Genomic DNA, 137,736 nt, shown 5'->3' with positions numbered 1-137,736 from the left:
AAAATGACGAAAATTTTACATTTTCTCAAACAGCGTATGGAACTTGGTTCCTCCAATAACTTCTGGCACAGACATCTGAGGACATGGCTGTCCAAGATGAAAATGTAGCCATTGGTGCCATCTATCGACCACAGGTTAAAGATTGGCGATCCGTTGGATACCGACCGAGTTATAGGCAAAACTTGGTGCAGAAATGAAGAAAATTTTATGTTTTCTCAAACAGGGTATGGAACTTGGTTCCTCTAATAACTTCTGACACAGACATCTGAGGGCATGGCCGTCCACGATGAAAATGTAGTCATTAATGCCATCTATCGACCACAGGTTAAAGATTGGCGATCCGTTGGATACCGACAGAGTTATAGGCAAAACTTGGTGCAAAAATGAGACTTAGTAAAATTTTATTTTTTTGTATTTTTTGATTTTTTGATTATTTTTCACTCTTTTTTTATTTAAAGCATTACTTGAGTGAAAAGAAACACATTGCAACTGATTGGCATTAAAATAAATCAATTTAATTTTTTTTGCAAAATTTCTCAAAAAAATCGTAAGGGGTAAGCCTTATAAAATTTTCGAGTTGAAAATTTTGTTAAAATTTTTTTCCGATTTTTTATTCTATTTTTAATTTAACGCATTATTTGAGTGAAAAGAAACTTATTGCAACAAATTTGCATTAAAATATATCACATTTATAAATTTTGCTAAATTGCTCAAAAATGACGAAAATTTTACATTTTCTCAAACAGGGTATGGAACTTGGTTCCTCCAATAACTTCTGGCACAGACATCTGAGGACATGGCTGTCCAAGATGAAAATGTAGCCATTGGTGCCATCTATCGACCACAGGTTAAAGATTGGCGATCCGTTGGATACCGACCGAGTTATAGGCAAAACTTGGTGCAGAAATGAAGAAAATTTTACATTTTCTCAAACAGGGTATGGAACTTGGTTCCTCTAATAACTTCTGGCACAGACATCTGAGGACATGGCCGTCCAAGATGAAAATGTAGCCATTGGTGCCATCTATCGACCACAGGTTGAAGATTCGCGATCCGTTGGATACCGACAGAGTTATAGGCAAAACTTGGTGCAGAAATGACGAAAATTTTATATTTTCTCAAACAGGGTATGGAACTTGGTTCCTCCAATAACTTCTGGCACAGACATCTGAGGACATGGCTGTCCAAGATGAAAATGTAGCCATTGGTGCCATCTATCGACCACAGGTTAAAGATTGGCGATCCGTTGGATACCGACCGAGTTATAGGCAAAACTTGGTGCAGAAATGAAGAAAATTTTATGTTTTCTCAAACAGGGTATGGAACTTGGTTCCTCTAATAACTTCTGACACAGACATCTGAGGGCATGGCCGTCCACGATGAAAATGTAGTCATTAATGCCATCTATCGACCACAGATTAAAGATTGGCGATCCGTTGGATACCGACAGAGTTATCGGCAAAACTTGGTGCAAAAATGAGACTTAGTAAAATTTTATTTTTTTGTATTTTTTGATTTTTTGATTATTTTTCACTCTTGTTTTATTTAAAGCATTACTTGAGTGAAAAGAAACACATTGCAACTGATTGGCATTAAAATAAATCAATTTAATTTTTTTTGCAAAATTTCTCAAAAAAATCGTAAGGGGTAAGCCTTATGAAATTTTCGAGTTGAAAATTTTGTTAAAAATTTTTTCCGATTTTTTATTCTATTTTTCATTTAACGCATTATTTGAGTGAAAAGAAACTTATTGCAACAAATTTGCATTAAAATATATCACATTTATAAGGTTTGCTAAATTGCTCAAAAATGACGAAAATTTTACATTTTCTCAAACAGGGTATGGAACTTGGTTCCTCCAATAACTTCTGGCACAGACATCTGAGGACATGGCTGTCCAAGATGAAAATGTAGCCATTGGTGCCATCTATCGACCACAGGTTAAAGATTGGCGATCCGTTGGATACCGACCGAGTTATAGGCAAAACTTGGTGCAGAAATGAAGAAAATTTTATGTTTTCTCAAACAGGGTATGGAACTTGGTTCCTCTAATAACTTCTGACACAGACATCTGAGGGCATGGCCGTCCACGATGAAAATGTAGCCATTGGTGCCATCTATCGACCACAGTTTAAAGATTGGCGATCCGTTGGATACCGACCGAGTTATAGGCAAAACTTGGTGCAAAAATGAGACTTAGTAAAATTTTATTTTTTTGTATTTTTTGATTATTTTTCACTTATTTTTTTATTTAAAGCATTACTTGAGTGAAAAGAAACACATTGCAACTGATTGGCATTAAAATAAATCAATTTAATTTTTTTTGCAAAATTTCTCAAAAAAATCGTAAGGGGTAAGCCTTATGAAATTTTCGAGTTGAAAATTTTGTTAAAATTTTTTTCCGATTTTTTAATCTATTTTTCATTTAACGCATTATTTCAGTGCAAAGAAACTTATTGCAACAAATTTGCATTAAAATATATCACATTTATAAGGTTTGCTAAATTGCTCAAAAATGAAGAAAATTTTACATTTTCTCAAACAGGGTATGGAACTTGGTTCCTCTAATAACTTCTGGCACAGACATCTGAGGGCATGGCCGTCCAAGGTGAAAATGTAGTCATTGGTGCCATCTATCGACCACAGGTTAAAGATTCGCGATCCGTTGAATACCGACCGAGTTATAGGCAAAACTTGGTGCAGAAATGAAGAAAATTTTACATTTTCTCAAACAAGGTATGGAATTTGGTTCCTCTAATAACTTCTGACACAGACATCTGAGGACATGGCCGTCCAAGATGAAAATGTAGCCATTAATGCCATCTATGGACCACAGGTTAAAGATTGGCGATCCGTTGGATACCGACAGAGTTATAGGCAAAACTTGGTGCAAAAATGAGACTTAGTAAAATTTTATTTTTTTGTATTTTTTGATTTTTTGATTATTTTTCACTCTTTTTTTATTTAAAGCATTACTTGAGTGAAAAGAAACACATTGCAACTGATTGGCATTAAAATAAATCAATTTAATTTTTTTTGCAAAATTTCTCAAAAAAATCGTAAGGGGTACCCTTTATGAAATTTTCGAGTTGAAAATTTTGTTAAAATTTTTTTCCGATTTTTTAATCTATTTTTAATTTAACGCATTATTTGAGTGAAAAGAAACTTATTGCAACAAATTTGCATTAAAATATATCACATTTATAAGGTTTGCTAAATTGCTCAAAAATGACGAAAATTTTACATTTTCTCAAACAGCGTATGGAACTTGGTTCCTCTAATAACTTCTGGCACAGACATCTGAGGACATGGCTGTCCAAGATGAAAATGTAGCCATTGGTGCCATCTATCGACCACAAGTTGAAGATTGGCGATCCGTTGGATACCGACCGAGTTATAGGCAAAACTTGGTGCAGAAATGAAGAAAATTTTATGTTTTCTCAAACAGGGTATGGAACTTGGTTCCTCTAATAACTTCTGACACAGATATCTGAGGACATGGCCGTCCAAGATGAAAATGTAGCCATTAATGCCATCTATCGATCACAGGTTAAAGATTCGCGATCCGTTGGATACCGACAGAGTTATAGGCAAAACTTGGTGCAAAAATGAGACTTAGTAAAATTTTATTTTTTTGGATTTTCTGATTTTTTGATTATTTTTCACTCTTTTTTTATTTAAAGCATTACTTGAGTGAAAAGAAACACATTGCAACTGATTGGCATTAAAATAAATCAATTTAATTTTTTTTGCAAAATTTCTCAAAAAAATCGTAAGGGGTAAGCCTTATAAAATTTTCGAGTTGAAAATTTTGTTAAAATTTTTTTCCGATTTTTTATTCTATTTTTAATTTAACGCATTATTTGAGTGAAAAGAAACTTATTGCAACAAATTTGCATTAAAATATATCACATTTATAAGGTTTGCTAAATTGCTCAAAAATGACGAAAATTTTACATTTTCTCAAACAGGGTATGGAACTTGGTTCCTCCAATAACTTCTGGCACAGACATCTGAGGACATGGCTGTCCAAGATGAAAATGTAGCCATTGGTGCCATCTATCGACCACAGGTTAAAGATTGGCGATCCGTTGGATACCGACCGAGTTATAGGCAAAACTTGGTGCAGAAATGAAGAAAATTTTATGTTTTCTCAAACAGGGTATGGAACTTGGTTCCTCTAATAACTTCTGACACAGACATCTGAGGGCATGGCCGTCCACGATGAAAATGTAGTCATTAATGCCATCTATCGACCACAGATTAAAGATTGGCGATCCGTTGGATACCGACAGAGTTATAGGCAAAACTTGGTGCAAAAATGAGACTTAGTAAAATTTTATTTTTTTGTATTTTTTGATTTTTTGATTATTTTTCACTCTTTTTTTATTTAAAGCATTACTTGAGTGAAAAGAAACACATTGCAACCGATTGGCATTAAAATAAATCAATTTAATTTTTTTTGCAAAATTTCTCAAAAAAATCGTAAGGAGTAAGCCTTATAAAATTTTCGAGTTGAAAATTTTGTTAAAATTTTTTTCCGATTTTTTATTCTATTTTTAATTTAACGCATTATTTGAGTGAAAAGAAACTTATTGCAACAAATTTGCATTAAAATATATCACATTTATAAGGTTTGCTAAATTGCTCAAAAATGACGAAAATTTTACATTTTCTCAAACAGCGTATGGAACTTGGTTCCTCCAATAACTTCTGGCACAGACATCTGAGGACATGGCTGTCCAAGATGAAAATGTAGCCATTGGTGCCATCTATCGACCACAGGTTAAAGATTGGCGATCCGTTGGATACCGACCGAGTTATAGGCAAAACTTGGTGCAGAAATGAAGAAAATTTTATGTTTTCTCAAACAGGGTATGGAACTTGGTTCCTCTAATAACTTCTGACACAGACATCTGAGGGCATGGCCGTCCACGATGAAAATGTAGTCATTAATGCCATCTATCGACCACAGGTTAAAGATTGGCGATCCGTTGGATACCGACAGAGTTATAGGCAAAACTTGGTGCAAAAATGAGACTTAGTAAAATTTTATTTTTTTGTATTTTTTGATTTTTTGATTATTTTTCACTCTTTTTTTATTTAAAGCATTACTTGAGTGAAAAGAAACACATTGCAACTGATTGGCATTAAAATAAATCAATTTAATTTTTTTTGCAAAATTTCTCAAAAAAATCGTAAGGGGTAAGCCTTATAAAATTTTCGAGTTGAAAATTTTGTTAAAATTTTTTTCCGATTTTTTATTCTATTTTTAATTTAACGCATTATTTGAGTGAAAAGAAACTTATTGCAACAAATTTGCATTAAAATATATCACATTTATAAATTTTGCTAAATTGCTCAAAAATGACGAAAATTTTACATTTTCTCAAACAGGGTATGGAACTTGGTTCCTCCAATAACTTCTGGCACAGACATCTGAGGACATGGCTGTCCAAGATGAAAATGTAGCCATTGGTGCCATCTATCGACCACAGGTTAAAGATTGGCGATCCGTTGGATACCGACCGAGTTATAGGCAAAACTTGGTGCAGAAATGAAGAAAATTTTACATTTTCTCAAACAGGGTATGGAACTTGGTTCCTCTAATAACTTCTGGCACAGACATCTGAGGACATGGCCGTCCAAGATGAAAATGTAGCCATTGGTGCCATCTATCGACCACAGGTTGAAGATTCGCGATCCGTTGGATACCGACAGAGTTATAGGCAAAACTTGGTGCAGAAATGACGAAAATTTTATATTTTCTCAAACAGGGTATGGAACTTGGTTCCTCCAATAACTTCTGGCACAGACATCTGAGGACATGGCTGTCCAAGATGAAAATGTAGCCATTGGTGCCATCTATCGACCACAGGTTAAAGATTGGCGATCCGTTGGATACCGACCGAGTTATAGGCAAAACTTGGTGCAGAAATGAAGAAAATTTTATGTTTTCTCAAACAGGGTATGGAACTTGGTTCCTCTAATAACTTCTGACACAGACATCTGAGGGCATGGCCGTCCACGATGAAAATGTAGTCATTAATGCCATCTATCGACCACAGATTAAAGATTGGCGATCCGTTGGATACCGACAGAGTTATCGGCAAAACTTGGTGCAAAAATGAGACTTAGTAAAATTTTATTTTTTTGTATTTTTTGATTTTTTGATTATTTTTCACTCTTGTTTTATTTAAAGCATTACTTGAGTGAAAAGAAACACATTGCAACTGATTGGCATTAAAATAAATCAATTTAATTTTTTTTGCAAAATTTCTCAAAAAAATCGTAAGGGGTAAGCCTTATGAAATTTTCGAGTTGAAAATTTTGTTAAAAATTTTTTCCGATTTTTTATTCTATTTTTAATTTAACGCATTATTTGAGTGAAAAGAAACTTATTGCAACAAATTTGCATTAAAATATATCACATTTATAAGGTTTGCTAAATTGCTCAAAAATGACGAAAATTTTACATTTTCTCAAACAGGGTATGGAACTTGGTTCCTCCAATAACTTCTGGCACAGACATCTGAGGACATGGCTGTCCAAGATGAAAATGTAGCCATTGGTGCCATCTATCGACCACAGGTTAAAGATTGGCGATCCGTTGGATACCGACCGAGTTATAGGCAAAACTTGGTGCAGAAATGAAGAAAATTTTATGTTTTCTCAAACAGGGTATGGAACTTGGTTCCTCTAATAACTTCTGACACAGACATCTGAGGGCATGGCCGTCCACGATGAAAATGTAGCCATTGGTGCCATCTATCGACCACAGTTTAAAGATTGGCGATCCGTTGGATACCGACCGAGTTATAGGCAAAACTTGGTGCAAAAATGAGACTTAGTAAAATTTTATTTTTTTGTATTTTTTGATTATTTTTCACTTATTTTTTTATTTAAAGCATTACTTGAGTGAAAAGAAACACATTGCAACTGATTGGCATTAAAATAAATCAATTTAATTTTTTTTGCAAAATTTCTCAAAAAAATCGTAAGGGGTAAGCCTTATGAAATTTTCGAGTTGAAAATTTTGTTAAAATTTTTTTCCGATTTTTTAATCTATTTTTCATTTAACGCATTATTTCAGTGCAAAGAAACTTATTGCAACAAATTTGCATTAAAATATATCACATTAATAAATTTTGCTAAATTGCTCAAAAATGAAGAAAATTTTACATTTTCTCAAACAGGGTATGGAACTTGGTTCCTCCAATAACTTCTGGCACAGACATCTGAGGACATGGCTGTCCAAGATGAAAATGTAGCCATTGGTGCCATCTATCGACCACAGGTTAAAGATTGGCGATCCGTTGGATACCGACCGAGTTATAGGCAAAACTTGGTGCAGAAATGAAGAAAATTTTATGTTTTCTCAAACAGGGTATGGAACTTGGTTCCTCTAAAAACTTCTGACACAGACATCTGAGGGCATGGCCGTCCAAGATGAAAATGTAGCCATTAATGCCATCTATCGACCACAGGTTAAAGATTGGCGATCCGTTGGATACCGACCGAGTTATAGGCAAAACTTGGTGCAAAAATGAGACTTAGTAAAATTTTATTTTTTTGTATTTTTTGATTTTTTGATTATTTTTCACTCGTTTTTTATTTAAAGCATTACTTGAGTGAAAAGAAACACATTGCAACCGATTGGCATTAAAAAAAAATCAATTTAATTTTTTTTGCAAAATTTCTCAAAAAAATCGTAAGGGGTAAGCCTTATGAAATTTTCGAGTTGAAAATTTTGTTAAAATTTTTTTCCGATTTTTTATTCTATTTTTAATTTAACGCATTATTTGAGTGAAAAGAAACTTATTGCAACAAATTTGCATTAAAATATATCACATTTATAAGGTTTGCTAAATTGCTCAAAAATGACGAAAATTTTACATTTTCTCAAACAGGGTATGGAACTTGGTTCCTCCAATAACTTCTGGCACAGACATCTGAGGACATGGCTGTCCAAGATGAAAATGTAGCCATTGGTGCCATCTATCGACCACAGGTTAAAGATTGGCGATCCGTTGGATACCGACCGAGTTATAGGCAAAACTTGGTGCAGAAATGAAGAAAATTTTATGTTTTCTCAAACAGGGTATGGAACTTGGTTCCTCTAATAACTTCTGACACAGACATCTGAGGGCATGGCCGTCCACGATGAAAATGTAGTCATTAATGCCATCTATCGACCACAGTTTAAAGATTGGCGATCCGTTGGATACCGACAGAGTTATCGGCAAAACTTGGTGCAAAAATGAGACTTAGTAAAATTTTATTTTTTTGTATTTTTTGATTTTTTGATTATTTTTCACTCTTGTTTTATTTAAAGCATTACTTGAGTGAAAAGAAACACATTGCAACTGATTGGCATTAAAATAAATCAATTTAATTTTTTTTGCAAAATTTCTCAAAAAAATCGTAAGGGGTAAGCCTTATGAAATTTTCGAGTTGAAAATTTTGTTAAAATTTTTTTCCGATTTTTTAATCTATTTTTCATTTAACGCATTATTTCAGTGCAAAGAAACTTATTGCAACAAATTTGCATTAAAATATATCACATTTATAAATTTTGCTAAATTGCTCAAAAATGAAGAAAATTTTACATTTTCTCAAACAGGGTATGGAACTTGGTTCCTCTAATTACTTCTGGCACAGACATCTGAGGACATGGCCGTCCAAGATGAAAATGTAGCCATTGGTGCCATCTATCGACCACAAGTTGAAGATTGGCGATCCGTTGGATACCGACCGAGTTATAGGCAAAACTTGGTGCAGAAATGAAGAAAATTTTATGTTCTCTCAAACAGGGTATGGAACTTGGTTCCTCTAAAAACTTCTGACACAGACATCTGAGGGCATGGCCGTCCAAGATGAAAATGTAGCCATTAATGCCATCTATCGACCACAGGTTAAAGATTGGCGATCCGTTGGATACCGACCGAGTTATAGGCAAAACTTGGTGCAAAAATGAGACTTAGTAAAATTTTATTTTTTTGTATTTTTTGATTTTTTGATTATTTTTCACTCGTTTTTTTATTTAAAGCATTACTTGAGTGAAAAGAAACACATTGCAACCGATTGGCATTAAAAAAAATCAATTTAATTTTTTTTGCAAAATTTCTCAAAAAAATCGTAAGGGGTACCCCTTATGAAATTTTCGAGTTGAAAATTTTGTTAAAATTTTTTTCCGATTTTTTAATCTATTTTTCATTTAACGCATTATTTGAGTGCAAAGAAACTTATTGCAACAAATTTGCATTAAAATATATCACATTAATAAATTTTGCTAAATTGCTCAAAAATGAAGAAAATTTTACATTTTCTCTAACAGGGTATGGAACTTGGTTCCTCCAATAACTTCTGGCACAGACATCTGAGGACATGGCTGTCCAAGATGAAAATGTAGCCATTGGTGCCATCTATCGACCACAGGTTAAAGATTGGCGATCCGTTGGATACCGACCGAGTTATAGGCAAAACTTGGTGCAGAAATGAAGAAAATTTTATGTTTTCTCAAACAGGCTATGGAACTTGGTTCCTCTAATAACTTCTGACACAGACATCTGAGGGCATGGCCGTCCAAGATGAAAATGTAGCCATTAATGCCATCTATCGACCACAGGTTAAAGATTCGCGATCCGCTGGATACCGACAGAGTTATAGGCAAAACTTGGTGCAAAAATGAGACTTAGTAAAATTTTATTTTTTTGTATTTTTTGATTTTTTGATTATTTTTCATTTATTTTTTTATTTAAAGCATTACTTGAGTGAAAAGAAACACATTGCAACCGATTGGCATTAAAATAAATCAATTTGATTTTTTTTGCAAAATTTCTCAAAAAAATCGTAAGGGGTACCCCTTATGAAATTTTCGAGTTGAAAATTTTGTTAAAAATTTTTTCCGATTTTTCATTCTATTTTTCATTTAACGCATTATTTGAGTGCAAAGAAACTTATTGCAACAAATTTGCATTAAAATATAACACATTTATAAATTTTGCTAAATTGCTCAAAAATGACGAAAATTTTACATTTTCTCAAACAGGGTATGGAACTTGGTTCCTTTAATAACTTCTGACACAGACATCTGAGGGCATGGCCGTCCAAGGTGAAAATGTAGTCATTGGTGCCATCTATCGACCACAGGTTAAAGATTCGCGATCCGTTGGATACCGACAGAGTTATAGGCAAAACTTGGTGCAAAAATGAGACTTAGTAAAATTTTATTTTTTTGTATTTTTTGATTTTTTGATTATTTTTCACTCTTTTTTTATTTAAAGCATTACTTGAGTGAAAAGAAACACATTGCAACTGATTGGCATTAAAATAAATCAATTTAATTTTTTTTGCAAAATTTCTCAAAAAAATCGTAAGGGGTAAGCCTTATAAAATTTTCGAGTTGAAAATTTTGTTAAAATTTTTTTCCGATTTTTTAATCTATTTTTCATTTAACGCATTATTTGAGTGAAAAGAAACTTATTGCAACAAATTTGCATTAAAATATATCACATTTATAAGGTTTGCTAAATTGCTCAAAAATGAAGAAAATTTTACATTTTCTCAAACAGGGTATGGAACTTGGTTCCTCTAATTACTTCTGGCACAGACATCTGAGGACATGGCTGTCCAAGAAATGTAGCCATTAGTGCCATCTATCGACCACAGGTTAAAGATTGGCGATCCGTTGGATACCGACCGAGTTATAGGCAAAACTTGGTGCAGAAATGAAGAAAATTTTATGTTTTCTCAAACAGGGTATGGAACTTGGTTCCTCTAATAACTTCTGACACAGACATCTGAGGGCATGGCCGTCCAAGATGAAAATGTAGCCATTAATGCCATCTATCGACCACAGTTTAAAGATTCGCGATCCGTTGGATACCGACAGAGTTATAGGCAAAACTTGGTGCAAAAATGAGACTTAGTAAAATTTTATTTTTTTGTATTTTTTGATTATTTTTCACTTATTTTTTTATTTAAAGCATTACTTGAGTGAAAAGAAACACATTGCAACCGATTGGCATTAAAATAAATCAATTTGATTTTTTTTGCAAAATTTCTCAAAAAAATCGTAAGGGGTAAGCCTTATGAAATTTTCGAGTTGAAAATTTTGTTAAAATTTTTTTCCGATTTTTTAATCTATTTTTCATTTAACGCATTATTTCAGTGCAAAGAAACTTATTGCAACAAATTTGCATTAAAATATATCACATTTATAAATTTTGCTAAATTGCTCAAAAATGAAGAAAATTTTACATTTTCTCAAACAGGGTATGGAACTTGGTTCCTCTAATTACTTCTGGCACAGACATCTGAGGACATGGCCGTCCAAGATGAAAATGTAGCCATTGGTGCCATCTATCGACCACAAGTTGAAGATTGGCGATCCGTTGGATACCGACCGAGTTATAGGCAAAACTTGGTGCAGAAATGAAGAAAATTTTATGTTTTCTCAAACAGGGTATGGAACTTGGTTCCTCTAAAAACTTCTGACACAGACATCTGAGGGCATGGCCGTCCAAGATGAAAATGTAGCCATTAATGCCATCTATCGACCACAGTTTAAAGATTGGCGATCCGTTGGATACCGACAGAGTTATAGGCAAAACTTGGTGCAAAAATGAGACTTAGTAAAATTTTATTTTTTTGTATTTTTTGATTATTTTTCACTTATTTTTTTATTTAAAGCATTACTTGAGTGAAAAGAAACACATTGCAACCGATTGGCATTAAAATAAATCAATTTGATTTTTTTTTGCAAAATTTCTCAAAAAAATCGTAAGGGGTAAGCCTTATGAAATTTTCGAGTTGAAAATTTTGTTAAAATTTTTTTCCGATTTTTTAATCTATTTTTCATTTAACGCATTATTTGAGTGCAAAGAAACTTATTGCAACAAATTTGCATTAAAATATATCACATTAATAAATTTTGCTAAATTGCTCAAAAATGAAGAAAATTTTACATTTTCTCTAACAGGGTATGGAACTTGGTTCCTCCAATAACTTCTGGCACAGACATCTGAGGACATGGCTGTCCAAGATGAAAATGTAGCCATTGGTGCCATCTATCGACCACAGGTTAAAGATTGGCGATCCGTTGGATACCGACCGAGTTATAGGCAAAACTTGGTGCAGAAATGAAGAAAATTTTATGTTTTCTCAAACAGGCTATGGAACTTGGTTCCTCTAATAACTTCTGACACAGACATCTGAGGGCATGGCCGTCCAAGATGAAAATGTAGCCATTAATGCCATCTATCGACCACAGGTTAAAGATTCGCGATCCGCTGGATACCGACAGAGTTATAGGCAAAACTTGGTGCAAAAATGAGACTTAGTAAAATTTTATTTTTTTGTATTTTTTGATTTTTTGATTATTTTTCATTTATTTTTTTATTTAAAGCATTACTTGAGTGAAAAGAAACACATTGCAACCGATTGGCATTAAAATAAATCAATTTGATTTTTTTTGCAAAATTTCTCAAAAAAATCGTAAGGGGTAAGCCTTATAAAATTTTCGAGTTGAAAATTTTGTTAAAATTTTTTTCCGATTTTTTATTCTATTTTTCATTTAACGCATTATTTGAGTGAAAAGAAACTTATTGCAACAAATTTGCATTAAAATATATCACATTTATAAGGTTTGCTAAATTGCTCAAAAATGAAGAAAATTTTACATTTTCTCAAACAGGGTATGGAACTTGGTTCCTCTAATTACTTCTGGCACAGACATCTGAGGACATGGCTGTCCAAGATGAAAATGTAGCCATTAGTGCCATCTATCGACCACAGGTTAAAGATTGGCGATCCGTTGGATACCGACCGAGTTATAGGCAAAACTTGGTGCAGAAATGAAGAAAATTTTATGTTTTCTCAAACAGGGTATGGAACTTGGTTCCTCTAATAACTTCTGACACAGACATCTGAGGGCATGGCCGTCCAAGGTGAAAATGTAGTCATTGGTGCCATCTATCGACCACAGGTTAAAGATTCGCGATCCGTTGGATACCGACAGAGTTATAGGCAAAACTTGGTGCAAAAATGAGACTTAGTAAAATTTTATTTTTTTGTATTTTTTGATTTTTTGATTATTTTTCACTCTTTTTTTATTTAAAGCATTACTTGAGTGAAAAGAAACACATTGCAACTGATTGGCATTAAAATAAATCAATTTGATTTTTTTTGCAAAATTTCTCAAAAAAATCGTAAGGGGTAAGCCTTATAAAATTTTCGAGTTGAAAATTTTGTTAAAATTTTTTTCCGATTTTTTATTCTATTTTTCATTTAACGCATTATTTGAGTGAAAAGAAACTTATTGCAACAAATTTGCATTAAAATATATCACATTTATAAGGTTTGCTAAATTGCTCAAAAATGAAGAAAATTTTACATTTTCTCTAACAGGGTATGGAACTTGGTTCCTCTAATTACTTCTGGCACAGACATCTGAGGACATGGCTGTCCAAGATGAAAATGTAGCCATTAGTGCCATCTATCGACCACAGGTTAAAGATTGGCGATCCGTTGGATACCGACCGAGTTATAGGCAAAACTTGGTGCAGAAATGAAGAAAATTTTATGTTTTCTCAAACAGGGTATGGAACTTGGTTCCTCTAATAACTTCTGACACAGACATCTGAGGGCATGGCCGTCCAAGATGAAAATGTAGCCATTAATGCCATCTATCGACCACAGTTTAAAGATTGGCGATCCGTTGGATACCGACAGAGTTATAGGCAAAACTTGGTGCAAAAATGAGACTTAGTAAAATTTTATTTTTTTGTATTTTTTGATTATTTTTCACTTATTTTTTTATTTAAAGCATTACTTGAGTGAAAAGAAACACATTGCAACCGATTGGCATTAAAATAAATCCATTTGATTTTTTTTGCAAAATTTCTCAAAAAAATCGTAAGGGGTAAGCCTTATGAAATTTTCGAGTTGAAAATTTTGTTAAAATTTTTTTCCGATTTTTTAATCTATTTTTAATTTAACGCATTATTTCAGTGCAAAGAAACTTATTGCAACAAATTTGCATTAAAATATATCACATTTATAAATTTTGCTAAATTGCTCAAAAATGAAGAAAATTTTACATTTTCTCAAACAGGGTATGGAACTTGGTTCCTCTAATTACTTCTGGCACAGACATCTGAGGACATGGCCGTCCAAGATGAAAATGTAGCCATTGGTGCCATCTATCGACCACAAGTTGAAGATTGGCGATCCGTTGGATACCGACCGAGTTATAGGCAAAACTTGGTGCAGAAATGAAGAAAATTTTATGTTTTCTCAAACAGGGTATGGAACTTGGTTCCTCTAATAACTTCTGACACAGACATCTGAGGGCATGGCCGTCCAAGATGAAAATGTAGCCATTAATGCCATCTATCGACCACAGGTTAAAGATTGGCGATCCGTTGGATACCGACAGAGTTATAGGCAAAACTTGGTGCAAAAATGAGACTTAGTAAAATTTTATTTTTTTGTATTTTTTGATTTTTTGATTATTTTTCATTTATTTTTTTATTTAAAGCATTACTTGAGTGAAAAGAAACACATTGCAACCGATTGGCATTAAAATAAATCAATTTGATTTTTTTTGCAAAATTTCTCAAAAAAATCGTAAGGGGTACCCCTTATGAAATTTTCGAGTTGAAAATTTTGTTAAAAATTTTTTCCGATTTTTCATTCTATTTTTCATTTAACGCATTATTTGAGTGCAAAGAAACTTATTGCAACAAATTTGCATTAAAATATAACACATTTATAAATTTTGCTAAATTGCTCAAAAATGACGAAAATTTTACATTTTCTCAAACAGGGTATGGAACTTGGTTCCTCTAATAACTTCTGACACAGACATCTGAGGGCATGGCCGTCCAAGGTGAAAATGTAGTCATTGGTGCCATCTATCGACCACAGGTTAAAGATTCGCGATCCGTTGGATACCGACAGAGTTATAGGCAAAACTTGGTGCAAAAATGAGACTTAGTAAAATTTTATTTTTTTGTATTTTTTGATTTTTTGATTATTTTTCACTCTTTTTTTATTTAAAGCATTACTTGAGTGAAAAGAAACACATTGCAACTGATTGGCATTAAAATAAATCAATTTAATTTTTTTTGCAAAATTTCTCAAAAAAATCGTAAGGGGTAAGCCTTATAAAATTTTCGAGTTGAAAATTTTGTTAAAATTTTTTTCCGATTTTTTAATCTATTTTTCATTTAACGCATTATTTGAGTGCAAAGAAACTTATTGCAACAAATTTGCATTAAAATATATCACATTTATAAGGTTTGCTAAATTGCTCAAAAATGACGAAAATTTTACATTTTCTCAAACAGGGTATGGAACTTGGTTCCTCCAATAACTTCTGGCACAGACATCTGAGGACATGGCTGTCCAAGATGAAAATGTAGCCATTGGTGCCATCTATCGACCACAGGTTAAAGATTGGCGATCCGTTGGATACCGACCGAGTTATAGGCAAAACTTGGTGCAGAAATGAAGAAAATTTTACATTTTCTCAAACAGGGTATGGAACTTGGTTCCTCTAATAACTTCTGGCACAGACATCTGAGGACATGGCCGTCCAAGATGAAAATGTAGCCATTGGTGCCATCTATCGACCACAGGTTGAAGATTCGCGATCCGTTGGATACCGACAGAGTTATAGGCAAAACTTGGTGCAGAAATGACGAAAATTTTACATTTTCTCAAACAGGGTATGGAACTTGGTTCCTCCAATAACTTCTGGCACAGACATCTGAGGACATGGCTGTCCAAGATGAAAATGTAGCCATTGGTGCCATCTATCGACCACAGGTTAAAGATTGGCGATCCGTTGGATACCGACCGAGTTATAGGCAAAACTTGGTGCAGAAATGAAGAAAATTTTATGTTTTCTCAAACAGGGTATGGAACTTGGTTCCTCTAATAACTTCTGACACAGACATCTGAGGGCATGGCCGTCCACGATGAAAATGTAGCCATTGGTGCCATCTATCGACCACAGTTTAAAGATTGGCGATCCGTTGGATACCGACCGAGTTATAGGCAAAACTTGGGGCAAAAATGAGTTTTAGTAAAATTTTATTTTTTTGTATTTTTTGATTTTTTGATTATTTTTCACTTATTTTTTTATTTAAAGCATTACTTGAGTGAAAAGAAACACATTGCAACCGATTGGCATTAAAATAAATCAATTTAATTTTTTTTGCAAAATTTCTCAAAAAAATCGTAAGGGGTACCCCTTATGAAATTTTCGAGTTGAAAATTTTGTTAAAATTTTTTTCCGATTTTTCATTCTATTTTTCATTTAACGCATTATTTGAGTGAAAAGAAACTTATTGCAACAAATTTGCATTAAAATATATCACATTTATAAGGTTTGCTAAATTGCTCAAAAATGAAGAAAATTTTACATTTTCTCAAACAGGGTATGGAACTTGGTTCCTCTAATAACTTCTGACACAGACATCTGAGGACATGGCTGTCCAAGATGAAAATGTAGCCATTGGTGCCATCTATCGACCACAGGTTAAAGATTGGCGATCCGTTGGATACCGACCGAGTTATAGGCAAAACTTGGTGCAGAAATGAAGAAAATTTTATGTTTTCTCAAACAGGGTATGGAACTTGGTTCCTCTAATAACTTCTGACACAGACATCTGAGGACATGGCCGTCCAAGATGAAAATGTAGCCATTAATGCCATCTATCGACCACAGGTTAAAGATTGGCGATCCGTTGGATACCGACCGAGTTATAGGCAAAACTTGGGGCAAAAATGAGTTTTAGTAAAATTTTATTTTTTTGTATTTTTTGATTTTTTGATTATTTTTCACTTATTTTTTTATTTAAAGCATTACTTGAGTGAAAAGAAACACATTGCAACCGATTGGCATTAAAATAAATCAATTTGATTTTTTTGCAAAATTTCTCAAAAAAATCGTAAGGGGTAAGCCTTATGAAATTTTCGAGTTGAAAATTTTGTTAAAATTTTTTTCCGATTTTTTATTCTATTTTTCATTTAACGCATTATTTGAGTGCAAAGAAACTTATTGCAACAAATTTGCATTAAAATATATCACATTTATAAATTTTGCTAAATTGCTCAAAAATGAAGAAAATTTTACATTTTCTCAAACAGGGTATGGAACTTGGTTCCTCTAATTACTTCTGGCACAGACATCTGAGGACATGGCCGTCCAAGATGAAAATGTAGCCATTGGTGCCATCTATCGACCACAAGTTGAAGATTGGCGATCCGTTGGATACCGACCGAGTTATAGGCAAAACTTGGTGCAGAAATGAAGAAAATGTTACATTTTCTCAAACAGGGTATGGAACTTGGTTCCTCTAATTACTTCTGGCACAGACATCTGAGGGCATGGCCGTCCAAGATGAAAATGTAGCCATTAATGCCATCTATCGACCACAGGTTAAAGATTGGCGATCCGTTGGATACCGACCGAGTTATAGGCAAAACTTGGTGCAAAAATGAGACTTAGTAAAATTTTATTTGTTTGTATTTTTTGATTTTTTGATTATTTTTCACTCGTTTTCTTATTTAAAGCATTACTTGAGTGAAAAGAAACACATTGCAACCGATTGGCATTAAAAAAAAATCAATTTATTTTTTTTTGCCAAAATTCTCAAAAAAATCGTAAGGGGTACCCCTTATGAAATTTTCGAGTTGAAAATTTTGTTAAAATTTTTTTTCGATTTTTTATTCTATTTTTCATTTAACGCATTATTTGAGTGCAAAGAAACTTATTGCAACAAAGTTGCATTAAAATATATCACATTTATAAATTTTGCTAAATTGCTCAAAAATGAAGAAAATTTTACATTTTCCCAAACAGGGTATGGAACTTGGTTCCTCCAATAACTTCTGGCACAGACATCTGAGGACATGGCTGTCCAAGATGAAAATGTAGCCATTGGTGCCATCTATCGACCACAGGTTAAAGATTGGCGATCCGTTGGATACCGACCGAGTTATAGGCAAAACTTGGTGCAGAAATGAAGAAAATTTTATGTTTTCTCAAACAGGGTATGGAACTTGGTTCCTCTAATAACTTCTGACACAGACATCTGAGGGCATGGCCGTCCAAGATGAAAATGTAGCCATTAATGCCATCTATCGACCACAGGTTAAAGATTCGCGATCCGCTGGATACCGACAGAGTTATAGGCAAAACTTGGTGCAAAAATGAGACTTAGTAAAATTTTATTTTTTTGTATTTTTTGATTTTTTGATTATTTTTCATTTATTTTTTTATTTAAAGCATTACTTGAGTGAAAAGAAACACATTGCAACCGATTGGCATTAAAATAAATCAATTTGATTTTTTTTGCAAAATTTCTCAAAAAAATCGTAAGGGGTACCCCTTATGAAATTTTCGAGTTGAAAATTTTGTTAAAATTTTTTTCCGATTTTTTAATCTATTTTTCATTTAACGCATTATTTGAGTGCAAAGAAACTTATTGCAACAAATTTGCATTAAAATATATCACATTTATAAATTTTGCTAAATTGCTCAAAAATGAAGAAAATTTTACATTTTCTCTAACAGGGTATGGAACTTGGTTCCTCTAATAACTTCTGACACAGACATCTGAGGGCATGGCCGTCCAAGGTGAAAATGTAGTCATTGGTGCCATCTATCGACCACAGGTTAAAGATTCGCGATCCGTTGAATACCGACAGAGTTATAGGCAAAACTTGGTGCAAAAATGAGACTTAGTAAAATTTTATTTTTTTGTATTTTTTGATTTTTTTTATTATTTTTCACTTATTTTTTTATTTAAAGCATTACTTGAGTGAAAAGAAACACATTGCAACCGATTGGCATTAAAATAAATCAGTTTGATTTTTTTTGCAAAATTTCTCAAAAAAATCTTAAGGGGTACCCCTTATGAAATTTTCGAGTTGAAAATTTTGTTAAAATTTTTTTCCGATTTTTTAATCTATTTTTCATTTAACGCATTATTTGAGTGAAAAGAAACTTATTGCAACAAATTTGCATTAAAATATATCACATTAATAAATTTTGCTAAATTGCTCAAACTGAAGAAAATTTTACATTTTCTCAAACAGGGTATGGAACTTGGTGCCTCCAATAACTTCTGGCACAGACATCTGAGGGCATGGCCGTCCATGAAGAAAATGTAGCCATTGGTGCCATCTATTGACCACAGGTTAAAGATTGGCGATCCGTTGGATACCGACCGAGTTATAGGCAAAACATGGTGCAAAAATGAAGAAAATTTTACATTTTCTTAAACAGGGTATGGAATTTGGTTCCTCTAATAACTTCTGACACAGGCATCTGATAACATGGCCGTCCGAAAAGAAAATGTAGCCATTAATGCCATCTATCGACCACAGGTTAAAGATTCGCGATCCGTTGGATACCGACTGAGTTATAGGCAAAACTTGGTGCAAAAATGGGCCTTAGTAAAATTTTATTTTTTTGAATATTTTGATTTTTTGATTATTTTTCACTCTTTTTTTATTTAAAGCATTACTTGAGTGAAAAGAAACACATTGCAACCGATTGGCATTAAAATAAATCAATTTAATTTTTTTGCAAAATTTCTCAAAAAAAAACTTAAGGGGTACCCCTTATGAAATTTTCGAGTTGAATTTATTTTTTTAATTTTTATCCGATTTTTTATTCTTTTTTTAATTAAACGCGTTATTTGAGTGAAAAGAAACTTATTGCAACAAATTTCCATTAAAATATATCACATTTATAAATTTTGCTAAATTGCTCAAAAATGAAGAAAATTTTACATTTTCTCAAACAGGGTATGGAACTTGGTTCCTCTAATTACTTCTGGCACAGACATCTGAGGACATGGCCGTCCAAGATGAAAATGTAGCCATTGGTGCCATCTATCGACCACAAGTTGAAGATTGGCGATCCGTTGGATACCGACCGAGTTATAGGCAAAACATGGTGCAAAAATGAAGAAAATTTTACATTTTCTTAAACAGGGTATGGAATTTGGTTCCTCTAATAACTTCTGACACAGGCATCTGATAACATGGCCGTCCAAGAACAAAATGTAGCCATTGATGCCATCTATTGACCACAGGTTAAAGATTGGCGATCCGTTGGATACCGACTGAGTTATAGGCAAAACTTGGTGCAAAAATGAGCCTTAGTAAAATTTTATTTTTTTGAATATTTTGATTTTTTGATTATTTTTCACTCTTTTTTTATTTAAAGCATTACTTGAGTAAAAAGAAACACATTGCAACCGATTGGCATTAAAATAAATCAATTTGATTTTTTTTGCAAAATTTCTCAAAAAAATCGTAAGGGGTACCCCTTATGAAATTTTCGAGTTGAAAATTTTGTTAAAAATTTTTTCCGATTTTTTATTCTATTTTTAATTTAACGCATTATTTGAGTGAAAAGAAACTTATTGCAACAAATTTGCATTAAAATATATCACATTTATAAAGTTTGCTAAATTGCTCAAAAATGAAGAAAATTTTACATTTTCTCTAACAGGGTATGGAACTTGGTGCCTCTAATAACTTCTGGCACAGACATCTGAGAGCATGGCCGTCCATGAAGAAAATGTAGCCATTGGTGCCATCTATCGACCACAAGTTAAAGATTGGCGATCCGTTAGATACCGACCGAGTTATAGGCAAAACTTGGTGCTAAACTGAGGAAAATTTTACATTTTCTCAAACAGGGTATGGAACTTGGTTCCTCTAATAACTTCTGACACATACATCTGAGGGCATGGCCGTCCAAGATGAAAATGTAGCCATTAATGTCATCTATCGACCACAGGTTAAAGATTGGCGATCCGTTGGATACCGACTGAGTTATGGGCAAAACTTGGTGCAAAAATGGGCCTTAGTAAAATTTTATTTTTTTGAATATTTTGATTTTTTGATTATTTTTCACTCTTTTTTTATTTAAAGCATTACTTGAGTGAAAAGAAACACATTGCAACCGATTGGCATTAAAATAAATCAATTTAATATTTTTTGCAAAATTTCTCAAAAAATCGTAAGGGGTACCCCTTATGAAATTTTCGAGTTGAAAATTTTGTTAAAATTTTTTTCCGATTTTTTATTCTATTTTTAATTTAACGCATTATTTGAGTGAAAAGAAACTTATTGCAACAAATTTGCATTAAAATATATCACATTTATAAATTTTGTTAAATTTCCCAAAATAAAGCCAACTCAATAGCCTTTGGAAATTTTCAAATGAGAGCGCATCGCAGTATCGCTCCTGTGTGTAGCGCTCCGTACGGAGCTGCCTCTTTTTCGCATGGGCTGTGCGGGAGCGCGTACAATAAGATGTGATATACATTTAAAGATAAAATAAACTAAACTTTTATGGTATGTATTTCAAATTAACATACACGTTACTTCCCCACTATGCGTGATATTGTAGTTCATCTGAAAAATACACAACGGCAACAAATAATGTTTCAATAGTGGTAAGTAGCTTCCACGTTTATTGTTATGCTTGAGAGCAGAATAAAATGGATAGATAGTACTTTAAAAACTTAAAACATACAGCATTAAAAAAAGAAGTTTATGAAGACACAACAAGCGATACCGCTCGTTGTATATTTTGCTGGTGCTTACATAGATACGATGGAAATAGAATTGTGACAAATATAGTAATAAGGTGTCTACTAACTGGGGAGGATGGGGAGAGAGGAATCAATGAAAAATCTCTTCAATTTGGTGTCTCCCTGAAGATCACGAGATCCAGAGCTAAGGATTGCACCGGCAGACGCAGCAAGAAGGAAACAGGAACCAGTCCATAAAGATGCCCTTACAATCGTTGTCCGGATCGTACGCTAGCAATCGGTGCCATTTGTACTTCTGCTCACAGCCACAGTCTCCGGAGCAACGGTTAGTTTGGGTTTTGCTGGGCCAAAAAGGTAGAAAACAATAGAAATATAAGTTCACACCAAACTATAGCCGTTTGTGACCGTCTCGGCCGTCAGTCATCTACTTACGAACACACTTCCTGGTGGATCGCCTGCTCAAAGTGCTGCGTGTTGACGATGGCGCGCACCTTGCCGGCGGAATTCGTCGCCCAGTATGGCGTCACTATCTCGATCTTCGACTCGCAGGCATCAACCCTGTTGGAGAACCAGCCCGACAATGTTACACCGGTTGCTAGCTGATCTTTATCTGGCTTGTTGAGAGATCTTACCTGCCCGTGTTGGATTCGCCACCTCCACCGCCACCATTCCCGTTGGCTGGAGTTGCCGTCTGGCGTGCATTGGTACTTCCTCCACTAGATCCACCGCTACTGGCACCGCTGCCACGTCCACCAGTATTACCTCGGGCGCTAGTGTTCTGATTTTGGCGTTTCTTGCGCAGTTTGCTGAAGTACGAGTCGCCACCGAGCCGTACCTCACCGCCCGGCTCACCGTACAGGTCCATCAGTTCCGGCAGTAGCGTAAACTCGTCATCATCACCGTAGGGATCCATCCCCGGTACACTTCGCTTACGTTTCCGCCCCGGGGACGACGACGGAAACCGTGATGCCATCTCGAAGTCACCGTACATTCGCTTCATTAGTGCTTTGTTCTCGTCGATGAACATCTCAATCTTGTCACTAGTTGGAAGAAGCATTAAAAAAGCATCCAAATAGCATATTAAAAACCAACATACACTAAAGAATTCTACTGATAACCATCAGCCGGAGGAAGACGGGAGTCTGCATATTTCGTAGATACTTCAACCACAGGGTACACACTTATGCCACACCACACGAACAAGTGATCGGATCGACCATCTTCCTCATTTACCCCGGTTTACCAATAGTGTTTCGAATGTCACGAGGCAGACTCCAAACCACCCCGACGATGGCCGTTCGCGTGCGTGTACACCGGCGATGACAGCTGGCCTTGCCATTCTAATCAACCCGCTGAACTTCTCTTCAACTAACCGGTGCGGGAAACAAATCGAGTGGAAAATCACTTCAGCACATTAGCGTGTCTCTCTCTCTCTCTCCCTTTTGCTCGGGTGTCGTCTAAAGTCAGTGGCCATGTTGAGAGCGCGACGCCAGTGACCTCATTTCTAAATGTCACTTATTTATCTTTCTCATATTTTAGCGCATCCGAGACCCGGTGGATTGGACCACATTTGAATTCCGGACGCATTGATCCGGCAGTTCGAACCAGAATTGATAAAAGTAAGGGGAAAAAACCCCGCACAAACCGACAGACACACGGTACACCTTTCATCATTCGATCTGGTAGATCAGCAGTAGAAAGAGTAGTAGCAGATATTCAAAGATCACCGACTTTTGCTTTGATGATGGTATTTGAAAGTCGTAAAAATTCGTTTTCTTAAGTGAGACAGCTTAAAGGCTTCCAGCCATAAAATATTCAACAACATCAGAATACACTCTAATGAATTCTACGTGCCATGCTGCTCGTGATCATGATCGATGCAGTTCACAATGGCGCGCCATAAACCGCACATGTTTATGGGCCACTTTACCCAACCCAGGCTACATTGTACATGTTCAGCACGTTCCTGCTGCCCGAACTGCTTCTCCAACTCACCTAGGATAGGTATTGCCCGCCGTCGGACAGAACAGTTGATGGTACTTCTTTATGCAAGGAACACCTCTGATGACATCTCCATGAATGCTGAGCCCGAGTGCGACGGATAAAGCTGTCCACCATATCTGAAATGGAGAAAGGAAACACAAGTGTGTGTGAAGAATTGGCGGTTAGAATTGCATCGAAATTATGACGAAATTCGTAGGTAGTAGCATACATGCACAAAAAAAACCGTCAAGTAGATTCTAGTGAATGACCTATGGAAAGTTTTATCTAGTGAAGCAGTAGAACACTGCCTCTTGGAGCTGGTGTACGTGCGGGACGATCGTCGTTCGTTAAAGTACGTGTTCGTGTTGTGCCGTGTCCCGGGAACCATTTGCACGGACTGGCCTGACCGTACTAACAATTCGGTCCGTGTGTGTGATTCATCGAAATTTGCAGGCGTGCAGTATACCAAAGTCTGCTCACGTCTTCCAACCAACTGTCACGACGCTGCCGGTGGAAGTATAAACAACCGATCTGGACAGTCTTGTTCTCTGTTTCCTTTATGTTGCACCACCGGTACGCCACAGCAGCAATAAAATCCGACCAGCAAAAAAACACTTTTCGGATACCGTCTCTGGCCAACTTAACATGCGCCGATTGTCCGGAAATATTGCTACACCAGCGTCCCGCCACGTATCCACGGTGCCACGGTCTGTAACTCTGGATAGCAAATTGATTTATTTCTGCTTTTTTATGGCGTGATTCGACGCCTGATGGATCGAGCTCGGCTTCTTGTTTAAATATAGGCCCATACACTGGCACACTGGAGGATGTCAATGGTTGGGACGTGAACGATCACGACAATGCTGGCGTCCGTTGGCTGGTTAGCGGATTGACAGTGTGAAATGCGATCGAAAGCACACAATAAACGGGAGCACTCGCTACCAGGTGGCATTATCACGGCCTTGTCCTTGGCGTGTCTAAGGCTAGAAATTAATTAATTATCATTTCATAACCAAAGCAACCTATCGGTGAACGTCTGTTAATGGACGCGTAAGTATCCGAGTAGAGGTGCACAACCCCTCACCAATGCCAACACCGTTCGGTTCGTTCTGGAACCGTGGAAACGTTCTTACAGGTGGTACTACTGCCGTTTATACCCGTCCATCTAACAACGCCCCGAGTGGGGAAGTGAATGTGAAGGTCATAGTGACCCAACCTATGGGAGATTTCGATTCGTTCCAAGAACCACGGAGAACCCAAATCCATGTGGCAACCCCGGGTACGGTGTCGGTACCGATTAAGTCTCCAATTTTATTATACCACCATTCAACGCTGAACAGTTGCACCACAATACCTAATGGGTTCAATCCAACAATCATTAAACCACTGTAGAACATTCACTAGGAAGGAAGGGATTGAATTTATTGTCCGGTGCTATATTCTCATGCGGCCAAAATATCAACCCGAATCGAATCAATCACAGCGTCAGACCACAGCGGAACTCATGTACAATTTTGGGTGTGTAACGATAGAAGAAGCAAAACTCATTTTCGTCCATTGACTTAAACATTATCCGGCACGTAGCAGCAACAAAAAAGCATCGAAAAAAACACGAAACAAGTTTCCGCCAGACAAGATGATGTTTGTAACACGTTTTTTTAATAGTGCAACAAACAAACAAACAAAAAACCGCAATAATACAACTAAGCTGACAATCGTACCCCACCACCGAAGCAATTCTTATGGTCGTGGAGCATTTGTTTCGACGGAGCGACCCGCGCCGTTGGATTCATGTTTCCAAACAAAACAAAAAAATGTCACGTGGGCGTCTGTTAAGCCGGTTTTGCGCTAAGTCTTCTACCGCAAGTCAGAACATGGTTTTGGTGACCAGACCCACCAAAAAACCAACCAACCGGGTATGATTGATCTTCCTTTCCCTTCAGGCATCCGTGAAACCGCAATACCTATTCCCTCTTTGCCGGATTCCATTTGCATAAAAAAATAACAATCTTTTAATCTATCGCATCACGTCAATGACACCGTCAGAAAAGTGAACTTTTGGTGGTTTTGTGAACTGTTCTAAATGGGAACAAAATAATCTACTATTAATAATTTAAAATTGATATCTGTCAAACGTAATAGTAGTTGGCAAACCATTCGTGACATATTTACGAATACAAGGATATAAATATTATAGCAAAACTTAGCTTAAATTTGGTACATTACTTGAAGCTAGACCTCTCAGGACCTAGGGACTATAGCCCAAAATGTATTCTGAGATTTTAATATCTAGACAAATTACTAAGAATAAAACCAATAGCATGATACTAAAGGTTACTAAAGGATACTAAAGCTGTTTCTGTGAAATTATATCACCAAAACCTGAAGAAAAAAATAAGCATACAACTATTGATTGACTATTGCTCTAGAATAGCGTCTAAGAACTTAGTCTACTGAGCAGATTATTTTTACAAAGACACGAGAACTCTTACAAGAGAGGAAAGGTCTTATACAGTGTCCTTATCCATACCATACTAGGCACTTTAGACTCATAATTCAGCTGCGTTATAAAGAACTAATCATATCAGGAGAATGTCTACATACATATGTACATCCTCGCCAAATCCTCTCAGGTCACCCAACAAAATTGAAAAAGGTGCATGATAATCGAAGATGATCTCAAAATCGAAATCGAAAGATCTCTGGATAACTCTCGGTGAAAATGTTCTATATTGCACTAGTAACCTTATTAACCACCAGTAATATCATTTTTAATGTATTGTTAATGACAATTATATGCAATTTCATTTAAACACTATTTACTCCATTTACTTACCGGTATTTGGATGAATGTTCCGTTGCTGACTTGAGGATACGCGAATAATGGCACAACAGGTACGGTCCCATTCTTTATAAATATGGGCCCCTGGATCGGTGTGACTGTTGGCATGCGAGAGTTTTTTCGGTTATCTGTAACGAAACGATCAACACATAAAGTTTAACCTGTTACGCGCAGCTTCAACTTAACAATGGTATGGTATGGAAGTTAGAAAACGAAATAAAAAACCATTAAAAACCACACACCCAGCCTGCGGTTCAAAAGTATCACTCGCCAAAAACACGTTCACTACCTACAACGGTTCGTACGTGAAATGCTACATATTGCGGAGACGTTAGCTCAACTGTTTAATTCATACAAAACGCATAACGAGTGTGCATAAGTTTCACCGAATCCGATTAGATCGACGATCGCTGATGATGCTTTTGCGAAATGTATACACGCTGCGGCGACATGCACGAGATGCATCCGTACAGCTTCAACCACCAGACCGGTTGTACTGGTGTTGCATAAAAAAAATCCCCCAAAAGCTTCCCCACGTACTGAGCCTAGTCGAATCAGTACGGGATTGTGTATTAATTGGAGCTCCGAGTGGGACGGTGTTAATTGAATAAAACGTTTGTCAGTGTAGCCACAGATACCACAGCTCTAGATGAATGTAAATGATACCTGCGTGAGAGGCAATCCATTTTGTTTTTTCGTTGTTGTATGAGCATTTCTAGCTACTATTTATCTAGCAGCGTTCAGCTACGAAATCAGACATTACGCATACAGGCGGAAGATTGTTTTGAGCGTTAGTTCCCCAACGGGATATGCATCGGGGCGTAACGGACTATACTCTAACGCCCAAAAAGGAATCGCCAAACAAACCAAACCCAGCACAGGCAATAAACTTTACATGGTGCAAAATGCCATCCTCCATTGCTGGCGCCGGCTGTCAATTTATGCTGTCAAATTTCGCGACAACACACGGCACACACGATCACACACCCTCAGGCACTGAAGTTAATAGGTTTGGAAGATCGTGCGGGATACAACGACATCACCAGAAATTCACATCCCTTCCCCATACCACGTCGATCGAACATGATCAAGAACATGATCGCTATTAAATGGCGGCCCGTGGAAGACGACCTTTAGCGAGTTTCATGACCGTTGCATTGCCGGCGGCGAAAGTCAAGGTTAACGGTGACCCTGTTCCACCACTTTGACAATCGACATCACCTACGCAATTCCGCACTGTTCAGGACAGTGCAGATCGCATGATTCACACGCGCACGCACACTCGCACACAGGTAAAGAATGCAAAATCGAACGAAGCTTAGCGAGCGATCGTATGCAACAAACCCAAAAACAGATCGAGCTGGAGCACATTCTTCCGGCGTTAGCTGTCCGTGGATTAAGGCGTGTACGCATGAGTAACGGTTGAGCAGTATGGTGAGAACTGGCCTTCGTAAGCTAATGGGAAGGAGATGACGTTTCCTTTCACTTATCTTTTCCGGCTGTATGTCTACAAAGAACGATCTATTAGCCATCGTGAAAGAATGTTAACAGGATCTCCTCACTAATGCTATCCTTGCGAGAACGGATCAGTCAGTGAACTGTTTTACCTTTAATAAATCCAACTGTATTCCACTTCTCTCTCCGTGAGAGGTCGCATCAGCAACAGCAAGCAAGGTGTGAATTGATTGACAAATAAGTATTCAAAGGTTTCGCGCAACTGCGTGACATAACCGGATCAGTAATCCAGTGCATTCACTTACACCGTGATGCTAATTGCGTAGATTAACCTCCGAGACGGTACATATATCGGCTACTAACACCGCTAGTACACTGCTACAGGACGATCACATCTGTCAAAAGCAAAGAAGTTCATGTTTGTGTTTACGATAACGGTTTGTGGTGCTAGATTTGGGATGTATGTCGAAGGGTAAATTTGTTAGCGATGTTGGTCGAATTTGTTACTACATTGTAGGCTTGTGTATGCAAAACACAAAAAAGGTTTCTTTTTCATCGAAAAAAATATTGTGATTGAAAACGAAAGTTTTGGCTTGTGACGGTGATCAAGACACCCAAAAGTGTATTAGGATTGTTATTACACTTTAAGATCACAGAGCATAATTAGATATTTAGATGATTAACTTGTGCAAACTTAGTTCAGCTAGTCAATTAGTTTACTTGTCCACTAATTTTATTTTATTGACAACTTCTGCCATTTGTTAAACGACCCAGTAGTGTCGCAAATGGTTGTGGTATTCAGTAGTATAATTTTCTTTTTATTTGAATTTGCTATCTTCAATTCTTATTCCAATGAATCAACATATCTCCAACACGCTTCTCATAGAATACTATCCAAAACGTCTAGGGCACGGCAGCACGAGAACCGACCGTGTGATTGCTTTGCATCTAATTACTCGGAAGATACTTCTGTTTATTTGAAGTATTACGAAACATTCAGCATTGAGGAACGTCCTTCAAAACAGCACCTCACACTACAATATTAGCGCATCAGCTGACGATTATCCCGGGAAGGCATGACAATAATTCCAGCCCGAACCGTTCAAATGCTACACCACCACCGAACCAGCACCCGGCACACCTAATCGTCAGCTAATCAAAGAGAGCGTTAATCAGCAGCACATACCAGCCCACGTAGCAGCAGGTGAGATATTTCCATCACGTACAACACAGCCCAATCGTGAAATACTAAAGACGATCTGTGCTTCGTGCGTACGCCGCAGCAATTATCAGTAGTGATGTTGCTGCTATTGGTGCGTTCCCATGCAACCCCTAACACGTGTCTGAGACACAGGGATTGCCTACCAGTGTTGGAAAACAAAACAAGACACCCGACGCAAACACAGACGGAAAGCTCAAGTGAGCGCGGGCCTACTAACATACTGACTTACTGGCTGACTGGCATTGACGTGAAATTGCCCATTGACGGCGGCGCGTAAGCGAGATGAGATTTGTTTGTGAATCGTTCGTTTTTTTTTTCGTTGTTGCCACCCCACCTATCTCTCGTCAAACAACCTGTCCAGCGTGTCGCTTTTGCTGTATCTTCTACCAACGGATTTCGTATTTCGTTACAAAACGTCTCAAAACGTCGGCATTTGTTCGGGGCTGTAGATCACCAACACGGTTCATCGCTAACGACAGTTGGAGAACAAATCATTCCAGTTGCTTGATGAGCTACTGTCAAAAACAAAAACCATTCCTGAAGATCACACTTCAGTGCCAGCGTCTTTTTATAATTATTATCCTCCTCTTTCTCTCTCATCATCGCAGTACGACCACGCAACTCATCCTCCTATTTGCGGGAGATTGTAGGCGACTACTACCATCTACCAGTTGCTACAGTGAAACCCGCACGATCATTCGCACGTGCCGACATCCGGTCGGAAGTGGCCGGATGTATCACAATGCGCCCCGACACTGACGTAACGAATCACAGAGAATTCTCACAGGATGCTAACGCGGGAGATGTAGATTTTGTGGTTCGTTAATTAAACTTTGCACATTTTATGACACGCTGACGCACGCACGGTCACGGCACACTTTTGATGATCGCGCTCAACCCGTATTGCCATGGTAACGCAATACATTCGGATCGGTAAAACTGGGAAATGGATGGATAATGTTTGTGAAGCGACTCTGAGACCATCCTACGCCACAGCATAAAACAATGGAGACCGTTCTTGAGCCGTTACTGTCTGAGAAAAGTCACAATGCCGTACTGTGGAAGCATATTGAATTCAAATCTTTTTGTTACACTTTAACGTGAAGCAATCTCTTATTTAATCACAACCTAAATCTTGATCGAAATATGGCAAAAGTGTGGCTGGATGCTACTTTGCCCTGAAAGTAAAAACACCTTACCTCAGCTCTAAACTAAAAAGCGATGATGGGCCATTCAAGGTTAAGAAACACTGACATTCACTGCACTGCTCTGCTAAAGGCATCTTCTCGCAGCCAATAAATCAATTAGTCACTCGACCCGAAAGGACCAAAGGGACGAGCATGTGCGTGGGAACGTCAACAAACACTCATCACCGGCTGCACGCGAATGGACGAGTGATGGATCACAGCTGGTACGGAGTGATCCGCCGCGATCGTACCGTGCCATAAAACGCGCAACGGTTCGTGATCTTTAAAAAGGCAATCACCCTCTCTCCTTGCCGGATGATGAACGGCTTCCAAACGTTATTGATTTTTGTGCAAGCCAACACGAGCCTCCGTGGTCACAAGTCTGCACCTTCATAGCTCTTCAGCTATCCTGTACCTAGCCGATGCAAAGGACGCTGCTTTTACCGCGGCGCATCATTGTGGTCGGCCCATCGGCCACGATATGTTTGCGCTGGTTGGATTGCTTTTGTACCGTACCATTAGCGGCAATACGCTACACAGCGTGTCAGGGTTACCGTAAGTACATGGGTTTTTGAATGCTACACAACAAATTATTCATTCCATTGCGTTGACATCTTAAGCATTTGGAGAAGCAGTAGCCGTGGGGTATTGTGGTGTATGGAGCGATCCTAATGTTTATCAGCAATCGAACATCATACGTACATGGTGTAGTGGTGTATATTTCATAAAGATTGCTTTGCAATACGTGCTGATTGGTTAGGAGCCAATATGCAGTTAAAGCCATTGTTCTCTTTGCCATTTTATACAGATTTTTTTCATAAAGACATCAATAGCCATCGCGACATGTCTCTTCTCTCTCTTCTTGACTTTTAACGACCTTACAGGTAACGCCGGCCATTTCTGGCTTACTAGACTTATTTTTACCACGTAGCCGGATAGTCAGTCCTTGCTACGGGGAGACGGTCCGGATGGGATTTGAACCCGATCCGGCCGTGTGGACTGGCGCCGTTTACCACATGCACCACCGGGCCGCTCCAAAGCGACATGTATTCCACACGAATATATTCTGTTAAAGTCGTATAATATAGTGAGTAAAGATAGTGTCATGGAAAAACTCTTCTTTTTTTGTTAAATAATTGATCCATGTTAGACAAAAGGAAGCCTTAATATGTTGTATAACAAAGTTCTTTAAAAATCACCTATTTACTGAGCTCACACAAATATGAAAATTATGTTGACTAATTGCCTAAGTGTTCGCACCTTGGTAAGAACCAGTGTTGTGTTCTTTTTTAATTGAAGATATAGTTCAAGATAATTGAAAATGCCATATCACAATTACTTACAAATCAATATCTTCAGCATACTTTACAGAAACATGTGTTTGTTATCCCGAAAATGACTCCTCCAGACACTTACCTGAGATCCCAACAATAGGAGTCACCTCCACCGCTTCGTCGTAGTAATCGTCATCGTCCTCCTCATCGTAATCCAGCACCGGATGTATCGAGGTACGGGTACCGGTTGACCCCACGCTAGCATACACGGGCGGTCTCTGCGGGTAGTTGGCGGCGGCGGCGCCACCCTGATTGACGGGCGTACGTGGTGCCGCCGGCTGTGGAGTATTGGTACGATAGCTGGTACCCGTCTGTGGGTTCGCGTGCTGATCCGCAAATGGACGGCCAGGTTGCGTAGCGTAGCTACCGGACGAGTACTCGTAGTACGCGGGTTGCTGAGACGGTGGCTGAGGTTGCTGCGGAACACCCGCCGCATTCGACGGATTACCGGTACCGTCCCCGTACGTACCCTCACCGTACGTCCGACCGGGTGGTTGCTGTGTCTGTGGGGGTGGTGTGGGTGCCTGTGGATAGTTGGCACTTGGCGGGATGTACGATGGAGGAGGCAAGTAGTTGTTCCTGGGTGTTTGTCGGTACTGAATAGAATGTTGCTGCGGTTGCTGCTGCTGTTGTTGTTGAGGAGACTGCTTTGCTTGTCGTTGTGGTGGAGCATATGGAGCATTTTTGTAAAAATCCTGATCATCTCCTTGATGGCCAGCGGGACCGTACAGCAGATTGTTTACAGCCGATGCATGCTGATTTTGCAACGGGCTTACGGTAGCCCACGTTGGGGGCTGAATATTGCCAAATGGCAGCGTATAGTTCACCAAAGCCATCGCGAACACTTAACTAACGGATATATCAAGCACTGTATTATTCAATTCAAACACTTGCTCGTACACGTGCACAAATTCTTCAATGTACTTGCTATGCTTAGAGGCACGCAATCACTACATAAGGCCATTCTATCTGCATCACATTGCACTACACATTCACAATCATTCGTTTAACACGTACGTGGACGTTGATGATCGACAAGAATCGAAATTAAATCCACAGACTATGCTCGATCACTTCTTCGCATCAACTTCCCTGCAGGTGAACATAAAGCAAAATTTGTTAGTATTCATAATGTATGTTAAGCTTACCTAAAGACAGTATTTCCCTTTAACTCATCACCATAACTTATGCTTATCAATCAGCTTAGCTGTTAAACACTCTTTATCACTTCTGCCCAGAATAACGATTAACTTGCATCATCGGATCGTTCGCCCCCCCGGTACGGTAACTTTCTCCTTCCAGCAAATCGGAAGGAGTGAGCCGGTCGGCGTGGGGGGAGGATCACATATGAAATCCCCAACAACCCATTACATAACCCCCCATAACGACGGCTTCATTTGCCTTATGATCCTCTTCGATCGTGGCGTGTGTCAAATTGCCATTCACTGAACGGCAACACTCTTTCTCACACTCGCAAACGTGCTGAAACGAAAACGAATAAATTTATGATTATTAACTCCTCCCCCCCCCCCCCCCCCCCCACCGAAAGGCAGGGATGCACACCGTAACGGCTTAACGGCAGTGATCAAAGCGAAACCCAATGCGCATGTTGATACAATGAACTTTGGCTGACGTTTGCCAGTGGCTTCTTGTAACCTGTTTGCTCTGTCGACTGCGAACACGGTAGCAGATCCAGTGCTGGCACATACATCGTGTATCAATCCCACCAGACATTTCCTGACAAGTGCTTAACTGCCTGACGCATGCAAAACATTACGCGTTTGAGGGTACTTAAATCTTGTTTTTGGGTGATTTTCGATCTAGATATTAAATCGCTCAGCTAATCAAAATATAGATTGTATTCATTCAAGTGTCTTTAGCATTTTTTATCTTTTTTTGGATCAGTAATCCAAATGTTAATAATTGTAACCAATAATAATATGCCCAATATTTATTAATATTATTACATTCATTGCCACTGAATGATTTTGTTTTAATACATTGCAGCAAATCCTTGAAGTTTTCATTTGAAACCATTCAATGGCTAAGTTCTACTGATTCTACTGTTCTCAGTCTAGTCATGTCCCATCATATCGTTGTTTGACTTGTTTTACTCCGTTAACCTGGGTGTAATTTCTTTACCAACACAGCATCCGAACCCGTTCTTTCTATTACAAATTATAACACCCAATTCCGCCCTCGGTATGCATGAATCAACATATACCCACGCTAGAAGTGATTTGTACCTTCTGATCATTATCGCCGTGACGTTTGGGCGTTGCTGGTCTGAAATTGGACAACGAGCTTACCACTTACCAAGAACGTGTTCTACAAGACATAAACCATTTGCGGGGTGGTTTTATGTGAGCTTTTTTTCCCTGCCCATCGAGTATGTGACTCATTCTGTATCTTGTTGAAGGTACTGAGGGTACTATTTGCGAAACAACGCAGCAAGGTATTGTAGAGCGCGAGTTTTGTTATTGTTATATGAAAAGTAGTGGATTTCCACTAGTTATGCGATAAATATCTGCTTTTGAAACTTCCTATCGTTAAACAAATGAGTCAAAACCGCAATAAAACACAGCAAGAACAAAAACAGAATGATCCAATAATTCTCCAACTCCCGGTGTCTTCTCTTACCTTTGCCTTTTTATACCTCTTTCCGGAAAAAGAACACCAAACACGTAACAGTGTCTTGAACAAGATTTATCTCACCCAACAATGTTGCCCCATCGGTGACGCGGAGACAACGTACGAACAAAAGATCTGACCCGTTCGTGGCTTGGATTATTAGGTTCTTTGTTGTTTCCGAGCCACTTCCGTGCGGAGTGGCTGAATAGCAAAACACCACAAAACATTGCTACTAATAAAATATACATCCCTAATTGGTTTCCATAAAATAGACCCGTGGAGCTGTGGGGTCACACACTGAAGCTACATAGACAGGCGCGGATAAATAAAAGGAATTTCCTGCTCGACATACTACGCAAGATGCAGTAAAGTTTCATCGGAAAGCGACAGCCGCTGGCGTGTGCAGCCTTGGCGTGGAGATCCTAGACGAGTGCGGTTTAGTACATCGTAGTAGTACGACAGCGGGCGCTGGGACGGGCCACCCCAAGCAGATACCTCGGTGCTCCATATATGCCAGGTGGTGCTGGTGGCGCGTTAAAGTCGTGCACTTATTATGTATGCAAATGACTGTCAATCCTTTGGCGGTGGCGTTGCAGTCCAAGGACAGGCGCGACATGCACCCGAGCGGACCGTTGCGCCCAGTGCCACGGAGATCACACACGGTCCAAGCATACCAATTAAAGCCGTTGACAAGATTGTTATTGATCATAAGCGATAATCGATCGGGCAGTTTGTTGTGTTTGCTTTGCCAACTCTCTCGTTGAACAAATGGGCAGTCATTACGTATATCTCCCTCCCTCTGTAAGACAAACGACAGTATCCTTCAAACGATTCCACCCGGGCAAAGATAGGTTCAAATATTCAAATAAACAAAAGAAAACATACTCATAACGGGATCGTTTATATCGAGCAGCAATCGTTGTAACAAAAAAAAAACAGACACACACACACACACACACACAATAGTGATCTGACCTTTTTCTCCCCTTCGTAGACTACCAGTGATTTTTTTTACACATGCATGATTTATGACTGTCCTTTGCAAAGCTGTGGACGTAACTGTGGACGCGATCGCATAAAGTCCGAATCAAAAGCAATTGGTTGCAGCGTTTGTGCATAACAACTGACCTGTTCGTGTCACGCTAGCTAGTGCTTAAACTATACAGATCGAAGTATGAATATGTTAATTCTGAACAACATTGACCAGCTTCCTGGACACAAAACACGCTTTTACAACAGTAAAAAAAAGCCACAACAAAAAATCTACCAGAAACAGGTGAATGATCGGTTACGATACTCAGAAGCAGTATCACATGCAATGTCAGAAAGCAGAAATTCTTGTCGTGAACGTGAAGCAGCTTGACGTACATTGTATACAATCAAACAAACGCAACCGAAGAAATACATCTTCCAAACCACCCGCAGATGTACCCGCTTCCAATACAAAGTGGAAGCACAAGAAGAAACCACTCTCAGCTGTGTGAAAGTGTTATTTATCATTATCAACCAAACGGATCCGGTGAAGACACCCTACCAGACGGCAAAATAAACATTTCTCGCTTCCTCCTTCCCGCTCCACAAAACAAGCCATGTGAGTGACGCGAATTAACGCACCCATACACCGACCACAATACGTGTGGCCACTCGAAATCACAAGCCCCCCCCGGGTGATGTGAGGTCCATTGATGAATATTAGCGATAGCTACGCCACCACGCACCGCCATGTGCTCTTTTGATGGTGCGTTACATAAAAACAAGGCGACATCCTCACGCTCGGTCGTGTCGGAAAAGCATTGCCGATGACAGATCCGTGAGCTGCAAAATATCGTACCGTGCACGATGACGCTGTATGCTGATTTCGATTCCGAACGATTTCGAACAAAAGACTTCAATTACTAACCACAAGCGACGAACCCTCGATTCACGAAAGCAAATCGAATAAAAACGGTAACTAATTGGGCTTTTTTCTTTTCTTTTTAGTTGTATTATTCACTTCAAACGAATGATTACTAATTGTTTTTCTAAAAATCAACCCTTAAACTGCACTACATTAAACACAACTGTTTGCCACTGTCTGCCGTTCGTGCGCCGTCGATCTCGCACAGACGAAAGTGAAATCAATGGTTCTTAAGTAATGCAGACCAGCATCGTCACGATCAAGCATGCAAAGCTGAAAACCTGACGCAATCGGTCACCACCGCAAGCATCACATAATATCGTACCCATCCTGCACAGGTGTTGTGAAACCGGACAAAAAGCTCCACATCTTCGTTCGTCGCGCGGCCCGCAAGATCAACCCGTGCCGGGGTGGAAAAGCAGCATCGGCCACACAAGAAAACAAAAGCCCAAAAGGAAGCACAAACACCCTTTTCCCATTCCACTCGCTTCCGTTCCTCGGCACAACACTCTTTTTCGATTTTCGCTCTCCTTCTCTCTCTCTCTCTATCTATCTCTCTTTCATTCTCTATCTCTCTTCATTGTCTCCCTTTTTGTCACACTCCTTTCACCGTGAATGTCACTCGAAAGAGGTTGGCAAGATGGGGAACTAGACGCGGACCGTACCGACGCTCCCATCGGCCCGTTTAAGGTTAACCACCATCACCACCCCAAAACAAAAAAAAAGCATAATTCCGACCCGGCCAGAAAGCGGACCACTGACGATGCGGTTGATATTCATTCAATTTCTCAATGTCACGCGTCCACCGTACGAACCAGATTTGCTAGTACATCAACTCATCTCTCGCCCCAAAACGTGTGCCGATCGACCGATCGCTCATCATATCGAATCTAAACCGTGGCCACTATTTCACCATCGCGCTATTTGGATTCGCGTCGCTCCTCCACTACTAAACACACAAACAATAATGCGCACACACACACGCACACATACACTCAAACTCACATTAGATGATGGTCCGCAAATGAACAATTACAACCGCTTTATGATTTCTGTGTTTTTGCCATCAAGATCGGTAACCTTTAGCGATGATTTGCACTTCCAGCCAAACGGTTACGGGGTTTGGAGATCCGGGGTCGACCGGGGGGGAAGGTACCGGGCGAATGGGGTTGTTGAAGAAAATAAAACAGAAGAAAAACACACAACATCGACCTTGTCCACACCCCGGTTCTGGGTGGCTTACCGTGCCTACCCGCCCATTTCCACGATCGTAAGGGCGTTTGGCCGCGGTTCCAAAGGAAAGGAAGCGAAACAATAATTACATTAGCTCGGTTTTGGGGGTCAGTTTGATGCTGTTTCCTATCAAAGTGGGTTCCCAAGTGCCGTGCTTCCCCTCTGCTAATGTTCCCCTTTCAGCCTCAGCTGGCAATGAACTTCAAACACCTTTAGCGGGCGTAATTGGCACGTAAAGAAAGGAGGTTGAAAACAAAACAAAATTACACTTCCCAACCACTGAATCATTCGCGAATAATCACCAAGAACACTCACTCACTTCAAACAACCGATGGAATCGATTCGAGTTTATCACTTCAACAATGGAAACACCAACTGCACACACGCGTGCCAAGTTTGGCGACTTTTGATTGTTTGCTTGAGTTTGCCGACGAAGCAACCAGACGGAACGATCGCGCGTCCTGCCACTACCAGCTGACGATGCGCAATGAAACGAATCACCCCGATCGATTATGTAAAAATTGTCCGATCGGTCGAGAGAGAGAACGTTAAAAAAGGGAGAGAAAGAGAGAGAGAGATGCGTGAGAGACGCACTGCAAAACTGTAAAGAGTGGGAGGGTGCTTGAAGATCAAGTTGGGTGTGAGAACGTATAGTAAGAGGGATGTTTTAGTAGTGACCGTAGAGCGTCAATGTTCACTCTCTACTATGACTACCACCATCTTAACGCTCCGATATAGTTTACTCTCTTTTTAATCTGTGTTCTTATTCAAATATTTTTAGTATAATATTTGACGTGCCTAATGAAATATTAACTGTACCATTATGAAATATTTTGCTCACCTTTGTTAGCTAGATTTAAGCTCAATGCAATCATAAGTAAACAGTTTTTAATCGAAAATTGTAACAGAATGCATTTTAAATGCAAAAGTAGCCATTTGCCATCCATGGCAAGTAGGTTTAAAAATATATTCTTTATGTAGATAAATAGTATTTCAAACTGCAACTAGGAAAAAATAATTAAATTTACTTATTATTACAAAAACTTTTCATATTTTACTAAAAACATGTTGACTTTACAAATAAAACGTATGAACCTTAATGAAAATTAATTTTCTTCGTTGTACATTTTGTATATTTCTTACTGTGCGTTTAACAAACTTTTGTTAGGTTATTGAATTTTTTTCTAAACAAAGTTATTTTTATATAAAAATAAAAAAACATTTTTACTACAAATAATAAATAAAAGGGCTAAATAAATAATGAGCTAAAAGAATAAAAGTAGTATGTATAGAAAATAAAAGTATGTAATACAAAAAACTGCAAACGGCAACAAGCGACAAACCCTCGAGTTTAATATAATTTTCACTTAAACTAACTTAAGGGATATGATATGATGAATTAAAAATTAAAAAAATAGTATTAAAATTAAATTTCTTCAATTTTTTTGTCGTTAAATATTGTGCTAAATTCAACACTTAATGTACAAAATATTAAAAGAATTATAATGAAACGCTTGGGATAAAAAAGCTTCAACTTAATCGAATAAGTTCCTTTAAAGACAAATTTGATCGATATTTCTATTTGTGTTATTTGTGTTAAGGCAAGAGAAACAGCTGCGTTCAGAGGATAGCGATCGCAAGCTAGGTAAACGCTCTTCATTTGCATGACCGATCGATGGAACGACGGAATGTGACGCGGAACCGATTGATCGAGTCAGAATCGAACGCCGGACGCGAGCCTGCTCAGTCAGAACCGGAAGCGGACTTGAAGGGGAAGTAGCATAATAAAAGTCAACAGATCCGTATCGCGGGAAGATCCCAACGGGGGTAAAGATTCCGATCCGGGAATAATTGATTTGTAACACAGGCATCGAAACTCACCCGCATCTTGATACGTCACTACCGTGACGTTAATGAAGTGGTGATGATGTAAATGATGATTAATCTAAAGCGTTTGAAGGGTTTCGCTTCAAGTAGGGACATTACTTTGCAACCGGGTTTTTTCACCGGCCAATCGTACGACCGTTTTCGACAAGGATGCGGTTGTGGATCGTGGTTCGGCTACGATCGCGAATAAATTGAATGATTCTCAAGCTCGTAAAGGTATCTACCGGTGTGCTTCTAGCAGACGAGCTTGCATCCAATTTTCGAATCGATCCGGTTTTATTTGGGTGTCTTCTTCAAACCCGGACGATCGCCTGCGCGGATTCATCGATCAAGCGCGAGCAAGCTGCCTGATATCGGCATTCCACAAATTCCGGAGTTCAAGGTCAAATCGAATACGTCCTACGACTTCGAGTTTCTTGCGTTGACGTTTTTTGCACATGTTTTTTTACTTCTCGATATGCTATGTTGTGGCACTAGGAATCGTTCACCCTCCGGCATTAGACAGAAAAATAAACGTCTTCCAGTTTAGTCGAATCAAGTTGAGACGTTCACCTGTGCTTCTTGTGCAACGCGCAGCAACCCTTCCCCGTGCGTAATCTGTTGACATTTCTCAACATTCTCAGCAATATGGTGATTTATGTTTCTTGATTTGTTTTTAATGAGCCAAGTTCGCATACAAACTTTCAACCATCGTTCGAACACTTGCGCACGTGAACCAAATATCCATCAGTTCAGTTACGAAGGCCCTTCAATCATTTGCAAAAGCAAACTAACAGCAAGTACGACTGCAGCACAAAGTACCCAAAAGCGATTGCGAGCAACCTTTCTGTCCGGGGGTTTTGATGCTGAACGGCACACAACCTGAAGGGGAATCTATTCTTCTGCTCCATTGGTAAGGCACCCAAGCCCTAGAAACGGAAAACTCCTTACGGCTACGGGTTAAACCCCAGTGTGGCCTTCACTGTTGTGACCTCCGGTTGCAATAGTTAAACCGTATAGGCGCAAACCTTCAATTGTTTGCTCTAGCAACATTGTGCGACACTGCACGGCTGTCTAAATGTCGCAAAACACGACAGGAAATCTTCGGAAAGTTTGTCACACTCACATTCGAATCGACGCGATTTCACAGCCGTCAGCTCTGAAGGACTTAAAACCACAGTCGTCAAATCGAAGCGATCACTTGTTCGTGGAGAACCGATCCGAAAGACCACCCGCCAGGGGGTGCTACAGATTAAAATCAAAATCTACAATCGCCCATTCTCCACCAGATTGTGTGTGCCACCCGAAAGCGAACCGATCTGCACTATCGATCATACACGGTCCTGGCGATCAGGCACTATGAGCAGGTTCTAGATTTGATTAATCATAACGATTATAACGTCTTGCATGCGCCAGTTCCTACGGCTGTCCACGGTCTGTACGATGGATTAAAAGACCTCGGACACGGTCTGGGGCCACACCTTTGGGTAGCTAATTTGTATTTACCGATCGTACAGTCGTTCCGTTTGATGGTTATTGTGGGCAAATTATTGACCATCCAACAGCCAGCAATGGCTACCCAGAATTGCACCGTGTGCCTGCAACAGCTATAAAACGTAAACGATTATCTGCGCTGTTTGGCTTGAGTTTTATGGGCATTAAACTAGCTTATGGGTTTAGATTGTTGGGTAAAGTCAACACAAATAAACAAAATCCAAACGCTGACAGTCACCTGCGACGGATCAAATTAGATTAACGACTCTAACTAATTATTTCAGACAAACATACCTCCTATCTTACTTCCTATAATCTTTCCCTGTGACATTGCATTTTGACCACATTGACCGAAATATTCCACAGTGCGTCTAAGAGAAGCAAAAAAAAAGATCAAAAACCGATTAAGAGTACAGACGGATTCTGTTCCTGTACTAGACACAAAGGACATAACTTACCACAAGATACATTCGACACGGAAGCGCTTCAATCTACATCCTGGTATCTGTCTGGCATTAGTTCCCGCTCCCCCAAAATTGGAGCAACTCGATATCACTGGAGCAGCATGGCGCCAAAATGGTAATCATTCCCGACCCGAAGGTGTTGTTTGCTATCAATCAAGATTCTAAATTAACTTGTCACACTATTGTTCATTATTTTATTGTGACCTGGCGTACGTATCCGGGAGTGATGTGATTGATTTCGACAAACGTTTAGCGACGTCCTGGAATTCGGTTTCCAGTAGCACATTCCAGTCATGTTACATTTACCGGACACAGTTTTCAAGAATTTCCAGCACTTTATATTCATTTATTTCTAGTTATTTTACACATCAGTACCAATTTTCGGAAGAAAAAAACCCTTGAAGAAAGGCGATATGGTGGAATATGTTATCAGGAGGTGGACCAGGACTCTCTATGAGTATATCGTTTTTTAGTTATACTCTATGTTCCTTCTTCAAGCTTGTCAACCGATCACTACTGACCACACAAGCAAACATTGAACCTAGAGTCTCAAGAAGATCTTTGCGCTGTTCCGTAACCAACTCTGACTAGGCTAAATTGTTCGTCTAGGACAGGGGTCTCCAAACTTTTTTGATGGCGTCCCGCTTTGAGTGGAATAGCCACAGCTGAGGGCCAATCTCGGGGTCTGTCGGGAATCGAAGTACGTTACGGTTTTTGTTTGAGTTTTGTTTGAATTAATACTGGCGTGTATTTTTTTTAAGACGGTCGTTATGATGGCTGTAAAGAAAAGCTGTTGAACAAACTCTTCTACCTACCACGTAAAGCTACGTTGGGAATTATTTTTCAATAATTTTCTAGCATACACATATGACACATTCACTTCAGGCAACTATTTTCCTACCGTTAGTTGCAGTCGCCACTAATGTCGTCACGCATTGCATCAACGCAAGCACTTGTCGATGTAAATTTAATGCATACAGGGTTTTTCTATTCAGTTTAGACTAGCCGCACACTTTTTTCTGCTCGGCGCATTTGATTTTTTATTAGCAGTATGTGCTTTTGCCTACCAGAGTCAAAAATCAAATGCGCAGAACAGGAAAAAGTGTGCGACTAGTCTAAACTGAATAGAAAAACCCTGTAAATTGTAATTGTAATGCATAAATTGTAATACCAGCAGCGCAAACGTGTCGTCTACGTCCTAAAGTATTGTCATTGGTAGTAAGTCATTGTCGCATGACACACGACACAGCGATTTCAAATAAAACCTCACAAAAACCAGCAAACATAAACATGAACTAGCAAGCGCTTTATCGTTAAATCACATTTCACAGTTTATTATTATCTTTAATCTCAACTTTCTACAAGATATCAAATGCATATTTGCGAATGAACAGTACAGTTGTTACACGTTTGTCTTTCCCATCGCCACAAACGGACTGCTATGGTGTATGAACCGCAGGTTCACCAACATGGAAAATGTGTAAATATAGGTATTACCAGAATAGACGCTACTTGCTGCGCTAAATGGTGCGCGCTATTTAAAATAACGAACATGTACGTTCTACTATACGGTTTTTGTATTATTGTTTTTCATACTGTTGATGTGCAAATATGTTGCTGCGGCATGGCGCTTGTGCATTGTGTTTTGTTGTTGTTGTGTGTATTTGTCTTTCTATTGTTAATCCTTTGTACCACCACAATTGTCATTTTTTACTGCAAAATTTTACCTTGCTTTCGTTGCTTTTTGTAACTGACTGACACAATAACATTGGGGAATGAAAGTAACCTAACCAGAATGGGAATTGTTTCTTTTCCTTCACAAATGCTATAATTAACTGCTGGAATGCACCAACTTCTTCCCTCTGTGCTTGTGTTTGACGTCTTTCTCCTTTCGCTATTAGTTCTTATTTGGAACCATTTAGTGTCCTACGTATAGAGAAACACAGTACAGTTAATTTTATTTTAAGATTTGCGTTACTATCCCTCATATTAATAGACTGCACCTTTCATATTGTTTCATTTCAATCTACCTAACATCTATATCACCCCGCAGTTCGAGGTAAACACAAACCCTACTAAATCACTACTAAATCGTTTCCTATTTGTCTCACTCAATGTACTTTAGATGTGTAGATGGAAGTGTGTACTATATTCTACATGGTTAAAAATCGACATTTAATGTTTCCCATTAGGTAACAGTGGAATTATTCATTATTGTTTTTTTTTTTATTCTCTGCTAGTGCAAAAAAACAACACTATCACTAGCAAAGGATTCAGAAAAATTCAGATCCAATAAATAAGATTGTTAAACACGGTGCAGAGGCTTGATAAACCAAACAAGGGGAGCATTAATAAATATTTGAGCAAGTAAGTGTAACGTTCTGATTTGCAAAAAGGTTGTAAATTTTCTTCTAAAGCCTCTCCGAGACGTTTTCGTAATCACAGGAAGAGAGTAAACAAATTTTAAAATTAGGCCTACCACTTAAACTGCTAGCTGGAGAAAAGTTTCGTGGGAGCTTCCCACCTTCAAACTGTCATGTTATGTCACTGTGTTCGTAAAAATTTATTCCGATACCGTATGGTCCGGCCGTGCGACCGCTTCCACGGTTACAGCGCAAGCAACTGCCAACTCCACTTCGTCCTCCGAAAGCGATCGATCGGCAGTTTCCGGTCCGTCATAGTTTAGCGAATCGGATGTATCGTTCGAGGAGGAACCGACCTGTTCCTTCTCGATAGAATTACCCGCACGATCGCCGTCGGGACGTACATCAGCCGACCGGGTGCTACCATCCTCATCTTCCTCTTCTTCCGGCTGCCCGCCAGATTCGGCGGCAAGCGATTCGATTGCAAAGTTATCTGAATCCGATGATGAAGAAGCCGACGATAGACGACCATCCTCTTTATCCGGTTCCGTCTGCTTCATGCTAGCAAACTTTCCGGCCAACCCACTCGGACCTGGTTTTTCTGCATCTGTTTGTTGTAGATCCCGTGCGCCGAACGTTCCGTCAGTGATGCGACGAACATCGCGCGGTTTGTCACGATTCGTAGCCAAACTCGACGAACCGGTCGTTAGCGCTGGACTACGTGCTGGACGGAACGTGTTGTTTTCGAAATTGAATGCCCAAGTACGCCCAACCAGTGGATCAGCACCAGATCGGCTCGGACTTTCCGAACGGGCGCGTACGGATTGAAGGGCCGAAAGGGCACGAGCACCACGGACCGGTGGATCATTCAGCGGAACGTTTTCATACTCATGCTCACGCAACCGTGCCAGCTGGGGTGTATTGCGAAGCACTCTTGGGTAACTTCCGGTCATGGTGGGATACTCCCTAGCCGGGGGAATGTAATCGGCTTGATCGATCGTCCCATATCGTACGAGCTCTTGCTGCTGCTGCTGCTGGCCGTGTGATCCACCTGCTGACGAGCAACCATCACAGTTCCGTGAAAACATGAAGTTAAAATCGATAAATTTGTAATCTGGCGGTGTTTGTCCAACCCATAAGGGTAGCCACTTGTTTACTAGCAACCACTGCAGCGAGGGTTTTGTAACACGACCTCCTGCACATGCATTCGAGTACGTTGGATCTACTGCCCCAAGCGAAACATCCGACTGAGGCAATCCATTACCAACGACGAGTGACGGTGGAGCCGGTACGCTGGGAACTGGATCCGATGCAACTTGCTGTGATTGTTTCGATTTACGACTTATCTTCGGTATGGCCCCGGTTGATTTGCCTCCCATTGTACTGCTTGATCCGGTACCATTCACACCAACGGCGGCGGCACTCGCCAATCCACCCATAATGCTACTACCTTGTCCACCACCATTTCCTCCGGCGGCTGCTGAAGATCCTCCCGATCCAGGTCCTGGCAAGATACCATCATTCCCGTTGGTCGCAACCCCAGCACCATTAACCGTTCCATTCGATGTGGATGATTTGTTCAGATTGTTCATCGATTGTGAGTTCTCTCCTCCGAGACAGCTAAAGAAACTCTTCACATTTACCGACGATGAGTCCTTGGTTGGGTTCGGTTGGGTAGCCGTGGTACCGTTCGTACAGTACGGACTATTTGCAGCGCCTACCACACCGTTCGATCCATTACTGTTCGTCTGATTAAGACGAATGTGTCCCATCGTCCCTAGATGGCTGTGTCCCAGCACGGCGTAATGTCCGCCGAGACTATAGTGATCGATATTGCCACAGGACGAGCTCAGGTGGCGCTCGATACGTCCAACACCATGCCCAATCACATCGAACCGTCCGAATAAACCCGCGGCACGGTTAGCCGCCGGTGCAAAGGATCCCGTGTTCTGGTAGGCCGGTTCCTCTCGTACGCGCTCGTACAAATTGTCGTACTTCGCAATGCCGTTGGATTGATTTTGACACCGATAGTAATGGTACGATTCCGTGTCGTCGAAACTACGCTGGCGTGGTGTCCGTTGTTGCTGCTGCTGCGATATGGACCCCGCTGGATAGCGAGCACGATTTAAGTCGAGATGAAGATTCGGATATCGTCCATTGGCAGACCCTCCAGCCGGTTGATTCTGGTAATAGTTCGGAGCTGGTCGACCGCGTGGAACATCGTACCCGGCAGTACGATCGTAAAGCTCGTTACGATACGCCATCGGATGGTACAGCTGTTGCATACTATGGAGCATGCTTGGAGGTGGCGGTGGAATACACCCACCATTAGCAGCTCCTGCTCCACCACCATTACCAACAGCACCGTTCAAAGAACGAGCGATCCCGGAAGGTCCTGCCTGGGGTTGATTCAATACTGCGTGTTGTAAGGGATTCGAAACAGCAGGGATACCCGCATGGGCACCATTACCACCGGCTCCACCACCACCACCACCACCGTTCATGGGTGCAAACTGTTCAATCGATTCGTAAATGTTTTCGTAGTGTACATTGTTTCCGTTCATTGCACCGTTATTAGTAGGTTCCGCATTAAGACCTTCCGCCTGGCTGTTTTCATCGTCATTGCCACCGGCAGCCAATCCTGCCGGTTCATTCTGTACCGGCAGGGTGGCACAGTTCGCGTACCGGGTGTAGATGGTGGTATGGTGGGAGGAGTAGGACTGTTTGGTGGCGACCCGTGCGCCCTGCTGCTCGCTTCACAAGGGCTTATCTATCATTGCTACCCCAGCATAGCTACGGCCGATGCTCATCGATGAGGGCAAAATGCGCCAACTGTCCGTTTCCGGACTGTACACCTCGACCGAGGCCAGATTCGAGAGGCCATCATCACCACCGACCACGTACAGCATTCCGTTATGTGCGACCACACCCGCGTTCCGTCGACAGAATGCCATATCGCCCACCGCACGCCACGTGTTTGTGGCCGGATCGTACGCTTCGACCGACTTGCGTACCAGCGGTCCATCGTGACCACCGACCGCGTAGAGTATGTTATCCAGCACACCTACGCCCGCTCCACTACGCCGCGCAGACATTTCCGCAATCTGTGTCCAGGTGTCCGTGGATGGGTTGTACCGTTCGACCGAAGCTAAACACTGGCGTGACGCTCCATCATAGCCACCGACGGCATATAGGAGACCGTTTACTACACCGACGCCTACCGAACTTCGGCGCGTCGACATGGATGCAATCAGACGCCACTCCTGCCGTTTCGGATCAAACATTTCCGCCGAGCTTAAGCCCGTTGACCCATCGAAACCACCGACGGCATAAATGCAGTTGTTAAGTACCGCAACGCCAAGCGTCGATCGACGTGCCTCCATGTTGTGGCTGGTAGTCCACTGGTCCAGCACCGGATCGTACACATCAACCGTTTTCACGCGCAGCGATCCATTGAAGCCTCCCACAGCATAAACTTTATCGCCTAGTACGGCTAGCCCGGCGCGGCAACGGCGTGTCGGCATCTCAGCTACCTGATACCACTTTTCCTCACGTAAATCGTAACATTCGACCGATCGGATAGCTTTCGGTGCTTGGCCACCGATAACTAGCAGCACCTTCGGCAATCCAACGGGCTGCCGTGGAATGGTGCGTGGCGTTTTGAAGCATGTTTTTTGTTCGCCCTTGAGCAGATGATATTTGAGTGCCTCTATAATGTAGTCTTTGCACTGAAGGTCACCCTTCATGAGCTGCTCCTTCTCGACGTACTGGACGAGATAGTCCTGGGAAAGCAATGGCAACCGAACGTGCTCCATTAGCTCGGCCAAATGGTGCTGGCGACCATTCACATCGTACTGTATCCAGGTGATAACACATTCGTACACCTGTAAGGTAGGAAAATAAGGCAAAAGATGAATGCGAAATGTAAATAATTCGTTTTAAAGCACGAATAGTTACCTTTTCCTCCGTTGGAACCGATAAACGATCGCTCTTGATCAGATGAGCTACTTGATCACTGGTTAAATTTAAAAACTCGTCAAACTGAACAACCTCCCTACGGACGAAAAGAAGAATTCATTGCAATAAAAACACAATTATCACGTTGGAACATTATTTCTTTCAACTCACGAAAAGTGCTGTTCAATGTATGTTTCCGCATAGTTTAGCAGATCGATACACCCGTGTATGTCGGCAAAATCGCGTATACCCAAGCAATTGCTTGGATCGAGCTGTGTCTGCAGATAGTCACAGCACGCATCCCTCACATCGGTCAGCTGCAGCAAGTTGGCCGCGGTCAGCAGTATCTGCACGTTATCTTCCGTAACTTCCACCACCGCTCGGTACACGTACTCGATCAGCAGCTGTAGCGCCCTCGGATCGACTCCTTGCAGTGTGATACGGTCCTGGCGGCTTTCCTCGAACCCGGTAAACATTGCATAGAAGTAAGGGCTGCAGGATGCGAGCACCATTTTGTGGGCAGGAATTTCAATACCTTCCGCTACCAACACAACATCGCAGAGAAGATTTTGCCTAAAATGAGACGAATGAAACAGTATCAAAATTAGACCGTGTGCGGAAAACAATGGCGACGCAGATTTTGGTGGGAATTGGGTTACACGTACTCTCGCATCATGTTCATGGCCTCGAACGAACGCTGCGTGTGAATGTTGTTACGGTAGGCTCCGGTCGTTTTTTCCTTCCCATTCGACCGTGGCAGCTGCTTCTGGGAGCTTTCGTCCAGCGAATTTTGGCTTGCATAACGTACGAGGATGCAGCTGAAAGGAAACGGTCACGGGAAGAGGTGTTAAATTATAATTTCATAAGTAGTGTTGTATCCTTGAATGGAAGTTTTCTTTTCTTTTGCATTAAAATCCCCATTTGTATACAGCGCACTGGGGACTGAAAAATGTAAACAAAACATTCGCATCTCACTAACACTCGCGCACCTTCCCGTACACAGCATACGAAACGCACACACACACAGTCGTGCTCTCGTAAGATGGACAAAAAATCGATAACACCAATTTTCATTTTGGAAATTGGAACCACCGATCGATGCTTACCTTCCGCGCTCCATTGTACCTTCGGCGGCCGAGTTTTGGCTGCTTCCGGTGTTGCTGTTGATGTTGTGCTGATTGTTGCCGTTGCCCAGGCTGCTCATGATTTCTAGTGTGTACTGTATGAATGATAGCATACACTGATCAAAGCCAATCCAGTGTCTTCCTGCTGTGCTGCTTGTTCAAAAGCAATTCCCACAAACGTTTGCACTGACGATGCTATTGCACAACCGCTTAAAAGCCACAGCACTGCATCATTAACCACTTGCGAACAGTCCAACCAGACGGTTCTGTGCTGGAAAAATGATCCAGAAGTTCTTTCGACCCTACTGCACGGCAAACACCAACTGAGACCGAGCAACAGCAGCTGGAAGGAATCGTGACCTGTACTTCATCGGCGAGAATTATTTTATACACTTTATCCAGTCACGGTTATTTCCTTAATCAATCACAAGAACAAGATATTACGCTGTTTGTGGCGGGAAATTCAATTATTTAGAATTTTCCTGCAAAGCGCACGTACCTCGCATTGCAAACACTACACAATACAATACAAAGGTACGATGACGGAACGATGACATTTATAAAGCGCAGTTTGCACACCCTCGTATGTATGAACTCGTTAACAGCAACTACATGGGGGGAATTCTTGAACAAAATTTTCAAAATTTTAATTCTATTCTTTTCTGAATGGATTGTTATAGCTATTTATTTAATAAAATTTTTATTAAATCTACGCAAACTACAATATGATATTCATTTATTTCGTTCCTTGTGCAAACTGCGCTTAAGGCCAGTTGTTGACGCAGATCTTCCTTTTTCCCAATATTTTCAAGAGACAAGAGAGTCCTGTAAAGTGTGAATCTTAAAGCTAAACATCATTGCGGATTATGATATCATAGACCATATGTGGTATTTTACTTGAATAATGGTATGGTTAATTACTTTTTTTTCTAAACTGAAATTAAGCTCTGTAGCAGGTACATATGCTACACTGCTGTGAGGAAGCTCAAGAACGTTTCTTTTTAACCGGAGACTTCTACGATAACGTTGTTCTTCATTTTAATTGCATTTGATCTGCCTCTAGATCTTGCACGGGTAAGATGAAGCGAAGCATTTTGATTATTAATTCACTTTCACAATCAATAAAATATAGAGAAATGAACGAAACGTATCATAGACTTCATGAATGGATGGCAGAAGAAACATTTCTTACAATTTTAAGTTATACCCGTTTAGTTCCTCTCACAGATAATCATCATCATCGTGGTTTTACAGGATTAGATCTAAGGGATCATTAAAATATTACGTAATACAAATATTGAGCCCATTCCTATCATAACAGACCGCAACATTGGAGGCATCTCTTCAGGCCTATATATTCCTGATCCTCTCTGTGTTCTAGTCAATGTTCCTGATGAGGGATCTTCATGAATACTCTAACCTCCTGAAGGAACGCTGATGTCACTATATCCTTGTTCTTTATTTATTCCTGTTGCTGAACTTTAGTGTTAGGCAAAATGAGGCAGAAAGTGGAGTTAGATCGATCCCTGAGATTAATTTTGAAGCCTGAAAGGAAAACATTTGTCTCAATGAAATAATAATGATAATTTCTTCTTGGAAAAAAATATGATGAAATAAATGTCTGTACTTTTGACAAATACTGTAAACTTCTGCTTGATCCTTATCAAGCAACAGTCATTCGAAATTGCATACAAAAGCACAGTTATAAATATAAAAAAAACCTAACTGTGCTAAATACGCTGCCAACTGCACATTACAAAACAAAAATCCAAAAAGCAAACTACCGAGATTAATGATGCGATAATTCGCCTTCATTTCATCAGAAACAGATCCACATTATTATCGGGATGAATCGCAGGTTGTTTGTGTTCCGTAGCTGATCAGCTTTTGAAGATCTCTGTTGCCTTGCGCAAAGGCATTGAATGGGAACTTTGGTTGTGATTTGTCACGTGAAAAACAGCACCATGCTAGTAGACAACGTCGCATTTAGACCAAACCAACTAAGCAATAACAGTGCGTCAATCACATGGCATTACAAAACGCAACGTGTTAAGTGACGAATTTCCACACGTGAAGTCCGTTTTCTAATGTGCGCGTTATTAAAATTACATCTTTTCAGTGTACTCCATATTAATGACATTCAATAAACACGACATGATGAAATTAAAACTCTAGCACACGTTTAATTACGATTCATTCCAGAATAATTACACTAATCCAGCTCACATCCATGATACGAAGATTCAACTTTTTTTGGTGTCTTCAGTTTTTAGAACTGGTGCAAGAATTATTTGTGTTATCAACCCTGTTTGCGCTGTGCAACACAAGGCAATAGGGACAAAAACAGACTCCAAACAATATATTTATAATTCACATTTAGGCAAAGAAACATTGTTTATGATTCATATTCAACTTCAAGCAACTTTTTTCTTCCATAGCCTAACTTCCCATATGTCCCAACGTACCATTTAAGATGTTGGTTGATATGGAATGGATTTTGAAGAACACTCGTGCTAACCTAAATACAAAGCAAACGTTGTGGTTGTTTTGGTAAACGAATCCTTACGCATGTGGAAATGGAAAGCAGACATCAGACAGCAAAGATATTGCGTCGGCCATGGAACTGGTCTCACCAGCATTGCGGTCCACACCTTCTCAGACAATTTGTTCTCGAATTACCATAAACAACTCACTAACACCAGCAAGCAAGTAGGGAGCCTGTACCGAGTTGGGTTGAGGAAGTCCAACCCTAGCTAACGGCAAACACGTCCCTACCCATAGCCAGTTGAGCTGCGGCTTAGTGTGGTCGTGGAGTCGCTACATGAGATATCGGAATACCTACAACTGTCTATCGATTTGTCGGGCGACTTCCGACGCGTTGGACGCACTTTACAAGACACGCAACAAGACAGACCTCATTATAACTCTTATTGTCGAGTTTGTTGACCTCCAGACGACCGCGTACTTTATTGGGGAATGAAAAAGTGGAGCAAAGTGTCTGGGAAATCGCTCCTAAGAATGCTAAGTTTGACCGAAGTAATAAAGGGCACGTTAATTAGTGTTTAACCACACCCACCCCTAACTCAAAATTCACTGATAATTCCGGTTCGATCGTTTCGGTCGAAATTGCCTGCTGTGAATTACGATTGCATAATACAGTCGTCTACAACTTTTTTTTTTTGGACGAATGGTTTATACCAAATGGAACATTCAATAACTTGCAATCGCTGTACACCCGCGTTGATAACAGATACGGTACGAAATTTGCTCACAATTTCCTACATTCTGTAGCACTCGGACTTCCGACGCCTAGTCTGATAAGAAGCTGGCTGGAATTTGTCTACCAACCATTCTGTCCAAAACTGGAAACTCTTGTTAAACCCACGAATCAATGAGTCGTTATCTCGTTTTGGTTGTCTTCGAGATGGATGGGAAAGTCTAAGCCGAAACCTGAGATTTAGATTGCCTATTTCACATTTCCATCCGAATGGAGTATTAGCTGCCAATGAATCATGGCGGCACCCTAATGCTTTTCTTCAACTCCATAGTTTGTACGATATTTTTGCCTTCGAAACATTAACACTTAAGCATCAGCCAGACGAGGTAATGGTACAGTACTATCTCCAAGTCGCAAACAGGCCCACAAAAGGACCTAAATAAATAAATCTAGCCACTGATTACCGATGTTTTTTCTATCAAAACCGGCTGGCTTGGCAATACATACACGCTCGTACAGTACACAAGTATTGCGACGTCCCGCCAGCACGGTCCACAACAGCGTTGACGTACCCGCAAAACCAAACCGGTGACGTCGAAGCAAACCACCGAAAGCCTTCCCGATTCTATATGCACGGCTCGCACTGCAACAACGCGTATAAACTGCCCTGCAAACGGTCGGCATAGTTTAGTCGCGTTCGGATTTTCAATCGTGACGGTTGTCCTAGCGTTTTGTAAGCGAAAGCAGCATACCATTTTCTAGCGTCTACTTGTAATTACGGCACAGCCCAAAACTTTATACAAAAAAAATCGTTCCTCCAGTGTTAAATTATACAAAAATCAAAATGTCCGCCGTGGAGACACAGGTGCAAAGCCCGATCGAGGGATGTGATGTGGTGCACGGCAATCAAACAACCACCATACTGCAGCTTGCAATGGCCGCGCTACGATTAACCAAAGTGACCGGTACGGATGGCAACAATAATGGCCACCAGCAGCGAATACGACAACAGATTACGCTCAGTGAGGTGGCTTATCACGATTGCTATGACGATTGCTGGATCGTGCTGTACGATCGTGTGTATGATATTACAAACTTTCTGAGATTGGTAAGCGGTCTGGTATATTGACTTAAACTTCAAGCTGTGCGTACCTTGGGCTAGTTCGTTGACAGTGTAGTAGATAAGCAGGTGTGGTGCTTACAAAAACTGGACATTGGAAAGTGATCTGACATAGTGCGCGTGTGTGAGATGGTGGTCTAGAAAATTACTCTTTCTGGAATTATTTTCTAGAATTTATTTTTGTGCTATAAGCTAATGAAAGAACTGTTCATCTCACTATACAATTTTAATACTTACACGATCGCTTTCGTACGATTCGCACGATCACTCACATCGTTTTTACAAATTCAATATAAAGAATATAGTAATTAATCGACCGGCCAGTCGAAGGGCGACCCGGTGGTGCATGTGATAAACGGTGCCAGTCCATACGGCCGGGTTCAAGTCCCATCCGGACCGTTCCCCCGTAGCAAGGACTGACTATCCGGCTACGTGGTAAAAATAAGTCTAATAAGCCAGAAATGAATTAAAGCCAAGAAGAGAGAGAGAGAGAGAGAGAGAGAGAGAGAGAGAGAGCGAGTAACTGGTCGAATAGAAATGATAATGAGCGATTCAGCAACACGCCCAAAATATAGGTCTAAATGGTAAAAATCGTTTAGCATGGTTTGGTCGTAGACCCGAATAAGAAGAACATGTACCTAGCCGGTTATTTGTACAAGAGTTACAGCTTTATGTGCCCAATAAATTCCGCAAAGTAAAGAATATTACTACCCAAAAAAAATATAATAAAAGGTCAACCATGACAAAGCCATCGCACCAAGATGTCTGATATACCCTAGCAGCTGGAGTGTGGCTTACACATCCAGCAAATTTGGGACAACTTCTTTACGTGCACTGGGAGCACTGTGTAATTTGTTTTACGAACGTTCTAGATAATCTTATATCATTACAGTGATTTTGGTGCAATTTTTTGTTGTTTGGTGAGTGTGTACTTGCCATGCGGCACGTCACCATGGACAATGAGATGGTGTGACTATGATAAAATTTGGTGTTGTGCTGATTGCTGTTATCAGAATATCATGCGTTTACTACGTACTCGGAGATACCAATCTACATGTGGGGTACTTCCTAAATAGTGACATAATCTACAGTTCTAAGGGAACTAAATGAACATGTCTGTACACTGTTGGAAAGATTGACCAGCGTACGCACTCGGCTTCGCGTAACATATTTACAGCTTATCTACAACCTTTTGTTTTCTTTATTATTCCCCTCTAACCCCTATTTTAGCATCCTGGTGGACATGATGTACTGGTGGAGAATGCAGGTCGTGATGCTACCATCGCCTTCCTCAATGCTGGACACTCCGGAATGGCGATCAAATCTCTCAAACTCTACGAAATAGGAGAACTTCCACCGAGCGAATGTATCTACAGGTGTACGGGAAAGCTCACCCTAACGAATCTTCCCGACTAGCAATCTGTTTGGACTGCAACGTTCGTAACGAAAGCCGTCTTCCTCTCTACCAGCAGTACCCATTTCACGCCATGATGATGGTTCACCATTCCATGCTCTAGTGTTATTTATTGCATTTTCGTTTTCCCTTTTACGTTAACGAATGGTAACAGAGCTTTAATTTTAAATGTAGATGCGACAGTATTCGACCATATTGAGAAAAACGGGAATCCGTTATCCGTTATTTAAGCACACACATTAAAGCGAATGAGTTCCTAGTTGGGTAAAGCTGTAACAGTTACATAGTGTAATAAACGTCCGTCCAGCTGTACACGTTTGAAATTGATAGTGGCAGTCAACCAGAACACCCGAAAAGAGGATCTTGCAGTAGTTTCTTCCCGTCTGGAAGGACCGCCGCCAGATGAAGTCGTACCCGTTTATCGCATTGAACGTACTGTTGTGGCGTAGTCAGTTCGAGGTCATCAATAGATTGAGTGGGTCAGAACACACGATTTCATAGCTACTTTGAAGGCAAATTATAGCCTTTTGCTATTTCGGTACATTGTTCTAGAGTTCTTTTGCAAGGAAGAAAAATGAATTAGAGACGTTGTTTTGAGTATTGGTACCCGTGCACAACTGATGGAACTGTGGACAAGATTACTAATTAAAAATTGATTTGTTACATACCAACGCACCAAGGAATCAGTGTGATATAAATTCTAATTTGTTAAAACATGCTATTACAATAAACAATAAATCAATCAACATTTAGTGAGACATCTTTCATTTATTTCTTATCAACATTATCCTTTCCAAGTACCACCCTTCCCATTCCGCTTACGTTTCCATCTCCTTAGCATAATGCTGAAGTAAAGAGAAACGTACAGTGCCATCTTTTTGTACCCGTTGGTAACAATAACCCAATCGCTACCCCGAAAGAGAATTCTTGTTTTTAGTTCTTCTTATCGCAACACTCCGTTAGTGAAACATGGTCACCAGCATGGTTGTGAACAGGAACGTGAAAACACCAACGCGCAGTGTTTGGCTGCTGCTCCGTTCAACCCCTCCAAAGTCTGGCAGGCTGCTGTTGGGACTGTCCGATGACCGTTGCTTCTGGGACCGGATGGTGCACGCCTCACCGCAGTCCTCCATCTCACATATGTCACACATGGTAGCTTTCGGTCCGTCATAAAATTGACGCGCGATACGAGCTGATATCGAGAGGAAAAATTATATCGATTAATAAAAGATCATACATGATAGATCACTCAAACCTTACAGTTATCGTAGTAATCGTAGATTACAACTGGCGCTGGCTTCTGCTTGGCGACCTTGTGCGTACGGAAGGCAGATATTGTTGGGCAGAGTTCCCGCTGATCCAAACTATCGAAGTACAGCACGACCGTCGTGTCGCCATCTTTAGTTTCCACTTTCTGTTAAGTCAATAAAGGCGAAATGTTAACAACACGATCAGGGTTGCACAGTCGATTGTACCTACCTTAATGAAAGGCATATTTTCCAGCGATGGTAGCGTATCGGAATCAGCTGTGAAGCCACTCGGGAAGCCCACCTCCATGACGGCCATATTGGAAACATTCTGTCCAGCGGATGGTACGAAGCTCGCACATACGGACAGATGTAGGTGATCCTGGTTGGTGTTAGCATTTACCTGCGGATCAAGCACAAACCGTGGCCATTCGCCTGTCACGTTCATGTTGTATTTGTACGACAGCTGTACGACCGCGAATCCACTACCCGTGGCCTTGATCTCGATGTTGCGTGCAGCCGATGGTAGCTCAAACTTCTGCAGGATCATACCATTCTCTTCATTGACCGTCATGCGCTTCTCCTGATTCTCGTTAATCTTTGCCGTGATCGTGACATCGTTATTGGATGAAGTGATTTTAGCTGCCAGCTTTGCGAGTGCCTGAAGTCCCACGACCGTGTCCTGTGTGGACTGGAATCCACCCTTATCGTTACGCTGCCCAATTAGCCATTTCATAATCGGGAGCGCATCCGTATCGAGACCGGCCTCCAAGAGAGCCAACATGCCGTACGCAGTCATTTCAACGTTCACTGAGTTGGGTCTACTGCGCCATGGGTTCTTCTCTTCAGACTCTGGGATCGGTTTGTGCCACCATTTCGAGTCACTGTCGGTGGTCGCCTTCGTGTCCAACTTGCTCAGAATCAAACCCTTCGACGAGTGGTCGGCCAACTGCAGTGCGTAAGCTGCCAACGCTAGTGCGTACGTATCGTCCAATGATTCTGTGTTGCGGTACACATAGTCGATCGCCTTGTTGATCGTGTTTTTGTACTTATCCACCAGATTGATATTTTCCAGGAATGCAATAAGCGTGTACGCCGTAAGTGCAACACCCGAACCGGATCCGCCCTGCATATCCTTGTGCGAAACGACACCCACCTCCGGGAAGCTACCGTTCGGTGCTTGATGATCACTCAACCACTCCAGCGATTTATCGATCACACTCTCATCGATGGTGATGTGGTTGGCCGCCTGCTTGAACGATCTGGCTACGAAAGCCGTCAACCATGTGCTACCACTCTTATCATTCTCTCCAAAGGCGCTGAACGATCCATCCTGATGTTTGTAGCTTAACTCGCGCTGATAGCCTGCCTCCATGAACTTCTTCGCCTTAGCTTCGATGTTTGCCGTCAGTTTGTTGGTGGCCTTCAGGTAATCCAGTACGACAATGTTTGGCACAAAGTTGAGCATGTTCTGCTCACCGCACCCGTACGGCATTCGGATGAGCGAATCCAGATTCTGGATGGTCGAACCCATGACATCACCAATTACCGCCACCTCAATACGGGTCGAGTCCGGTACAGCATTCTTCGGAATCTCCACCTCGAACGTCTTCGTCACTTCCGGCACTGCACGCAAATCAACAAAGGTAGCTTTGTTGATGAACTGTGGCAATCCCTCCGGTTCAACCAGCAACTGGCGCTCAACGGCGTCACCTGCTATCTTCGTTTTAGCCGTCACCTTGATCGTGATGTGTCCTAGTTTTTTCGGTTTCACCATGAAGGAAACCGATTTGCCCGTGTTCGATGCAATGTCCAGACGCTTTTGGCGGAACAGTTCCACTTCTGGGAGGAGTTTAAAACATTCTCATTACTGATAAAGAATCCCTACCATATTTACATATCAATCTTATCACACTTACTGGAAGACTCAACAACTTCATTCTCAACATCGGCAAACTCAAACTCTTGCTCGTCGTTATGCAAAATGACTTCCGCCGTCTGATCTTCCTCCATGTAGTTGAATACAACGATCGGAATGGCGACCACTTCGCCACGCTTTACCGAATACGGGAGATTGGTCGAGACGAAGAATGGCAAGAATACTTTCAGTTTGCGTGGTTGCTGCGTTAGACCGAGCCCGTACACCGGGTTCACCGAGAAACCAGTGATGATCCACGACGTTATCGTATCGGGAACCTTCTTCTGGAGTGTCTTTTCTCCGCTGAAGCTGTATGGTAGAAAAGGGAACATTAGACCTATGACATCGGGCCCATAATGGGTTACTAAGCGTTACTAAAGGTTACCGAAAACTAAAAGCAAAGCCCAGAATCCAAAGCCCATTCAACCAACTACGAAAAGCTTTGCAGAAATATCGACACACACACACACATATGTTACATACACAGCACGTTCGTATGGTTAGTAGACACAAAGTTACCCAAAGATGATGTAAAGTATGAGCTAGATTACCCGCTAGTTAGCTCTCACCGTGATGTGTGATGCCTATGGCAATTGTGAGAAGCGATACTGTTTTTTTTTGCTTTGAGATCGAGTCCTCCAAGAAGATCTTCAAATCCTGTGAGACCAAACATCGGTGAAATGTTACAGCGATGCGTGCAGATGGCGTGCGCCATCTGGTCAAATGCTGTGCGATATGAAACGATCATGTTATACTTCCACTGACTTCCACGTACACTCTCCTCGCTGTCACAGCATTTGTCACAGTTCCAAACTAACCTGAAGCGTTCACACATGGTTCATGGTAGTTGGATTGGTTTGTTATTTCGTAACCAAGTGTCTGTTAATGAGTAGCACAACGTTTGGCACATACTAGCCCTGAAGCAGTCCGAGCTAGAGCAGATTTAGGTTTTAGATTGGTTACAAAAAAAAAAAGAAATCGCGAGTAAAACAGTGAAAACATCTGTCCAGAATGGTATTTACCCGGAGTAGGCATTGTCAAAAAGCCAAGTGTTTTGAATTTCCTGCGACAGGAATATGCGCGGTATGTCACGATGTGGCCGAGGTATGCGGCTGAACGCGAAAGGACCGGCCAACGGTGGCCGCGTATTGGTTTTCAGCACGTGTCGTTGCTTCTGCAGTATCGATCGTGGCTTTTCGATCGATGTGTACAGCACGGTACCGTTCGGGGCGCGGTGAAACTTATAAATCGGTACCTCAGGCAATGTGTTATTCGCTGGAAGAATGTGTCGATCGATAATGAAAATGGAAACTGGCTGGTGTGAGCGAAAATGCTACGATGCTATAGAGGAAGGTGGTGAAGAGCGTAGAGAAAGCTGTAGCTGTATACGCCACCAGCATGACAACCTGCATTTTCCATAAGTAAGGCTAAACGATAGACAAAGGGCACCATGAGGAAGATTGAAACGATTGATGCTGTGCATGTGAATAAGATAAAATAGCGAATACATCCATGGAGTATTTAATAACACCTTCAGAATAGCACATATTTCCAATAGGAGATCGTTTGTTCCTGCTACTATCAACCGTTCTGTATACTATGAAGATAAACCTTTCGCGAGTATCCTACTAACAAACTTACAACCTCTTACAGACAAATACAGCTGGCTTACGCCAATTCTTGTAGAAGCTAGAACCTTTCAATTGTACTGCACTAAGATGAATGGACTACATACATATGAAGGAAACTAAAAACAAAATTCTTTTTATCCAACCTTTTTGGTGCTATAGTCTGCCAAAGCCAAGTTTCGGGGAACTCTTTACGCACAACAGGAGAAGGTGCAGGAGCAGTTTGCACTTTGGAACCCGACTCCATCGTTCCACTAAGTGCAACCGCAGCAACAGGCATCATGGCAAAATACACCCGGTCTTCAAGTTCATATGGGTGCATATAATCTTTAATAAAAGGAATTTTACCATACTGATTACTAAGAAGGATGATAATACTACTTGTCGATACGAGAATAACATATGTTTGCGTAAAAAAATAAAAACCTGCAAAATGCTATCGTCTCACCAATTGGTTTCTTTTCTTAATGTTCTGTTTTGCCCTTGAAACACACTGCAAACACCGTAAAAATAAAAACACTCGTTCAAAGCTTTTCCCACTCATTTTTGCTTGTTTCGCCAGTACATACCCATAGTCTTCACCTTCCCAAAGCCAACGATCAGGGAAAATTTTTCTTGTCGCTGATCGCTTTACAAACCGAATGCTTGGTCCAGTAACTTTCCCCACAGAGAGCAAATACTGACGAGCACCTGATGATTGGATTGCAGCAAATTTCAAACCGGACGGGATGACGTAGACTTGACTGTGCTGACGAGCGGGTGCTATTTATGTTGAATTTAATAATGAAACTTTCATTCACTTTCGCAGTAGATAGAATACTAATGATCTTACAAATATGTTGCTCTAATTTTACATTTCTACGTATACTTTTCGCCTCGAGCATGAGTGTTGTCTACGTCGCTAATCATGAAAATTGTATGTTTAGTTACACAAAGAAGACGATGGACATAAAACATCTTTGGACATCACATACGCTACCAGTGAAAGTGTTTATCTGGTTAACTTAGACCCCACATTGAACTAAGTCTCACGCACCTGACACTAGACTGCCATAGCCACGTTTCTACAAAATCTTTCCTTACTATTACTTTGTCGGAAGACGTTGATAATGGAATATCGGTATCATATGCAGATTCCATCCTTGTGTAATATATTGACTCATCACAGCACCTCAGCATAATTACTTCCTCCAATTCAACTGTAAGTATTTTGTTTCATTTATAAAGTAGTGGAAGTCGTCAGTGTCGTTGTTTCCCTACAAACATAACTTATACATAGATTATAACGCATTAGATACTCCCGTGCAATTATCAGATGTGGACGAAAAGCATGTTGGACTTTACTCTTCACACATCCTTATCCCTAGACACAGATTCCTCCTCACAGACATAAAATATTCAAGTTGAATGTTATGGTTCTTGCTGTAACACACGATTATCATGCATGGCCAACCATACCGATACAACCTTGTTGAAAATGAACCAAACAAGGAGACGCAAAATTGAAAAAAAAAAAATGGAAAATTATCATATCCCACCTTTCCGGAGCGATCGTTTTCCAAAGCCATGTTTCTGGAAATTCTTTCCTAACCTGTACCTCTGTTACAGTGGCTCGATTGTCACCTCTGGCAGGCTTTGGTATATCTGCTACGGGAATTCTTGCAGGAGCATACATCACTCTAAACTTCGAACTTAAATGTATTAGTGGATAGTAACGTCCTGTATGAAGAAATTACGATTGAAGCTCATTAAAAAAACAAAACGCATAAATTCTATATATTACAACAGTATTTGCAAAACGGTTTAGCAGACGGTTTGATCGAAAATACACTGTCTGCATCTAGCTCGAGACCAAGTTGTGCTTAGTGAACGTTCACGTTATACAATTCAATTTCTCTACTGCTTCGCCTACATGCATTCGACGGTTAGTACACTTGGGTGCAAATGGAAAAAAAGATCTAATTCTACGCTTACTAGCATCACACAAAATGCTATGTATGTATGTATGTGTGTGGCTAAAGAAATACAACACAACGTCACACAAACCCCAAATCCGGAAATGCACTCCATATCCAGGTTTCCGGGAAAGTTTTTCTTATTGCGGGTTCGTTCGCCGGCGACGGTGCATCTACATCATCCAGCTGCAGTTTAACAACAGCTGACAGCGTCACTTGACCTTTGCGACGAAGCTTATGAATGATCGTTTGGCCTGCGAATGGGAACGACCGTTCAATGATCTTACTACGATAGTCATTATACTAAAAATGCATGTTGATGTGAAATACGGGTGCACAGGATAATTTAAAATCTTTTTCAGTATCTTCAGTGAATAACCGAAAGCGTAGTTGAGAACAGTTTGTAACTCGTACTGTAGAATTCCAGCGCAGTTTCATTTGTCATTTATTTGTTGGTAGTTCTTGCTCACTACACATATGTACATTAGGAAAATTCGACTCTTGGATCATCACGGCAACTTGTAGAGTTGTGAACTGAATGTTTTGCAAATCGGACAAGTTTCACAATAAAATTTTGCAATGGCTTGTTGAAAATCCCTATGGAAAGTAGAAAGCAAGGGGCATGTCTGAAAAACCAAAGAACAATAGTCCCTAATGATGATATGCTCCATAAATGTATATACTGTTCAAATATATACAGGTTGCCTTAGGAAGATAGTATAGTGCTGTATTATACAATTACTCATTAATAGCACCACCGTTTACTACTTCTTCCACCAATGAGAGAGATAGAGGAGTACTAGCAATTAAAAATAAAAGTAAAGAAAACAAAAACCACCTGCGTGACGAAAATACGCACCTTTCCTCGGCCACGCTATACCATATCCACGATTCCGGAAAATCTTTTCTTACGGTGGGACTGTCAGCTATGGGTATGCCCGTGCTGGTGCCCAGGGAAGGAGAGGCAAACACAATGGCTTCCGGAACCTCAATGTCTGGGAAAAAAGCTAGTTTGGGTAGAGTAACAATCATACTATTACTTAGATATATTTAGCCAACAAATCCGAACTGGGGTATGTTTTAGCGGTACTTCTCTGTTCAACCTGCGTAGTGCGATATAATGAGTAATTCATTTTCGCAGTTTTTACTACCCGAACGATATTACGAATCTTCTTCTTTTGCGGCTTTAGTACTTCAAGAGGTTCTCTCTCTCTTCTTGGCTTTTAACGACCTTACAGGTCAAGCCCGCCATTTCTGGCTTACTAGACGTATTTTCCCACGTAACCGGTTTGTTTGTTCTACGCTAAACTTATTGACTCGAGCATGAATGTTTGGTACGTTGCAAATCATCAGAAAAGCACGTTTAATTACACAAAGAAGACTACACCCATGAAAATTCTTTGGACTTTACATCAATTGCAATGCAAAGTGTCTGAATTAATTAGATCCCACATTAAACATAGACAGATTCCATCATATGGTAAAATATTGACACACCACCGACAGTAGAGGATCTAAGCTCCCCAAAATACAATCGGTTGTGAAGCACCCCAAAACGACCCCCCGTCATCAAGCAACTGCCTGAAACTCGAACACCAGGGGCCTCTCTAAAACCCACAATAAACGTTTTCCAAGGAATCGTATGGATAGCCGGATCTCCAGCATTATCAACGATTTTTTTCCCTGTAAACCATATGCACAGGTATGTGATTGTGTGTTTCATTACGGCATCCAGCATCAACCCGTCGTTGTTTCCTTACGAACATAAGTTATACATACATACAATACATTACATACAATGATGCAATTATCAGATGGATACGTGCAATGATCAGATGGTAACGATAATCAGAATAGCATGTTGGACTTTACTCTTCTCTTCTCGACACATCGTCAACAAGAGACCGATTGTCCCTCACAGACATAGAATATTCAAGTTGAATGTTATGGTTCTTGCTGTAACCCACGATTATCATGCATCAACCATACCAATACGACGGTGTGGAAAGTGAACCAAACAAAGACACAAAATTCTAAACATGAAAATAATCATATCCCACCTTTCCGGAGCGATCGTTTGCCAAAGCCATGTTTCTGGAAATTCTTTTCTAACCTGTACCTGTGCTACAGGGGCTCGGTTGTCACCTCTGGCAGGCATTGGTTTATCTGCTACGGGAATTCCTGCGAAAGCAGCCATCGGCATGATCATACCTGGCAGTCCATGTCTATGGAAGTGATAATATCTGAAATATCCTGCACGAAGACAATACGATCGAAACACATTAAAAAGTGCATTACTTTACCAACCGTAATCACAGCACGGGTTGGCAGACTTTGATCGAAAGTGCAGTGTCTATTGAAGTCTCCGTTGTGCTTCACGATCTACGATTATGCATTTTCTGAAGTAATTCGACTTCAAACATTCGATAGTTAGTACAACTCCATGAAAACAACATAAAAGTCTATTTCTACTTTTGCCAGCTTCATATAGAATGCAATGCATGTGTAGGTGTGTGGTTAAGAAAGAACAACACAACGTCACACAAACCCTAAAGCTGGAAAAGTACTCCATCTCCAGGTTTCCGGGAATGATTTTCTTGCGGCAGGTTCCCTTGACCTTTGCGACGAAGATAGTAAATGATCGTTTTGTCTGTGAATTCAATGTTCTGCACTGTAATTATATCCTTTATGCTCCACATTCAAGAAGATGAGAAAAACCAATTTCCTAAGACTCTCGTTCATGGGAATTAGGGGTGCAATTAACAACAGGACTAAAGGAGCTAGAGACAACATACGACTTCAAAACCGTGCTTAGTATCTCTAATGGCTAATCAAAAACGCACTCCCACTAAAAAAATCGTCTTGCCTTCTCCTTGTGGCAGGCTTCATTACTATTTAGGCAGAGCTTGAAAGACTGAATCATTTTGCTCTTTGGACTCCTTCCATCAAAGTATAACTTCTAACTAAATTGTTTGCAGTTCTTACCCACAAAAAATACATTAGAAAAACCTGCTGGTTGGTGGGATCAACAAGATGTTATATATTACGACCGGGTTGAATGAAAAAAAAAATGAACATTCTTTGGACTTCACGTCGATTGCAATGCAAAGTGTCTGGATAAATTAGATCCCACATTAAACATAGGCAGATTCCATCATATGGTAAAATTTTGACACACCTCCGGCCATCAGCCCAATTACGTCAAATGAAACTGAAACAATTTTGTTTTGTTTAATAAAGACATGTTGAATGTTATCCCACACAAGCAATAGTCGAAGTCATCAGTGTCGTTGTTTCCCTACAAACATAAGTTATACATACAATATAGTACATTAGATACTCTCGTGCAATTATCAAATGGTGATGATAAGCAGAAAACCATATTAGACTTTACTCTTCTCTTCTCAACACATCATTATCCCAAGACACAAATTACCCCAGACTCACAGACACAGAATATTTAAATTGAAGGTTATGGTTCTTGCTGTAACTCTCGATTATCATGCATCAACATACCAATACGATGGTGTCGAAAGTGAACCAAACAAAGACACAAAATTGTAAACATGAAAAATTATCATATCCCACCTTTCCGGAGCGATCGTTTGCCAAATCCATGTTTCTGGAAATTCTTTTCTAACCTGTATCTGTGCTACAGGGGCTCGGTTGTTATATCTGGCAGGCATTGGTTTATCTGCTAAGATAAATCCTGAGTGAACAGCCGCGCTTGCCTGTGCACCTGACTGTCCATGTTTATGGTAGTAAGAAATTCTGAAATGTCCTGCACGAAGACAATACGATCGAAACACATTAAAAAGTGCATTACTTTATCAACCGTAATCACAGCACGAGTTGACAGACATTGATCGATAGTGCAGTGTCTATTGAAGCATTTTCTGTAGCAATTCTACTTTAAACATTCAACGGTTAGTACAACTGCATGAAAACAAGATAAAAGTCTATTTCTACTTTGGCCAGCTTCATACAGAATGCAATGCATGTGTGGGTGTGTGGCTAAGAAAGAACAACACAACGTCACACAAACCCTAAAGCTGGAAAAGTACTCCATCTCCAGGTTTCCGGGAATGATTTTCTTGCGGCAGGTTCCCTTGACCTTTGCGACGAATTTCTACACTGTAATTATAACCTTAATTCTTCACATTCAAGAAGATGAGAAAAAACCAATTACCTAAGACTCTCGTTCATTGGAATTACGGTTGCACTTAACAACACGACTAAAGGAACTAAAGACGACATACGACTTCAAAATCGTGCTTAGTATCTCTAATGGCTAATAAAAAACGCACTACCATTGAAAAAAATCGTCTTGCCTTCTCCTTGTGGCAGGCTTCATTACTATTTAGGCAGAGCTTGAAAGAATGATGAATTTTGCTCATGGGGTTCCTTCCATCAAAATATAACTTCTAACTAAATTGTTTGCAGTTCTTACCCACAAAAAATACATTAGAAAAACCTGCTGGTTGGTGGGATCAACAAGATGTTATATATTACGACCGGGTTGAATGAAAAAAAAGTTAACATTCTTTGGACTTCACATCGATTGCAATGCAAAGTGTTTGGATAAATTAGATCCCACATTAAACATAGGCAGATTCCATCATATGGTAAAATATTGACACACCTCCGGCCATCAGCCCAATTACGTCAAATGAAACTGAAACAATTTTGTTTTGTTTAATAAACACATGTTGAATGTTATCCCGCACAAGTAGTAACCGAAGTCATCAGTGTCGTTGTTTCCCTACAAACATAAGTTATACATACAATATAGTACATTAGATACTCTCGTGCACAGACACACACAGACACAGAATATTAAAATTGAAGGTTATGGTTCTTGCTGTCTAGTCCAGCGATTATAATGCATGGCCAACCATACCGATTCGACCTTGTGGAAAGTGAACCAAACAAGGGGACACAAAATTGTAAACATGAAAAATTATCATATCCCACCTTTCCGGAGCGATCGTTTTCCAAAGCCATGTTTCTGGAAATTCTTTCCTAACCTGTACCTCTGTTACAGGGGCTCGGTTGTCATATCTGGCAGGCTCTGGTTCATCTTCTTCGAAATTTCTTGCGAAAACCATCGGCATGCTCAACTGCAAACTTATCAGTCTATGTCTATGGAAGTGATAACGTCGGAAATATCCTGCACGAAGACAATACGATCGAAATACATTAAAAAGTGCATTACTTTACCAACCATAATCACAGCACGGGTTGGCAGACTTTGATCGAAAGTGCAGTGTCTATTGAAGTCTCCGTTGTGCTTCACGATCTACGATTATGCATTTTCTGAAGTAATTCGACTTCAAACATTCGATAGTTAGTACAACTCCATGAAAACAACATAAAAGTCTATTTCTACTTTTGCCAGCTTCATATAGAATGCAATGCATGTGTAGGTGTGTGGTTAAGAAAGAACAACACAACGTCACACAAACCCTAAAGCTGGAAAAGTACTCCATCTCCAGGTTTCCGGGAATGATTTTCTTGCGGCAGGTTCCCTTGACCTTTGCGACGAAGATAGTAAATGATCGTTTTGTCTGTGAATTCAATGTTCTGCACTGTAATTATATCCTTTATGCTCCACATTCAAGAAGATGAGAAAAACCAATTTCCTAAGACTCTCGTTCATGGGAATTAGGCGTGCAATAAACAACAGGACTAAAGGAGCTAAAGACGACATACGACTTCAAAATCGTGCTTAGTATCTCTAATGGCTTATCAAATTTCTCGTGTTTCAGGTTTGATTACTATTTAGGCAGAGCTTGAAAGAATGAAAAATTTTGCTCATGGAGTTCCTTCCATCAAAGTATAACTTCTAACTAAATTGTTTGCAGTTTTTACCCAATAAAATGCATAATTGAAAACCCTGTTGGTTGGTGGAACCAACAACATGTTATATATTACGACCGGGTTGACTGATCCGATCAAGTTCACCAAACAAATAGTACAGATATCAGCTGAATATTTTACAGACCTAGACAACAATCTTCGATGGTGTATTGAAAAACCCTATCGGAAGTAGCATGCAATCTGCTTGTCTGAAAAAGCAAAGAACACCAGTCCTTAATGATGGTATACTATGTAGAAGAAACCATGTGCGCTCACCTTCCGTAGTTGGTTTTAGACATAAATATTATACAATTACTCATTAATAGCACCACCGTTTACTACTTCTTCCACCAAACAGAGAGAGAGATAGAGATAGAGGAGTACTAGCAATTAAAAGTAAACATAAGGAAAACAAAACAAACAAAACCACCAGCATGAAGAAAGTACGCACCCTTCCTCGGCCGCGCTATACCATATCCACGATTCCGGAAAATCTTTCCTTACGGTGGGACTGTCAGCTATGGGTATGCCCGTGCTGGTGCCCAGGGAAGGAGAGGCAAACGCAATGGCTTCCGGAAACGCAATTTCTGGGAAAATCAATGCTTGTTTGAATAGAGTAAAAATCTTACGATTACTTAGACATATGTATGACCCGAACCGCAGCAAGGTTAAGCGCTGCCTCTCTGTTCAACCTGTGTAGTGCGATATAATGGGTACCGCATGTGGGGTGAAACGATACTAAACGATCAAGTATGAGAGAGTAAGTTCCTGTTTACCGAACCAACCAACGTTCTGACCATTATTTGTAATACCTCAACTCTTGGGTGTGTAGTTGTTAGTTTTGGGCGGACCACTAGGCCCTCTTACAAGCCATGACAAACCTGGCGATCGTATGCCATATCCATGATTCGGGAAAGCTTTTCCGAACAACCGGTGCATCACCAATCGGTGCCGAGCCCGAAGTGCCTGGAGCAAACTGCAATGCTCCACCAATTCTGTCCTCCTCTGCCACACGAATGTCAACCACATCGTCTGTATATGCGTGACAGCAACGAAAAAATGCAGATCCTGCGACGACAGTTCAAGTGCACGGTAACTGATCAGATCATGATAAATTAACTGCTATGTTCTTACAACTCGCAATCAGCAGATTGTGGTGATACCAACGAACCAGAAAACGATCTTTGATGGGATAGATGGGACGGAAAACTATTATCCACATACGGTCTGTTCTACCAAGCACGAGCAAGGAGTTATGTTGCACAAGTTCTACCCCAGGCAAATGGTGACCTATCCAATTGAAAGCAGCAGTACAAACCCTTCCACACTTTCCCAAATCCAGGACTCTGGAAAGGTGCGTCTAACAACAACGGTTTGTTCACTTATGCTCCCTGAAGCCGCTGCTCCCGTTGATAGACTCGTCGCGATAAACGGTCTGGCAGAGGTTATTATGACGCCTTCTGGGACCGGCCTAGCACTTAATTGGAAGTATATTGGCGGACCGTCTGTGGGGAAATAGTGCAATGGTGGTCAATCGTATCGGGATACGGATCAACTCTAGCAGACATGAGCACAATATTGTCTTGCAAAATAAATATAAACTCTTCAACCTTTTCTCGAATGTAAATTCACCTGCAGGAAAGAAAAAACTATTCATGTTTCAAGCAACTTTTGCTACTTACGTGGAGGATCATTGGCGTTGGATAGGACGAATGCACCGACAGTCTAAAACGATAAGCAAACATTATGTTAGCATATGCATTTCTTAAAGAACTTAAACTTTAACAACGTACATTAAAGTCACGATGTTCGACATGCGGATTCCATGCGAAACGCTTCTTTCTGCGATAATATTCGTACGATCGTTCTTCGTACTTTTCCAGCTCGCTAAACACCTGATCCTTTGTGATGTCGTTACCGCTCTTCAGCAACAGTACACTCTGATCGACTCCCAACAATCCAACGTACGAATCGGGATTGGTGCTGATACTAATCTCCACATCCTGGCCCGGTTTCGTCTGATCCTTCGAGAGGCTTACCTTCATCTGCAATCGAAAAGAAAAATCCACTTTAAATACGGAACTCTTACAGCACGCGATGCGAACGTAAACACTTACAAAGTTCTGCAGCTCACTGTCGAACGTGATCACCTTACTATCGCTCACCATATCACCATTGGCGGCGATATAGTACACGACCAACTTCGCCCTCGGCACCATGGCGAACGTGGCAGGGAACTTGAACGAGTGGGTTTTGGATTCCGGTACCGCTACCGTATTACTGAGCAGTACATCGCCCCGACCCAGCAGTTGATAAGTGAAGAACTTCATCGGCGTAGTGGCGGCCACCTCCACCAAAACATCCTTACCGACGAGCGGCATCTCGGTTACAACTCGTGCACGGATATAAGAGTCAACATCCGAATCGGCCTTAGAGATGCCACTCAGATAGAACTCTTGGCCCAGATACACGCCAACCACGTTGATGTACGTGCTGTTCACATCGGTATTGATATCTAGCTTCGCCATACCGTTCTGATCCAACGTGTAGTTTCTCACGAACTGCGAACTTTCGTAGGTAGATTGTTTCACTTCGACCGGATTAACTTGATCCTGTACCGGTGTTCCATCCTGATGCGTCACCTTCAACCAGGTGGTGTAGGGTAGTCCGGGCTTAAAGTTATCATCCGATTTTACCAGCTCCATCTTCACCCGTCGATCGTAAATCATCACCTTAGCGGAAGCGTTCTGTTTCCGTCCAGTTAGCTCCTCTTCGACAACCGCCTCAATAACGATGTTACGCGTGTAATCACCTTCCAGTCGTAGTTCTTCCCGTAAGTCAAACTCTACCGAACCCTTGCCATCGATCGGAACTACCTTGCGGGTAATCACATCCTTGGCGAACGGTTGCACATAGTGAAAACCGAACTCGGGACTGGCAGATACGGTTGCTTCACCCTTCACCGGTTTGCCGTAGGTGTACTTGGAGCGTATGATAGCCTTCACCTTGCCGTCTTTGAAAGTCGTTATGCCGGGCGATTCTACCGTTACCTCAAATTTCGGCAACACATACTCATCCACCTCGAACACTTTGTTGTGTTTCTGTTGAGCAATAGATGAAAGGTGATGAAATAAAAACATCCACAATCAAACCATTATCATTCATACCGTTCCCAACACGTTTACGTTGATGCTCCACGCACCCAGTACGGGTGCAGTTGAGAGGGTCAGCTCCGATTCGAACACTCCCTTTACCAGCTTTCCTTCCTTCCACTGTTTGATGCGGTTCGCCTTTGCATCGTTAATGTGCACACTGATGTTGTCTGCCTTCTGGAGCGGTTTCGTGTTTGGGTCAAGAACCAGCACACGGAAACGAACAGTATCACCGGGCTTGTAGATGGATTTGTCCGTTTGCACAAACACCGAGAAGCTCTTCTGCTGATACTCTAACTCGGTTTCGTTCTTGAAGGTTAGACCTGATAACCCTTCGGCCACCAGTTTGTAGGACGATTGGGGGATATCACCAATCTAAGCACAAAGAAATGGGAACAAAACCCCAAAGCACAATCAAATTTACCCTTCCTCATGAAGTAAGCTTGAGTGCAGGATGGATGAGGATGGTAATACTTACCGCAAACGGTACCAGCCGTGTTTCACCGGTATTAAGTGTTATCTCCTGCTTTTCGATCACGGTGCTAGCATCCGTAATGGCGAGACTGAATCGGATCGGTTCACTCACATCCTGATTCGTTACCGCTACATGATATTCCGAGTTCGGTCGCAACAGCTTGGCTCCAACGATCGAATAGTGACTAAAATAAAGGGAACCAAACGAAGAAAAAATGAAAAAAATTATAATCTATAATCTAAATTATTGTGAAGATACTACACTTGTCTAACTGCTCATACAATCAATCTAACTGCAACGTCGCGTGTAATTGTAAATGATACTTATAGACACACAGACACAAGAGCAACAGGATATGAAAACTAATATCCGGTCATATATTGTGCAAATCATCATTTTTTTTAGATGTTGCTACGATAAGCAACGTTATCTCGCACTTTACACCTTCACTATTTGTGGATAGTTTGCTAAATGCACGTTGTTTTACCGCACATTTACTATGAAACAAATCTTTCCTCTTTCATGAATCTTTTGTTACTATAATAAATTGTATTTTTATCCAACTTACGGGTAGCAATAGGCAAAAGCCACGTTGCTTTTCCCAACAATGGATTCCTGTAAAAATAAATAGTGACATCACGCTTCATCCATTGTTACGTCAATTGTGTGCTTGTTAAGCACCAAAGTGCCATTAGAAAACACCATAAAAGGAATCAAATATTGCTGCATTCTGATGCATCAAACCTTCCCTTTCCTCTGCCACCCTTCTCGATGGTTAAATGTATTGTTCGATTCGATCGAGCTGAAAGGGTGAAAATTTTTTAGAGATTTTTTTTTTGAAAGCACCATGCTGATAATCAGCGAATCATGACTGAAAATATTATATGATGTTTTTTGGCAGTCTCTTTTCCTTCTTCCTCTATTTTTTCTCTTTCCCTATGTCTCTTACGATCAGAACAATCAAGCTGTTTTTTTTTATTTGGAATTAATGCTCTGAATATTCTTGGAACTGTTGATTTAATAGAGTCGATCATCCTCTTCAAGCCTCTATGCACGATCATTAATCTTAACGCTTGTTATATAATCACAGCAGCAGCTGTCAGGCGGCTGTGAAGAATGACCTTCATCAAATGGGTGAGGTTATTTCCGAGTATTCGCTTGCGAAGATTCGCTCACGAACGATGCGAGTTGAACCAAGGTTAACGTAATGATGCTCAGCCGCTTGGGGTGCCTTAATGCTGAAGAAAATGTTTTGTTTTCTTCTGGTATTATTTTACACTTCTCGACGTCCAGAAAGACGGACAAGAAGACTTATCGGCTTTTTCTTTTAGTGTTTGTCTTGAATTCTGTTCCGCACATTCGGTGGTTGTGCGAATCGAAGATTCGTAGTTCCTCGACAAAATACAAAGACATATTCGTCGGTACACGACAAAAAACTGACTGGAATAACTAATGACCTCATGGTGTAGTGTTTCGTTTGTGTGGGTTGGCGTTTCTCCAGTTAGTGCTCCAGTACACAAATGCGTCACCAACGTGGAAGGTAAACAATGCGCCTCACAAGATCATATCCTACGCATATACAGTTTGATTGGTATGGAGCTACAAAGCGAGTCCATCCGGACGTACACCGACGCACAGTTACACGAGCGTGTGTCACTCACGTCTAACCACCAAGATCGCCACAATGGAGCGAGTCAACAGTCAACCAGCTCGGTCAGACTGGTTCAGAGGTTGTTTGTGCTTCCTGACCAAAAACGGAAGACATGTCCTCCAGCGCCACTGCGCCACACTTGCGAAGCACGAAAAGCGGTTCGACCACTTTCTGCAACGATTTCGTCACCGGTCAGTGAGACGATCGGGTTGAAAAATATGCACTCAAACACGCACACAATCTCACTAGCCAATTTCTCAATCGGTCAAGCAGCATTGCGAAGTTTGTAAAGAATCTTCTCGATGTAATCTACTATTCACGGGTTCGCGGTCATCTTGCATCTTGGGCGAATTCTGTAGCCTAAATTGAGATCTGCAAAACATTTGCATACTAACCCATCACCCTGCGAACCGGTTACGAACACTGCACTCAGCACCAGACACACTAGCAGCACCGACGAGGACGTTAACGAGGTCCACAGGATCCTTGCCGGATCCTTCGTTGAAGGTCGCATGATATTTGCGACCAAGGTGATTTAAACACGATACAAACGGGTAACCTCTTCGAATTTTAATCCAGCACCAACAACAATGCGCGTTCCTTCCGAGTACTCTTATCACAATAACTGCTGTGGAAAATAAAATCTATTATAGAAACAGAAAATAACACGGGTGATTCCCCCAGATGTATCTGAAAACATGTTGTATGACTAAAAAAAGCGCACTCTTTAGCGTCCACTAATGAGTTCACCGCCAGTGGCCCTCACAATGGGAAGTGAACGATAGAAACACAACAGCCAGTGCGAGATGGAAATATTAGGATGGGGTAGCTGCTGTTTGTAAGCTTGTGATCACACTGTCGGGGGTGTGATTTACCGCGCACACACACACACACACACACACACACACACACACACGGAAACGCACCTTTGTAAAAAAGTCACCCAAGCAGAGATGCGTCACGCCACAGACACCGATCAGTTCGGTTGTGGAGCACGAACTAAACCTTCAACCTGTTCGGTGGTTAGGCTTTATACAAAGCTTTGAAACGCTCGCGGGATCACCACTTCACCGAACGCGATCACGATCTTCGGTACAACGATGGAGTGTAATCACGCACTTTCAACCATATTGGTATGCGTGCATCGGAACCGGTCTCCTATTGAATCGCTAGATGCGATCCCCAATGTCCACTTGACTGCACAATTTTCGTCTATACGTTAGATTTACAGTATCCTTTTGCTGTCTTTAATGGAAAAAAGGTAATTCTATACCCTTTTTGGTAAGCTTACGAAGGGCGCTCTTCGCTTCCCTTCAGTGCACTAACACACAGCCACAAAAACGCCGGCAACGCTCACGTAAGAAACCTGTTTCCCGAGCATGAAAACTTGTTTTTATTTACCACAAACCCAAAACACGACAACAAAAACGGCCGAAAGAAAACCGTACTCAAAAACAAACCCAATCGCTGCTTGATAACTTCGCATCTCATGCTTGTGTCCCTTGTCCTTTCCATGTACATCCCCCCTTACCAGTACCTTCCGCTTAATACAACATAAATGAAACGAAGTCTAATCCACCCCAAAATTATCAGCATCTGCCATGACGCCGGGGATTTATGATGTGTTCGAGTGCAATCAATCCACGGCTTTGTGAACATGTACGTACACCAAGCGGGAAAACCCAAGCTGGGTCGAATGAAAATTTTTCTCACCCCACAATCCTCCTCCCCCCATCGTAATCATGACGTTTAAGTACGTAATTCTGAGAACAGAATGGGTAAACATGAGTGCTGTTTGTTCGCGATCGAGCCGTTTTTTAACTGCTGTTTAACAGGAAATTCACTCGCTTTCGTTTTGCATCATTGTTTGATTATTGTTTGAGTCATTTACAATCGGAATGAAAGACAATGTTTGCATTTATAATATGCGTGCTTTTATTGTGCGTTTGTTTTTTAAAACTATACTACAGTTTGCAACGCCTTTGAAAGGGATCCGCATTCTGGCTTTTTAATGTGAAATAGTGCTTCTGGGTAATTAAACAGCCACTTCGTAGAACGATCGAGCGCAGCGGGCTGTAAGGAAGTTGGAAACATTTTAGAAATTGCTTTCATAGACCACATTATACTGATGAAATATACACTTACTATTGTCGTAATAGTCATATATGATCACATTTGCCGGTTTTGCGTTTTCCACCTCGTGCTTCTGGAACGCGGACATGCTTAGCTTTATGATGTCCGCACCGACATTGTCAAAATACAGCACTACCGTCGTATTGCCTCGTTTAGTTTCCACTTTCTGAAAGAACAATATACCCGGTCATTATCAATATATCATAATTCAAGCTATTTAATCCTACTTTAACCAATTCATGCTCCTTTAGTTGCTTCAAGGCATCGCTCTCAACGATGAATCCACTCGGCATATCCACCTCCATAACGGCCATGTTTGAAACTGCCTGATCGTCCTTCGGTATAAAGCTGGTAGAAACGGACAAATCAATACAGCTCTTGATTGATCCCTTCGTAGCTTCCGGTGTCAGCGTAAATCGAGGACTGTTGTCAGTATCCTTGATGTTGTACTTGTACGACAGCTGGAACAACGAGCAACCCGTACCAGTAGCCAACATGTCTACCTTTCTGGTGTTTGCCGCAAGTTCATGCTTTTGCAGCACCAGTAAATTATCCCGGTTCACCGATAGAAGCTTCTCCTGGCCACTCGGCAACATCACCTTAATTGACACGTCCGCTTCGGAGGAGGATAATTGGGCGGCTATCTTAGAAAGTGCCTGCAATCCAACGACCGTATCTTGAGTCGATTCAAAGCCACCCTTATCGTTGCGCTGCGAAACCAGCCACTTCATAATGGGTAAGCCTTCCAAACCGGTGGATGTTTCCAGTGTTGCCAACAGACCGTAGGCACTCATCTCCACGTTCACCGAGCAAGGACGATACCAGCAGCAATCACTGTTATTTTTTTCCGGGAGAGCTTTAGTCCACCATTGCATATCGCCTTCCTTATTTGCCTTTGACTGCAGACTAGCAAATACCTCATCTTTGAGGGGATGTTTAGCAATTTGTAGAGCGTATGCCGCCAACGCATGAGCATACACATCATCAAGCTCGCTGATGTGATCCTTTATGTACGTCAGTGCTTTATCAACAGTCGATTTAAATTTCTCCGCAAGTTTTGCATTCTCCAGGAATGCAACCACGGTGTACGCGGTTAATGCTATTCCCGATCCAGCACCGCCTTGCATATCCTTGTGGCAAATCGATCCAACTTCGGCGAATGCTCCGTCAGATGACTGTACCTTGCTAAGCCAACTGAGCGCCTTATCAATAACGTCCTCTTCAATGGTGATGTGATGGGCTGCCTGCTGGAACGATTTAGCCACGAAGGCAGTCAGCCAGGTGCTACCGCTCTTATCACTCTCACCAAACGCACTGAACGATCCGTCCTGATGCTTGTAGGTCAGCTCGCGCTGGTAGCCTACCTCCATACATTTCTTTGCCTTGCTTTCAATCTCCACCGTCAGTCGCCGGCAAGCCTTCAGATAATCCAGCACAACGATACATGGGACAAAGTTGAGCATATTCTGCTCACCACATCCGAACGGCATTCGTATCAATGAGTCCAGATTTTCTATCGACGATCCCAACACGTCACCTATTACGGATACTTCCACTTTTGTCGAATCGGGCACTGCATCCTCCGGTACCTCTACTTCAAAGGTCTGGCGGGTGTCTTTCGCTGAGCGTAAATCAACCAGTAGTGCCTTGTTAACGTACTGCGGTAAACCTTCCGGTTCAACGAGCAATTGCCTTTCGATGCCATCCCCTGCCAGTGCACACTTGGCAGTAATCTTCAGCGTTATATGTCCCACCTTGGTTGGTTTGATCATGAATGTGAGCGTTTTGCCACTTCCACGCGATACTGACAGCTTTTCCTGACGATTTATTTCTGTGAATAGATTTTTCCTGTATTATGGTTGTTCTTAACTTCAGCAATCATACAATCGATGCCTACCTTTATGATCACCAGCTTCATCAGATATAAATTCAAATTCACCATCATTGTTGAAGAAGACGACATCTGCCTGTTGATCCTCATCCATGTAGTTAAACACGATCACAGGTATGCGTACGGTTTCACCCAGCTTTACTGAGTACGGCAGATCAATCGAAAGGAAAAATGGCATAAATACGTTTACTTTCGAGGGAGCGTCCATTAATCCAAGACCATGGCTGTTGCTGAGTGAAAATCCAGTAATGATCCAAGACGTTATCGTGTCTGGTACGATTTTTCGAATACTCTGCACGTCTTTGCTGCAATGGAAGAAGAAAACCATTCGATTAGTGTTTCATGAGTATAAGTATGAGTTCCTACCTACCAATTGACAATACTCTCCCAAATCCATGTTTCGGGAAAGTTTGCACGAACAGTCGGTTCTTGGGCTGGTTCGACGAAAGTGTCCGATTCCATTACGGCCATTTTGGCAGACCTCAGCATCATTGGCGCAGCCCCAAATCCACCTGCCATACCAAAAGAAGCACTGCATGCAAACATCCGACCTTGTGGGTACATTTCTTTGACAAACAATCAGAAAAGATAATTATGATAAGTGATTCGGTATAATTACGAACATCAACTAAACTTACCTTGTGGAATAAACCTGTTGGAAAGCAACACCGCTCCAACGGCCTGCAAATGAAAATAAAACCACTTGTTAGGACACTAACTCTGAACATGCACTTGAGTACAGTACCTGACAATCGGACGTATTGCTGCCATCCCAAAATCCGTGACAGTTTTGAGCTGATTCATACTTTTCCAGCTCCTGCTCGATCTGCTCACTACTTATATCGTTGCCAGACTTTAGCAGTAGAACGCTCTGATCTACGGCTAGCAAACCGACGAAAGACCCTTCCTCCGTCTGTACGTCGATGTCTAATGGTTCTCCTGGCTTTAGCTCCTCCTTGGAGAGATTAAGATGAATCTGAAATGAAAAGCAATAATATCTTTATCATCTTCCAAGAGAAATTATCTCTTCGCCTCTTACCTTATTTTCAAACAACTTTTCAAATTTGACTTTCGCATAGCTGCTAACAATGTAGCCTGCAGTAGAGATGTAGTGTACTAACAGCTTAGCACGTGGCACCATGCAGTAAGTGGATGGTATAGTAATACTGATTGTTTTGTTATCTGAACCTTCTACAGCGCCTCCTACCAATAGCTCTCCTCGCGCTAGTAATGTATAAGCCACAAACTGCAACGGTTTCGTACATGCCACATCAAACTTTAACTCTTTTCCTGGCATTGTTCTGAAACAGGAAGAGGAAAACATAACACTCTCTTACGAAGAACATGAACTGTTGACTCTCACTTACTTTTTCTCTAACGGCAGTGTCCTCATAAATGCTTCTTCGTCCGATCGGAGCTTCGTGATACCTTGGACGTGATAATCTTTTCCTCGATATTTAACCGCCACGCTGAGATAGTCAAAGTCCAGTTCGTCTAACTTTGCATTTAGCTTTGCCATTCCTTTATCATCAAGCGTTGTGACTTCCTTGAACAGATCCGTGTTGTAGTTGCGCAGCGATATCTCAACATCGTTCGTTCCTTCTTGCACTGGGCTACCATCGAGATTGGTCACCTGTATCCAAGCAGCGTATGGTAGACCCGGGAAATATTGCGATTCTTCGATCATTCGAACTTTGTAGCGATCATCGTGCAAAGTCACATTAGTGGACCCTTTCTGGATGCGACCAGTAAGAGTTTCGCATACTTCCCCCACGATCTCAAGCTCCCGAATGTATACTTTGTTCAGCAGGATTTCCTTCAGATTAAACTCCACTACCGTCTTGCCATCAATCGGTACCACCTTCTGACAGATGTTGGTAACGTTTGGCCCACGACTGAAGCACATTGACGTGCCTAGCTTGACGGATAATGTTAACTCGCCAACTACCGGTTTTCCGTAGGTATACTTAGAGTTTACCACTACCTTGAGTACGTCATCATCCAGGAACGTATAACCGGGGGACTCTACCGTTACCTCGTACGTCGGCAGTACGTACTCGTCCACATCGAACGATTTAAATGCTTTCTACAATTAAAGCAATCATTATATCAACAAAAGATCACCACTAAGAGTCGCCAATTCAGTGTCACTCACCAGTCCAAGCACATCCACGTTGATGTCCCACTCACCAAGCACCGGTTCGGTGGACAGCGTGAGTTCCGATTGAAAGACACCACACTCTCCAAGCGAAGCGTTATTCCACTGTTTGATTCGATTGCCCTTGCCGTCACGAATGTAAACCATCATGGTAGCATTTCCCGGTAGCGGCTTCATGTAGCGATCCAACACCAACACACGATATCGGACCGTATCGCCCGGTTTGTACACAGACTTATCGGTCTGTATCAATACCGAGCAGAATTTGTTATCAAAATCTAAGCCTGTTTTTGTTTTAAACACCAAACCGGAAAGACCTTCCGCAACCAGCTCGTACTCATCCTCGGGAATGCTGTCGATCTGGAAGTGAAAAAAGATCTTATTCGTCCCTGTTCAGTTTAACACCTGGTGTGTTACACATACTCACCGTAAAGCTTAGCAAACGTGACTCACTACCATTCAGGGTGATCTCTTCGGATTTGATAATTTTCTCTTTTGCCACGATCGATATACGGAATGCAATCGCCGATTTGGCATCAAACGTTGATACCAGTGCACGATAAACAGAGTTTGGGCGTATAATTCTGGCACCAATGATTGAGTAGTGACTGTGCAAAGATGGAATAAACATAGCGTTACTAATTGCGTTTGAAAATAGATCATGCGAAACAGCTCGCTCCATTCTGCCGAACAGATGGACACCGTTTTGCTTTACAAAACATGCTAAAACAAATAAAATCCAATCCAAAAATTGTTGCCACTGTTAATGATGACTCATGCGTAAAAATACACCCGTCCCATACGTAGCGGTGACGCTGACATCACCAAAGCCAAAATTGCTTGAGCTATTCCGATTGTTACTGCCACAAGAAATTACACAAACTTACCCATCTTTATGGTCTTTCGGATCAGGCACATTACGCTTCGGTTCACCTCCAAAAGGCATTCTACCTCCCTTAGAAAACATTACTAGAACTGGAATAAATTTCTTCGGACAAACAAAATCTTAATGCAGGCTGCAATGTACGGTAAGGTCACTTTGTGTTTTACGTCGCACAACAAACGCACAAATGAGCCGCGAGATGTTACCGGTTTGCTTTTATTTATTATCGTACTGAGTTCCGGCCCTACTGTGGTGTGTGAGTACACGAGCCGCATAGGAATGTTGGTGGCAACGGTTTCGCGTTCACATAATCAAAACATACAATCCTATCGGTGTGTGGCATGAGAAGTTCATGAGCGTTTATGCGCAATCGTGTTGATCCATTTTTCTCTCGCGAGTGCGTTGGGTCACTCACATGCCGGTACAGCGATGTAAACAAAACCTGACCTTGAACATACACGCTTCATTGTGTTGTATACAAGCACTAGGAAAACCCAGCGCACTATAACGGGGTCGCATTTCTCATTTCAAACATGGATTAAGCTGGTAGGGATAGTTTATGATAGTTAAACTTTAATTTAAAAGACACACTCAAAGTTTAATTTTCATCAAAATTGATAAACATATAGTACATCTGTGAAGAAGAGGAAAACAAAATGTTATTTCATAATCATTTCTTACGGTTCCAGACAACTTACATACCTTTTGTATCGAACGAGGAGATAGATATTAATCCACGTGCATCGTTTGCATACCACAAACGGGGTTGTATAGCAAAAATTGTTTCGCAAACCCACGTTGTATACCATAGGCCGTATACGAGTTCCAGGTGAGATTTATTCTCCAGCAGGATCGAGCTCTAAACGGAAGAAATTGAACCTCGTCAGTCATTCGGGGGTGTGTTTTAATTCCGTTCGACAATGAGTATGCTTACCATGATAGTATTATCGTAACGCTTCTGCTGTTCACTCATTTCATATCCTGTTGGGAGATTAAAAGCAGCTTTCCAAAGATAAGATTGGTAGGCATGCAGCGGCCGGGTCAAAGTAAGGCACAACTCCATTTCGAATACATAATTTGCCACTGCTTTCTTCCTTATATGTACATCGATTAGCTCACGATTTGTAGATGGATTTGTCGATTTCCCAGTGCTGAGATTGGTATTGGACAGACTGTATCGGTAGGATAGTTTTATTAAAACCAACCCAATTCCATTAGCAGTCATGCGCAAACTGCGGATGTGACTCTTAAGGGTGGCCGTTTGCAACAGTTGCTGGTTTGTTGAGTTAACTTCAAATTTAACACTTCCCCTTTCGACTTGTAGGTACATTTTGGGCACGGTTTTTTGTATACGAGAAGCCACTGTACCGAGTGCTTCTAAAGCAATGACCCTCTCTAGCGATGATACATAATGATCTCCTGCAAAACAATGCTTTTGAAGCCATTGGGCTACTTTTATCACATCCAAGTGAATGCTGTTATTTTGCCGCATATTCGCCAGAAGAGCATAAGCAGTTGTTTCCTGATCTCTAAAGTTTGTCGATGATGTTGGGTCGCTTTTAGGAACGCTCCAGTAGCGATACTTCCCATCCGTCACGGCTTCCTTGTTGAGTGTTTTAAGCATTTTTGAGGCATCAGGATGATCGAGAAGTGTAAGCAAATAGGTCGTTTTTGCCATTAGGTAAACATCTGTGATGTTAGAACTCAGTAGCAGCGATAATGTTTTGTTTACGAGGTGCGTATAATGACCTATCTGATCGCTTCCAACGAAAGCAAACAAAACGCTACTGGCAAGCGAAAGTTCCTTTCCTCCCGTACGCTGAATGTGTGGATGTGCGATCGTGCAGCTTTCATTGAAACTTCCATCTTCGTTATGCTGCAACTTGAGCCAATCCAAAGCCTCAACAAAGAGAGATTTTTCTATGTTCATGTAGTTGGATAGCTTTTGAAGTGATTCTACTGTACTGGCCGTGAACCAGATACCTCCACACTCGTATAAACTGCCAAACATACTGAAGGAACCGTCAGCTAAACGATATCTCAACAGTTGCTGGTAAGCTACTTCCATGTAGGAAAGAAGTTTCTCCTCAGTTCCCGGGTGCGAACTGTTTGTCTTTTGTAAGTAATCGTAAACAGCCATTGTAATTTGCAGGAACAGCAAGTTCTCCTCTCCATTGCCATGGGAGGATCTAGCCATCTGCTCCAAATCGAATGCATTTAAATTAAGAAACGTTCCTGTAAAGAAACCCAACCATCATTATTCAAGCTGATACATCTAATTTTCTTCATCTTACCAATCACCGAAAGAGTAACCTCTTCATAACTTTTATGTCCTGCTCCTTGGATTCCTGATATCGATAAATTGAAATTCTTTAGTTTGGTTTGTTGGGTGAAATCTAACAAACGCACATCTTCCACAGTTTTCATTAAACCTTCCGGTCGAACAAGAATTGTTTGTTTCAACGTGTCTATTACTTTTCGGTTTGTATGCTTCAGAATTACTTTTACAGTTAGTTTACCGACGTTGGAAGATTTGAGTTTGACACGAACATTCTCCGTTGCGCCTTTCGCAAGGAACAGTGTAGTGTGTGTGTGCCACATTGGAAGCACCTCCAACAATACAGTTTTAGCTTCACCATAGTTATGTACAAGACAATGGGCCGTAATTTCCTCCAAACGTTTCATTGATGAAGGCATGTAAAGCTGAACGAAGATTTCTCTCGTCGTTTTTACTTTCAGAGGTTTCTTTAAAATTTGTAATCCATGAACTGGACCGACTGAAAATCCGCTCACCTCCCAGGTAGTTATAGTATCCGGAAGTGATTTCACGATTGATGCATGGCCGCTAAACAAGACAGGAATAAATTTGCATTAGATCCCTTATCAACCAGCTCACTTTTCAAGAGCTTTACTATGGTGCTTTCACTGATTCCCAGATCCATGTTTCCGGAAGGTCTTCCCGCGTTCTAGAATCGTAATTTTTTCCAGCACGTGCAAACTCATCAACTATATGTGGGACGTAGCCAACTGAAAAAATTAAATTCATTGAAAAGTCCTTCAACAAATATATCAATTATTTATATCCACTCTACCATCGGGAAGATATCCATCCGTTAGCAACAGTACTCCAACGCTCTGTTCGATTAATCACACAAAAATAGCTTATTAAAGGCCAGTTTAATAAGTGTTAACTATAGTGTCGATACTTACTGCAAAGCTGTCATAAGGCGTCCACATTTCATGGGATGCGTCTTCTAGTGCACGCATCGCCATTTCCAGCTTATGTTTCGAAATGTCGTTGTTTACGGTTGCTCTTTGCAAAACACGCTCGTCAACACCCAACATACCAACAAAAGCATCCCTTTCCGCAATAATGCTGAATTTGTGTTCGTTGGTATTGGATCCCGTTGAAGTTCTCGTAATATTGAGCTGGAAATATACGATTCAATGTCGACTTATTTCTGATAGAAATAATTTAGAATAACACTACATATATTTAGATTAGTCGATCGTGTCTTCCATCCGATTATCGGTTACACTTAAGAAATAGAAAACTAAGGGAGCATCACACTGAGACTGAGTGAACTGCTAGGAACAAAATGTGATTAGTGTTGATGTCTGATATAATTACTTACTACAGGATTATCAGTTGCTGATATTCGTATAACGATTGAAGAACTTAATATGGCTCCATCCTCTTTGACAGTAAATACCAAAAGCTTCATCTGCGGCTTCATTCTAGGTTGCGCGATGAACGTAAACTGATGATCGTTGACCGCGTGGAGCGTTTCCTTAACACCGCTTGCACACACTCTTCCACTACAGTAGCCAATATAGTAATATTTTTTTACTTTTACATTGCAGTACAGATCCACAGTGATGTTTTCTTCGATTTTATGGCTAGAATTAAAACACACTCAGTTAAATTGCTGCTTAAACGACGATTATCCGTATATTAACTTACTATGCTTTAACTGATTGTACCACAAGATATTCGTGATCCACAGCATCGTACATCGGATAAGCATAGACTAATGGGAAAGTTTTATTTTTGTAGATGCCTTTCGCGTTTACTGTAGTCGTTTTCGATGTGGTATGAATTTTGAGGTAAACGATCCCATTGCTATTGGTCTGCAGTGTTTGGTTCTTGGCAAACGCTTCCTCCGTGCTAGTGTCATCTTCCTCCAACACTTCGTACTCTATTGTAACATTTTGATCTGCCAGCGGCTTCTTATCAAACCCTGTCACGAGTACTTTGAGTCGCATCGGCAAACCCGGATAGAAACCATCATTTTCATCTAATACTTCCATCATAACACCTCCAGTAGTCTGTATCGTCAATAAGGTGGTGGTATTATAGCTTACCCCTGTGCTACTCTCGGTAACTTCTACATCGAACCAAACGTTTCGCTCTTCCTCGCAGTCATTGGCAACGACAGCAGTTGGAAAGTTCACAATAGCCGTTCCATTAATGGTAAACTCCTTGCGTTCCACCTCCTTTGTCTGCGAAGGATAATTGTTGTAATTGGCCCGTACGACCACGGTGCCATTGCCCACTACCAAGCCACCATTGACAAAGGAAGCAATTAGTTTGAGAGACATGGTAGGATCATCACATTGGAAGAATGATTGCGGTGTACTTTGTAGCTGAATTTTGAACAGTGGCAAGATGTACTCCTCTACGCGGAATGATTCTTTATAAAGCTGCAATACACGGAGAAAAAAGGTAAAATAGTATAAATGCAATTATTAACAACATCGTCAGCTTAGCAAACCTGATGATTCAGTGAGGCACTAATTGTCCACAAACCAAGCGTAGTATACTCCGCCAACTGGAAGCTACCCTCGAACACTCCACTCGTGAGTGATCCATTGATCCACTGCTTAATGCGAAACTTGTCAGGATCAGATATGAAAATGCTTGGCCGGGAAGTTTCCGGAACCGGGTATGCATTTGGGAAAAGAAATATTACACGAAACTGTACTCTATCGCCCGGTTTGTACGAAGGCTTATCAGTCTGAAATAGCACCAAATAGCTCCTCTCGATGTAATCCAGCCCGGTTTCGTTTATTAGGGTTCGCTTTTGATTTTCCCAAATTTTCAGTTTATATTTTGCATCCTCCAAACCTTCGAGCTACAAAACGGTACTGATTAAAGTTACTGCTTCAACTTTTTCACTTACATCGTTAGGAACATTACACTTACAGATATTTCTACCTTCTTTAGCGCATTCGGATTAACTTCCACCGCAGACGTACCAACAACCACCTCCTTTGAGTTTACAATTTCGCACAGAAATTGTTGCGTTTTAGTTGCTAAATTTGTCACTACCAGCTCGTAGATAGTGTGAGGTCGCACCGTACGTGAAGCTATAATTGCATACCTAAACCACATCAATCAATTCATATTCATCTGCCCGTTTCACTATCGCTTCCCGATTGACTCACCTTTGACTTGCACAATCTTGGGGAAATCCCCATAAGAGGGAAACCACTAGCAACAATAATCGCACCATTGCCATCACAGAACCACGATCCGTACCATACGAGTTGTGAATGGGAACTGATCTGCCTGTGCAAAAGAGTGAAACCATAGAGCTCGTCTAACCGTTAGCGCATTTTATTTTTTTATTTTTGTTGAAATGTTCTACCGATCCCTGCACTGTACAGATAACGTATGTGATGGGAGAAAAAACTGGGAAAAAATATGAAGCTAATCATCGTTTAACGCTTATACATGTTAGGCGCTCTAAGAAAAATGCATCGATGATCTGTTGTTGTGAGAGATGGGTGGAACCGGTTCATACAAAGTGCCTCACGAGTTGCAAAACTTCTTCACTCCAAGGTGGACGCTGCTCTACAAGCAAATCTCGCAGGGCAGCTTACGTACAATGAATAAAATATTAAATAATCAACCAATAATTCACCAATCAATAATGCATAAAATAGAAACCACCATACAATATACGAGAATATATTAAAATGTTTATTTGGCGTAATAATAATAAAGTGGTACAATCTACTAATATTTATGGAGCACACTGTACCTCGCAGGTACAACTCATTTGAAACAAAACTTGCATACAAGCTAACCGTTATTATCACGTTAATAATAAGCAGTCAGTAAATTATGAAACTATCCCATTCAAAATGTATTCTGTTACGAAAAAATGATTTCTATGAAGTTTTGTTTTCAGTTGTATAAAATCCAAAAATAAACCTCGCCCGATCGTAATAGTTCCCCACATGATCGACAGCAATTGGTCCTTTCGCGTCCAACATGCAACAATGTTACGGCGGGTCGTTCAACTTCAGTTTTATAGATGCAAGATCGTCTTTTGTTCGCATAACAACGCATAACCAATATGATTACAAATTATCACCGCAGCGATACACTTCCGACTTATCTGTGCAGTTTTCGTTATTATGTTCAATTTTACACCGATGACCTGCGCAGGAGCGTTAACGCACTGGAAAGGTAAACATGGAATCGTGATCCATGATAAGTGAACGCCTTTATAAGACGCACCTCGCACCATTCCCGTGAGCAGTTGACTGGCTGGCGTCCTTTGGTGGCGTACGTAAAAGTGAGCAAAGGAAAAGCGGATCGCGGATAGCGAAAAGTGGCTATAGTTCGTGACAGTATGAAGTGGTTAGTGTTAGGTGAGTAACCGCCAAAAACCAAAAATCTTCTGCGGCAGGACGCGTAGTGAAGTAGTGTGAGCAGCTGTAAAATGTTGTATCCTTTTCAGCCTTTGCCCTTGTGGCGGCTATAAGCTGGGCCCAAGGTAGTGTCGTGAAGAGTGTTTTCGTGGGCACTGGCCCGGAGGAGTACGTGTATCAGTACGAGCTGGATGTGACGACCGGTGTGGTTGAGCCGCACTACGGTTCGATGTATCGTGTGCAAGCCAAAATGCATGTCCGACCAGGTACTTACATGAAGAATTCCCCTCGATGGAGTGTAGCCTCTCTATATAGTGGCTGTTAAATTTCACAGATCCTTCCGGAAACGGAACGTTCGTGTACTTCGACGATCCGAAGGTGTTCCTGTACACGGGCCATCTACCACTACCGGTGGAACCGAAGGCAGAGAACTACACGCAGTACGCCAAGCAGGCAGAAGCGTTCATCCAACCGTTCTACGTGACTTACGACAAGTTTGGACTGGTGCAGGAGGTGTTTACCACCAAGACGGACGTACTGTGGAGTGTAAATCTGAAGAAAGGAGTCGCTGCTATGATGCAGCTACCAGTGGACAAGTTCCCGACGAAGTATGTCAAGCCATTCGTATTTACCGAAACGGAAGAATCCGTTTATGGAAAGGTGAACGTTACCTACGCTGTACATTCCACCGATGGACAGCAAGTTCAAGTGATGAAGACACCGGACTATGAATCGTTTGCTCATCTACCGTACGATCTGTACACCAATGTGGAACCGTTCCATGTGTATCACAACAGGACCACATGGAATTCCGTACTCCCGGTTGTAGAATATGACGTGATGTTCCACCGGGACGGTGTGAAAGTTTACCAAGCATACTCGGAAAGCACCAAGTATGTGCAACCATTCACCGCTGAGGGTCAGAAGCAATTTGTCACGACCAAGCAGACAGTCGTGTTCAAGAACACTGTTGCTGCCAGCAAGACGTTTGAATTCACCGGATTCCCCGTACGTAAAGCAATGCTGAATGTGCTTTACTAAAGAAAGACAAAATTTTACTTTCATACTTTACTCCTTCCAGATGTACCACTACGTGCACTATGAAACGTCCGAGTCGGTCTTTGAGGAAACTTACCCGACCCTGGCCACCATATCGCCGATCGTAGACATTTCTACCGTTGGTCCCAAAGTTCAGGTGATGCTGTATGAAGCTGTCCAATATCTACAGGTAAGCAACCCTGCTTTCTTAACTTCAGCTCCTCAGCTCCTATAAATGAATGGCACACCATCTTTTGGTACAGGAGAATCAAATCACGAACCAGGAAACCGAAACGAAGCACGGTTTAGTGATCACGCGCATCATTGAAGCACTGAAACCGTTCACCGTTGAGAACTACGCCCAGTTCTGGACTGTACTGACGAAGTCAACCACTCCGAAGGATCTGATGGCAGTGGACATTTTCTACAAGGTGCTCCCGTCCGTCGGCACGAAGTACGCCGTGCAGTTCGTGATGGATATGGTAAAGAATCACAAGGTGAAGGAATCGGTCGCATCCGGCATGCTGTTCTCGCTCGGTGTCAACGTACGTGCACCGTCCGTGGAGCTACTGCACAGCGTCGAAGACTTCATTAACTTCCCCGAGTACGTTAAGCCGGATGTAGCTCACGCTGCCATCCTATCGTTCGGTACCATGGTGTACAAGACGTTCCAGCACGAAAAATACTCGACGGAAATTGAGAAGTACATTAAGGTGTACTACAAACATCTGAAGGAAGCGAAAACGTTCGAGGACCAGCTGGTTTGGTTGCACGGTTTGAAGAACATTCAGCTGGGCTCGGTTGGTGAGCTGTTGGTGCCACTAGTTAAAGGTGAACCGGTGTTGGATGTGGCGTACGATCGTCATCTACAGGTGCATGTGATTTATGCACTGATGGAAATTATGGATCACGAGCACGATACGCTCTTCGAGGTCGTATTCCCGGTTGTGACAGATGACACGCGGCCTGTTGAGCTGCGTGTGGCCGCTGTCAAGGTGATCGTCTCGATGGAAGATGTACACTACTTCACGAAGCTTGTTGCCTTCATGAAGATGGAAACGAATGTTCATGTCTACTCGTACTTTATCACCACCATCAGAAGCTTGGTCAATTCGGATGTCTACTTCGGTACTGAATTCTACCACTATCTGCAGCAGGTCGTCACTGAGTTCGTTCACTACGATCCGGCAGTCGAGACGAAATCCTTCTTCTACGATTACGTTGATGTCGAGCAGAAAGTGGGCAGCATCATTAGCGGAAACATGATCGCCGATGTGAAGTACAACAAGGTGAACCAGTTCTACATTAGCTTCGCTCCTTACGTGATGGATCGCGTGTACGATCTTTACTCGGTGTATGTCAAGTTCGAGGGAGTTCACAATCCGCTCTCGCTTGTGTGGCCTAAACTGTTCAATGTTGATCCGAAAACGATCAACGAACCGATTACGCAGAACCACGAAAACGTTCCCGTGCACGTGGAATTTACGTTCATGGCTAACGGTAAGGTTGTGTACACGAAATACTTCAACGAGGAAACGATCAAGCAGTTCTACACGTATACCTATCTGACGATCCTCAAGACATTGCAGTACCAATTTACCACCGTGCTAAACGTGGCTGAGGTCGAGCTGTACACACCGACGTACGACGGAGTGCCGGTTAAGGTTGCACTAAAGATGCCACTTGTGTCGCAATTCAAGTACAACGTGGTCGTACCATCGACTACCAATCAGAACGAGGTGACGCTCACGGTCAACAGCTTCTTCCGCATGTGGATGCACGGATACTACGGTGTATCGGTGTACAATCCGTTCGCCTTAACCTGGCAAGGTACGCGTCGTGTGCAAGCGTTCGATTTCCACGTCCCGCTAGTGTTCGATGTCATCTTTAACTTCCAGCAGAACTCCTTCAAGCTCGTCTGGAGCAAGCACGCCAACGAGGTGTTTAATGTGGTCGGCTTTAAGTCGCACGTCAAAACTCAGGTTTACGCTAGACCAGACACAGAAGTGGACTATCTCACGTCCTCTTGCCCGGCGTGTTTCCACTACCAAACGGTAAAGGCTGTCCCGGTACCAAAGAAGAAAGATGTCGTACTGTACGAAGCTCACTCGAGGTACACCGGACTGCATTTCTATCTGTCTGTATTCGACGTGGAGGTTCCACCGACAGTCAAATACTACAAGTCACTGAACGACATCTTCACATCGGATCTGTTCCATGAGCTCGAACACGTAACCGTGTTTGACTTTGTGACGAAATACTTCACCTGGTTCTACACGACCGTGCTGCCACCGAAACCAACGAGTTACGGTGTTGTCGGGTATGTGAACCCGTGCAAAGTGTATCCCTTCGATAAGGTAGAGTTCACGTTCAAGGTAGACAGCGAGGCGTTGTCACACACACTGTGGACCACACCGGACTATCGCCAATACGTCAAGTTCACGGCCATCTTCAAGAAGACCGATGTTGTTGTGAACCACTGGGACGTTAACGTGTACTACACGCACGAGTATGGAACGTACTTCAAAACGATCAACATGCAGATAACGCACCAAACCCCGGGCGAGAAGCACATGAACATCTGCCTCGACTGGGTAAAGAATGTTGTGCCGGAGTCGGTTACTGGAAAGCTTTCATACTTCCACGGTTACTCGTACGATCACAAATGCGTCAAGGACGATATGGTGGTGTCGATCGAATTGATCGGTGTACAGTCGGATGTACAGAAGAATCTTACCTACGTCCCGTCGTACCATAGTGTGCCAACGTACTTCTACCAACAGTGCGTACCACGCAACTTGCCTCAGTTTGAAGACTATTCCGCACCGGTTACGTACGAATGTGTCGATATGTATAGCACCGTTCGTAAGTACCAGTACACCGTCGACTACCAGCATGTCTACCCAGTGTACGAAGAATTTGTTAAACCATTCTGGTTCTGGGCGAAGCACGTCGGACCAGCCTACTATCCGGAAGTTGAGCAGTTCCACTTTGTGCCTGATAATCGGTTCGTTGTAGAGGTGGAGTATCCGATGTACTATACCTACCCGACGGTGGATGTTGTGGTAAAGTCGTCCTACGAAACGGTTGCTTTCGATCACGTACCCTGCTACGATTGGGTGTGGATGTTCCAACCAGATAGTACGGTCTTCACTAAGTAAGTTATACCGTTGTACTGTGGGAAAGGTTCCTAAAGCTATCGTACTCTCTTGCTCAGGTACTTTGAGGTGATGAAATCCTTCGGCTATGTGGACAGCTGTGTTGTCAACCCTGTGTACGAATATGCTCCCTATCACTACACCGTCAGCAAGCAGCCGGTCTTCAACGAATGGATCCTGTACGCTTCCGATCATCCTGTCTCCTACACCTGGGCCGTTTATGTGCAGAAGCTGGAAAAGAACCGTGTTGTAAGTGGAACGATGATTGGTCATAACCTCCACGGGATTTAACATACTTTATTTCCCTCCTATTACTAGGCCTTCAAGCTCGTCCTAAACGGTCACAGCGTGGTGGTTCAACCGCTCTTCGGAAAGCAGTACGAAACTACCGGCACGAAGTACTCCTTCACGGTTGATAACGAACTGATGTACGCCCTGGAGCATGGTAGCACCGATGTCTATCCGTTCAAGTACTACTATGTGTACGATACGCTCGTCTTTACCATACCGCACGTATCGCTCTACGTGGTTTACGATGGTTATCAGGTGAAGATCGAAACACCCAAAACGGAAAATGTTACATTCTATGGCCAGTGCTATGTGTAATTTTTAGACGAGCTTTCTAAGGTGCGCTCCAACGCACACCAGCTTCTGTTTAATTCGAAATTTTCAATAAACGAACACACCTCTTGACTTTGCTCAGCATCCTTGTGTTTCAATGTACCTTTGACTGACTCTGTCCAATGTGCCCAAATCCCATCAATGACAATTTTAGACTCGTCACGCCCCTGTAAAACACAATTGATTGACAACCCTATACTATCGCGTAATCCTGCAATCAGACTCATGATCAACTTATCATTGTGTGATAAGACCTCCCACCGTCCGCTCGAATAGCTTCCAGATAACAGGCACACGGCTTGCTATCGGCAATAAATAGGTTGCTTAAATAGTTTACGGCCATCCATTGTTTCTCCTATAAAAGGAACGTTCCACTCGATGCACTCGGTTTCAGGTGTGTCTGCCTAGAAATGATCGTCAAAGCTGTTGTACTGCTGCTGTGCTGCGCTACCGGATTGCTCCGTGGAGAGCAAGTCCGGTACGATAACTACCGTGTGTACGAAGTAGCGATCGCTGATAAAACGCAGCTGGAAGCTCTGCAATATTTGGAACGTTACCCGGATGGAGTGAGTGTGTTAAAGTGTACCGTTCAATCGTCGCTTTTTACTTCACGGACGTGGGTTTCGTTTTTCAGTATCTCTTTTGGGAATCACCTGTGCAGACCAATATGAAGCTTAACATTGTCGTGCCACCGCACAAGTATGCCGAGTTTGATGAGCTTAGCAACCAGCTGGCCTTAGCGCACCGTTTAAGGGTTCCGAATCTCCAACAGTATGTGACAGTGATTTTTGTGATTGCATTATTTCTAGTGCTCGTTTTAACAAAGTTCGTTTTACTTATATTCTGTAAACAATTTAATCACGCTAGGCTCATCGATGACGAGAGCCCGAAACGATCGAGACGTGCCTTTGATTGGGAGGATTATCAAACGCTGGAAGAAATTTACAGCTGGATCGATGAAAAGGTCGCCGAATTTCCAGCGATCGTTTCGGTAGAGACGATTGGTAAGTCGTACGAAGATCGTGACATGAAGGCGGTCAAAATTTCGTACAAGGAAGGCAACCCGGGCATCTTCATCGAGTCCAACATTCATGCACGTGAATGGATCACGTCGGCCACCGTAACGTGGCTGATGAACGAGTTTCTTACCTCGACTGCACCGGAAGTACGCGAGTTGGCAGAAAACTACGACTGGTACATCCTGCCGGTTGTTAATCCCGATGGACTCAACTACACCAAATCTACCAACCGATTGTGGCGCAAAAATCGCTACCCCCACAATGTGCTTTGCTACGGTGTGGACATGAACCGTAATTTCCCTGGCCATTGGATGGGTAAGTGATATTGTTTGCGAAGCGGTTGCGCTATTCGCGACATTGTATGACCGGGTTTTACTTCTTAACAGAGGGCGGTGCATCGGCTGTCCCCTGTACGGACACGTACGCCGGACCGGAAGCTGGTTCCGAGATCGAAACTCAAAACATTATGAACTACTTTGTGAGCGTTAAAGATAAGGTGAACGCCTATTTGTCGTTCCATTCGTACGGACAGTACATACTCTTCCCGTACGGTCATCAGAATGCGGAATACTCTGAAAATTATTACGACATGATGGAGATGGGTGAAGCGGCCGCCGTCGCCATTTACAATCGGTTCGGTACACCTTACGAGTTCGGTACCACGGCTGACGTGTTGTGTACGTAGGCGTTTCCCTGTCGTTGAAAAAACGCTTTTCCATTGACGCTTGCTAATGGTGTGTATGGACTCTGTTCCACAGATATTGCTTCGGGATCGTCCCCGGATTGGGCCCACGGTACACACGGTACCCCGGTTGCTGCCACGTTCGAGTTCCGCGACAACGGTGTCTACGGATTCATTTTGCCCCCGGATCAGATCATTCCGAACGCGATGGAAGTGCTGGACGGGTTGGTTGCATTTTTCCGCAAGGGAAAGGAGCTAGGTCACTTTAATGCGTAATGTGTAGATAATGCGAGCTGCGTTACACTGTAATTGATAAGATTAGAGTGGGCATTTCAAATGATACATAATAATAAACATTGCTCATTGGTTGTGTTGCACAATGCTACTGAATCAACTACCGATCGGGTTTTACTGCCTCAATTCCGCGTACAACTATACTCAATGTTTTGCCATAATGCATCATTGATAACGGCCGTACAGTGTAGGGGATTTGCCCTTCACTGATATGCTTACTGTACCGTGAACGATCGGCAAACATGTGCTTCGGCGTGATTTCTGTCCATAGACACAACACTGATGACTTTACGCATGAAGTCGTAAACGTAAGGTGTATTAACAGTATCTCATTGAATTGCTTCCGAGATAAGGCGTGAGAAGACTTTTTAACGGTAAAGGCCAGGTGCAAAAGATTTTTTGGGATAAGAATGTGGTATAAAAGAAGCACCTTGGTGACATTAATTTCAAAACAAAATAGACAAGTCTCAATATGCGACCACACTGTGGCGTTTTGGTTGCCCTGTTCTTGGTCGCCGTATCCGGAGAGCTAGTACGGTACGATAACTACCATCTGTTTCGTTTGGCAATTACCGACAGGGGACAACTTGAGGTACTGCAGCAGCTAGAGCAACGAAATGATGGGGTAAGTAAGATCATCTTACCACAGCGAGAATGTATAATTTGACTTCCGTATTTTGGACAGTTCATTTTCCTAGACTCACCTACACAAGTGCGTATGAATGTCAGCGTTCTTGTACCTCCAGCAAAACTGATCGATTATATAAAACTTTTGCAAAGCGAACATCTTAGCTCCCGTCTGGCTACCAACAATTTCCAAGCTATTCTTGATGCGGAAAATCCTCCAAAAAAATCGAAACGCAGTGAAACGTTCGGTTGGGAAGAGTACCAAACGCTAGATGCCATTTACGAATGGATCGATGGGTTAGCACTGCAGTATCCTTCCATTCTTACCGTTCAAAGTATTGGACAATCGTACGAAGGTCGTGATATGAAGATAGTGAAGCTTTCCCAACAGTCTGGAAATCCGGGCATCTTTCTCGAAGCTAATATTCATGCGCGCGAATGGATCACCTCTGCAACGGCGACCTGGCTACTGAATGAACTTCTTACATCTTCCGAACCAGCGGTACAGGAGCTTGCCACTTCGTACGACTGGTACATAATGCCGGTAGCTAATCCGGATGGGTTCCATTACACCAAGACAACCAATCGGTTGTGGCGCAAGAATCGCTATCCACACAATATTCTATGTGCGGGAGTCGATCTGAACCGTAACTTCCCGTACCACTGGATGGAGGGTGGAGCATCGCAGGTACCGTGTAACGATATATACGCTGGGCCAGAACCTGCATCCGAAATTGAAACTCGTAATACGATCGAGTACTATGAAACGATTGCCGATCGGATTGAGTTTCACCTGCAATTCCACTCGTACGGTCAGTATATTCTACTACCATACGGTTACCAAGGTGCCGACTATCCGGACAACTATCGCGACCAGATGGAAATAGCGGAGGCAGCCGCGAACGGATTTGCTAGCCGTTACAATACACCCTACACCTTCGGTACCATTGCGGACGTGTTGTGTAAGCTTCTTTTAATACAATCTATCCACCTTAAGACGCGTGATTCTATCCCCGCACCTCTCCATTTCAGATGTTGATTCAGGATCCACAACCGATTGGGCGCACGGTTATCATAAAACCCCAATCTCGATGTGCTTCGAGTTCCGCGATAATGGTCCGTACGGGTTCGTACTGCCAGCGAACCAGATAATTCCCAACTCCGAAGAGACGCTCGATGCATTGATAGCTATGCTTGCCAAAGCCAAAACAATGGGCTACTTTCAGCGATCTTGAAGTGCCTAGACAAACCGTCTAATCAATCAAACACTGTGCTGGACATGTTTTACAGCTCTCCGGGCGCCGAGTATAATACAGCTCCCATGTCAGCTAGATAAACGTATTCAGTGGCTTATATAAATGAACCAAACAGATAAGATGCAATAAAAATTGCGAAGCTTCTTTGTGATTGCTTAAAACGTACAGACGCTAGTATTCATTTATTGCCTATTGGTAAAGATGGCAACAAAACGGATCTTGGCATTAGCGCTGGTTAGCGCACTTACTTCCCTAGCTTACGCACATGGCAAGCTAAGTTACGAACACTATGCAGTGTACAAGGTCGATATCACTACGAAAACCCAGCTTGAGGTGCTCCAAAACCTAGAATCGCTTCCGAATGGGGTGTGTAGAACGAGTGACAGTGCTTGGCAGTGGATGGAAAGTAAAGAGTTCTCTGGTATTCCTTTACAGTACACCTTTCTAGACTACCCGGCAAGTGTGAATATGAGCGTTGAAGTTGTGGTGCCTCCAGCTGAAGTGATTAGCATGGAACGACTCTTCCGAAAGCATGAGATCCAGACTACGCTTCTTACAACCAACTTGCAACAGTACTTGTCCATTATTCCGTTTTTCTTCTCTACACTGTAACTACTTATCACGTCTTATTGTTCCAGAATTCTTAGCAAAGAACGTCCCGCACGCAGAAAGGTGGAGGGTTTTGGATGGGACGATTATCATACGCTGGAAGAAATCTACGCCTGGATCGATGAAATGGTCAACCAGTATAGTTCGGTACTGTCGGTGGAAACAATCGGTCAAACGTACGAAAAGCGTGACATGAAGGTCATCAAGCTTTCCTACAAGCCGGGTAATCAGGGTATCTATATCGATGCGAACATTCATGCACGTGAATGGATCACCTCGGCTTCCATAACGTGGATACTGAACGAGCTGCTCACCTCGGAAGATGTCCGTGTGCGACATATTGCGGAAAACTACGACTGGTACATTGTGCCCGTTGCTAATCCGGATGGATTTGCGTACACGCACACCACGGTAAGGGATAGGGAACAAATGGGCTGTTCCGATAGTATAGCATTTAACTCTTTTCCTAGGAACGTTTGTGGCGTAAAACAAGGACCCAACATAACCTTCTGTGTTACGGAACTGATCCTAATCGCAACTTCAATCATCAGTGGAACAGTATGTTTTGTTTGTAACTATTATTAGCCTATCTCTAGCATTGAATTTATTCGATTGCAGATGGTGGCACATCTACGACACCCTGTTCGGACACTTACTCCGGTCCGGAACCGGAGTCAGAGGTTGAAGTAAGCAATTTAACTTCCTTCGTCCGATCGATTGCGGCAAACGTAAAACTTGCGCTTTCGATACACTCGCGCGGTCAGTACATACTGTTGCCGTTCGGTTATAACAATGCACCACGTGCGCACAACTATCAAGATCTGATGCAGATCGGACAACGTGCCTCGGTCGATATGTATAAGCTGTACAACAAGCCATACCGTGTAGGAACTACGGCTGAAGTTCTCTGTAAGTTACAGGCATTCTTGCCTTAAAACAAAATTTCACTAAAAATCTTTCAATCAAACCCACAGATGTTGCGTCTGGAATTTCGGTTGATTGGGCATTTGCTGTGGCCGGAATCCCACTGAGCTACACGTTCGAATTGCGCGATCAAGTAGAGTTTGGCTTCATTCTGCCGGCCGATCAAATTGTGCCTAATGCCGAGGAACTGCTGGAAGCGTTTGTCGGAATGATCGATGAGGCAAAGATTTTGGGCTATATGTAAACGGTGATGTGGTCGATACGGTGCCCGTTTTACCGGTCTACGGTAAATCAATAATAAATGAAAAACTTTACAATGCTATCTTGGTTTGCATCGTTTTATCTTATCGCGCTGAGGGTTTTGCATTCATTATGTCATGGACAAGGGTTGATGACTTAGAGTTTATGTTTACTAACGAAATGAACCTTCAGTTGATCGCTTTTCTTCCCCTTGCCTGACGGACACAAAACAATACTGATACGATTGATAGGGCTTGTTTGTTTCGTTGTAACACCGTTTTACTATCTGTAGACCCACCAGAAGCTATATTTTCGCTCAATTCAATGGAAATTATCTTCATCAAAAGCTACCATCTAAAATTGTCTTATCAATAGGGACTTTCCAGTTATACAGCAATACGCGTCTCAAATACTATCTCTTCTCGTAGTGATTGTGGCAAATCATTCCGTTGGTCATAACCTGCGTCACCTAATACTATCCAGCTGATTGAGACGTCAGGACAGAATGGCTAACTCTTTGTCATTAGCCGATTTACCCCCATTAAGCATTATCGAATTCGAGCCTCCAACCCCGTAAAAGATAGCGAATCACCTATAAAAGCCACCGAAGTGGGCCACATATGCCATCGTTTCGTTCAGGTATCGATTGAAAGGATGTGGATCAAGCTTACGTTACTGGTACTGGCCGCCATTGCCAGCGGTGGATCGGCCGAACAGGCACGGTTCGACAACTATCGCGTGTACGAGGTGTCGATCGAAACCGACCGTCAGCTGCAAGCGCTGCAGCACCTCGAACTGAATCCCGATGGCTACAGCTTCTGGGAATCGCCCGTGCAGACCAACATGCGCCTTAGCATTGTGGTCCCGCCGCACAAATTCGCCCACTTTGAAGAAATCACGACAGCCCTTGCCTTGAAGACACGTCTACAAATCGAAGACTTCCAGAAGTACGAAGGAGGAACAGAAGCTCCTCAAACAGTGCGCTTATTAATTCCTCCATCTTTCTTCTATCCATCACAGAGTGATCGACAGTGAGCGTCCGAAGCGCAGTCCTCGTGCTACTTTGGATTGGACCGATTACTACACCGTCGATGAAATCTACGCCTGGATGGATCAGCTGGTGGCCCAGAACCCAACCATCCTTTCCGGTTCGGTGTACGGCAGATCGTTCGAGGGACGTGATCTGAAGGCTATCAAGTTGTCGCATAAGGCGGGCAATCCGGGTATCTTCATCGAGGCCAATATCCATGCCCGCGAATGGATTTCGTCCGCCACTGCAACGTGGCTGCTGAACGAGCTGATCACTTCGAGCAACCCAGCTGTACAGGATTTGGCCCAGAACTACGATTGGTACTTCATTATGGTTGCTAATCCGGATGGTTTGACCTACACCAAGACCACCGTAAGTAATGTGCACGCTATTCAGTCCTTCCGCTTCTAATTACCTTCGTGTTCCTCCCAATAGAACCGTCAATGGCGCAAGACTCGTCAACCGGTCAATGATCTCTGCGTTGGTACTGATCCCAACCGCAACTTTGACTACATGTGGATGAGTAAGTGGGCCTAAAAGAACGACCAAGCAACAACGTTTGACACTCGTGTACTTCCTCCTTACAGATGGTGGCGCTTCGTCCGTACCCTGCTCAGACACCTTCGCTGGACCGGTGGCTTTCTCCGAGCCAGAGACGCGGGCTATGGCTGACTACTATGCTACGATTGCAGACAGAATTAACATCCAGTTTTCGTTCCACTCGTACGGCCAGTATCTGCTGACACCGTTCGGATACAGTGGTGCCCCACTGCCGTCCAATGAGGCCGACTTGCAACGTATTGCCGCTGTTACCGCTGCAGCCATCCAGGCTACTTATGGAACGCGCTACACTTATGGAAACAGTGCCAGTGTTTTGTGTAAGTACTCGAATAGCCAGCATGAGAGTACGGGAGTACGATTAAAAAATGGATCCCGTTTTCATCTCTTATTTCTCACAGACACTACCTCCGGAAGCACGGTAGACTACTTCGTAGGAGTTCATGGCACCAGGCTGGGATATACCTTCGAGTTCCGTGACACCGGTGCGACTGGATTCGTTCTCCCTGCCAATCAGATCATCCCTAACGCCCAGGAAACACTCAACGGAATCATTGCCTTCGTTGCCGAAGCTAAGATCCTTGGATACGTCTAAAATGTTTTGATTTTATTGCCTATCCAATAAAGCATTACGACTAAATTAAACGGTTTGCGCGTACGACACTCTCCTTATCTGCAATCCAATCTACAGCCACCTCTCAGTTCCGTTGCGCCTGTGCCTTGAAGTGACGTATGTAAGACGCCAACAGTTCGTCCATTTTGTATCCTTGCTTCGTTTCCAGCAGCAGCTTCGTCGATCCCATCATGTTACCGAACTTGATATGGAAGAATGTGTTGCCCGAGCTCCAGAAGTTTAGCTCGGTGTAACTGTAGCTGTGCAGTACCTCTTTCGTATGTGGCTCTATCAGATGGAAACCAGATCGATTGATCGCTATCAGCAGGGTCGGTGGTAAGTTTTGATCGGTCGCTTGTTTCACCACAAAGAACGTTGATCCGAACATCGAAAATTGCTGCATCAGCTTCAGGAAAGCTAGCTTAGCCTCGCTCACGCTGATTCCCTTGACGGAGTCAATTTTCGCTATGATGTCTCGCTTCCAGTGATCTAGTTTTTGTAGCCGCTCTGCATCCTTTGCGACGAGCATGGGCAGGTAATCGTGGAAGCTCTTACCCAACAGCATCTGATCGGAGACTTCATACTGTGCCCAGAAGATGTATGCTGCCAAATCGACGACTTCCTCCTTGGTGAGCTGATAGTATCCCTGCAGCAGTTTCGGCACCTCCTGATGGAAGTGGAATATCTCGTCCGCATTACGATCCCGCCCCGGCACTACGTTGATCCAGAGCTTTCTCATGAAGAACAGCTGGTACTCGCACTGGATGCGATTGTCGTTCGTTCGTGAAGGATGTGTCTCACGTAACCACTCCAACAGTTCGTAGATGAAGTCGAACAGGAAATATTCTTCCGGCACCGACAGTACCTTATCCATCACCTTGATGAAGAGACTGAATCCCTCGCTAGACTTCAGCTCCAACCGACGGGTGATCGTTTGTATAAGATCCTTCGTCTTTGTGGATGACTCTATCTGGAACGCTTCATCGGTATCGTCCGGGAAGTACACCTTGTGATAGATCTCGACCGTACGATAGCGTATCGCTTCCACCTCCACAATGTACGGTGGGTACTTCCGGGAACCTAGCTTTATCGTTTTCTGCAACCTCTGCAAACAGTCCACCGCGATGGGATGTTTACGTGTGCGCAAAAACATAAACAATTCCTTCTGCAATGCCTGACTGGGAACCATCACCCCTGTGGCTAGCCACAACAAATCCCAGCCACGTTCTTCGCTGATTTGGATCTTGTTTTCGGTCAGCTGGCGCATAGTTTGACAGTAAACTTCATCCCGCAGCAGATCATCCACCATTGCTGGGGTGAATATTTTACTGACATCGATCTGCTCGCGGCTTTTTGGAAGATCACCCATATACTGAGGGAAATTTGGAAGAACATATAAAGAGTAGTACAAATGGCATTACAAATAGTGTCTGTAAGGTGTACCTTCAGAATTAGAGTGAAAATCATCAAAGCAGTGTCACATTTGGCACGATCATTTTGAAGCCGCTCTAGAAGTGGTGCCTTCATTGGATCCCTTGTATGTTTCCAGAGCTCTTCCACCGTTGACTTGCGCACACTGTTAATACTTGTGGCGGAGGATACAGTTCTACGTGTCAGAGAGAAAAGTATGTTAATACAAAAATTTCGCATCCTTTAAATGATTTCACACTTACGCAATTGCTGCTCTAAAGTGATCCGTAGCGAATCGTTGTAGTGTGTGCATCTTCTTTCTCTGTACAGTGTTGTAAATAGGACCAGCATGCTTCTTGCTTTTAACCGCATTTTCTTTCTGTAAAAGAGGTAATTGAGTTTAATCATATGAAGCCATAAATGAGATGGCATTAAAACGATCGTTACCTTGTAGAAATTCAACACCACACCTGACGGCGGCATAATCGTCGGTAGGATGTAGATCGATTCCGTTGGGAAGTAGCCAGACTTTCCATTGCATTCTCCATAACCCCAGGTAGATTCTTCAGCCATAATCGATTCTCCAGTAAAACCTTGCCCAAGCGCTATAAGATCTCCCTTCAGAAGGGTCAGCACCGTATCATCGGTGGTGTCCGATTTGTACGACTGTATCGCTACCGCATAGATGCTTCGCTTTTTCAATCCATCGATTAAAAAGTTGACCAGCTCGGAAACAACGCGTGCATCGAACGTTTTAAAGCTGAATTCCTCCCCCTGAATCGTGCCCAGATACAGTGTGCCTACTTCCGTTTCACCATCTTCCTCACAGCTCACATGGACTACCTCAGGGTAGGACAGTTCCACCAGCACCTGTTCCTGCTCATCCACAAAGAACAAACCGGACCAATTGACCGCAATAATAATGTTTGCCGAAGCGAGCGACGGACCACCGGACTGGACGGCTTCAAAGAAACGGGAAAACATCATACCCCACGTAATCTTCGCAAACAGCACAATGTCCTCCTTGGCTACAGCTCTCTGCAGGAACTCCTTCACGCAGCGGCTCTTTTTGAACGCGGTCTCTATCATTTGCATCCAACGTGGAGCCGTCTCCGACCGCAGTACGCTTCGCGGCACGAAATCCTTCAGTCGTTCCTGCAGTGTCTTTACATTCATCTCACTACCATACTCGGCAAAGTATTGCAGTGCCGCCAGCATTGCCAGATCCTTATCCGAATTGCTAACTAGCTCACCCAAATTCAATCCACGTACTATCTGCGCATAGATCAGCCCCGTTGCGATCGGATCAATTGCTGGATCGTGCCACGGAGCGAACAGTTCCTTGCGGAAGAATATCTTCCAATCGGCTGCCCGTTCACTAAGGCCTTGCTCCTTCGCAAACTGTTCACAGTTTGATATGGCATCCATCAGAAACTCACGGCCACTTTGAAGCGATAGTACCTTATCCTGCATCGTGATGAAAATGGAAAAACCAAAACGATCCTTCAATCCGACCAGATCGCTTACCTTCTCACACAATTCGCTAGCCGTCGTTGCCGAGTCCGTTTCGACGGGCCGGTTTGTGCCGTCCATTAGGATCACACTAACATTCATCGGTTTTTTCGTTTTAGTCGCCTGCAACTCCATCAACGAGGGAGGCTGACGTCTCGTACCGTTCTTAAGCGTACGATCGAGCCGATGCTCACAGTACGGTGCATACAGCTCCGGACCATCTCTGATGAAGGAACGCAAATACTTCTCGAATCGCTCCGATGGTGGGAAACAACCCACACAAAGTGATAGCAAGATCCAACCCTTAGCGTGTGAGGTAGCGGTCGGATTATTGGTAAGCTGTTTGCAAATCTGACAGAATATCTCATCGCGCAAATTCTTGTTCAAGATACCATGACCAATAATAAAGTGCAGCTTGTCCAGATTGTTGCTACGACTGTTCAGAAATTCCTGATAGTCCGTAATTTCCTCGTTGTTCTCGATGATCGATTTCAGTTCGTTTGGAATTTTCGACTTCTTCTTCAATGTACGATGTATCATCTTTCGATCATGCTCCGACAGCGTCTCCTGGAATGCCTGGAAGTCTTTGGATTTCGCAAAATTGCGTCCCAGTGTGGTGGAGACACGCTGCATTACTGGCTTGTGCTTTGATTCGTCACTTTCGTCTTCGTACTTTGCATCCGCCATATCACCCATGAATCGTAGAATGGTGATCCAAAGTGCCTGAAGCATGGGAAGCAAATTAATACAATAATTGAATGATTGATCCTGGGGGGACCATTGTTTTACCTGTGCGGATATAACATCAGCCGTGCTGTAGAGGTCAAGCAGAGAGGATTTAAGCTTTCGCTTGCTGAACTGATAAGACGCATTGTTCGCAAAGTAAGTTGCCGCAAATTTGGAAAAGTTGTAGTCGGATAAATCCTCGCGATAAGAAACCGTTTGCTCCTGTACGTTCTGCTGACCTGCTTCCTCTGGCTGCTCAGCACCCTAGTGATACGGATGGCATAGGGAACATTAGTAAGGTGACCTACTCAGATGCCCTTACCATTAGATCGAAGAAAAGTACTTTATATACGCTAACATGATGAGATATCCCTTATGTACATGGGGCGTGTATCTTGATCGACCTTGAGAAGGCCAGACCACCACTAGTTGGTTGTGTACATGATGCTATATGATACATGTAGTTGTATGAGGTGTTTGTGTCATCGTTGTTAGAAAGCAATATTTCGAATGGTGTGTGTGTATGTGTTTGTATATACATTCCATTATGTACTGTTTGTGTTTTTATGGTCTTATGCTATCATTAGTGCTATCTACAGATTTTACAACGTGTCTTTGATTGGTTTGTAAATGCCCAAGAAAAAAAGTCTAAACCTCCAATTTAACGGAACGCGGAAACGAGAAACCTAAAGCAACACCATAAAAGGGCCACTTCCGAACACACGCATTCCGTCTTGGCTAAGCGTCTTTCTCGGCTGATCAATCATCGTTGGGCGGTACGCTGTGCGCAACGATATCTTGACGTGCGTGTAGGAGTTGTCATGTACTGTAAGCTAATGGCTTAGAAACTGACCGATAAGAAACTGATATCGTAGCTATCCGTCAAACGTCTAGCAGCCGGTGAACCAGCAAGGGCTTTCGCACAGTCGGCCCTCAGCGTTCAGTCTGCAAATATGCCAACTCTTTGGCGGCGCTTGAGTAATGCCTCTTGGCCCAAAACAAATCCATCTTCATCCGTGTCTCATGATTGCCGTATTAAACTGTGCCGTATTACTTCGGCTTTATGTGTCACAAGTGACGCATGCCGCATCTGAGTCACCGTAGCGTTCTTTATACCGGAAGTCTAATCTTGTATATACATTTTTCACTACTTCTATTTCGAGCGGGGTGCAATGATGGGGGAGATTAAGTGTGCTGGTTTATTTACAAAATATCATCTAAAGTTCCCCCCGTTTTGTGTTGTTGTTAGCTTAGTTTAGTTGTTTCTTTTTTCTTCTTTGCTATGTGGCGCCTGTTTTGTCATAAAAAAACACACACGATCGTTATGATCGATGCGTTAGCTGGCGGCGTGAGTAGTGAGCGCTATAAGTGCATTCTATGGCTAAGTATAGTAGTATCTTTTTCGAGTGACAGGTGCATGGTGTAGGAGAGCATCGTGGGTGTGTTTGTGTTTCGAGAGCAATGAACCACTTATAATCTAGATGATTCGTAGTAATTAACCGGACGTGAAAGGAGCTTGGTGGGGATGATCTTTTTGTTGCGACTCTTCTCTTCGAAATACTGGCGCATTTTGCTTACGGCTAGCGATGGTTTCCGTTTCGGTACCGGCTCGGGGCTCGTAGTACCTTCCAGAAACCCGAACACGTCGTCCACAATCTTGTTGTCCTCCTCCACGTTGATGGTGGGCTGCGAAAGTACCACCGTTGCCTTGCGCGCTTCCTGCTGGTACGTCATCTCCCGGTTCAGCTCGTCAATCCGCAACCAGTAGTTGTGTTCGGCGTCCTCCTTCCAGCGCGCATTGCCCGACTTGCGGAACTGCAACTCTTCCGTGCGCTGTATCGCAATGATTTCGTTCATACGTCTCGCACGGTACGTGATCCTGTCACGCAAGTTCCTGCGGGTCAGGTACCCGCGGCACTGTGCCTGCAGCTGTACCATCGCACCGCGAAGCCGTCCAAAGGCGTACGTTTTCGTCCGTGACTTGATTACCGCCTGCAAACGTCGATAGCCGTTGCGCATCTTCAGATAGTCCGCACGGTATCCTCTTGCGCGCCAGTGCTTCTGTATTGTGATTGCTGCCTGGCGATAACGGCGCAAGTACCTCCAAAATAGTACCTTCCGGAAGGCGCGCTGAATCAGTACGACATAGTGTAGGTAGACCCGTGACCGTTCCGATTCTAGCAGATAATCATGACTTTCCTTCAGGAACACCTTCGTCATGCCGAACTGATAGTCGTCCGGAATTGTGACGAGCACCTTCTTGCAGATATCTTTCGCAGCCTGCACACAGTCTACCTTGTGTGCGGGCCCTATACCCGCCACGAGATGCCGATACCGATCGACAAATTCTCGGTACGTGTGTCTAATTGCATATCCAGCCTTTCTTATCTTGGCCGTCTCCATCATACCTGAGTATCGTAGCTGCCGTACGCACAGTGTCTTATCGATGATCTACAATAAAAAAAGGAGGAAAAAAGAAGAATAATTACACATTAACCGATTACATTTTGCAAATCGTTCAGCTTCGATACACACTTACCTTAGGCCGCTTAACATCGTTCGGCTTAATGCAGCGTATAAAGTACGGATGGCATGACGAAAGCGTGCGCATTAGCGAATCGAGTGAATTCCTAAACTGTAGCGACAGTGTCATCGAGCGTTTGGTCGTATCGAGCGAATCATCCGTACCGAACAGTGCCACCAAATATTCGTTAGTGCTTTTCGTTACCAACTCCTTAAGATCGGGGCTGAACGAGTCGCGATTCTTTTCCAGGAAACCGTCCACACGGTAAAACACTACGCCCGCAAAGTGTTGCACTCCGAAGGCCGGATCTTTGTCGTACTTTGGCTTAACGTACACCGTTTTCGAACCGTGCGTTGTGTGCAGCTTGGACAGCATCGTCAGATCGGTACCCTTGGGAAAGCGTGTTTCTTCATCGATCAGGGACATAAGGTTTAGTGACTTCATGCCGATCATGTCCAGAATTTCCTGGTTGTCGATGAAATCGATCGTGGTCCAGTTGATACCCTCCCTGGCATATTCCGCTTGCTCCATCTAGAGAAGAAACCATAGTCAACTGTATGTTCACACTGTCCCAACAGTCCATCGGGACTCTTCTTACCTTGAAGATGTGCTTCACGAAAAACTGTTGCAAATTCTCATTCGCATAGTTGATGCACAGCTGCTCGAAACTATTCACCTCGAACTGTTCGAACCCGAAGATGTCCAGCACACCGATCGAGAGTCGTCCCTTGTTCGATGATTTGTAGATCGCCTTGTTGATTTTGTCCACGATCGTGATGAACAGTTTGCCGTAGATTGCCTTCACGAACGCATCCCGCGCTTCCAGTGCTTGATCTTTGGACAGCTGCGACACAACACGCTCGCCGTGAGCTATAATGGTTTTGCGCGTTAGAGCACTCAGGAGCTGAGCTTTGGAAACACCGAGCAGTATCGCAACTCGTCCCACGTTCAACGTATCGTTAATTTCCACTGCATCGATGTTCTGCACAACGGTCGCTTTATATTTCACATTTCCCATATGCAAAATGGCCGCCAGCAGGCTCAGTATCGATTGAATCTCTTGATCGTCGAATGCGAGCACCTTCATGGCGGACCGTACATCCGCAAACTCTTTCGCATCGTTCCGTCCCTCGCAGAGCAGCGTTTGGCCACTGGTAAGATACGCGTACGCTTTCGGCGCATCCTCCAGATCGAGCCGTTTCCGCTCTTCCTTCGTCATACCGGCCAACATCGAGTAGAAGATGTGATAGTTACGCTCACCCTTGTTCTGCCGCACAATGCGTGACTTCTCCAGCAGGTACTGCTCGATCCGTGCCCCACCGATCGCACCTTCGGTCGTGAAGTGTACATCGATGTACTTGCCAAACCGGGACGAGTTATCATTGCGCATCGTTTTCGCATTGCCGAACGCTTCCAGAATGGGGTTCGATTCGATAATTTGCTGCTCGATCCACGAGTGCTTCCCGCTAGTCGCGGCCAGATACTGCAGGATCAGCTTGGTGCTTTCGGTTTTGCCCGCACCGGACTCACCGCTGATCACGATACACTGGTCACGCTTTTCGCGCTTCATCTCCTGATACGCACTATCCCCGATGGCGAAGATGTGTGGCGGCAGCTCACCCAATTTCTTGTCACGGTACAGATTGATCTCGTTGTACGTGTAGATCGGTAGTATTTCGTACGGGTTTATCGCAACCAGCATGCTGCCCGTGTACGTCTGGTGAGAGAATGAGAAAGATAATCAATACGCAAGATCACATCAATCGGAACAGCTGGGGGCCACACTGATTGACCTACATAAATTTGCTTCTGCCGGTAGCGAACGATGAGATTACGCAGTATGGCGTACTCCTGGAGGTCGCCCAGCGTTATCATATCGTGTACCGTTTTCTGTGACGACACGTGCATCGGTTTGATTATCTGGTAGCGTGAGAAGAGAAAATAAAGCCACATAAGTTGGACCGCGGAGGGGACGTTCAATTTGTTGGAGAACTACCCGGTGTACTTACCTCAGTGTCCTTAACCCAGAACTCTTCTCCATCATCGTTGGCGACCAACGTGCGGCCTTCGTGAGTACGAAGAACACGCCCAGCATACGGTAGTTCAAACTCATGATTATGCTTTGGCTGGATCCAAACCCATTCACCCTATGTAAAGCATGCACAAAACATAAATATCATTATTTAAACATCTTAAATATTAATAGCAACATTTGGGAACACATGCGTCAAAGGCACCAATCATATTAAGTGAGTACCCAGGAAATTCATTATCTAATCTTCTTGATAGCAAGGAAAGATCCGGGTTTGGCTTATCGAGATACCTTTCTGTTGTTGCCATTGTTTGATGATATACTCATCCTTAAGCTACTTATCTTGTAATTTAAAATTAATATCCTTAATTGTTTAGTTTTTCCAAGACACGGCCAGACAGTGCGTCGTTTTTCAAAACATGAAACTTATCATGGACCAGATACTTCTGTGCCTTCTTAAACAGCACACAAAAGCCTCGCTAACCTTGCTATAATCCTTATCAACTGAACAAGATTAACGCGTATTTTACCATTTTGAACTGGATTTAAATTTCACTCAAATTACTTTTCCGTTGGTACTACTTTCCACCCTGTCCTGTTTGATAAGAGCTCCACGATAAAGCCACATGTGCAACATACGGCACAATCTTAGATGTTCGGCGTTCCCGTTTTACTGTGCTTTTCATAACATAATTAGCAAACGCCTTCATGCCAATCAACAACACCACCATACCATGTCCGTGTTCTGATATCACACTGTATAGTTAATGCACTTGAGCGTACGGTACCATATCACACAGGCTCCTCAAAACAGCGCTACGTCCATGCGGTCCACTATCAAAATGAAGTCACTTATCAACTTTTCATCGACACTGTGGACGTTACAATCGTGGAGTCTAACGGAGCTGTATCGGACTCGTCATCAAAATGCTCCACAGGGAAACATCTCTTCTCGATACCCTGTGTTTTTTTTATGGCTACCATCCACCCACCCTTGCTACACGGAATCGGACGGTAGTAGACATGCGTTGAGGTGGCGCGTAACGCTTGACGTTGCTTATCCTTCTACCGACAGGTGCCGTTATCAATGACTAACACCGGTGGAATGTTACCTTGCAGGGACAAAACTTAAGGGGGCTGGTAGGCAATACTTACAAGCTCCTCTTTGGTGTCCATCGTGATAAACAGAATTTTTGCTTCTCCTCAGCAGCACACACTTCCTGTACTTGTCATCGAAGCGGAGGACGGATGGACGGAGTTCGGTTGCAACGTCACCAGGCTTTTGAGGTGATTTGTGCTTTCACGCGATCTATTCGTATCGGAGTAACGTTTGTAATTTTCCACCTATTTAACTTTGTAACACTTTATACGATGGTACAGTAGGCAAATATCGGGTGCACTTTTCACGATATCTACCGATTACACAAAAATCACTTAATGGTACGAATCAACGCGTGTTCGCGAGGGCTACGAAGAACGTCTATTACCTCTACCGCCGGTACCTAGTGCACTGGTTCAATTCAATCAATCGCCAGCGACTGTACGGGGCTGAGATTCGTATGATATCGCAACAGAAACGTGTTATCAATTATTGAGGCTCGTTATCTGTAGAACGACGGTGATAACTTCTTCCGTGAAGTAAACCCACATATAGCTTTACACTGTGCACCATAAAGTATTGTCATATTATCGGAAAATAGGGAAAATAGTTAAAAAATAATATACTGCAATTATTTAAAAGCGTGTAATATTTGAACATTTTGCATCGTCCATGCTTTCACGATAAAATTGCGCCAAATTGCTCGAATCCAGCACATTACTGCTCGACTCATTGACACACGTGGAAAAATGAATGCAGTTCAAATGTTCAATTTGGCAACACTGTTCTTTATTTACATCCTCAAAACACACGCACCCGGTAAACATCAAAACATTTATTTCTTTCCTTTTTTGTGCACATTTTACCAGCTTTTACTGTGCGTTTGCTTCTAAAATAGTTTAATGATCTTTTCGTTTAATTATTTATTAAATATTTAATTCGTTTAAACACAGTTTTTACCCGTACCGTACAGGGATCGGTTGCGATACACAAAAATAATGGCAAGACCGATTTCGTTCGTGACTGGAAATGCAAAGAAACTCGAAGAAGTACGTGCCATACTTGGATCCTGTTTTCCACGGGAAATTGTTGCTGTAAAGCTAGATCTTCCGGAGCTGCAGGGTGACATCGATGACATCTGTAAGCGCAAATGCCTCGAAGCGGCTCGGCAAGTGAAGGGACCGGTAATGGTGGAAGACACATGTTTGTGCTTTAACGCTTTAAAAGGTCTTCCGGGTGAGTGTAACTACAATAATAGATTCTTTCATTAAAAACCAAATTGGCTAGTTTAATAAAAAATGATTTTTCTTGTAGGTCCATACATCAAATGGTTCCTCGACAAGCTGGGCCCGGAAGGGTTGCATAAGCTTCTCGATGGTTGGGAGGATAAAACCGCACAAGCAGTATGTACGTTCGCATACACGGATCAACCGGACGGCGAGGTGCTACTGTTCCAAGGCCGCACCGATGGAGTCATAGTAGAACCACGTGGTCCACGTGATTTCGGATGGGATCCGGTCTTCCAGCCTACCGGATATGATGAAACTTACGCTGAGCTACCAAAGACAAAAAAGAATGAAATCTCTCATCGATATCGCGCGCTAGCAAAGCTGGCAGATCATTTCTCCAAAGAAAGCAAATGAAGGTGTAAATAAAATGATAAGCCCAATGGCGAAAGGCCGTCGTAGAGTATTATTGGTAATTTATTTTACTACAAACTCGTTACATGCACCATAATTGACGACAGGTGCACAACTGGCACTAGCAGCAGCCTCCGTACTCTTTTGTCATTTTAATAGTCTTTTGCTGTGTGGAAATGCTTGCATTTTGCATCTTAAAATTAAGCGCACAATCTAGTCGGTTCGAGTTTAAACACACTTTAGAATTGAAGAAGAAAAAACCGGAATTAAAGTAGAAATAGCAAGCGCAAGTCCTTTGGGATTGACTAATCGTGTCCGAACGCTACCAACTAGTCGGTCTTCTTGCTCTTGGACTTTGGTTTCTTTGCCGCTGCCGCTGCTGCCCCCGCAGACCCGGTCTTCTTCTGCTTGTCCGAGTTCCAGTAGTACAGCACCTGCAGGGCGATCACCAGATTGGCGAAGGATGACGAACCGTACGTTATGATCATCATTTGATCGCCAGTTTCCTGAATCGAGGTAAAGATCCGTGCTAACGATCCGGCCAGCAGCATAAAGCACGTTACCGCCGATAGCTGACCGGTGCTACCGTTGCGATAGTTGGTGAATGCCTGTGACAGCTTTCCGAGCAGCAGAATCGGCACATTGAAACCTTGAGCAATTAGCAGGTACTTCATGGGTGTCAATCCTCCCATCAGCGCGTACACCAGCCCTGTGTAGGCGAACGTGAATGCTGCCGATAATACCGTGGAACCACCGAAGAACAGTACCATCATGGCGATGATGGCGGTTTGTAAGGCCAGAAAGGCTGTATCGCCCCAGGCACTAAACGGAAACCCATTCACAAAACTGTACGCCATGTGAATCGTAATGGCAAACAGATCGAGACAGACGCTGAACAGACTGATGCCGCGAGCAGATCTGTTGCCAAGAATCTTCGTAATCTGAGGCACCTTTACCAACACCGAGCCGGCAATAATGCCCAAGCCTAAGCCTTTGCTGAGCAACGCACGGAAACAGTCGCCTGTAGGACCACATGAAAGCATAGAAAGAATAAGCATTCGATAAGAGCCATTGCTAAATAGTTAAGAGCTACAAAACCACGCACCATCGAGCAGGTCAAACTCTACGAAGTAATTATCGTAACACTTTTCGTCCATCAGGTACAACATGAACTCCTTGCCGTAGTCCACCATTTCGATGCTTTATCGTCAAGAACTGTATTTTTATGCAAACGGTTACCGAATAAAATATGCGAGAAAAACACTAAATTACCGACGACAAAAAACGACAACACGGCAGCAATGACACGCCGCCACAACTGTCAGCCCTTGATGCGGATGTTAACACAGTGGTTGGGGAAATATGCTTATTTGTATATTTTTAAACATAATTTTAAATTGATACAGATAAAATAGTGCAAGTGATTATGCAGCATAATAAACATAAACAAGAGCATGTGCGAATTTATTGCAATAAAATTACATTTTAATAATGGAAGTTGATGTCGTATCAAAGCACACTGTGCTGCAAAGTTCGCGAACGTCAAAATGTACTGAGTGTAGAAAAAAAGGAAAAATATATCCTGCGTACATAATAACACAGCCGATTATTCACACGTTTGTTGATATTTTGTATAAAACACTATCGAAATTGGTTTTTGAATGGCTTCCGCGACTCCACAGGTAAGTAAAGGACCGTTGGTTGTAAAAACATCCCAGAATGTAACGATCCAGTTACCACGACGCAGTTTCCGTCGCTAGTGTTTTGATGTTGTAACCAAGACCATATTTCATCATCCTATGTTGTATGTTTACGTCGTACTTTAACAGGGAGCAAACCTGCTCTATGGATTAAGGAAATCCAGCAAATTCACCAAAGGCCTCGGAGCTCTCCTGCCCCAGGCGTACCGGAAGTTTTGGAACGAATGGAAAAATCAACAGCCTGCGGCAGTGCATTATGTACCGAAGGATGGTTAGTAGCAAAAGTACTGATCACCACAAACTTTACCAATAATCGGATTCTGTCGGTTGGTTTGATTAGGAATGTTCCAACGCGAAGACATTACCGGGCTTGTGACACCAATCCAGAACGTGCCGCTTCCAGTGATCGATCCACCGGAGGCTCACGAAGGCATCTGGGGCGGCGAAGCGGTCATCAAGGGTTTCCAGAAACGCAACCAATACAAACGGCGCGTACCACACTTCTGGGTTCCTGTGTTGCGTCGTTCGGTTGTACATAGTCGCGTATTGAATGAGTACATGGCCGTCACGGTAACGGATAGAACGTTGGCTCAGATACACGATCATCACGGCTTTGATCACTATCTGCTAAAAACGCCCGCTTGTGATCTACGCTCAATGTTGGCAATTAAGCTGAAGAAGAAAGTCCTCGAAGAACTCGTCGCCGGCTGTCCTAGGCTAGCATCTGAACCGACCAAACAGCAAGAATATCTGAAAGAGTTTGCCTGCTACCTAGAGCAGTACACGCCGGAAGAGATCGAATGGTACGGACTCACCTACAACGAGGCACTCACGAAAATGAAGCATCTCACCGAAGACAAAGACGCACAGCTGCCACAGAAGATCCTTTTCCGACAGAAACTGATCGAACAGCTACGAGAAGCCGGTATCCGAGAGGCACAGGAAGGGGAAAGCGGCGAAAGTGAGGACCTGAAAGGAATCAAGGATTCCACTACGTCGTCGTGGCTATCGAAGCTTAGCTTTAAGCCGAAAAATTGGTAAACAATGCGAAGAGTACGCCATCACCCTGCACAAAAAGACCAAACTGTCGTCTTCATTAGCATGCGTGTGTAAAAATCAGGGATTTGGTGAATGGAATAACGGAATAATCCTTTAGTCTCACTGCCTGCGCTGCCAGTCAGGAAGTAAATAAAACGACAAAACAGCCTGTTAATAGTGTTAACGAAAACCTTGATCTATTTTCATTCGGCAGTAGGCGCTGTTTAGCAATCGGCAGTTTTAATCCCGTGACAGTGTAAGTTGAATCAGTGGCAGTACTTTGACGGAGGACAGATCGGACAGGATGGCTTCGATGTTCTCTACCGACGTTACTTGCATCAAGCTTTCTCGCCGAAAGCTCAGTATGATGATGGCAAGCAGGGACAATATTTCAAGGCTATCATAGCCGAGAATTAAATCCCACAGTATGAGCAGTTGTTCCGGTGGTAGATGACCGCTAAATGCGCGCATCAACCACTTGAACACTACGCGAATCCTACGAGGAAAACAAAACACAACTTAATTCGCAAGCAAAAGCCGGCTAGCAATCGCTTACTTACGGTTGAATTTGAAGCTCCCGGAAGTGTGACCATAGCTGTGGTTCGTGCGTTTGCAGCAACTTCTCGAACAGGAGGCACAAACTCACGATACCCTGTGGATGGGTGTTGATCGTCGTCAGTCGATGGCAGTAACGGATGTAAAACGCTCGGAAGGTGTAGTATAGCGATACGGGATTATCGTAAAGGTAACAAAATGGGGCCGCCAACATACAGATTCCATGAAACGGGACAAACCCACACGGTGGCCCTTCGTACTGTTTCGCCTTTGCGGAGTTGGTAAACTCCACCTGGATGAGCTGGCTTATTTCGGTGTCTCTACTGAAACAGAGCATAATCTGAAAGGAGATGTGAAGGAAAAAGAAAGAAAAAGGAAAAGTAATTGGCCTTTGCACTTACAATCCGGATTTTTTTCTTTAAAACTAAAAAGCCGCGAACGTGAATTGGCGAACGTTTAATTTTTTAAGCTCTGCAAAGTTTCTGGATCTCGATGCTCTTGATCCTGCTTTATTTCTTGTCACATTATTAGTTGAATAAGTGTATTAAAAATGCAAAAGAACAGATGTTAAGTACTTTGAAGGTACCTGTCGAGATGTTAACTCACTTACCTGATAAAGCACATCCTCAAACACGAAATAACGATCGTCATTGGTTGCGGTCAGCTGTACATCCTTAAAAACCAATTTGTCCACTATGGATTCATTGGTCAGTACCGACTGTCGCAGTGCTTCCCAATGTTCAACGTGCTGCAAACAAAAAAGGGTAACAAATTAATGAAAATTGTCCCGTTCAAACTCGAACGAAACTTTGAGCTAGAACGCACATGTTGTTCGACCTGACTGCCAAGTACGTAGGACCAGAGTGCCCCACGCAACGGTGGCGGCGTGACTCCCTTCTTGAGCGCTTGCTGGCAGAGTGGTGCATGACGTTTTTTGAGAACCTTCTGGCACGTGACCGACCAGTCCCCGAAGTTGTTATCATTTCTTAGCACCTCCGAAAAGTGTGTGCGCAACTGGCAGAGGTTCTTCACCGTAAGGGATATGTGTGAAAATTCCCACTTTGGTAAAAAACTTCGCACAACCCATAAAAAGATAGCAAAAGGGAGGGAAAAAGGATATGAAAGAGTTAGTATTTTTTTAAAGATCGAGAAATGATTGAAAACGAGCGCAACGATTCAATATGTGTATGGGATGTGTGTTTGTGGTTACTCTGTCTCATCCTGCTTCATCGGTCCCTTGAGCGATAGCAGCACGTCGAGCAGATCTTTGGGAGCGTACACCGGTCGATAGTTGCTGAGATCGATCTGATAGGTGCTGAGCTCGTCCCACTTGGAGAGGATCTCCTCCCGGTCGGATGCGGTACGCATCTGACCGTGCAGTTGCGCTTTCGATTCCGAGCACATCGAGTTCAACGACTTGCGTACCCGTCGTTCCCATTGGATACCTGCTCGGCGTAGATAGTTCAACGGATCGCTGCTGGCGGGCGTTGGACGAGTGTCACTTTTTACGGCATTCCGGATCAGATGGTAGATCACGTTCCGTATTTCGGTTTCGAGTCCGTTCGCTTTGATTGCATTTTCGAGCGTTTGCTTCATATCGTCCTTGTCCACCTCCGGTGAGCAGGAGAGTTTCTGTAGGGTGGTGAAGGGAAATAAAAGAAGACGACATAACCAATCAGATGTGTTTGCGATTTAGTTACCAATTTACTTACTTGCACCGTCTTGTAGAGGTTACAGTACAGCTTCATCGTTTTCACGTCCTCCGCTAGCCGAAGGGCTGTATGATGGATGCTCGTGTCCTTCAGTTCCTCCATGAAGCTTCTATCGCGCACAGCCAGTGGGTATATTGCACCAGGTTCCGCCGAATCGGCCAACTCTGTCGACGACTAAGAAGAAACTGTTGCAATTTCCGGACCAAACGCTATAAGCTCTCACACAAACTTCACCAGCCAACTTCATGGGAGTTACATAGATATATTTGGTGCCATTTTCCTTCGTATTTCAATTCCCTATCGCTTTCTCTGTTATTTTGCCACAAATTTACTGTGCGGCTAGCACTCTCCCGCATCCCAACCTCCCATACATACCGTTGTGTCTTCTGCGTCCTTTGAATTGGTTGCCCTCACTAGCATCGTTTCACTCCCGCAAAACCCCCTGCACGGTCGGTCACTTTCCACAGTTATCCGGGGGGGACGATACGAGTCTGCCGAACCGAAGGCTCGTTTTGGTGAATCAATTTTACGACAACCCGTCACAAAACTTCAACGGCACGGTAAACATTTATTTATTCCGAGGGTAACCGACTGCCCGTTCCACGTGTCTCCATACACCCGCGCTAGATAATTTCGAAAAGGGGTCCAACAAAAAAACAAACACGCTTTGAATCAGGGATTCGTTTTCGGCAGGATTTGCCAATCGGACGGAAACGTATACAATACGGTGCGCGGGTTCTTCACACTACTGGCTTTTCCACGTATAGTTCGATTCGGTGGCACACTGCTGCTGGTGCTTTGATTGGTAACCAAATAACCCCAAATCGTTACCCATGGCAACCGCCAACAGTGTGGTGACCTGTTTTACAATTTTCGCGCAGTTTGATGGTGATGGTGAAGGAGAAGTTCCAAACGACTTCGATTTGGAAGGTGGAATGAATTGGTAAAGGTTGGAACTTTCGTCCATAGAGTTAGGTACTACATCATGAAGTAGGGAGTAGAGATGAGAATAACAACTCTTTTTAGTGAGTCAACTCAGAGTTAATGAGCCCTTATTACGAGTCAGCTCGCTTAACGACTCATTTCAGAGTCATAAAAAAACCTCGGCATAAATCTTCTAAGGCCTTCGCTTTTTTTTGGCAAATTTAACAAAATTTTTTAAATTGATTTATTTTAAAGCAAATTAGTTGAAGTTTCCTAAGGCTCATTTTTGCACCAAGTTTTGCCTATAACTCGGTCGGTATCCAACGGATCGCCAATCTTTAACCTGTGGTCGATAGATGGCACCAATGGCTACATTTTCTTCTTGGACGGCCATGCCCTCAGATGTCTGTGCCAGAAGTTATGCGAGGAACCAAGTGCCTTACCCTGTTTGAGAAAATGTAAAATTTTCCTCATTTTTCTGCAATTCAGCAAAATTTTTAAATGTGATATATTTTATTGCGAATTTGTTGCAATATGTTTCTTTTCACTCAAATAATGCTTTAAATTAAAAAAAGAATAAAAAATCAGAAAAAAATTTCAAAAAAATTTTCCACTCGAAAATTTCATAAGGGGTACCCCTTGCCATTTTTTTGAGAAATTTTGCAAAAAAAATAAAATTGATTTATTTTAATGCCAATCGGTTGCAATGTGTTTCTTTTCACTCCAGTAATGCTTTAAATAAAAAAAAGAGTGAAAAATAATCAAAAAATCAAAAATTTCAAAAAAAATAAAAATTTACAAAGGCTCATTTTTGCACCAAGTTTTGCCTATAACTCGGTTGGTATCCAACGGATCGCCAATCTGTAACCTGTGGTCGATAGATGGCACCAATGGCTACATTTTCTTCTTGGACGGCCATGCCCTCAGATGTCTGTGTCAGAAGTTATGCGAGGAACCAAGTTCCATACCCTGTTTGAGAAAATGTAAAATTTTCCTCATTTTTGCACAAAATTTTGCCTATAACTCGGTCGGTATCCAACGGATCGCCAATCTTTAACCTGTGGTCGATAGATGGCACCAATGGCTACATTTTCTTCTTGGACGGCCATGCTCTCAGATGCCTGTGCCAGAAGTTATGCGAGGAACCAAGTGCCTTACCCTGTTTGAGGAAATGTAAAATTTTCCTCAATTTTGCTCAAAGTTTTGCTTATAACTCGGTCGGTATCTAACGGATCGCCAATCTTTAACCTGTGGTCGATAGATGGCACCAATGGCTACATTTTCTTCTTGGACGGCCATGCCCTCAGATGTCTGTGCCAGAAGTTATGCGAGGAACCAAGTGCCTTACCCTGTTTGAGAAAATGTAAAATTTTCCTCATTTTTCTGCAATTCAGCAAAATTTTTAAATGTGATATATTTTATTGCGAATTTGTTGCAATATGTTTCTTTTCACTCAAATAATGCTTTAAATTAAAAAAAGAATAAAAAATCAGAAAAAAATTTCAAAAAAATTTTCCACTCGAAAATTTCATAAGGGGTACCCCTTGCCATTTTTTTGAGATATTTTGCAAAAAAAATTAAATTGATTTATTTTAATGCCAATCGGTTGCAATGTGTTTCTTTTCACTCCAGTAATGCTTTAAATAAAAAAAAGAGTGACAAATAATCAAAAAATCAAAAATTTCAAAAAAATAAAAATTTACTAAGGCTCATTTTTGCACCAAGTTTTGGCTATAACTCGATCGGTATCCAACGGATCGCCAATCTTTAACCTGTGGTCGATAGATGGCACCAATGGCTACATTTTCTTCTTGAAAGGCTATGCCCTCAGATGTCTGTGCCAGAAGTTATGCGAGGAACCAAGTGCCTTACCCTGTTTGAGAAAATGTAAAATTTTCCTCATTTTTGCACAAAATTTTGCCTATAACTCGGTCGGTATCCAACGGATCGCCAATCTTTAACCTGTGGTCGATAGATGGCACCAATGGCTACATTTTCTTCTTAGACGGCCATGCCCTCAGATGTCTGTGCCAGAAGTTATGCGAGGAACCAAGTGCCTTACCCTGTTTGAGAAAATGTAAAATTTTCCTCATTTTTCTGCAATTCAGCAAAATTTTTAAATGTGATATATTTTATTGCGAATTTGTTGCAATATGTTTCTTTTCACTCAAATAATGCTTTAAATTAAAAAAAGAATAAAAAATCAGAAAAAAATTTCAAAAAAATTTTCCACTCGAAAATTTCATAAGGGGTACCCCTTGCCATTTTTTTGAGAAATTTTGCAAAAAAAAATAAAATTGATTTATTTTAATGCCAATCGATTGCAATGTGTTTCTTTTCACTCAAGTAATGCTTTAAATAAAAAAAAGAGTAAAAAATAATCAAAAAATCAAAAATTTCAAAAAAATAAAAATTTACTAAGGTTTATTTTTGCACCAAGTTTTGCCTATAACTCGGTTGGTATCCAACGGATCGCCAATCTGTGAATTTGTTGCAATATGTTTCTTTTCACTCAAATAATGCTTTAAATTAAAAAAAGAATAAAAAATCAGAAAAAAATTTCAAAACAATTTTCCACTCGAAAATTTCATAAGGGGTACCCCTTGCCATTTTTTTGAGAAATTTTGCAAAAAAAATAAAATTGATTTATTTTAATGCCAATCGGTTGCAATAAGTTTCTTTTCACTCAAGTAATGCTTTAAATAAAAAAAAGAGTGAAAAATAATCAAAAAATCAAAAATTTCAAAAAAATATAAATTTACTAAGGTTCATTTTTGCACCAAGTTTTGCCTATAACTCGGTTGGTATCCAACGGATCGCCAATCTGTAACCTGTGGTCGATAGATGGCACCAATGGCTACATTTTCTTCTTGGACGGCCATGTCCTCAGATGTCTGTGTCAGAAGTTATGCGAGGAACCAAGTTCCATACCCTGTTTGAGAAAATGTTAAATTTTCCTCATTTTTGCACAAAATTTTGCCTATAACTCGGTCGGTATCCAACGGATCGCCAATCTTTAACCTGTGGTCGATAGATGGCACCAATGGCTACATTTTCTTCTTGGACGGCCATGCTCTCAGATGCCTGTGCCAGAAGTTATGCGAGGAACCAAGTGCCTTACCCTGTTTGAGGAAATGTAAAATTTTCCTCAATTTTGCTCAAAGTTTTGCTTATAACTCGGTCGGTATCCAACGGATCGCCAATCTTTAACCTGTGGTCGATAGATGGCACCAATGGCTACATTTTCTTCTTGGACGGCCATGCCCTCAGATGTCTGTGCCAGAAGTTATGCGAGGAACCAAGTGCCTTACCCTGTTTGAGAAAATGTAAAATTTTCCTCATTTTTCTGCAATTCAGCAAAATTTTTAAATGTGATATATTTTTTTGCGAATTTGTTGCAATATGTTTCTATTCACTCAAATAATGCTTTAAATTAAAAAAAGAATAAAAAATCAGAAAAAAATTTCAAAAAAATTTTCCACTCGAAAATTTTATAAGGGGTACCCCTTGCCATTTTTTTGAGAAATTTTGCAAAAAAAATAAAATTGATTTATTTTAATGCCAATCGATTGCAATGTGTTTCTTTTAACTCAAGCAAAGCTTTAAATAAAAAAAAGAGTGAAAAATAATCAAAAAATCAAAAATTTCAAAAAAATAAAAATTTACTAAGGCTCATTTTTGCACCAAGTTTTGCCTATAACTCGGTTGGTATCCAACGGATCGCCTATCTGTAACCTGTGATCGATAGATGGCACCAATGGCTACATTTTCCTCTTGGACGGTTATGCCCTCAGATGTCTGTGCCAGAAGTTATGCGAGGAACCAAGTTCCATACCCTGTTTGAGAAAATGCAAAATTTTCTTCATTTTTGCACCAAGTTTTGCCTATAACTCGGTCGGTATCCAACGGATCGCCAATCTTTAACCTGTGGTCGATAGATGGCACCAATGGCTACATTTTCTTCTTGGACGGCCATGCTCTCAGATGCCTGTGCCAGAAGTTATGCGAGGAACCAAGTGCCTTACCCTGTTTGAGGAAATGTAAAATTTTCCTCAATTTTGCTCAAAGTTTTGCTTATAACTCGGTCGGTATCCAACGGATCGCCAATCTTTAACCTGTGGTCGATAGATGGCACCAATGGCTACATTTTCTTCTTGGACGGCCATGCCCTCAGATGTCTGTGCCAGAAGTTATGCGAGGAACCAAGTGCCTTACCCTGTTTGAGAAAATGTAAAATTTTCCTCATTTTTCTGCAATTCAGCAAAATTTTTAAATGTGATATATTTTATTGCGAATTTGTTGCAATATGTTTCTTTTCACTCAAATAATGCTTTAAATTAAAAAAAGAATAAAAAATCAGAAAAAAATTTCAAAAAAATTTTCCACTCGAAAATTTTATAAGGGGTACCCCTTGCCATTTTTTTGAGAAATTTTGCAAAAAAAATAAAATTGATTTATTTTAATGCCAATCGATTGCAATGTGTTTCTTTTAACTCAAGCAAAGCTTTAAATAAAAAAAAGAGTGAAAAATAATCAAAAAATCAAAAATTTCAAAAAAATAAAAATTTACTAAGGCTCATTTTTGCACCAAGTTTTGCCTATAACTCGGTTGGTATCCAACGGATCGCCTATCTGTAACCTGTGATCGATAGATGGCACCAATGGCTACATTTTCCTCTTGGACGGTTATGCCCTCAGATGTCTGTGCCAGAAGTTATGCGAGGAACCAAGTTCCATACCCTGTTTGAGAAAATGCAAAATTTTCTTCATTTTTGCACCAAGTTTTGCCTATAACTCGGTCGGTATCCAACGGATCGCCAATCTTTAACCTGTGGTCGATAGATGGCACCAATGGCTACATTTTCTTCTTGGACGGCCATGCTCTCAGATGCCTGTGCCAGAAGTTATGCGAGGAACCAAGTGCCTTACCCTGTTTGAGGAAATGTAAAATTTTCCTCAATTTTGCTCAAAGTTTTGCTTATAACTCGGTCGGTATCCAACGGATCGCCAATCTTTAACCTGTGGTCGATAGATGGCACCAATGGCTACATTTTCTTCTTGGACGGCCATGCCCTCAGATGTCTGTGCCAGAAGTTATGCGAGGAACCAAGTGCCTTACCCTGTTTGAGAAAATGTAAAATTTTCCTCATTTTTCTGCAATTCAGCAAAATTTTTAAATGTGATATATTTTATTGCGAATTTGTTGCAATATGTTTCTTTTCACTCAAATAATGCTTTAAATTAAAAAAAGAATAAAAAATCAGAAAAAAATTTCAAAAAAATTTTCCACTCGAAAATTTCATAAGGGGTACCCCTTGCCATTTTTTTGAGAAATTTTGCAAAAAAAATAAAATTGATTTATTTTAATGCCAATCGGTTGCAATGTGTTTCTTTTCACTCCAGTAATGCTTTAAATAAAAAAAAGAGTGAAAAATAATCAAAAAATCAAAAATTTCAAAAAAAATAAAAATTTACAAAGGCTCATTTTTGCACCAAGTTTTGCCTATAACTCGGTTGGTATCCAACGGATCGCCAATCTGTAACCTGTGGTCGATAGATGGCACCAATGGCTACATTTTCTTCTTGGACGGCCATGCCCTCAGATGTCTGTGTCAGAAGTTATGCGAGGAACCAAGTTCCATACCCTGTTTGAGAAAATGTAAAATTTTCCTCATTTTTGCACAAAATTTTGCCTATAACTCGGTCGGTATCCAACGGATCGCCAATCTTTAACATGTGGTTGATAGATGGCACCAATGGCTACATTTTCTTCTTGGACGACCATGCTCTCAGATGCCTGTGCCAGAAGTTATGCGAGGAACCAAGTGCCTTACCCTGTTTGAGAAAATGTAAAATTTTCCTCAATTTTGCTCAAAGTTTTGCTTATAACTCGGTCGGTATCCAACGGATCGCCAATCTTTAACCTGTGGTCGATAGATGGCACCAATGGCTACATTTTCTTCTTGGACGGCCATGCCCTCAGATGTCTGTGCCAGAAGTTATGCGAGGAACCAAGTGCCTTACCCTGTTTGAGAAAATGTAAAATTTTCCTCATTTTTCTGCAATTCAGCAAAATTTTTAAATGTGATATATTTTATTGCGAATTTGTTGCAATATGTTTCTTTTCACTCAAATAATGCTTTAAATTAAAAAAAGAATAAAAAATCAGAAAAAAATTTCAAAAAAATTTTCCACTCGAAAATTTCATAAGGGGTACCCCTTGCCATTTTTTTGAGAAATTTTGCAAAACAAATAAAATTGATTTATTTTAATGCCAATCGGTTGCAATGTGTTTCTTTTCACTCCAGTAATGCTTTAAATAAAAAAAAGAGTGACAAATAATCAAAAAATCAAAAATTTCAAAAAAATAAAAATTTACTAAGGCTCATTTTTGCACCAAGTTTTGCTTATAACTCGATCGGTATCCAACGGATCGCCAATCTTTAACCTGTGGTCGATAGATGGCACCAATGGCTACATTTTCTTCTTGAAAGGCTATGCCCTCAGATGTCTGTGCCAGAAGTTATGCGAGGAACCAAGTGCCTTACCCTGTTTGAGAAAATGTAAAATTTTCCTCATTTTTGCACAAAATTTTACCTATAACTCGGTCGGTATCCAACGGATCGCCAATCTTTAACCTGTGGTCGATAGATGGCACCAATGGCTTCATTTTCTTCTTAGACGGCCATGCCCTCAGATGTCTGTGCCAGAAGTTATGCGAGGAACCAAGTGCCTTACCCTGTTTGAGAAAATGTAAAATTTTCCTCAATTTTGCTCAAAGTTTTGCTTATAACTCGGTCGGTATCCAACGGATCGCCAATCTTTAACCTGTGGTCGATAGATGGCACCAATGGCTACATTTTCTTCTTGGACGGCCATGCCCTCAGATGTCTGTGCCAGAAGTTATGCGAGGAACCAAGTGCCTTACCCTGTTTGAGAAAATGTAAAATTTTCCTCATTTTTCTGCAATTCAGCAAAATTTTTAAATGTGATATATTTTATTGCGAATTTGTTGCAATATGTTTCTTTTCACTCAAATAATGCTTTAAATTAACAAACAAATTAAAAATCAGAAAAAAATTTCAAAAAAATTTTCCACTCGAAAATTTCATAAGGGGTACCCCTTGCCATTTTTTTGAGAAATTTTGCAAAAAAAATTAAATTGATTTATTTTAATGCCAATCGATTGCAATGTGTTTCTTTTCACTCAAGTAATGCTTTAAATAAAAAAAAGAGAAAAAAATAATCAAAAAATCAAAAATTTCAAAAAAATAAAAATTTACTAAGGTTCATTTTTGCACCAAGTTTTGCCTATAACTCGGTTGGTATCCAAAGGATCGCCAATCTGTGAATTTGTTGCAATATGTTTCTTTTCACTCGAATAATGCTTTAAATTAAAAAAAGAATAAAAAATCAGAAAAAAATTTCAAAACAATTTTCCACTCGAAAATTTCATAAGGGGTACCCCTTGCCATTTTTTTGAGAAATTTTGCAAAAAAAATAAAATTGATTTATTTTAATGCCAATCGGTTGCAATAAGTTTCTTTTCACTCAAGTAATGCTTTAAATAAAAAAAAGAGTGAAAAATAATCAAAAAATCAAAAATTTCAAAAAAATAAAAATTTACTAAGGTTCATTTTTGCACCAAGTTTTGCCTATAACTCGGTTGGTATCCAACGGATCGCCAATCTGTGAATTTGTTGCAATATGTTTCTTTTCACTCAAATAATGCTTTAAATTAAAAAAAGAATAAAAAATCAGAAAAAAATTTCAAAAAAATTTTCCACTCGAAAATTTCATAAGGGGTACCCCTTGCCATTTTTTTGAGAAATTTTGCAAAAAAAATAAAATTGATTTATTTTAATGCCAATCGGTTGCAATGTGTTTCTTTTCACTCCAGTAATGCTTTAAATAAAAAAAAGAGTGAAAAATAATCAAAAAATCAAAAATTTCAAAAAAAATAAAAATTTACAAAGGCTCATTTTTGCACCAAGTTTTGCCTATAACTCGGTTGGTATCCAACGGATCGCCAATCTGTAACCTGTGGTCGATAGATGGCACCAATGGCTACATTTTCTTCTTGGACGGCCATGCCCTCAGATGTCTGTGTCAGAAGTTATGCGAGGAACCAAGCTCCTTAGCCTGTTTGAGAAAATGTAAAATTTTCCTCATTTTTGCACCAAATTTTGCCTATAAGTCGGTCGGCATCCAACGGATCGCCAATCTTTAACCTGTGGTCGATAGATGGCACCAATGGCTACATTTTCTTCATGGACGGCCATGCCCTCAGATGTCTGTGCCAGAAGTTATGCGAGGAACCAAGTGCCTTACCCTGTTTGAGAAAATGTAAAATTTTCCTCATTTTTCTGCAATTCAGCAAAATTTTTAAATGTGATATATTTTATTGCGAATTTGTTGCAATATGTTTCTTTTCACTCAAATAATGCTTTAAATTAAAAAAAAATAAAAAATCAGAAAAAAATTTCAAACAAAATTTCCACTCGAAAATTTCATAAGGGGTACCCCTTGCCATTTTTTTGAGAAATTTTGCAAAAAAAATAAAAATGATTTATTTTAATGCCAATCGGTTGCAATGTGTTTCTTTTCACTCCAGTAATGCTTTAAATAAAAAAAAGAGTGAAAAATAATCAAAAAATCAAAAATTTCAAAAAAATTAAAATTTACTAAGGCTCATTTTTGCACCAAGTTTTGCCTATAACTCGGTTGGTATCCAACGGATCTCCAATCTGTAACCTGTGGTCGATAGATGGCACCAATGGCTACATTTTCTTCTTGGACGGCCATGCTCTCTGATGCCTGTGCCAGAAGTTATGCGAGGAACCAAGTGCCTTACTCTGTTTGAGAAAATGTAAAATTTTCCTCATTTTTGCGCCAAGTTTTGGCTATAACTCGGTCGGTATCCAACGGATCGCCAATCTTTAACCTGTGGTCGATAGATGGCACCAATGGCTACATTTTCTTCTTGAAAGGCCATGCCCTCAGATGTCTGTGCCAGAAGTTATGCGAGGAACCAAGTGCCTTACCCTGTTTGAGAAAATGTAAAATTTTCCTCATTTTTCTGCAATTCAGCAAAATTTTTAAATGTGATATATTTTATTGTGAATTTGTTGCAATATGTTTCTTTTCACTCAAATAATGCTTTAAATTAAAAAAAGAATAAAAAATCAGAAAAAAAATTCAAAAAAATTTTCCACTCGAAAATTTCATAAGGGGTACCCCTTGCCATTTTTTTGAGAAATTTTGCAAAAAAAATAAAATTGATTTATTTTAATGCCAATCGGTTGCAATGTGTTTCTTTTCACTCCAGTAATGCTTTAAATAAAAAAAAGAGTGAAAAATAATCAAAAAATCAAAAATTTCAAAAAATAAAAAGTTACTAAGGCTCATTTATGCACCAAGTTTTGCCTATAACTCGGTTGGTATCCAACGGATCGCCAATCTGTAACCTGTGGTCGATAGATGGCACCAATGGCTACATTTTCTTCTTGGACGGCCATGCCCTCAGATGTCTGTGCCAGAAGTTATGCGAGGAACCAAGCTCCTTAGCCTGTTTGAGAAAATGTAAAATTTTCCTCATTTTTGCACCAAATTATGCCTATAAGTCGGTCGGCATCCAACGGATCGCCAATCTTTAACCTGTGGTCGATAGATGGCACCAATGGCTACATTTTCTTCTTGGACGGCCATGCCCTCAGATGTCTGTGCCAGAAGTTATGCGAGGAACCAAGTGCCTTACCCTGTTTGAGAAAATGTAAAATTTTCCTCATTTTTCTGCAATTCAGCAAAATTTTTAGATGTGATATATTTTATTGCGAATTTGTTGCAATATGTTTCTTTTCACTCAAATAATGCTTTAATTAAAAAAAAGAATAAAAAATCAGAAAAAAATTTCAAAAAAATTTTCCACTCGAAAATTTCATAAGGGGTACCCCTTGCCATTTTTTTGAGAAATTTTGCAAAAAAAATAAAATTGATTTATTTTAATGCCAATCGGTTGCAATGTGTTTCTTTTCACTCCAGTAATGCTTTAAATAAAAAAAAGAGTGAAAAATAATCAAAAAATCAAAAATTTCAAAAAAATTAAAATTTACTAAGGCTCATTTTTGCACCAAGTTTTGCCTATAACTCGGTTGGTATCCAACGGATCGCCAATCTGTAACCTGTGGTCGATAGATGGCACCAATGGCTACATTTTCTTCTTGGACGGCCATGCTCTCAGATGTCTGTGCCAGAAGTTATGCGAGGAACCAAGCTCCTTAGCCTGTTTGAGAAAATGTAAAATTTTCCTCATTTTTGCACCAAGTTTTGCCTATAAGTCGGTCGGCATCCAACGGATCGCCAATCTTTAACCAGTGGTCGATAGATGGCACCAATGGCTACATTTTCTTCTTGGACGGCCATGCCCTCAGATGTCTGTGCCAGAAGTTATGCGAGGAACCAAGTGCCTTACCCTGTTTGAGAAAATGTAAAATTTTCCTCATTTTTCTGCAATTCAGCAAAATTTTTAAATGTGATATATTTTATTGCGAATTTGTTGCAATATGTTTCTTTTCACTCAAATAATGCTTTAATTAAAAAAAAAAATAAAAAATCAGAAAAAAATTTAAAAAAAATTTTCCACTCGAAAATTTCATAAGGGGTACCCCTTGCCATTTTTTTGAGAAATTTTGCAAAAAAAATAAAATTGATTTATTTTAATGCCAATCGGTTGCAATGTGTTTCTTTTCACTCCAGTAATGCTTTAAATAAAAAAATTTCAAAAAAATTAAAATTTACTAAGGCTCATTTTTGCACCAAGTTTTGCCTATAACTCGGTTGGTATCCAACGGATCGCCAATCTGTAACCTGTGGTCGATAGATGGCACCAATGGCTACATTTTCTTCTTGGACGGCCATGCCCTCAGATGTCTGTGCCAGAAGTTATGCGAGGAACCAAGCTCCTTAGCCTGTTTGAGAAAATGTAAAATTTTCCTCATTTTTGCACCAAATTTTGCCTATAAGTCGGTCGGCATCCAACGGATCGCCAATCTTTAACCTGTGGTCGATAGATGGCACCAATGGCTACATTTTCTTCTTGGACGGCCATGCCCTCAGATGTCTGTGCCAGAAGTTATGCGAGGAACCAAGTGCCTTACCCTGTTTGAGAAAATGTAAAATTTTCCTCATTTTTCTGCAATTCAGCAAAATTTTTTAAATGTGATATATTTTATTGCGAATTTGTTGCAATATGTTTCTTTTCACTCAAATAATCAAAAATCAGAAAAAAATTTCAAAAAAATTTTCCACTCGAAAATTTCATAAGGGGTACCCCTTGCCATTTTTTTGAGAAATTTTGCAAAAAAAATAAAATTGATTTATTTTAATGCCAATCGGTTGCAATGTGTTTCTTTTCACTCCAGTAATGCTTTAAATAAAAAAAAGAGTGAAAAATAATCAAAAAATCAAAAATTTCAAAAAAATTAAAATTTACTAAGGCTCATTTTTGCACCAAGTTTTGCCTATAACTCGGTTGGTATCCAACGGATCGCCAATCTGTAACCTGTGGTCGATAGATGGCACCAATGGCTACATTTTCTTCTTGGACGGCCATGCTCTCAGATGCCTGTGCCAGAAGTTATGCGAGGAACCAAGTGCCTTACCCTGTTTGAGAAAATGTAAAATTTTCCTCATTTTTGCGCCAAGTTTTGGCTATAACTCGGTCGGTATCCAACGGATCGCCAATCTTTAACCTGTGGTCGATAGATGGCACCAATGGCTACATTTTCTTCTTGAAAGGCCATGCCCTCAGATGTCTGTGCCAGAAGTTATGCGAGGAACCAAGTGCCTTACCCTGTTTGAGAAAATGTAAAATTTTCCTCATTTTTCTGCAATTCAGCAAAATTTTTAAATGTGATATATTTTATTGCGAATTTGTTGCAATATGTTTCTTTTCACTCAAATAATGCTTTAAATTAAAAAAAAAGTAAAAAATCAGAAAAAAATTTAAAAAAAATTTTCCACTCGAAAATTTCATAAGGGGTACCCCTTGCCATTTTTTTGAGAAATTTTGCAAAAAAAATAAAATTGATTTATTTTAATGCCAATCGGTTGCAATGTGTTTCTTTTCACTCCAGTAATGCTTTAAATAAAAAAAAGAGTGAAAAATAATCAAAAAATCAAAAATTTCAAAAAAATTAAAATTTACTAAGGCTCATTTTTGCACCAAGTTTTGCCTATAACTCGGTTGGTATCCAACGGATCGCCAATCTGTAACCTGTGGTCGACAGATGGCACCAATGGCTACATTTTCTTCTTGGACGGCCATGCTCTCAGATGCCTGTGCCAGAAGTTATGCGAGGAACCAAGTGCCTTACTCTGTTTGAGAAAATGTAAAATTTTCCTCATTTTTGCGCCAAGTTTTGGCTATAACTCGGTCGGTATCCAACGGATCGCCAATCTTTAACCTGTGGTCGATAGATGGCACCAATGGCTACATTTTCTTCTTGAAAGGCCATGCCCTCAGATGTCTGTGCCAGAAGTTATGCGAGGAACCAAGTGCCTTACCCTGTTTGAGAAAATGTAAAATTTTCCTCATTTTTCTGCAATTCAGCAAAATTTTTAAATGTGATATATTTTATTGCGAATTTGTTGCAATATGTTTCTTTTCACTCAAATAATGCTTTAAATTAAAAAAAGAATAAAAAATCAGAAAAAAATTTCAAAAAAAATTTCCACTCGAAAATTTCATAAGGGGTACCCCTTGCCATTTTTTTGAGAAATTTTGCAAAAAAAATAAAATTGATTTATTTTAATGCCAATCGGTTGCAATGTGTTTCTTTTCACTCAAGTAATGCTTTAAATAAAAAAAAGAGTGAAAAATAATCAAAAAATCAAAAATTTCAAAAATATAAAAATTTACTAAGGCTCATTTTTGCACCAAGTTTTGCCTATAACTCGGTTGGTATCCAACGGATCGCCAATCTGTAACCTGTGGTCGATAGATGGCACCAATGGCTACATTTTCTTCTTGGACGGCCATGCCCTCAGATGTCTGTGCCAGAAGTTATGCGAGGAACCAAGCTCCTTAGTTTGTTTGAGAAAATGTAAAATTTTCTTCATTTTTCTGCAATTCAGCAAAATTTTTAAATGTGATATATTTTATTGCGAATTTGTTGCAATAAGTTTTTTTTCACTCAAATAATGCTTTAAATTAAAAAAAGAATAAAAAATCAGAAAAAAATTTCAAAAAAATTTTCCACTCGAAAATTTCATAAGGGGTACCCCTTGCGTGTTTCTTGTGTTTCTTTTCACTCCAGTAATGCTTTAAATAAAAAAAGAGTGAAAAATAATCAAAAAATCAAAAATTTCAAAAAAATTAAAATTTACTAAGGCTCATTTTTGCACCAAGTTTTGCCTATAACTCGGTTGGTATCCAACGGATCGCCAATCTGTAACCTGTGGTCGATAGATGGCACCAATGGCTACATTTTCTTCTTGGACGGCCATGCTCTCTGATGCCTGTGCCAGAAGTTATGCGAGGAACCAAGTGCCTTACTCTGTTTGAGAAAATGTAAAATTTTCCTCATTTTTGCGCCAAGTTTTGGCTATAACTCGGTCGGTATCCAACGGATCGCCAATCTTTAACCTGTGGTCGATAGATGGCACCAATGGCTACATTTTCTTCTTGAAAGGCCATGCCCTCAGATGTCTGTGCCAGAAGTTATGCGAGGAACCAAGTGCCTTACCCTGTTTGAGAAAATGTAAAATTTTCCTCATTTTTCTGCAATTCAGCAAAATTTTTAAATGTGATATATTTTATTGCGAATTTGTTGCAATATGTTTCTTTTCACTCAAATAATGCTTTAAATTAAAAAAAGAATAAAAAATCAGAAAAAAATTTCAAAAAAATTTTCCACTCGAAAATTTCATAAGGGGTACTCCTTGCCATTTTTTTGAGAAATTTTGCAAAAAAAATAAAATTGATTTATTTTAATGCCAATCGGCAATGTGTTTCTTTTCACTCCAGTAATGCTTTAAATAAAAAAAAGAGTGAAAAATAATCAAAAAATTCAAAAAATAAAAAGTTACTAAGGCTCATTTTTGCACCAAGTTTTGCCTATAACTCGGTTGGTATCCAACGGATCGCCAATCTGTAACTTGTGGTCGATAGATGGCACCAATGGCTACATTTTCTTCTTGGACGGCCATGCCCTCAGATGTCTGTGCCAGAAGTTATGCGAGGAACCAAGCTCCTTAGCCTGTTTGAGAAAATGTAAAATTTTCCTCATTTTTGCACCAAATTTTGCCTATAAGTCGGTCGGCATCCAACGGATCGCCAATCTTTAACCAGTGGTCGATAGATGGCACCAATGGCTACATTTTCTTCTTGAAAGGCCATGCCCTCAGATGTCTGTGCCAGAAGTTATGCGAGGAACCAAGTGCCTTACCCTGTTTGAGAAAATGTAAAATTTTCCTCATTTTTCTGCAATTCAGCAAAATTTTTAAATGTGATATATTTTATTGCGAATTTGTTGCAATATGTTTCTTTTCACTCAAATAATGCTTTAATTAAAAAAAAGAATAAAAAATCAGAAAAAAATTTCAAAAAAATTTTCCACTCGAAAATTTCATAAGGGGTACCCCTTGCCATTTTTTTGAGAAATTTTGCAAAAAAAATAAAATTGATTTATTTTAATGCCAATCGGTTGCAATGTGTTTCTTTTCACTCCAGTAATGCTTTAAATAAAAAAATTTCAAAAAAATTAAAATTTACTAAGGCTCATTTTTGCACCAAGTTTTGCCGATAACTCGGTTGGTATCCAACGGATCGCCAATCTGTAACCTGTGGTCGATAGATGGCACCAATGGCTACATTTTCTTCTTGGACGGCCATGCCCTCAGATGTCTGTGCCAGAAGTTATGCGAGGAACCAAGCTCCTTAGCCTGTTTGAGAAAATGTAAAATTTTCCTCATTTTTGCACCAAATTTTGCCTATAAGTCGGTCGGCATCCAACGGATCGCCAATCTTTAACCTGTGGTCGATAGATGGCACCAATGGCTACATTTTCTTCTTGGACGGCCATGCCCTCAGATGTCTGTGCCAGAAGTTATGCGAGGAACCAAGGGCCTTACCCTGTTTGAGAAAATGTAAAATTTTCCTCATTTTTCTGCAATTCAGCAAAATTTTTAAATGTGATATATTTTATTGCGAATTTGTTGCAATATGTTTCTTTTCACTCAAATAATGCTTTAATTAAAAAAAAGAATAAAAAATCAGAAAAAAATTTCAAAAAAATTTTCCACTCGAAAATTTCATAAGGGGTATCCCTTGCCATTTTTTTGAGAAATTTTTCAAAAAAAAATAAAATTGATTTATTTTAATGCCAATCGGTTGCAATGGGTTTCTTTTCACTCCAGTAATGCTTTAAATAAAAAAAAGAGTGAAAAATAATCAAAAAATCAAAAATTTCAAAAAAATTAAAATTTACTAAGGCTCATTTTTGCACCAAGTTTTGCCTATAACTCGGTTGGTATCCAACGGATCGCCAATCTGTATCCTGTGGTCGATAGATGGCACCAATGGCTACATTTTCTTCTTGGACGGCCATGCCCTCAGATGTCTGTGTCAGAAGTTATTAGAGGAACCAAGTTCCATACCCTGTTTGAGAAAATGTAAAATTTTCCTCATTTTTGCACCAAATTTTGCCTATAACTCGGTCGGTATCCAACGGATCGCCAATCTTTAACCTGTGGTCGATAGATGGCACCAATGGCTACATTTTCTTCTTGGACGGCCATGCTCTCAGATGCCTGTGTCAGAAGCTATGCGAGGAACCAAGTGCCTTACCCTGTTTGAGAAAATGTAAAATTTTCCTCATTTTTGCGCCAAGTTTTGCCTATAACTCGGTCGGTATCCAACGGATCGCCAATCTTTAACCTGTGGTCGATAGATGGCACCAATGGCTACATTTTCTTCTTGGACGGCCATGCTCTCAGATGTCTGTGCCAGAAGTTATGCGAGGAACCAAGTGCCTTACCCTGTTTGAGAAAATGTAAAATTTTCCTCATTTTTGCGCCAAGTTTTGGCTATAACTCGGTCGGCATCCAACGGATCGCCAATCTTTAACCTGTGGTCGATAGATGGCACCAATGGCTACATTTTCTTCTTGGACGGCCATGCCCTCAGATGTCTGTGCCAGAAGTTATGCGAGGAACCAAGTGCCTTACCCTGTTTGAGAAAATGTAAAATTTTCCTCATTTTTCTGCAATTCAGCAAAATTTTTAAATGTGATATATTTTATTGCGAATTTGTTGCAATATGTTTCTTTTCACTCAAATAATGCTTTAATTAAAAAAAAAGAATAAAAAATCAGAAAAAAATTTCAAACAAAATTTCCACTCGAAAATTTCATAAGGGGTAACCCTTGCCATTTTTTTGAGAAATTTTGCAAAAAAAAATAAAATTGATTTATTTTAATGCCAATCGGTTGCAATGTGTTTCTTTTCACTCCAGTAATGCTTTAAATAAAAAAAAGAGTGAAAAATAATCAAAAAATCAAAAATTTCAAAAAAATTAAAATTTACTAAGGCTCATTTTTGCACCAAGTTTTGCCTATAACTCGGTTGGTATCCAACGGATCGCCAATCTGTAACCTGTGGTCGATAGATGGCACCAATGGCTACATTTTCTTCTTGGACGGCCATGCCCTCAGATGTCTGTGTCAGAAGTTATTAGAGGAACCAAGTTCCATACCCTGTTTGAGAAAATGTAAAATTTTCCTCATTTTTCTGCAATTCAGCAAAATTTTTAAATGTGATATATTTTATTGTGAATTTGTTGCAATATGTTTCTTTTCACTCAAATAATGCTCTAATTTAAAAAAAAGAATAAAAAATCAGAAAAAAATTTCAAAAAAAATTTCCACTCGAAAATTTCATAAGGGGTACCCCTTGCCATTTTTTTGAGAAATTTTGCAAAAAAAATAAAATTGATTTATTTTAATGCCAATCGGTTGCAATGTGTTTCTTTTCACTCCAGTAATGCTTTAAATAAAAAAAAGAGTGAAAAATAATCAAAAAATCAAAAATTTCAAAAAAAAAAAAATTACTAAGGCTCATTTTGCACCAAGTTTTGCCTATAACTCGGTTGGTATCCAACGGATCGCCAATCTGTAACCTGTGGTCGATAGATGGCACCAATGGCTACATTTTCTTCTTGGACGGCCATGCCCTCAGATGTCTGTGTCAGAAGTTATTAGAGGAACCAAGTTCCATACCCTGTTTGAGAAAATGTAAAATTTTCCTCATTTTTGCACCAAATTTTGCCTATAACTCGGTCGGTATCCAACGGATCGCCAATCTTTAACCTGTGGTCGATAGATGGCACCAATGGCTACATTTTCTTCTTGGACGGCCATGCCCTCAGATGTCTGTGTCAGAAGTTATTAGAGGAACCAAGTTCCATACCCTGTTTGAGAAAATGTAAAATTTTCCTCATTTTTCTGCAATTCAGCAAAATTTTTAAATGTGATATATTTTATTATGAATTTGTTGCAATATGTTTCTTTTCACTCAAATAATGCTCTAATTTAAAAAAAGAATAAAAAATCAGAAAAAAATTTCAAAAAAATTTTCCACTCGAAAATTTCATAAGGGGTACCCCTTGCCATTTTTTTGAGAAATTTTGCAAAATAAATAAAAATGATTTATTTTAATGCCAATCGGTTGCAATGTGTTTCTTTTCACTCCAGTAATGCTTTAAATAAAAAAAAGAGTGAAAAATAATCAAAAAATCAAAAATTTCAAAAACATTAAAATTTACTAAGGCTCATTTTTGCACCAAGTTTTGCCTATAACTCGGTTGGTATCCAACGGATCGCCAATCTGTAACCTGTGGTCGATAGATGGCACCAATGGCTACATTTTCTTCTTGGACGGCCATGCCCTCAGATGTCTGTGCCAGAAGTTATGCGAGGAACCAAGCTCCTTACTCTGTTTGAGAAAATGTAAAATTTTCCTCATTTTTGCGCCAAGTTTTGGCTATAACTCGGTCGGTATCCAACGGATCGCCAATCTTTAACCTGTGGTCGATAGATGCCACCAATGGCTACATTTTCTTCTTGGACGGCCATGCCCTCAGATGTCTGTGCCAGAAGTTATGCGAGGAACCAAGTGCCTTACCCTGTTTGAGAAAATGTAAAATTTTCCTCATTTTTGCACCAAATTTTGCCTATAAGTCGGTCGGCATCCAACGGATCGCCAATCTTTAACCTGTGGTCGATAGATGGCACCAATGGCTACATTTTCTTCTTGGACGGCCATGCCCTCAGATGTCTGTGTCAGAAGTTATTAGAGGAACCAACTTCCATACCCTGTTTGAGAAAATGTAAAATTTTCCTCATTTTTCTGCAATTCAGCAAAATTTTTAAATGTGATATATTTTATTGTGAATTTGTTGCAATATGTTTCTTTTCACTCAAATAATGCTTTAATTAAAAAAAAGAATAAAAAGTCAGAAAAAAATTTCAAAAAAAATTTCCACTCGAAAATTTCATAAGGGGTACCCCTTGCCATTTTTTTGAGAAATTTTGCAAAAAAAAATAAAATTGATTTATTTTAATGCCAATCGGTTGCAATGTGTTTCTTTTCACTCCAGTAATGCTTTAAATAAAAAAAAGAGTGAAAAATAATCAAAAAATCAAAAATTTCAAAAACATTAAAATTTACTAAGGCTCATTTTTGCACCAAGTTTTGCCTATAACTCGGTTGGTATCCAACGGATCGCCAATCTGTAACCTGTGGTCGATAGATGGCACCAATGGCTACATTTTCTTCTTGGACGGCCATGCCCTCAGATGTCTGTGCCAGAAGTTATGCGAGGAACCAAGCTCCTTACTCTGTTTGAGAAAATGTAAAATTTTCCTCATTTTTGCGCCAAGTTTTGGCTATAACTCGGTCGGTATCCAACGGATCGCCAATCTTTAACCTGTGGTCGATAGATGCCACCAATGGCTACATTTTCTTCTTGGACGGCCATGCCCTCAGATGTCTGTGCCAGAAGTTATGCGAGGAACCAAGTGCCTTACCCTGTTTGAGAAAATGTAAAATTTTCCTCATTTTTCTGCAATTCAGCAAAATTTTTAAATTTGATATATTTTATTGTGAATTTGTTGCAATATGTTTCTTTTCACTCAAATAATGCTCTAATTTAAAAAAAGAATAAAAAATCAGAAAAAAATTTCAAAAAAATTTTCCACTCGAAAATTTCATAAGGGGTACCCCTTACCATTTTTTTGAGAAATTTTGCAAAAAAAAATAAAATTGATTTATTTTAATGCCAATTGGTTCAAAAAAGTTTGTTTTCACTCAAATGATGCTTTAAATAAAAAACAGAATAAAAAATTATAAAAAAATAAAAAAAATTAAAAAAAAATAGAAAATTTCATAAGGCTCATTTTTGCGCCAAATTTTGCCTATAGCCTATATATAAAAAAATTCTATAAATTTGCCAATCTCTTAAGCAGAGACGGATCCCGTTTAATATCCTTGCCGATCACACTATATCGCTTGTTCGCTTATGCAGGATTGATAGTTAGGTAGAGCGAGAAGTATATTCATTTGGCTAGTTTGGGTATTGTACACATGTATTCCGTTTCAACTCATGTGTGTAAACTCATGTGTATCAAACTCACTCTTACTCACTTTGCACATCTCTAGTAGGGAGTTGGATATTAAAGAAGGCAGAAGGTGTAGTTGCGTGGCATAAAAGATTAGAATATTTAATTGTTTATTAAAGTTAATAATGAAAAGTTGAAATTTGTTATCGAGCGATGATTGCTCGTATTTACTTCGTGACCTTGAGACTGTCATGAAAACGATACCAAACAACACTATATGCTCGATGCGCACCTGGACGATAGCTACTTTCAAAAGCTTAACAAATAGCACATCTAATTAAAATGAATTATTTCAATACACAAAAAAGGATAACATTTTCTCATCGCCTAATGCAGGGGCTTCCAAACTTTTTAGATGGCGAGCCACATTGAGTGGAATAGCCACAGCTGAGGGCCAATCTCGGGATCTCTAGGGAGGGCCTCGCGGGCCCTAGTTTGGAGACCCCTGGCCTAATGTAATGTTTGATGTTTTCCTTGCAAATCATTTTCATCCGACTCATTATCCGTTACAGCGACGTTTTCTTCCTCCTTAATCTCAGTCACCACGTACGATCCAAAGCGGACGGTGAAAAAGTAGATAAACTCCACCAAGCTTAAAATACTCGCACCGGTAAACAGTCCCAAAATCCCACCGATCGATACGACGACATCGATGTTTTCACGCACGATCTGTCGCCGATAGCGTTGCGATGGTAGACCCATAATTTTGATCAGTACCGACCGGCCAGTTCGACGTTCCATTTCCGATTCGCGACCGATGATGCGTATCTCATGCTCGGTACAGGATGGGTAGCAATCACACACGAGCCCATTCGTACGCCACGGTTGCATAATGGTCGTCTGGGGAAACATCAGATCGCGCTGATCGAGACAGTTAAGCCCATCGTATCCACAAACCGGGCTTTTGTCGTTTTCTGTAAAAAAAGTGTAAGATCACCAAAAAAAATGAACTACCGATGCTTTCTAGTATTCAAAAGTATTTGTAGAATTGTCCATACTTCCAAGTAGCATGTTGTGGTGACAGCAATTGCACGTTTTAATCTGTGCCGTCTTTAGACATTCCGTAACGCACACACTGTAACTGTACTTTGCGTACCGGGTATCGGTACTCTCATCCGGGAAAACACAACGGCGCACATCTTTGCCGACCGTGCGTACTAGTGGATCGTTCGCAATGTTCTGCACGGTGATGAAGATCTTACCCGCATATCCTTCCGGCATTTGGTTGAACTGGAGCGTCGTTAGCAGCATGTGTGGAATGTCTTCCTGGTTCTGGAGGTATGCCTAAAAGGGGGAAAATTTGAGGGAAATTTGAAGTAGCAAGAAATGGGAATCGCCTTTACGCATACCGTCGTTGCGCGGCTAAAGTTTAGCAGCAGCTCTCCTCTGGGAGATCCCATACTCATATCCATGCGTAACCACTGTGGGCTGTATCTAGCATAAGGAATATAATTGAAGCAACTTGAGCATAGCAGCAAACCTTTCATCCACACATCGTCCATTACTTTTTGATCGTCTGTATGGAGTTTAGCAGAAAGCAAGAACCCATCGTCGTCTGTATTGGGCGAAAGTAACGGCAGCAGTCAAACACTTCGCCATTCCAGCGGCACTCATCGAACAGCTGTGAACAGTTGGCACGGACCGCGATAGAAAACCGTGGATATCCATCAACCGGACACTTGACACAATCGTCACAATCCTTGTACATCGCACAGTACGACTTGATCGAACCATAGTTGTACAGATTGTGGTAGATCAAGCGGAGCATAAACTCCTCCACATCGTAGTTGTACTCCATCTCTTCGCTCGTGCGAAACCCATCGATCACATGCTGCAACGCATCGTACTGCTGCTTGGTATAGCCCATCTCACACACACCGACCGATGGAAAGCTTGTGATGTCTTTGCGCGGATCGAGATTCTCCACCACGATGCTGACCGCATCCTTGCGGAACAGTTCCATGTACGTTTTGATCAGCATGTACGAACCGGTCCACGCGAACAGTACACAGGCCATCCAGAACAATCGTTCCGTCCAGTGGTACTTCCGGTTCGAGATGTATCCAACACCGGCCAGGGAGCAGTTTGAACAGTAGTCAACGAGAATGCGATACAACACACGGAACGCTCTTGCCACTGCCATCGCTAACCGTGATCTGCCGTTTGGGAATGCCACGTTCAAATGGCGCATGATTAATGGCTGGTTTAATTATTTACGCGTCCACTAGTTCACAGCATAGAATGTGCATTAGTTCAGCTTCTTACCGACGCAATGTGCTCATAAATAATAAATTAGCAATATCGCCCGAACATATTATTGCACTTCCCGTTTGTTCACTGATTGTTCGGTATCATTCTCATGATGTACCCACCATTTAGTTCTTTCTGTTGCACCGGAAGCATCTCTATTCATTTCGTTAGGTTTCCGTTTTTTTTTATTGAATCCAATAGATAGGTAACTGTTATAATCGGTAAATATGGTTCTATTTTGTAACACCTTTTTACTGAATGTT

At 41.3% G+C, this 137,736-nt stretch overlaps 17 protein-coding genes across 41 annotated transcripts; 8 read left to right on the top strand and 9 right to left on the bottom strand.

Moving 5' to 3' along the window:
* Positions 1-21,475: 21,475 nt before the first annotated feature.
* On the bottom strand, positions 21,476-38,027 carry LOC125761197 (protein spaetzle 3). Of its 3 annotated transcripts, none has more exons than XM_049422114.1 (7): positions 37,690-38,027; positions 31,696-32,705; positions 26,410-26,543; positions 23,586-23,710; positions 22,223-22,630; positions 22,023-22,148; positions 21,476-21,937 (listed from the first exon to the last, which is right to left on the bottom strand). In XM_049422114.1, the coding sequence occupies exons 2-7, from the start codon at positions 32,447-32,449 to the stop codon at positions 21,775-21,777; spliced, it is 1,710 nt and encodes a 569-aa protein (XP_049278071.1). In that variant the 5' UTR covers positions 32,450-32,705; positions 37,690-38,027; the 3' UTR covers positions 21,476-21,774. The 3 variants fall into 3 exon arrangements, with proteins under 3 accessions (XP_049278071.1, XP_049278070.1, XP_049278072.1); XM_049422113.1 differs by having other exon boundaries at positions 37,694-38,027; XM_049422115.1 differs by having other exon boundaries at positions 21,476-21,931; positions 37,694-38,016.
* Positions 38,028-42,504: 4,477 nt separating this feature from the next.
* LOC125763325 (ring canal kelch homolog) lies at positions 42,505-49,207 on the bottom strand. 2 transcript variants are annotated; one of them, XM_049426313.1, is made up of 5 exons: positions 48,625-49,206; positions 48,184-48,336; positions 47,690-48,091; positions 47,519-47,615; positions 42,505-47,445 (listed from the first exon to the last, which is right to left on the bottom strand). In XM_049426313.1, the coding sequence occupies exons 1-5, from the start codon at positions 48,753-48,755 to the stop codon at positions 43,762-43,764; spliced, it is 4,467 nt and encodes a 1,488-aa protein (XP_049282270.1). In that variant the 5' UTR covers positions 48,756-49,206; the 3' UTR covers positions 42,505-43,761. The 2 variants fall into 2 exon arrangements, with proteins under 2 accessions (XP_049282270.1, XP_049282271.1); XM_049426314.1 differs by having other exon boundaries at positions 46,318-47,445; positions 48,625-49,207.
* Positions 49,208-52,509: 3,302 nt separating this feature from the next.
* On the top strand, positions 52,510-54,705 carry LOC125763337 (cytochrome b5-like). The gene is made up of 2 exons (XM_049426332.1): positions 52,510-52,967; positions 54,210-54,705. The coding sequence occupies exons 1-2, from the start codon at positions 52,704-52,706 to the stop codon at positions 54,393-54,395; spliced, it is 450 nt and encodes a 149-aa protein (XP_049282289.1). The 5' UTR covers positions 52,510-52,703; the 3' UTR covers positions 54,396-54,705.
* A 436-nt stretch (positions 54,706-55,141) lies between these two features.
* Positions 55,142-73,329, bottom strand: LOC125763324 (CD109 antigen). 17 transcript variants are annotated; one of them, XM_049426299.1, is made up of 13 exons: positions 73,205-73,329; positions 72,674-72,906; positions 70,631-70,811; positions 70,168-70,527; positions 69,118-70,101; positions 68,794-69,045; positions 68,683-68,725; positions 66,169-66,311; positions 64,730-64,782; positions 57,560-57,867; positions 55,873-57,482; positions 55,654-55,807; positions 55,142-55,585 (listed from the first exon to the last, which is right to left on the bottom strand). In XM_049426299.1, exons 2-13 carry the CDS (start codon positions 72,790-72,792, stop codon positions 55,353-55,355), a joined length of 4,440 nt encoding a protein of 1,479 aa, XP_049282256.1. In that variant the 5' UTR covers positions 72,793-72,906; positions 73,205-73,329; the 3' UTR covers positions 55,142-55,352. The 17 variants fall into 17 exon arrangements, with proteins under 17 accessions (XP_049282256.1, XP_049282254.1, XP_049282261.1 ...); XM_049426297.1 differs by lacking the exon at positions 64,730-64,782 and adding an exon at positions 63,202-63,260 and having other exon boundaries at positions 66,175-66,311; XM_049426304.1 differs by lacking the exons at positions 64,730-64,782; positions 66,169-66,311 and adding exons at positions 63,202-63,254; positions 64,783-64,922.
* An 860-nt stretch (positions 73,330-74,189) lies between these two features.
* On the bottom strand, positions 74,190-79,456 carry LOC125763327 (CD109 antigen-like). The gene is made up of 12 exons (XM_049426316.1): positions 79,348-79,456; positions 78,888-79,068; positions 78,458-78,820; positions 77,670-78,388; positions 77,342-77,603; positions 77,048-77,278; positions 76,941-76,983; positions 76,673-76,868; positions 76,309-76,607; positions 74,639-76,242; positions 74,424-74,577; positions 74,190-74,351 (listed from the first exon to the last, which is right to left on the bottom strand). The coding sequence occupies exons 1-12, from the start codon at positions 79,425-79,427 to the stop codon at positions 74,314-74,316; spliced, it is 4,170 nt and encodes a 1,389-aa protein (XP_049282273.1). The 5' UTR covers positions 79,428-79,456; the 3' UTR covers positions 74,190-74,313.
* A 440-nt stretch (positions 79,457-79,896) lies between these two features.
* Positions 79,897-85,222, bottom strand: LOC125763328 (CD109 antigen-like). Its single transcript, XM_049426319.1, has 12 exons — positions 84,792-85,222; positions 84,550-84,727; positions 84,119-84,478; positions 83,308-84,047; positions 82,979-83,243; positions 82,554-82,772; positions 82,436-82,478; positions 82,256-82,370; positions 81,638-82,188; positions 80,278-81,578; positions 80,046-80,202; positions 79,897-79,977 (listed from the first exon to the last, which is right to left on the bottom strand). Exons 1-12 carry the CDS (start codon positions 84,935-84,937, stop codon positions 79,952-79,954), a joined length of 4,101 nt encoding a protein of 1,366 aa, XP_049282276.1. The 5' UTR covers positions 84,938-85,222; the 3' UTR covers positions 79,897-79,951.
* A 645-nt stretch (positions 85,223-85,867) lies between these two features.
* Positions 85,868-90,907, top strand: LOC125763326 (uncharacterized). Its single transcript, XM_049426315.1, has 7 exons — positions 85,868-86,006; positions 86,096-86,272; positions 86,341-87,014; positions 87,088-87,234; positions 87,308-90,201; positions 90,262-90,451; positions 90,521-90,907. Exons 1-7 carry the CDS (start codon positions 85,988-85,990, stop codon positions 90,806-90,808), a joined length of 4,389 nt encoding a protein of 1,462 aa, XP_049282272.1. The 5' UTR covers positions 85,868-85,987; the 3' UTR covers positions 90,809-90,907.
* A 273-nt stretch (positions 90,908-91,180) lies between these two features.
* LOC125763332 (zinc carboxypeptidase-like) lies at positions 91,181-92,918 on the top strand. The gene is made up of 5 exons (XM_049426323.1): positions 91,181-91,389; positions 91,458-91,594; positions 91,691-92,157; positions 92,229-92,519; positions 92,601-92,918. Exons 1-5 carry the CDS (start codon positions 91,234-91,236, stop codon positions 92,798-92,800), a joined length of 1,251 nt encoding a protein of 416 aa, XP_049282280.1. The 5' UTR covers positions 91,181-91,233; the 3' UTR covers positions 92,801-92,918.
* Positions 92,919-93,018: 100 nt separating this feature from the next.
* Positions 93,019-94,681, top strand: LOC125763330 (zinc carboxypeptidase-like). Its single transcript, XM_049426321.1, has 3 exons — positions 93,019-93,443; positions 93,504-94,407; positions 94,478-94,681. The coding sequence occupies exons 1-3, from the start codon at positions 93,291-93,293 to the stop codon at positions 94,678-94,680; spliced, it is 1,260 nt and encodes a 419-aa protein (XP_049282278.1). The 5' UTR covers positions 93,019-93,290; the 3' UTR covers position 94,681.
* Positions 94,682-94,882: 201 nt separating this feature from the next.
* LOC125763331 (zinc carboxypeptidase-like) lies at positions 94,883-96,556 on the top strand. Its single transcript, XM_049426322.1, has 6 exons — positions 94,883-95,067; positions 95,137-95,273; positions 95,340-95,721; positions 95,781-95,868; positions 95,929-96,219; positions 96,285-96,556. The coding sequence occupies exons 1-6, from the start codon at positions 94,903-94,905 to the stop codon at positions 96,476-96,478; spliced, it is 1,257 nt and encodes a 418-aa protein (XP_049282279.1). The 5' UTR covers positions 94,883-94,902; the 3' UTR covers positions 96,479-96,556.
* Positions 96,557-96,618: 62 nt separating this feature from the next.
* On the top strand, positions 96,619-98,662 carry LOC125763333 (zinc carboxypeptidase-like). The gene is made up of 5 exons (XM_049426324.1): positions 96,619-97,421; positions 97,495-97,876; positions 97,940-98,027; positions 98,092-98,382; positions 98,464-98,662. Exons 1-5 carry the CDS (start codon positions 97,129-97,131, stop codon positions 98,655-98,657), a joined length of 1,248 nt encoding a protein of 415 aa, XP_049282281.1. The 5' UTR covers positions 96,619-97,128; the 3' UTR covers positions 98,658-98,662.
* On the bottom strand, positions 98,649-108,455 carry LOC125763323 (myosin-VIIa-like). The gene is made up of 11 exons (XM_049426293.1): positions 108,035-108,455; positions 106,857-106,994; positions 106,645-106,767; positions 105,446-106,564; positions 104,863-105,378; positions 103,902-104,774; positions 102,387-102,587; positions 100,533-102,320; positions 100,349-100,464; positions 100,119-100,281; positions 98,649-100,047 (listed from the first exon to the last, which is right to left on the bottom strand). Exons 1-11 carry the CDS (start codon positions 108,053-108,055, stop codon positions 98,761-98,763), a joined length of 6,345 nt encoding a protein of 2,114 aa, XP_049282250.1. The 5' UTR covers positions 108,056-108,455; the 3' UTR covers positions 98,649-98,760.
* Positions 108,456-108,723: 268 nt separating this feature from the next.
* LOC125763336 (inosine triphosphate pyrophosphatase) lies at positions 108,724-109,670 on the top strand. Of its 4 annotated transcripts, none has more exons than XM_049426329.1 (3): positions 108,724-108,797; positions 108,932-109,214; positions 109,293-109,670. In XM_049426329.1, exons 1-3 carry the CDS (start codon positions 108,732-108,734, stop codon positions 109,619-109,621), a joined length of 678 nt encoding a protein of 225 aa, XP_049282286.1. In that variant the 5' UTR covers positions 108,724-108,731; the 3' UTR covers positions 109,622-109,670. The 4 variants fall into 4 exon arrangements, with proteins under 4 accessions (XP_049282286.1, XP_049282285.1, XP_049282287.1 ...); XM_049426328.1 differs by having other exon boundaries at positions 108,724-108,855; positions 108,952-109,214; XM_049426330.1 differs by having other exon boundaries at positions 108,728-108,855.
* Positions 109,664-110,957, bottom strand: LOC125763335 (mannose-P-dolichol utilization defect 1 protein homolog). The gene is made up of 2 exons (XM_049426327.1): positions 110,724-110,957; positions 109,664-110,639 (listed from the first exon to the last, which is right to left on the bottom strand). Exons 1-2 carry the CDS (start codon positions 110,809-110,811, stop codon positions 109,948-109,950), a joined length of 780 nt encoding a protein of 259 aa, XP_049282284.1. The 5' UTR covers positions 110,812-110,957; the 3' UTR covers positions 109,664-109,947.
* A 195-nt stretch (positions 110,958-111,152) lies between these two features.
* On the top strand, positions 111,153-112,546 carry LOC125763334 (39S ribosomal protein L28, mitochondrial). The gene is made up of 3 exons (XM_049426326.1): positions 111,153-111,300; positions 111,448-111,589; positions 111,659-112,546. Exons 1-3 carry the CDS (start codon positions 111,280-111,282, stop codon positions 112,357-112,359), a joined length of 864 nt encoding a protein of 287 aa, XP_049282283.1. The 5' UTR covers positions 111,153-111,279; the 3' UTR covers positions 112,360-112,546.
* On the bottom strand, positions 112,528-115,653 carry LOC125763329 (TBC1 domain family member 19). The gene is made up of 7 exons (XM_049426320.1): positions 114,999-115,653; positions 114,624-114,797; positions 114,122-114,543; positions 113,737-113,983; positions 113,522-113,659; positions 112,917-113,251; positions 112,528-112,852 (listed from the first exon to the last, which is right to left on the bottom strand). Exons 1-7 carry the CDS (start codon positions 115,041-115,043, stop codon positions 112,597-112,599), a joined length of 1,617 nt encoding a protein of 538 aa, XP_049282277.1. The 5' UTR covers positions 115,044-115,653; the 3' UTR covers positions 112,528-112,596.
* A 15,388-nt stretch (positions 115,654-131,041) lies between these two features.
* Positions 131,042-137,519, bottom strand: LOC125763794 (sodium channel protein Nach). 3 transcript variants are annotated; one of them, XM_049427315.1, is made up of 5 exons: positions 136,729-137,519; positions 136,573-136,657; positions 136,222-136,507; positions 134,343-136,137; positions 131,042-131,294 (listed from the first exon to the last, which is right to left on the bottom strand). In XM_049427315.1, the coding sequence occupies exons 1-4, from the start codon at positions 137,412-137,414 to the stop codon at positions 135,674-135,676; spliced, it is 1,521 nt and encodes a 506-aa protein (XP_049283272.1). In that variant the 5' UTR covers positions 137,415-137,519; the 3' UTR covers positions 131,042-131,294; positions 134,343-135,673. The 3 variants fall into 3 exon arrangements, 1 of the variants encoding a protein (XP_049283272.1); XR_007418397.1 differs by lacking the exons at positions 134,343-136,137; positions 136,222-136,507; positions 136,573-136,657; positions 136,729-137,519 and adding an exon at positions 131,675-133,108 and having other exon boundaries at positions 131,042-131,484; XR_007418398.1 differs by lacking the exons at positions 134,343-136,137; positions 136,222-136,507; positions 136,573-136,657; positions 136,729-137,519 and adding an exon at positions 131,675-133,108.
* Between the last annotated feature and the right edge of the window lie 217 nt (positions 137,520-137,736).

This window comes from Anopheles funestus, chromosome 2RL (assembly GCF_943734845.2).
Source record: "Anopheles funestus chromosome 2RL, idAnoFuneDA-416_04, whole genome shotgun sequence".
NCBI classification, from domain to species: Eukaryota; Metazoa; Arthropoda; class Insecta; order Diptera; family Culicidae; genus Anopheles; species Anopheles funestus.
This window is presented reverse-complemented; position numbering and strand designations above follow the sequence as displayed.

What these genes read in the sequence shown, in the direction of transcription:
- LOC125763333 (XM_049426324.1), top strand. Translation starts at nt 97,129, where the DNA reads ATGTGGATCAAGCTTACGTTACTGGTACTGGCCGCCATTGCCAGCGGT. An exon ending in CAAATCGAAGACTTCCAGAA is followed by an intron (nt 97,422 to 97,494) that starts GTACGAAGGAGG and finishes TATCCATCACAG; the next exon opens with AGTGATCGACAGTGAGCGTC. An exon ending in CTTTGACTACATGTGGATGA is followed by an intron (nt 98,028 to 98,091) that starts GTAAGTGGGCCT and finishes TCCTCCTTACAG; the next exon opens with ATGGTGGCGCTTCGTCCGTA.
- LOC125763328 (XM_049426319.1), bottom strand. Translation starts at nt 84,937, where the DNA reads ATGGTTTCACTCTTTTGCACAGGCAGATCAGTTCCCATTCACAACTCG. An exon ending in CAAGATTGTGCAAGTCAAAG is followed by an intron (nt 84,728 to 84,791) that starts GTGAGTCAATCG and finishes GATGTGGTTTAG; the next exon opens with GTATGCAATTATAGCTTCAC. An exon ending in GTACAATCAGTTAAAGCATA is followed by an intron (nt 83,244 to 83,307) that starts GTAAGTTAATAT and finishes TTTTAATTCTAG; the next exon opens with CCATAAAATCGAAGAAAACA.
- LOC125763329 (XM_049426320.1), bottom strand. Translation starts at nt 115,043, where the DNA reads ATGCTAGTGAGGGCAACCAATTCAAAGGACGCAGAAGACACAACG. An exon ending in AGGACGCAGAAGACACAACG is followed by an intron (nt 114,798 to 114,998) that starts GTATGTATGGGA and finishes GTTTCTTCTTAG; the next exon opens with TCGTCGACAGAGTTGGCCGA. An exon ending in ACCTCTACAAGACGGTGCAA is followed by an intron (nt 114,544 to 114,623) that starts GTAAGTAAATTG and finishes ACCACCCTACAG; the next exon opens with AAACTCTCCTGCTCACCGGA.
- LOC125761197 (XM_049422114.1), bottom strand. Translation starts at nt 32,449, where the DNA reads ATGGCTTTGGTGAACTATACGCTGCCATTTGGCAATATTCAGCCCCCA. An exon ending in GAACATTCATCCAAATACCG is followed by an intron (nt 23,711 to 26,409) that starts GTAAGTAAATGG and finishes TCTCCATTTCAG; the next exon opens with ATATGGTGGACAGCTTTATC. An exon ending in ATCCACCAGGAAGTGTGTTC is followed by an intron (nt 21,938 to 22,022) that starts GTAAGTAGATGA and finishes TCTACCTTTTTG; the next exon opens with GCCCAGCAAAACCCAAACTA.
- LOC125763323 (XM_049426293.1), bottom strand. Translation starts at nt 108,055, where the DNA reads ATGGACACCAAAGAGGAGCTT. An exon ending in TGGACACCAAAGAGGAGCTT is followed by an intron (nt 106,995 to 108,034) that starts GTAAGTATTGCC and finishes TGCTTTACATAG; the next exon opens with GGTGAATGGGTTTGGATCCA. An exon ending in TGGTGTTGAATTTCTACAAG is followed by an intron (nt 100,465 to 100,532) that starts GTAACGATCGTT and finishes CCTCTTTTACAG; the next exon opens with AAAGAAAATGCGGTTAAAAG.
- LOC125763327 (XM_049426316.1), bottom strand. Translation starts at nt 79,427, where the DNA reads ATGTTTTCTAAGGGAGGTAGAATGCCTTTTGGAGGTGAACCGAAGCGT. An exon ending in AAAAGTTGTTTGAAAATAAG is followed by an intron (nt 77,279 to 77,341) that starts GTAAGAGGCGAA and finishes TTTTCATTTCAG; the next exon opens with ATTCATCTTAATCTCTCCAA. An exon ending in AGGAGCATGAATTGGTTAAA is followed by an intron (nt 74,578 to 74,638) that starts GTAGGATTAAAT and finishes TTGTTCTTTCAG; the next exon opens with AAAGTGGAAACTAAACGAGG.
- LOC125763330 (XM_049426321.1), top strand. Translation starts at nt 93,291, where the DNA reads ATGCGACCACACTGTGGCGTTTTGGTTGCCCTGTTCTTGGTCGCCGTA. An exon ending in TAGAGCAACGAAATGATGGG is followed by an intron (nt 93,444 to 93,503) that starts GTAAGTAAGATC and finishes TATTTTGGACAG; the next exon opens with TTCATTTTCCTAGACTCACC. An exon ending in TACCATTGCGGACGTGTTGT is followed by an intron (nt 94,408 to 94,477) that starts GTAAGCTTCTTT and finishes TCTCCATTTCAG; the next exon opens with ATGTTGATTCAGGATCCACA.
- LOC125763337 (XM_049426332.1), top strand. Translation starts at nt 52,704, where the DNA reads ATGTCCGCCGTGGAGACACAGGTGCAAAGCCCGATCGAGGGATGTGAT. An exon ending in TTACAAACTTTCTGAGATTG is followed by an intron (nt 52,968 to 54,209) that starts GTAAGCGGTCTG and finishes CCCCTATTTTAG; the next exon opens with CATCCTGGTGGACATGATGT.
- LOC125763331 (XM_049426322.1), top strand. Translation starts at nt 94,903, where the DNA reads ATGGCAACAAAACGGATCTTGGCATTAGCGCTGGTTAGCGCACTTACT. An exon ending in CTTACAACCAACTTGCAACA is followed by an intron (nt 95,274 to 95,339) that starts GTACTTGTCCAT and finishes TTATTGTTCCAG; the next exon opens with AATTCTTAGCAAAGAACGTC. An exon ending in TTGCGTACACGCACACCACG is followed by an intron (nt 95,722 to 95,780) that starts GTAAGGGATAGG and finishes CTCTTTTCCTAG; the next exon opens with GAACGTTTGTGGCGTAAAAC.
- LOC125763326 (XM_049426315.1), top strand. An exon ending in AAGCTGTCCAATATCTACAG is followed by an intron (nt 87,235 to 87,307) that starts GTAAGCAACCCT and finishes CTTTTGGTACAG; the next exon opens with GAGAATCAAATCACGAACCA. An exon ending in AGCTGGAAAAGAACCGTGTT is followed by an intron (nt 90,452 to 90,520) that starts GTAAGTGGAACG and finishes TCCTATTACTAG; the next exon opens with GCCTTCAAGCTCGTCCTAAA.
- LOC125763324 (XM_049426294.1), bottom strand. Translation starts at nt 72,792, where the DNA reads ATGCGACCTTCAACGAAGGATCCGGCAAGGATCCTGTGGACCTCGTTA. An exon ending in ACCGGTTCGCAGGGTGATGG is followed by an intron (nt 70,812 to 72,673) that starts GTTAGTATGCAA and finishes CCTTTATTTTAG; the next exon opens with TCACTATTCGATCGTTGGAG. An exon ending in CAACGCCAATGATCCTCCAC is followed by an intron (nt 58,834 to 68,682) that starts GTAAGTAGCAAA and finishes ACATTCTTCCAG; the next exon opens with CGAATAACACATTGCCTGAG.
- LOC125763335 (XM_049426327.1), bottom strand. Translation starts at nt 110,811, where the DNA reads ATGGTGGACTACGGCAAGGAGTTCATGTTGTACCTGATGGACGAAAAG. An exon ending in AGAGTTTGACCTGCTCGATG is followed by an intron (nt 110,640 to 110,723) that starts GTGCGTGGTTTT and finishes GTGGTCCTACAG; the next exon opens with GCGACTGTTTCCGTGCGTTG.
- LOC125763332 (XM_049426323.1), top strand. Translation starts at nt 91,234, where the DNA reads ATGATCGTCAAAGCTGTTGTACTGCTGCTGTGCTGCGCTACCGGATTG. An exon ending in TGGAACGTTACCCGGATGGA is followed by an intron (nt 91,390 to 91,457) that starts GTGAGTGTGTTA and finishes TTCGTTTTTCAG; the next exon opens with TATCTCTTTTGGGAATCACC. An exon ending in TACCACGGCTGACGTGTTGT is followed by an intron (nt 92,520 to 92,600) that starts GTACGTAGGCGT and finishes TCTGTTCCACAG; the next exon opens with ATATTGCTTCGGGATCGTCC.
- LOC125763334 (XM_049426326.1), top strand. Translation starts at nt 111,280, where the DNA reads ATGGCTTCCGCGACTCCACAG. An exon ending in TGGCTTCCGCGACTCCACAG is followed by an intron (nt 111,301 to 111,447) that starts GTAAGTAAAGGA and finishes GTACTTTAACAG; the next exon opens with GGAGCAAACCTGCTCTATGG. An exon ending in GCATTATGTACCGAAGGATG is followed by an intron (nt 111,590 to 111,658) that starts GTTAGTAGCAAA and finishes TGGTTTGATTAG; the next exon opens with GAATGTTCCAACGCGAAGAC.
- LOC125763336 (XM_049426328.1), top strand. Translation starts at nt 108,728, where the DNA reads ATGAATGCAGTTCAAATGTTCAATTTGGCAACACTGTTCTTTATTTAC. An exon ending in ACATTTTACCAGCTTTTACT is followed by an intron (nt 108,856 to 108,951) that starts GTGCGTTTGCTT and finishes CGTACCGTACAG; the next exon opens with GGATCGGTTGCGATACACAA. An exon ending in CGCTTTAAAAGGTCTTCCGG is followed by an intron (nt 109,215 to 109,292) that starts GTGAGTGTAACT and finishes TTTTTCTTGTAG; the next exon opens with GTCCATACATCAAATGGTTC.
- LOC125763794 (XM_049427315.1), bottom strand. Translation starts at nt 137,414, where the DNA reads ATGCGCCATTTGAACGTGGCATTCCCAAACGGCAGATCACGGTTAGCG. An exon ending in TCCATACAGACGATCAAAAA is followed by an intron (nt 136,658 to 136,728) that starts GTAATGGACGAT and finishes TCCTTATGCTAG; the next exon opens with ATACAGCCCACAGTGGTTAC. An exon ending in CCACAACATGCTACTTGGAA is followed by an intron (nt 136,138 to 136,221) that starts GTATGGACAATT and finishes CTTTTTTTACAG; the next exon opens with AAAACGACAAAAGCCCGGTT.
- LOC125763325 (XM_049426314.1), bottom strand. Translation starts at nt 48,755, where the DNA reads ATGCTATCATTCATACAGTACACACTAGAAATCATGAGCAGCCTGGGC. An exon ending in GCCATGAACATGATGCGAGA is followed by an intron (nt 48,092 to 48,183) that starts GTACGTGTAACC and finishes GTCTCATTTTAG; the next exon opens with GCAAAATCTTCTCTGCGATG. An exon ending in CGGTTCCAACGGAGGAAAAG is followed by an intron (nt 47,446 to 47,518) that starts GTAACTATTCGT and finishes CCTACCTTACAG; the next exon opens with GTGTACGAATGTGTTATCAC.